Consider the following 121,896-nt stretch of genomic DNA (forward strand, 5'->3'; position numbering starts at 1 on the left):
TTATTCGATATAAAAAAACGCAATTCGATAGACAGTTGTACATTTTTACTTTTAGTATGGAAATTAGTCACATCATTATATCACGAAAATTGAATGTCACCTTTATCATATGTTAGAAAGTTATTGAAAACGCGAGCGAAGCGAGCGCGATAATTTTTCGATATAAAAAAACGCAATTTGATAGACAGTTGTACATTTTTACTTTTAGTACGGAAATCAGTCACATCATTTTATCACGAAAACTGACAGTGCCGCAGCAGTAACGTTGCAACAGAGTACCTAATGCTGCTGCAGTCCCCACGCGAAGGTCACCTTTATCATAACTAAGAAAGTTATTGAAAACGCGAGCGAAGCGAGCGCGAAAGTTTTTCGATATAAAAAAAACGCAATTTAATAGACAGTTGTACATTTTTACTTTTAGTACGGAAATCAGTCACATCATTTTATTACGAAAACTGACAGTGCAGCAGCAGTAACGTTGCAACAGAGTACCTAATGCTGCTGCAGTCGCCACCCGAATATCACCTTTATCATATCTTAGAAAGTTATTGAAAACGCGAGCGAAGCGAACGCAACAATTTTTAGATATAAAAAAACGCAATTCGATAGACAGTTGTACATTTTTACTTTTAGTATGGAAATCAGTCACATCATTATATCACCAAAACTGAATGTCACCTTTATCATATGTTAGAAAGTTATTGAAAACGCGAGCGAAGCGAGCGCGAAATTTTTTCGACAGTGCTGCAGCAATAACGTTGCAACAGAGTAATGCTGCTGCAGTCCCCACCCGAATGTCACCTTTATCATAACTTAGAAAGTTATTCGATATAAAAAAACGCAATTTGATAGACAGTTGTACATTTTTACTTTTAGTATGGAAATCAGTCACATCATTATATCACGAAAATTGAATGTCACCTTTATCATATGTTAGAAAGTTATTGAAAACGCGAGCGAAGCGAGCGCGAAAATTTTTCGATATAAAAAAACGCAATTTGATAGACAGTTGTACATTTTTACTTTTAGTACGGAAATAAGTCACATCATTTTATCACGAAAATTGACAGTGCCGCAGCAGGAACGTTGCAACAGAGTACCTAATGCTGCTGCAATCGCCACCCGAATGTCACCTTTATCATATCTTAGAAAGTTATTGAAAACGCGAGCGAAGCGAGCGCGACAATTTTTCGATAATTTTTGGTACCCCCTAGACATGGTGCCCTAAGCAAGTGCTTATTTTGCTTAAAAGGGTTAATCCGGCACTGCAAATAACAGAGGTCAATGTTTGTTTTTTCAAAGTACCCACCTTCGTGGCCATTATTAAGTGCTTAAGGAGGCGATACGTATGAATATGGATTTGATATGGATGCGATATAATTACGATTAGGTATAATTCATGACAGAGAAAATAAATAATTTTAAATAATTTTATGCAATTAAACGCGTGTTGATATGTGTGTCGTGACTATGTCAATGTATGTATGTTAGTTTTCTTGGTTAATTAATGTTTACTCAGCTCCCCAAAAGATGGCACTGTGCAATGAGGGACAATTAATTTACTGTCGTTTAATTTTATTGTATTATTAAATCAACACAATTATTCAATTAAATTTGTTGATATCCGTACGATTGATTGAAATTTTAGAAGAGGGGTATTCTAAACTTAGAGTTAATTTGGCAAAATCCTTCCTCGGTGGCTTATTTATGTCACATCGTATTAAATTCAGCGCCATCTGTTAGTTTACCAGGGTACTCTATAGTGTTAGCACATATTTAAAAAAAGTTTGCCCCTCCTTCCTAAGTAGCGCCATACGATTCAGGGGCAGACTTAAGTCAATCGACTGTTGTGGCTACCCCCCCTTTTAGGGGTTGAATTTTTATAGCCTATAACCTGGCCGGGGATTTTTTCGACAGATTAGTAAAGTTTTCATCAAAATCCGTTCAGCCGTTTTCACGTGATGCGCGTTCAAATAAACAGACAAACAGATAAACAGATAAACAGACAAACAGACAAAAATTCTAAAAACTGTTGGAATGTGTTCTGTTATCAATTCTAAGTATCCCCAGCCAACTTTTTTTCAAATATCTTCCATGTACAGACTTTCGACCCTCTTCAGCTTTATTATATGTATAGATTACCTATATAGTTAAGATAAAATTAATTATTCCTCTCGCCCTTCACGAACTTATTGTCTAGTAGAAAACCTGTATAATCCTGGTTATTATGAGATTTATAAGCAGGCATAGTACCTACATTTAAGGTTTTGAAAATTGGATTACAACATATTAGGTAGGTAATACCAATCATAATCTTAGCGCGAGATTAGGTACCTATCTATATCTACTAATTATTTCTGAGTAGGTAATACCTAATATATGTAGTTAGGTACATAATATACAGTGGCGGATTTGCAGTCTTTGCCGCCCTAGGCCCCAGGCCCTGTAGCCGCCCCTTTCTCAGCAGCCATCATATTGACTACAATTTGAGTTAAGTACTTCTTGTCATTACCAGCGAATTTTTGGTCACAATTTGCCGCCCCCAAAAAACTTGCCGCCCTAGGTCTGAGCCTACTTGGCCTTAGGGCAAATCCGCCACTGTACATATAATAATAATTTCCAAATCAACATAAAAATCATATTAATTTTTACTATTACAATCCTTTGCTTTCTTAGAGTGACCATTTTAGTTTTAAACGGCAAATTTGTTTACCCTCTAGGCACTTACATAGTACAAAATGACTACCTACTATTTGTACTACCTATACTACCTACCTATTCTGTGCTCCAAAGCGATACTTAACCCATTCAGGGCCAGCGACTCAGCGTATGGGTCATGCTCAAACAGTTCCGCAGGGCCAGTGACTCACATGTGAGTCTTGAATAAATTCTGATTTAAACTTAAACGAAACGTAATTTGATGTAATAACGTAAGTATCATATAAGCTAACAACCATTTCTATAAGGTATATTAGGTTAAAAAATTATAAACACGTATTTTTTAATGAAAACAGGGTCCAGAATATTCAAGTTTGGTTTACTATCAGTGCAATATAGTAAATATACTGAAATTCTAGATACATATGCGATGCAAGCAAACAGAAAAATCCATATTTAAAAAATACAAAAAATATATATATTTCAGAAGTTATTGACATGGCTCAAGGTATGGGTCACCGTGGCCTGGTGCTACTTGTAAAAACTACTAATGTTTCCGTAGCAGGCTAAAATAAACTTTATTGGCTGGTTTTAAAGCTTATTTCATGTTGAAGCTGTTTGATATTGTACCATTTTACAACCGATTACTGTTTGGATGATGGTAAGCCACATTTTGTAGGAACCAAACCGTAATATAATAATATTTTGTTTTGTATGAGGGGTAAGGTAACTAGGATTTTCTCCCACTGTACTTTTATGTCATAATATTTGGTGATCGTTGTATTGTATCTTAGGCAATTCCCTACTAACAATGATGTTAAGGTTCATTTTTTTTCGTTTCAATATAAAACAAGGCGGTTGAAACAGTCATCAGGCTGATGACTGTTTGTGATGACTCATCACTAACTAATATGTATTGTATTACAAATAGTTTGTGACAAATATTTACAAGTTCTTTAAAACATCGTGGTTTCTACGGCAGATTAGAAAGTAAGTACTATAATACATTTTAAGTTCTCTATTGTTACTAATATAATGGCGTTTACCAAAACAAAGATAAATGACCGACCAGGTGTAAGCTTATCGGACACACTTGGACAATAAACAAGGAATGCATCCGAGCGGCGGCGGCGGTATTATCTTTCATGTGGTAGTTGTCACAAGAGTTCAAGAAGTGATTCATCCCATCCCCCCTAAATATTAGAGATGTATTTTGGAGTAACATGGGAAATATTATTTAGTCACGATTTATTCGTGGGCGACTTTATACTCCTCCTGTGCTGTTTAGTGATTTCGTATTTTGTGACCATGGCTATGGATTACCGGAATTTGAACCCGCCTAACCGAACTGCAATAATTAGTTTTTTTTGATAGGCACAGAAAAACGGTGGTTAGTAAAAATGTTGCATAATGCTGTTCAACTGGCCGGCTTCATAAGCGGCGATTTATTTACCGTGCGCGCCAGGCTCGAGACCCATAAGCTGAGTCATACGTTTTAGCTAAAAACGGTTTGTATGGTGGCCCGGCGTATTGTGTACGCTCAGCGGTTCGTGGCCATGAATCACGGCATGAGAGTTTAAATGCCAATGAATTGAAAGATATTTCAAAACCCCTCGTTTTTAGATGTTCCATTGTACACTGTTTCTCTCCAATGTTCATTGTATTTTCCTAATCGCTATTCCATCGATCGGGAGATATTTGAAAACTCATCCTGGCGCCTTTTTGTGTGACGAGCGGTAACTGCCCTGAAGGCACATTCAGGGCTTGAAATTTTACTGTATTCTTTCGTTTTTCTTTCATTAAGAAACAAGTGAAAAATATCAAGTTGCTAATAGTTTATGTAACTGCTACATAATGAAAGGCATTAAAACATAAGCGAGTTTATGAAATTGTGCGAGTGGCGTCATACTTAAACGTCCGGTATACTTAGGTACATGTTCGCTCCGCGAAGTCGCGCCGCGATTCACGCACACGCACATAGTTTAGAGGGGGCTTGGTAAGCCCTTATTGATACTCTTTTGGGCTTATCCGTCATTTTGACATTTGTGTTTGCTAGAAAGGGACAACATTAGACAAAGGTTTGCTAAGTTTTATGAATAAGATCAACATGACGTCACCGTCGCATATAAAGCGGCCTTCAATGATAGCCTTAGTTTCTGAAAATGGAATAATAGTACCGCCCGCGTACACCAGAGACAAGATCTGTCTGCATTGTTTGAAATGTTTCGTTTGTGGGATGAAATGCGTTTGGCAAACTGCGTTTTTCTTTCTATTCGTTAGGTTGGTTTTGAATAGTGCGTTTGAAAAATAAGTTTTTGGCAAAAAAATCATTTTTGGTACAAGCTTTTATCGCTGACTGTACTTTTCTTACGACAGGCAACTAATACTCATCGATACAATTCTAAAAACCCCTAACACAATTAGGTTGCGTTGTTTCATCACAGAGTTCCTATGGCCACCTCCTGTCTCCATCATCAGATCAGCTCGATGGTACCATATTGCATTGTCATCCGATTTATACATGCATGCAAAATTTCAGCTCAATCGGAAACCGGGAAGTGGATCAAATTTAACTTGCAAGATTTGATTACAGACCGACAGACAGACAACGGTCAGGTGAAAGTAAATAAAAGCTTGTAATACTTAAGCCAGGACATTGTTATTTAGTTTATGTAGTAGTGTACAACACCTATGAACACATCCAGGTGTTCCAAATGTTCCAAATGTACTATTAAATCTATCTATATCTTCTATACATATAATAAAGCTGAAGAGGGTCGAAAGTCTGTACATGGAAGATATTTGAAAAAAAGTTGGCTGGGGATACTTAGAATTGATAACAGAACACATTCCAACAGTTTTTAGAATTTTTGTCTGTTTGTCTGTTTATCTGTTTATCTGTTTGTCTGTTTATTTGAACGCGCATCACGTGAAAACGGCTGAACGGATTTTGATGAAAACTTTACTAATCTGTCGAAAAAATCCCCGGCCAGGTTATAGGCTATAAAAATTCAACCCCTAAAAGGGGGGGTAGCCACAACAGTCGATTGACTTAAGTCTGCCCCTGAATCGTATGGCGCTACTTAGGAAGGAGGGGCAAACTTTTTTTAAATATGTGCTAACACTATAGAGTACCCTGGTAAACTAACAGATGGCGCTGAATTTAATACGATGTGACATAAATAAGCCACCGAGGAAGGATTTTGCCAAATTAACTCTAAGTTTAGAATACCCCTCTTCTAAAATTTCAATCAATCGTACGGATATCAACAAATTTAATTGAATAATTGTGTTGATTTAATAATACAATAAAATTAAACGACAGTAAATTAATTGTCCCTCATTGCACAGTGCCATCTTTTGGGGAGCTGAGTAAACATTAATTAACCAAGAAAACTAACATACATACATTGACATAGTCACGACACACATATCAACACGCGTTTAATTGCATAAAATTATTTAAAATTATTTATTTTCTCTGTCATGAATTATACCTAATCGTAATTATATCGCATCCATATCAAATCCATATTCATACGTATCGCCTCCTTAAGCACTTAATAATGGCCACGAAGGTGGGTACTTTGAAAAAACAAACATTGACCTCTGTTATTTGCAGTGCCGGATTAACCCTTTTAAGCAAAATAAGCACTTGCTTAGGGCACCATGTCTAGGGGGTACCAAAAATTATCGAAAAATTGTCGCGCTCGCTTCGCTCGCGTTTTCAATAACTTTCTAAGATATGATAAAGGTGACATTCGGGTGGCGATTGCAGCAGCATTAGGTACTCTGTTGCAACGTTCCTGCTGCGGCACTGTCAATTTTCGTGATAAAATGATGTGACTTATTTCCGTACTAAAAGTAAAAATGTACAACTGTCTATCAAATTGCGTTTTTTTATATCGAAAAATTTTCGCGCTCGCTTCGCTCGCGTTTTCAATAACTTTCTAACATATGATAAAGGTGACATTCAATTTTCGTGATATAATGATGTGACTGATTTCCATACTAAAAGTAAAAATGTACAACTGTCTATCAAATTGCGTTTTTTTATATCGAATAACTTTCTAAGTTATGATAAAGGTGACATTCGGGTGGGGACTGCAGCAGCATTACTCTGTTGCAACGTTATTGCTGCAGCACTGTCGAAAAAATTTCGCGCTCGCTTCGCTCGCGTTTTCAATAACTTTCTAACATATGATAAAGGTGACATTCAGTTTTGGTGATATAATGATGTGACTGATTTCCATACTAAAAGTAAAAATGTACAACTGTCTATCGAATTGCGTTTTTTTATATCTAAAAATTGTTGCGTTCGCTTCGCTCGCGTTTTCAATAACTTTCTAAGATATGATAAAGGTGATATTCGGGTGGCGACTGCAGCAGCATTAGGTACTCTGTTGCAACGTTACTGCTGCTGCACTGTCAGTTTTCGTAATAAAATGATGTGACTGATTTCCGTACTAAAAGTAAAAATGTACAACTGTCTATTAAATTGCGTTTTTTTTATATCGAAAAACTTTCGCGCTCGCTTCGCTCGCGTTTTCAATAACTTTCTTAGTTATGATAAAGGTGACCTTCGCGTGGGGACTGCAGCAGCATTAGGTACTCTGTTGCAACGTTACTGCTGCGGCACTGTCAGTTTTCGTGATAAAATGATGTGACTGATTTCCGTACTAAAAGTAAAAATGTACAACTGTCTATCAAATTGCGTTTTTTTATATCGAAAAATTATCGCGCTCGCTTCGCTCGCGTTTTCAATAACTTTCTAACATATGATAAAGGTGACATTCAATTTTCGTGATATAATGATGTGACTAATTTCCATACTAAAAGTAAAAATGTACAACTGTCTATCGAATTGCGTTTTTTTATATCGAATAACTTTCTAAGTTATGATAAAGGTGACATTCGGGTGGGGACTGCAGCAGCATTACTCTGTTGCAACGTTACTGCTGCAGCACTGTCAATTTTCGTGATAAAATGATGTGACTGATTTCCATACTAAAAGTAAAAATGTACAACTGTCTATCAAATTGCGTTTTTATATCGAAAAATTTTCGCGCTCGCTTCGCTCGCGTTTTCAATAACATTCTAAGATGTTTATGATAAAGGTGACATTCGAGTGGCGACTGCAGCAGCATTAGGTATTCTGTTGCAACGTTACAGCTGCGGCATTGTCAATTTTCGTGATAAAATTATGTGACTGATTTTCATTCTCAGCTGAAATGCAGCAATGAAAGTCACTCAATTTACCAAAAAAATTCAATGTAATCTTGATGACCCTAGGGAGAGGGGGCACCATGGTCTAGAAATACTTAGGGCATCAAAATATCTTAATCCGGCACTGGTCGTTTGCGGAGTCAAACGATTTGGGACTCGCAGTTTTAAAGGCATTTACCATGCCTTCCCGAAAAAAATCGAATCATTCGCGAAAGTTTCGCAACACATTGAGGTTACAAGGGGCACGTGGTCTTCCTCAGGAGTCTGAAGAAGACCACGGTAAGTGGCGCTCTAGCCAGGCAGGCCGCTTAGTTTTCGCTCGCGCGCGTATACCTTACTGTATCGTCCGATATACACCTACTACTCTGTCGTTTAAATCCTTAGATAATATAACCAACGGAGACGCTATGTCTATAATTTTCGGTACAAAATAGTCTGGCGTTTTTTGCGGGGGAGGGGCACATCAAATGTGAACCTACGTAACTTAAACATAGCCATGTCAGATAAACGTCGGTTGACCATTGGCCGCCTATTTTCGACAGAGGGGAACGCCTGTTAATGACCACTCCGTTTGGTTATATTCTCTAAGTTTAAATCACGTGTATAAAATTTGAATAAGGGCGAATAAAACTATTGATTTTGGAGTGTAGTTTTATTTAGTGGTACCTAATTGTAAAATATTTTATCTGGACTATAGTCCTCTAGCATATCCATCTGTCAACTTTACTTCAAGTTCCGCCTCCAGGGGAGAGGGAGAGAAATAAGGATTAGAAATTAGCCGCTTATTGACACAGACCGAATTACACGCGGGCGGAGCCGCGGGCACAGCTAGTACTAATATATATATAGGTATTAGTGGCTCTGTGTGCTGCAAACCTCAAGATAATAAGCTTACAAAATGTAAAAAAAAATGCTTACTTACTTCATTCTGTCATTATCACGGCGAACTCACAATAGTCTTAACTTCTTAAGCGCCATAGATCCTACTGACACTTAAATCCTTTAATACCTTTAATATGACAATTTTCTTCGTAAATTTCCAAAAAACAAAACGACGGAAAAATTACATTCTGCTCACATAATTTCACGAAAATCGGTCGACAAAATGCAACTTGCAGAGGAGAACATCCATACGAGAGTATTAAATTGTTGCCCAAGCTGAAACGGAGACCTTCGTTAATGCTCAGTCAATTATTCAAATGATTGCTGAGACCGCAATGTAAAAGAACACATCGCTAGGAAACGCATACATTTGTTTATAAAAGTCCCGAAATATTAATATAAGTCCCCAATCTGCATTTGGTCAGCTTGGTTGTTATAGCCCAAACTTACTTAAAGATGAGTCTGTGCCCAGCTGTAATACTTACTACATACGAGTATATAGTCTTGTGATGATGATGATGATGAACTAATTCAAAATTAAGCTTCACTCTACTCTAACTAAATTAGTGTTCACGTAAATCCTCTTTTCGCTGCATATTCCATTAATTATGAACAAACTTGAACATTAAAGAGGCGAGAACCTGTATGCTAGCAAGATTCTATTATGAAGTACTTAAGTAATAAGTAATGATTACACTACTCGTACAACTACGAGCAAAGTACGAGCAAGAAGTGTGTGTGTAGTTCCAATTTTGCTAGTGAGTCGCAAGATAAGGCGACTAAAGTAAGGACAATGGCGTAAAAAAATCGTATCCGCCTGTTCCTTTCTCCATTGCTGATATAAATATTTTGCTGTCTCGCTCGCACAGTGGCATTCACCGCCAGTATCATAGGTGTGAGATGCACGTAGAGGCGTAATCGAAGTTGGAACACCTTCAGCGTGTAACCGGTCTTGTATTATTTAAATTACAATAATATTGTGTGGCCTTACAGGGTGTCATGTAAGTACCTACCGTTTTTATACTTGTAACACCTTACTGTATTATGAACATGACTACAAGGAAATAAATAATAATCTTTATTGCACAATACATGAAGGTACAAAAGGCGGACTATATGCCTTAAGGCATTTTCTACCAGTCAACCAATGGGTCAAACCAGAAAGATTAAGTAGGTGCAGTGTCTCATACTCCACTTCAGCTCAGCAGCCGTAGCGGTGCAATGCAGGCATGACACATAGGTATAGCTTTACTCCGTGTATCCGCAAGCCAGAATTAGCCGGTTCGGTGGTACCACACAGTCTTATGAGGCAACGTGTGGGTCTTTTTCTTTCTTGATACCAGTATGAAATCCTCTTCGTCCACAATGGCACTATTGTTCAGAGGGCCTACCGCGAACCACGTTTGACGTGTTGCCACTCTGTCGCACTTTTAAATTCGTACGTAAGTGTGACAGGGAGGCAACAAGTCGAAAGTGGTTTGCGGTAAGCCCTCTGCGCTTAGCTTACCTTAGGTTTGGAGTTGTGTAAATACAAAAAAATATTCCTCCAGTTTTTTTTTCAGTCAGTTTTAGGTCAGGTACAAATATATTGGTTTGTAATGTTTGTATTATCGAGTTTGACTCGGGTAGGGTTCAGAATAACAGGCTAGCGGACCCGAAAATCCAGCATTTTAGGCAGCATAAGAGCATGTTAAGAGCTACTTCGTTTTAGGTACAGTCAGGAGCACAAACGCACAATAGCACGGGTATTCAAAGTAACTTATTAATATAAATAAATAATTCGTATCTTATCGATAACATGGAAATTTGTTTAAATTACTGTAAAATTTAACTATAAGTTTTCTAGGTTTCTTAGATCGAGCTAATTTAAAAGTATTAACTGAATTTTTGAAATGCATAATCTTCAATCTTAAATTTAAATTCTCAAAGAAAAATCTTATATAATCTCACAAAACGTCATACTATCAGTTCCAAGTCACATTACTCGCTCTGCTCAGCTGGCTCCGAAAGAACTTCATTTGCATTTCTTTTGAAATCCTCCGTTAAGTGCGGTTTCTGAACACATCATAGACTGTGGTGGATGAAGCGTGTATATAACTTATGGCATTAAAACGCTCGTGTAATGTTGTTATGAAACTTGCTTTTAAACCCGCGCTCGTATTTTAATGCCTATCAGTATGTGGTAGTCACATAAACTACGATTATAACTGATTTCTAAGGCATATCAAGTGTTTGTATTGTGAATTGCTGATGCTTACATAATTCAAACTTAGAGAAAATTCTTACAAAATCTTACAAAACGTCATATCAGTTCCAAGTCACTTTAACCGGGCTGTTGGCTCCGAAAGAAGTTCCGGAACCGGAACCCTTCAAGTATTCCGATTTGCATTTCTTTTGAAATCCCTTGCTAAGAGTGCGCGCTGACGTGATCTGCATGCGTTTGGTTTGTAACATGTGTTGGTTAAGTTTTTCGAAGCGTTAAAGTGTGAAGAATCAAAACACGTGTAGAGCTAGAGCCTCTGACTTTGATTTCACCCCCTTTGGGAATTGTTTCAAACGGCCTCGGCCTAGTTGGTAGTGATCCTGACTACGAAGCAGGTCCCGGGTTCAAATCCATATGTGTTCATCATTTAAGTATTTTTGTTCCTGAGTTACGGATGTTTTCTATGTATTTTTAGGTATCGTCGTTTAGTACCCATAAGCCTTGTTGAGCTTACTGTGGAGCCGTGGGGCTAGGCGATTTGTGTAAGATTGTCCCATCCAGATAAGAAGAACACCGGGGCAAACCGAACACTAGTGTGGAATTTTCATAAAATTTATCTTGCCCCAATAAAAATAATCTGTCCCTCATTTCCACTTTGTTCAGTTCGAAAACTGTTTTTATCACAAATATAGATAATAATGGCTTAAAATTACAATGCGAAACACCACACGTATTCATGAATCAAAACTTACATTTCGAGCGTTTCTTTTATTTTTTTCCATTTTTATAGAATATTGTGACCGTTATTGCCACTTATGTGTTATTTCTACTCAGAATCACGAGCTCTTTCGATCCTAATGGGATAAAAAAATGTCCCAGAGTTTGTTTCCTATTGTATTGCCATTTCCCCATATACTTTGTATGGCGATATCAAAAACGAAAGTTTGAAAAATGTATGGAAATTTTAGGACACTCTTTTTCTCCTATAAGGATGAAAAGGGCTCGCGATCCTGACTAGAAATAACACAAAAGTGGCAAAAAAGGTCGCAATATATAAAATGGCAAAAAATAAAAGAAACCCTCTTACATATAATTTCTTCGTTATGAAACTTATTTTATCCAGTTTATGGCCTTATTAAATGCGAATTCGCGCTAAGCGCCAAGAATCCAGGGCCGGGCCGGCAAACTTGAAACTAATTCCACTAATCGGATTACGCCATTATCGACGTGTAGCGGGTTAAATTGTTCTCGGCGCAGTTGGATGAGCTGCTTAATTGATGTAGACGTATTATTGTTTTGACGCTTGAGAACACGTCCTTTGTAATTTACTCAATGTACTGTCAACTGTAAAAATATGTAAAATTGTAGAGAATAAGTAGGGTCTCTATTGTTTCCCAAATAGTTTTAAATACTTAAGTCATAATTGTTTGTCCGAATTTTCGATAGTCATAATTGGTTTTTCTCAGAAACGCGTAAGTTTTCAGGTTTGCCATAAAACAAACTTAACCTAACCCAACCTATCTAATAACCTTACGAAAATCCTGAAAAGTTAACGGTTTCAGTTTTATGACTAACGATGATATGACAAACAATACATTATGACTTAAAACTTTATGGGAAACAAAGGGACCCCTAATAAGTATTATTAAGTAATTAGCTCATTGTTAATGTCTTAACTATTGGCTTTATGAGCTGTAAACCTCCCGAACACCCATGGCTTCGCCGTTTTGAAAAATGTCCGATAACTGGCACTTATCCAATGATAATTATCCAATCTGCTCGCCAAATTTCACGAGAATCGTATGAACTATGAACAATGCGATCTGTAGAGTACGTAGAACATCCGGACATATTATTTAGGTACGAGTTCTATTATTAAACGAGTCTCAAAAGTCTAGTTAGGAACGAGTTAGTTTTTAAAATAACTGTTGTTTAAATAAACCTAGTGACACACTTACAGCAAAGCACACGCCAACGGCACATCAAAGGCGTCTCGAGGCTCGTACTGCCTAAACATTTATTATCTCACGCTGTAAGTACCTACTCCGTCGTATGAAAATTCACACCCTCCCTAACTGCCTAACTGAACTTACGGAAAACTTTGCCGAAACACTTAAAGACCCTTTTTTTGTATATGACAATAGGCACAAATTTGGCTTTTGTGAAAAGTGTAAAGGCGGAGAAAGAAAAAGTAAAAGTGTGTATTGAGTATAGAAAATGTGTTTTGCGTTATTAACGATAATTTCTTTTCCTGGAAGATTCTTAACAGTTACTTGTACAAGGTTTTTTCTGATAATTTGAAACTTGAACTTCGTGGAACTTTCATTTTCAACTCTCTTAGCTTGATTCTAAGTGTGTGTTTTCAATTTCTTTCAAACATTCCAAACTGTTAAGCTGTTTGGGCTGAGGACAGAAATAGTTTATTGAATGAAATATTATCAGACTGAGAATAATGTTTAAGCAATAAATGTAACCATGACTAACCTTCAAGAAAAGAGTGCACTCCCATCATAAAGGTCGGCAGCGCACTTACAACTCCTCTGGTGTAGCAGGTATCCATGGGCGACGGTAATCGCTTACCATCAGGCGATTCGTCTGCTCGTTTGCCTCCTATATCATTAAAAAACACAATTTTAATACTTTATGTGACTCCTACCTAATGCCTAATTATATACCTACAGTTAGGTACATAAAATGTTTCATCTACACACACATATACACTCTCTATGATGTGTTCAGAAACCTTAAAAATAATTAAATAATTAATGTTTACAATCAAAAACTTTGAATTAATTATCACAACCTTCATACAGCACTGCAGTCATAATCTCAACGCATTGTAGTAATGTTGAAACTTCCCCACGACACGATGCCCTATCGGACCGTTCGCGTAATCCACAATAATAACACTGGGTGCTCGTAGGAGATTATGTCTGCTAGTTCCGTGTCGACACAGAGCAATTCCCGTTGAGCTTCCGTATAACGTGACTGTAATTATAAAGTGTTTACAGTCTATTTTGAAGCTTAGATTTTGTATATACGTCTTGTTCGATACGCTCTAGAAGAAGGGAGTTTATTGAACGATAGGCTCGTAAGAGTAAAGTTAGACCAAGATAAGTTTACAACGATTTTGATAGTACACGCAGTGCAAGTGTTATTTATAAGTTATAAGTCATAATTTCGTAGAAGTTCGACGTTTACAATAACACTTGCACTGCGTGTTAATGAAGATATTTTAATAAATGTTCTTACTTGGCACTCAACCCATACGACTTTTGTCTATGCTAAAAATATTAGTCTAATACTGTTCGAGAAATGCGTCCTAGGTCGGTCGTTTTGTGTGAAATTGTACAATAATATTTATTATTTATTTATTAAGTAATTCATTTTGCACTGGTTAGAAACAACTCCCATGGGAATTGTCATATACGTTAACGTGGCACGTGATAATTGAGCGCACAAATGCGACATACAATACTAATGTATGCTAATTGAATATACCACCGTCATTGTATACTTACACAAACACATGAATGCACTTTAACAGACAGCCCGATTCGAACTATAAGATACGTCAAATATTACGACTAGATAAGGTGTGGATTAGATATGTCAGTGTCAAAAGTGAGGTTTTTGTTTGAAGCAACGTATCTATAAGAATCCTAAAGTTCAAATCGGGCGAGAGTCAATTTATCTTATTTAGTCCATCTTTCTCAGAACGCATATATTCTTTCAACATTGCAGACTAAATTGAAAACAATCAGAATGTAATGTACTGATATTATTTGTTACATTTTCCAATACTCTCCTACACATTTACCTTAACTATTACTACTAAACATAAACTACACCAGGCAAGCCAAGAAAACCATTAATTAAGCTCTATTCCCGGACAGTACAATAATTTTTGCGACGATATTACATTCATTGTCCACCGCAGAAATGGAATTGTAGTCCTTTAATTCCAATTTAATTCTGATTGATGTTGGTGTGCTTAAAATTATTATCATTTTACTTCTCTCTCTTTCATTTCGAGGCTCTCTTACATTCAACTACCAACCAATGAGGCAGACGGCGAAAATGTTCTTGAATCCAACAAGAAATTGTAGAAAATAAATGAGGGCGCCACTTCCTACGTAACTGTCACATTTTTGACGTAAAATGCTTAAACATGGCAACAATTTAGCATGGATTTTTTTTAGTTCCGTTCATGAATCTAGGATATACCTGGATCTGGCATGAGTGGTGGGGGTAACTGACAGAACGGGATAGTCTTATGTATCTTTCAGTAGGAGTAGCAGCGAAAGAGCTATTATTGTTTGTCCTTGTCACAGTCTCACATTTTATTTGTTCCCCACCTTTTTTTTAGTATGGATAATGGTGGGCAACAAATGAATTCGACCAATCACAGTGTCGCATTTGCGTATGTTTTGTCCCTCACGGAGGCACGCGTATACCACTTCTATACGATCCTACCTTCTATGGTTCCGTTTTATTTTATTTCTACTATTTTATGTCGCACTATAGTGTCTATTATAATAGACATGATATGCCATTATATGCATATACCTCTTCCAAATCCGCCCAAGACTTTCTGTCCTGCACTGCACCTGACATCAATATATAAGGAAAGTGCCAAAAATATGTACCTACATTAGTAATATAATGGGCAATAAGGTCGTGTAACATACTTACATATTTTGGCACTTTATTCGTATCGATATTTTCAGACGTAACTGTACATCGTGTACCAGGTACACTGTAGGTACAATCAAGGTAATAAAATATTGACACGGACACAGTGCCAAAAATTTAGACACACTACCTTATCACTTTGACTGTACACTGTACCTTACCTATACTGATGTATGTGAAAAGTTTTGATGTCGGCGCAATTATGCAAATCGAGTCCTTTATAATGAAAAATCCAGCTTCACTCACGTACAAAAAGAACTTAATTAACATATTAATAGCAGTAAGAGTACTGCAAGGATCCCTGTTAAAGTCCCTTAACCCTTTTTGAGATAAAAGCGATGTAATTGTGACCTTAGGGAGTCTCATACATAATATTAGCTTTGGATTTTATCAACTTTACTGATACATTTCCTACACTGGGTTTAAGCAATTTAAGTTTATTTTAAACTAATTTTATGGTTTAAACTCACGTGTTTTTAGTCACTCGCGCGACATGTTTCGGAGAGCCTTTACTTTAGGTAGGGATTGCAATCCGGTCCGGCCGGATTACCGGATCCGGCACTTTTTAGGAGCTACCGGATCCGGTTAAAATCACCGGATCCGGACCGGATCCAGGAAAATAGAAAAAATGACCGCACACAGCATCCACTGTGCATTTTAGGTGAGATAAAGGCGTCGGATGGAAGAAAGAAGTTAAACAGAATAAAGAACGAATGAAAAAGTCAAGATTTAGTAAAATAAGAAGATATTTAATATGTCGATGATTGAGAACAGAAGAGGATTTCCTCTTCTTTCATGTTGGTGGCACGAATCGGCACGATACGACGTATAGAAGTAAAAATGAAAAGATGGAGATGTCATGGAAGACATTTGTAACGACCGGTCTGCCCTAGTGGGTAGTGACCATTCAGTGACCAGCCAGGACCATCGGCTTCATAGGTAAAGACCTATGAAGCCGATGGTCCTGGGTTTGAATCCCGGTAAGGGCATTTATTTGTGTGATGAACACAGATATTTGTTCCTGAGTCATGGGTGTATTCTATGTATACAGGGTGATTCAGGAGACGTGAGCAGGACTAATACTGCACATTTCGTAGATTATAAGCAACACTTTCGTATCAGTATTAGTGAGGTTAACGTTAATTTTCTAGTCGTGTTGAAAAAAAAAAGGTTATTGATTTATTTACGATATGCGTGGTCACCCTAAAATTAGAAAGCCAAAACGGCTACAAATATAATGACCACCAAAAAATACTTTGGTACCCTAAATAAAAAAATCATGCTTACCAAAAAAAATTACTGAACACCAAAAAAATAAGGCCTAAAAATACAAAAGTACCACCACTTTAATTACGACTGCACTTCAAATTGTATTCAAATACCAAATATATTGAATGATCACCAAAAATCATTAATGATCACCAAATCTTGAAGACCAAATTAATGCGATATTTTCACCTAAATAAACCACTATGATTACCAAACAATTTATACATATTACCAAATAAAGTAAACTGATGCCAAAATTACTAGCCCCTCCCGCTCAACCCCCCGTAGCCCGCACCGCATACCTACCTAACCTAATCTACTTTTCTAGTAGCATTTCGTTATGCTACTAGAAAACTAAGTTAAACTGCTATCAGTTAAGTGGGTTAGGTTAGGTTAGCACTGCGACCCTTACAGAAACGAAATGGTACTAGAAAAGTAGGTTAGGTTAAGTTTCAACTGCTACCCATATAGATACGAAACGCTACTAGAAAAGTGGGTTAGGTTAGGTTTGAACTGCGACCCTTACAGAAAAGAAATGCTACTAGAAAAGTGGGTTAGGTTAGGTTTGAACTGCGACCCATACAGAAACGAAATGCTACCAGAAAAGTGGGTTAGGTTAGGTTTGAACTGCGACCCTTGCAGAAAAGAAATGCTACTAGAAAAGTGGGTTAGGTTAGGTTTGAACTGCGACCCTTACAGAAACAAAATGCTACTAGAAAAGTGGGTTAGGTTAGGTTAGAACTGCGACTGTTACAGAAATAAAATGCTACTAGAAAAAGGTGACGAAGTGGATTAATTAATTTAATAGGATAACGATATATTAAATGATTGCACATTTTTAATTAAAATGTGGTTACAATTTTGTGATCATTTACTATTTTTGCGTTTACAATGATTATTTTGGAGCCATTTGCTTTAATAGGATAGCAAGATTTAAACATTTGGTTATCATTTTACATTAAAATGGAGTTCTAATTTTGGTGGTCATTTACTATTTTTGGGTTTACAATGATTATTTTGGTGTCATTTTCTTTAATAGGATAGCAAGATGTAAAAATTTGGTTATCATTTCACATTAAAATGGGGATTGAAATTTGGTAATCATTGACTATTTTTGGGTTAATAATGATTATTTTGGTGTCATTTCCTTTCAAAGGATAGTAAAATGTAATAAAATTGGTAATCATTTCACATTAAAATGGTGTTATAATTTTGGTGATCATTCATGATTTTAGGGTGGTAAAATAGATTTTTTTGGTATTAAATTTTACTAAATCTGGTGATCAGTTAAATAGCAGCCATACTAAACTACCGATATTCTGTGTCAAATTGAATGTCACCACTGTCATCGCGGTCTGGTTACTTTTGAAAACTCGTATCTCACTCAAGTTTGACAGTTTATTTTCTTCGTAATCAAAAATTAAAGAGGTTTTATGCTTATTAATTAGGTCTTGTAGGGTGACCATGATTGTAGAGGATTAAATTTGCCCTCAACAAAAAGTTAAAAAATAGAAAAAAATCTGGCTGTTTCACCTAAATACGACGGTGATCGATCAATTATCAGTTACTGAGTGTGCAGGATTAGTCCTGCTCACGTCTCATGAATCAACCTGTATAAGCATATATTTATCAATATACTATAGGTACGTATATATATCGTCGCCTAGTAGTAGGTACTATAGTACCCATAGCACAAGCTTTGCTTGGTTTGGGGCTACGAGTAGGTCGATCTGTATAAGATTGTCCCCAAATATTTATTCATGAATTATTTATTTATTTGTGATTCAGGCTATAAAACTATTTTCACGGATAAAAATTAAAGCAAGATATTATCGGAGCGCATTTCATATAATTTTGGTTAAAAGTAAAATATCTTGTTACTATGTAGAATGGATGTCAGCCTAACAAATCGCGCCTTTAGAATTATACTGACCTTATCCAAAATTTACGGATTTTGAGTTTCACTTATAAAAAGTCCTAAAATGATGAACCTCGTTGAACCTTAATACAAAAGTGGCCCAATACAGAGTAGAAAGGGATAAACTAAGACTTCGGTCTTTTTTCCCCTCCCTCTAACTTCGGTTCATGTTCGGTTTGAGCGAGACGCAAGCAGTGATATGTCGCGAGTGTTCTGAGCAGGTCGTTACGTGTTCGGTTTTGTGGCGACGCAAATAGATTTGAGTCAGTTTAGTAACAAAAATAAGGTAAGTAGACATTTTTATTTTTAATACAATAAAGACTGAATTCATATTAAGTTCATTTCATACCAAAATTGCTTCATTACCATATGACTTGTGTAGCTTTAAGTCAGTCTTTGATTAATAACTAGTTCGATTTAAACGTCGCAATCATAAATGGGTTTATATTATAATAAAGAATAATATTTATTTAGAGTGTTATCTAGGATACCGTCTTTTTTATAATAAAAATGTGCGTATACTTAGTGACCATTTAAGTCATGTGTCTGTGTAAATGCCAATATTTGTTATTTAATTTATAAATGGGACTTTTTATAAAACCAGTTAAAATGACAAATTAAATGCTATAAATATTTTAATTAACATTCTAGGTATCTAAAATCAAAAGAATTGAGCTTCCCAGTTCCCATATAAACCATAAGTAAGTATAGAAAATGAAAAAAGGGCGGATTATATTTTAGATAAACTGAAAAAAAAGTAGAAGCCAGGTGAGACTGTATATTATTATTTACATAACTTACATATACGAATTATCTACGTACACTTAGTCTGATGATAGTTTTTTTTTCAGGATAACGATGTCAGCAGTAAACAGCAATTTACTACACGGCGAGGACAGCAAAAGTTTGAAAAAATCAAAGTGTCTGCTATTAAAATTGTAAGTATTTGGTTTACAAAAATAATATATATTTAATGCTTATTACAACAACAGTTTTGTTTCAGGTATTATAGTTACATGTATTATAGTTATTAAGTCAACAGGTATTATAGTTACTATAACACCTATTACTTATTTTTCAGAACACTGCTAATGATGTAAGACTATCGTTGGCGGATAATACGGACAAGGAAGTAAATACTTATTTTTAACTATTCATAAAATTGTTAAAAAAAAGGAATATTAGAGAGCTTTAATTAAGCACTATAATTTTAGAAGTTCTTTTACTGTTGAATAATATTTTTAAGAAATATAATGAGTATTTGTGTTTCAAAATAATCCTGACAAGGAAAACAACTCGTCAAGTTACTGTTCAATAATAGAACGCTCTCCGGAAAAATCCAGTCCATACATTGATCCAAAGACGTTTCTTGCTAGCAATAATATTGAGGTGAGTTTATAACTTTACGATATATTATATTATTCGGTTATTAAAAGATAGATTTTATATGTCATTCCCTGGCGAGAATTTAGCAGAAATTAATCTTGTTACATGTGTGTCCAGATAAACGTTCAAAACAAAATCGAGGATATTGCTCAGAAACCAAATGAATCAGAGTTATCATCATCTCAGCAGGATGTTTTACGAAATAATACGCCACAATCCACAAGGGGTTCTATCCGTATCTAGCAGTTCATCATCTGATAGTTCCTCCTCTTCTTCACGTAGATCATCATCTACATCTTCCACATCGAGCAGCTCTGCTTGCATGAGTAATTCAAACGCATATTCCACCATAGATGGGCCTTCAACATCTAAATGCACAGGACAAATTATAAACAGTAGACCTACAAAGAATTATCATCAATCACCTCTAAATTCCGATGAAAGCGATGTTGACTTAAGTGACTCAGACCCGACTTACTAGATAAATCTATTCGTAGCGAACATGTATCGTGTACATCTGATTCTAGCCCCAGTTCTAGTTCTTCGGCTCCTTTCAGTTCCAGAAGTAGCCAGAAGATCCAGAAAACGTACCAGAAACCCATCAAAATGGAAACAAAATGTCGCAAAAAGATTGACAAATTCAGGAAAATCTTACGTCTCGTCTATAACTAAAAAAGAAGTTCCTGCTCGTTCCATCAAAGGCGTTTGTGAGTGTAAACTCATATGTTCTGAGAATATAAATGACACCAATAGACAGACCTTATTTGACATTGATTTTCAAATTTGAAAGAAAACTGGGGTTATAATTACATTCATAACTTGATTCCTAGTAATTTTGCAGATTTTTATAGTTCTATTCTCTAATGCAAAAGATTTCCCAAAGTTTATGATTATATTGACAATTATTAATAAGAAACAATTACAATGAGCATAAACATAACTACGGTGCCTATTATGTGATCTCTTTAGTAGAGTATATTTGTTTTTGTGTTTAAATATTTTTTGAAGTAAGATTTATTTGTTAACGGTTGTTGTTTAAGATGAAAATCTTTTGTTTAAAGTGTGAACATAAGTAGTTATGTGATCTCAATAGGTACTAGAAAAGTGATTAAGTAGGTATTTTTCTAAATTTATAATACATAATATATTTTAGTAGTCCTACAGAACATCTATCAGAATGGACAGGAGCATATTGTTAAAATTAGTTTAAAGTATTTAGACTCCCTATTTTTCATACAAAATAAATATTATATTCAATGGACGCCATCGCCACGCCGTATCATTGTGATTCACGTTGCTTGTCACGCCTTAAACATAACAAAATTCGCAATACATTGCGTCTTAGAATACACTTTAAAGTGTATTAAAAATCAAACCACAAGTTATTTTAAAAAGTCGCTGAACAAATGTTGGTCAGTATGAGGAGTACAGCCTACAGTTTAATTTTTTGCTCATATTTCAGGCCAAACCCGGTATATTTCTAGAAGGATATTTGATTTGTTTGTTATGATTGTTGTTTAAGATGAAACCATCTTTTTGATTAAAAGTAAATCATGTTCGACTATTGTTATGTTTCATTAAAAATAGAAAGTGTCCCTTAAAACATTTGTAAGTTTACTATTGTATTGACTTAACTTGATATGATACGTTTTGAATGTGTTATTGTTCAGCAATATTAAGACCTATGCAAAAATAGGTCTTTAAAAAAAATATGATTTCAGTCGTAAAGAGACCTAAAATTGACACTTTATAAAAAAATTCAAATAAAATAATTAATACATTTATTTTACGTGTTTATGTGTAAAAGCATGTTAAGAAATAAGTAAAGTTTAATTAAAGATAAGTTGTAATAACTATTTCTCAATCAAAGCTTGGTAATCTTTATTTTTCTATGGAATTTATGAACCCATCAATCTTTATTTAACGTTTCCCAAAAATTTGCATTTTTCAATTAGGTCAGTATAATTCTAAAGGTGCGAATAATTTCATCAAAGAACAGTTACGAAAACTTGTCCTTTCAAGGAGTTCCAATTCCCATCCCATAATTAATTAATTATCCCATTAACAGGCTTTTCAATCTAATCAAAATTATAATTATATTGTAAACGTAAATTTGAGCAGAATGTGAATAATTAAATATAATAAAATTAACAAATGACTTAGATTTCAAATTTTATTTTTAAATTGAGACTGACATTCTGACACTTTTTAGGGTTCCGTACCCAAAGGGTAAAACGGGACCCTATTACTAAGACTTCGCTGTCCGTCCGTCCGTCCGACCGTCCGTCCGTCCGTCCGTCCGTCCGTCCGTCCGTCTGTCACCAGGCTGTATCTCACGAACCGTGATAGCTAGACAGTTGAAATTTTCACAGATGATGTATTTCTGTTGCCGCTATAACAACAAATACTAAAAACAGAATAAAATAAAGATTTAAATGGGGCTCCCATACAACAAACGTGATTTTTGACCAAAGTTAAGCAACGTCGGGAGTGGTCAGTACTTGGATGGGTGACCGTTTTTTTTTTTGTTTTTTTTTTTTTTTTGCATTATGGTACGGAACCCTTCGTGCGCGAGTCCGACTCGCACTTGCCCGGTTTTTTAATACTTAGTTTTATTTTATTGTTAAATAGTTATTTCTTATTAACTTCAAATATTTGTTTTATGAATACATTTGTAACCTTTGTTTCACATATAACGCATAAAACTTGAAAAATATGACATTTAATTAACTTTAATATCCTTATACCTAACCGGATCCGGTCCGGCCGGATCCGGCCGGATTGAGGCCAAAATCCGGGCGGATCCGGCCGGATTGAAAATCAATCCGGTTTGCAATCCCTAACTTTAGGGCTGATTTAGACGGCGCGCGAACTCACGTGCGATTTTAGTTACATTGCGGACTGTTGGTTACGTCCAATTCAACCGACCGATCAAAAACCGCACAGTGTAATGAAACTCGCATGCGAGTTCTCGCATCGTCTAAAATAGTCTAAATGAGCGCTAAGTCTCTTTTCTCAAGCACTAACAGTACGCGAAGCACGGCCGTCGTGTACGCTGCTCGCACTGTTAGTGCTTGAGAAGGAGACCTAGGCTCTCCGAAACATGTCGCTAGGGAGTTATAGCTTTATTTTTCACTATCCATAACTCCCGCGGGAACAATAATTACTAAGGTGTAAAAAGAACAAAGATTCTTAGTACACCTTAGTAGTCTTTGTTGTTTAGTAGGTACATGAAATAAAATCTTTTATTTCGAGCAAGTGTGAAGAAACACCATATTTTTAACTAAGCATAAAGAATTGTACTTAACTAAAAATACAAGCTGGTAAGTATTATATGTTAATTCTTCCAAGCATGCAACGTAGGTAGGTAGACTAAAAATAAGATGACAAAGTGAACTCTGGAAGCGAGTCGGTTCTTTGAAACTTTTCAATTTTACTTCGCAAGTTTCATCCGAAGGTACTTGCGCATATCACAGGGGTGATTTTTCCATTTCTGGCCATATTTTTCCGAGTTGATATGTACGTAGGTTGAAATATATTTCCTGTCAGCTTAATTATATACAAATTGTTATTAATTTTCGGGTTATTATATTTCGATTTCCTATATAGACGCTTAGACAATCGTAGGTAGGTCGACACCTACCTAATTTGTTTTTAGCAATGTCTTGACTAATTCTATTATAGTATAATGTTTCGTGTAACCTTAAAAAATGCTCAAAAATAAAAAAATCAATATTACCTACTGCATCTAATAACATGCTACTATACTAAAATTAATTCAGAACGTTTGAAACTTTCGCGTTTTGAACATATATTAATTAAATCACATTTACAACCGGGTCTATCGCGAATTTATTTTATGTTTCGACCAATGAAACCTGCGGGCTCAGCACGGTTCCATTTTTATCGACTATCACTATGCGCGTCCCTTTCGCACTTACATACTTGTTAGAACGTGACAGGCATGGTGACAAGGGATAAAAACGCGACCGTGCTAAGCCGCCTGTGTCGCAACGTCGGTAAATAAAGGTAATAAAATGAATTCGCGATAGAACCGGTTTTAAATGTGTATTAATATGTATGTAATTCAGGACGCTTAACCAACAAAAAACAACTAACTTACGTAGTACAGAAGACTCTATTGCATTATGTTGACGTTTACGAACCCTATTTGCTCGTCAGGTACCTACATCATTACTGCTAGAGACGAATAAAGTCTAAGGAAAAAACGTGCCTCGGAATTCAAGTAAAAGTCATTCTCGAATAGATGCCGCACACACCTTTAGCCTATCCTCGGCTAGATGGCGTGACGACACCATTTCATATTTAACAATTTTAACACATAGATATCAGTGAATGAACATGGATCAAAATGATATAAAAATAATAAAATCATTTATCCATATATATTCATTTTTTGATAACTTTATACGTTTTTATTTTGAGTTTTAGTCGTGTGTCGATAGATGGCAGTAAATTTACAGTGACTACAAAATTTACAATGACAGGACCCCTCTATACCATCTATTCTTTTTGCTGCTAGTTATGCTCTGGTGTCCTAGGATAGCGGTGCCGTCATATAGCGGCCGTCTCCATACAAATACTACGACATCCATATTTAGCCGTATTATTTAGTATGGAGACGGCCGCTATATGACGGCACCGCTATCCTAGGAAAACAAAGCTTTAGTGCGCATACTAATATGTAGCAGTAAGTACCTAAAACGTAAACCGCCAGGCACACACGCCTGGGTGCTGTCAGGGGTGCAAAACCCCTCCCTTCGGACAAACTCTTCTCCGTTCGGCTCAGCATTGCTCCGGGCAATTATTATAGACCGCGGGCCAGGAGCAAATATCGTCAGTCATCGCCTCCCGCTTGATGCTTTGTCAGATAATAGTTTAGATGCTATCATGAATTTTAAAAAATATCAGCCGGTTGTATCGCGGTGGAAAGACCGTCAATTGATCACATGAACATGTAAACAATTTTTTTTTTAGTCATGGCCTCCCAATTGATACTTTGCCAGATGATAGTTTAGATGCTATTATAAATAAAAAAATCGTCAGTCGGTTGTATAGCGGTGGAAAGACCGTCAGTTACTTGCATAAACATGTAAAAATAACACGCCTACCATTTATGTCCGCAAATCCGTGGTCGTGCACGCATAAGGACGTCAAGTGGTTCCAACCTTAATAATTGCTCGGAGTAATGCTGAGCCGAATAAAGCCGAGTTTGCCCGAAAGGACGAGTGTCTCCCCGCTGCCCGAAGTGGATCTTGGCCTCCGACTCCAAAGACCACCATCGCTATCAATCAATCAATCAATCAAAGCATTTATTTCCCGCAACTAAGGCCCATAGAAAAGGCCCATAAAAATCTTAAATACTAAAAAATAATTTTCGTGATGCAGTTTTCTGTTGCGGCGTCACCTGCTCTGTTGTAGGATTCGGCAGATTCCCATGGAACCGCCGAAATATCACACCCTTCGGCCAGAAGTGCTCGCGATGGCTTCCAGCAGCGGCCGCGACACGCTATGCTACTCTGTGTGTCTCTCTGTGTGTGCTGTCTGTCTGTATTGTGTCTGTCTGTGTAGACAGCACACACAGACAGCATAGATGCTGGTATAGAATCCGACAGTACCTTTAGGCCAAAAACTGAAATTGTCCCAAGTCGTACAACAAAAAGTTATTAACTTTTACGAGATCTCTCGCTCACATAACTTGTAGGTACGGTACCTCGCCCTCTATAAAAGTAAATCGCAACATTAAGTGACGCCACTGCTTTTTCCACTTTATTTGCTGTGTTTCATTAGCTTTTTGTCTCGTCTAAAAGCTTTTGTGTTACTTTATGGTTAAAATATATCTACGACTAAGTTTTTTATTAAATAGTAAGGTCAAAAGGTGTAGCTGTGGGATAAGCGTGGTTTTAAGGGAAGAAAATATACCTTTGCGATCACATCGAAATAACGGTACTTTTTCTATGACATTTCCATTTCGGGAGAAAACGATTTCCACTAACTAAATCTTAACAAATCACTTTGATTTTGATGTCGATCGCTTCAGCATAATATATTCTAGGTTTATAGGTTTCGCTTTTTATTTGTATTGCTAATTTAAAAAAAAAGGTAACATCAAACTAATATCAACATTTATTCAGCAAATAAACCACAAGGGCACTTTATACACATCAACATGGAATTTACAAAAGTACAAGCAAAAAAAAAACACATCAGAAATTATAAAATAGGTACATCTAACCGCAAATATAACCTAGTTATAAACCTAGTTTTTCATTGTGCCAATAACTAAAAAATGGAGAATGGAATATGTTTAGGAGTGGAAAAACATTTTCTCTTTTTGTATGGACGAGTACGTAGTATACTTAGTATACGTTGTTAGGGAAGAAGAGGCCGGCCCAAGAAGCGATGGCTTGATGTCGTTAAGGAGGACATGCGTGCCAACGGACTCACCACCAGGGACGCCGAAGATCGGGCAAAGTGGACACGAAGGAGTCGGAAGGCGGACCCCGGGTCCTCGCGCCCCGCGCGGGGGCACAACCGGGATTGACGCCAGGATGATGATGATGATGAGTACGTAGTATACTAATAGTATACTCTTAAGGTCTGTTTACATATTGATTAGTGTTTATTGTGAGTTCATACAATTATCACTTGCGTTTAGTGGCAAATGTATGAACACGCAAAAAACACTCATCAAAATGTAAACAGGCCCCAATTAATAGGCCAGCCACACTTATCCGCATTGACCTTATACATATGTGACGTTCCATGGCAAAAGGTACCTTATGGCAGCTGGAACTTACGTCACATAGCGCCGCAATAATATTGGAGCGGCGTTAATAATAGCGTAAGCACCAACCGCCATAAGGTACCTTTACCCGTGGGAAGTCACATATTATGTTTAGAGTAAAGTTTCATAGGTATCTCAAAAGGAAATAAAACGGAACCCTTACGAGATCTCTCGTGTCTGTCTGTTACGAGTAATATTGTCTATCTGTCACAGTCAATTTACTCCAAAACTTTTGGGTCGATTGAGTTAAAATTTAATACAGACGAGCGTTTAGTATAAATAATTGAATTTAAATACGAGAAATTTAAATATCATTTTTGAAAATATTTGATAACGAAAAAAAGGTGATTAACTATCTTTTTATTGTGATAAAACATCTGTCAATCATAAACTAGCTTCGTTAAACCTGTAAATAAATTCAATCAACCTAAAAACTCTACAAGAACTATTGAAATAATAAAAAAACGGGTTGCACTCCGGGAGTGCCGGCTGAAGTGAAAACTCAATGACATTGTAACAGTTTTTCGATCAGGTCACGAATTTTCAATCTGTCGAATCTGTCGGTCACGTGACCTGTCGCGAGTTTAACATTTTTTCCCCATCACAAAAAGTGCACAGCGCCGCTAAAGAAGTTTTCACTTCAAAAATCGTGTTGAAAAGGCTAAAGTTATAACTGATTTGGCAGAAGCCATAAAACAAGAGTTCCAGCTACAAATGGGTAATAAAACCTGAAGCTTTCAGCGGCAATATGGGACCCTTTTAATATTCATATGAAGAAACTTTGGACGTAAAAAGTTTATGTTTTGTAACGGATTCATTAACGTGAAGTAGGTAAAACATTTTTACGACATTCCAAAATTTTATTGCCAGTGATTACGAGTTACAAGTGTAAAGTATAGATTTTGAGAAATACCGAAGAACTAAAATAAAAACTGTCAACCTTCTGTCTGTCACTTTGCACAGCGATATTTTTGGCTTATTTTTCAAATTATACATGGCTCTAGATGCCTAAAACTGCTTTTATTTTATCAAAAAACACCAGATTACTGTGCAATAGTGTGGGCAGGCCCAGTACTGAACAAATAATAACATATCTTTTTGTTTCAGACGTTGCGGTCTTGCACGGCTACGTCGTGTCGCCCTGACGGCCGATGTCAACGTCTACAACGAACTATATATTGTATTTCTAGTGAATCTTGTTATTTTATCTTTAAGTTTTTTGTGCTTTAATTACTGCTGTGTAGTTCCGGTAAGTGGATGCATAACGCAACTCAATCAGGCGATGGCACGCCATATCCAAATTTTAATTGTGTACAATGCGATAACTCTTTTAAAACGCAGAGAGGCCTCAATATTCATATTTCCAAAAAACACCGTCTTTGTATCAGCCAAAATGACGCCGGTCTAAATTTAGGCCCATCCCTTTTGACCACCCCCCTTTCTGACCATCCAAATTCTATCCCTTTCCATTTACACCTTAGCGAACTTAAAAATAATGTGCCCGTTATTAAAAGAGTTCCGCGCGGCGCCAGGATCACAGTCGCTAAACACCTTTCAGGCCTACTTACAAAATGTGTGGAAAATAATCAAATTGATGATTGGCATAATCTTTTCCTTTTCTCATTCAAAACCCTTCATGCCAAGAAGGATAAGACAATTTCTTTAACACAAAAAATCAAAATCAATTGCGTTTCGAATACAACTCCACACATTTCTCGACCTTCTGGATGTAGCTCATCCACTTTCAATAGAACTAAATTAATTGAAAGCAAAATTAGCGACGGCGATCTTAAAGGTGCCGCTCGTCTTCTTTTCACAAACGACGTGCTATCGCCAGATACTCCCGATACCCTCTCGGCCTTACGATCTAAACATCCCCCGGCTCCTTCAGTACCACACTCGTTTGCCCCACCTACAGCTGACCAGGCCTGCCTCCAAATCGAAGGCAAAGACGTTATTGACGCCATATTTTCTTTCAAAGCCGGCCTGGATGGGATCTCGCCCCAACATTTGAAAGATCTTATTTCTCATTCCGTGGGCGACGCAGGTGAGCAGCTTGTCTGTTCCCTTACTAAATTAATAAATTTTATGTTTTCAGGCAAAATTAACACTAATAACGTCCCGATTCTATACGGGGCAAACCTGATCGCCCTAACCAAAAAGGACGGAGGGGTGAGACCCATTGCGGTGGGGTCAACTTTACGACGTCTGGCTTCCAAAATTGCGGTTAGACACATTAGATCAAAATTACAATCCCTTTTTGAACCAATACAGCTAGGTTTCGGCACAAAAGGTGGGTGCGAGGCAGCCGTCCATGCCCTAAGGACCTACCTTTCACTCGATGATTGCGAAATTGTTGTCAAAATTGACGTTAAAAATGCTTTTAATTCGGTTAGTAGAGACACCTTGCTGACAGAAGTTAAGGACAAAATTCCGGAACTATACAATTACCTTTTCTTTTGCTATTCAGACTCATCTAAATTAATGTACAAGTCACATGAATTATCTTCCGAGGTTGGCTGTCAGCAGGGTGACCCTCTCGGGCCAGCAATTTTTAGTTTGGCTATAAATCCAATTATCAAAAATTTAAAATCAAAATTCAATGTGTGGTACTTAGATGACGGAACCCTAGGAGGTGACGTGAATACTGTACTCTCTGATTTGTCTTTTATTAAGAGTAGTTTCGAAAATATTGGTTTAGAACTGAATTTCAGTAAATGCGAACTCTTTATTCAAAAATCTTCTTGTACTTTGACCAACTTACAACCCAAATTTGACGATCTGACTCCCAATATCAAATCAGTAGACAAGTATTCTCTTTGCCTCCTGGGTTCTCCTATATTCGAAGAATCTTTTCCCGATTATATTTCTAACTCCTAAATTCAAAAGTCACACGGATCGCTTACTCGAAATTAGCCCTCATTATGCTCTTGTGATTCTTAAATTCTGCCTTTTTGTCCCTAAATTTACGTATGTGCTCCGCTGTTGTCCTTTCTGGAAACATCAAAATTTATTGTCGCCCATAGATGATTTGATCAAAATTAGTTTAGAGACGATTCTAAACATTCAGCTAAGTGAGCCTTCCTGGTCTCAAGCGTCCCTCCCCATTCGGTTTGGAGGTTTAGGAATTCGCAAAATTTCCAGTGTGGCTTCCCCAGCCTTTTTGGCGTCCACTCATAGCACGTCTGGTCTCATAGGAAATATCTTAAGGGCTTTGCCCACAAACTGTGAGATTGCGGGCTTTGAGGACGCCAAAAATGCTTTTAAAATTGCTTGCCCAGGCAAACAATTTCCAGACAACCCAAATTCACAAAGGAGTTGGGATAATGTTTACTGTGATTTAACTTACAATACTCTCCTAAACAACTGTACAGGTCCAGACCGCGCGAGACTTTTGGCGGTCGGAGCCCGGGAAGCCGGTTACTGGCTACATGCCCATCCTTCGCCCAATACTGGTACTTTCTTGGATCCGGCCTCCCTTAGACTGGCGACTGGTTTGCGACTCGGGGTTTCGGTGTGTACGCCACACATATGCTCTTGTGGCACGGACGTGGACCGACTGGGACACCACGGATTATCTTGTCAAAAAAGTGCAGGCCGTTTTTCGAGACATGCGTCGCTTAATGACATAGTCCGTCGGTCTCTTGCCACCATCAATGTGCCTGCTCTTCTTGAGCCGACTGGCATTATCAGAGATGATGGCAAGAGGCCCGATGGAGTGTCCTTAGTTCCTTGGAGCTTGGGACGGATGTTGGTGTGGGATGCTACATGCGTAGACACACTGGCACCGTCCCACCTCCAACGGACTACTGTAAAAGCGGGCGGAGCGGCGGAAAGCGCCGAAATTCTAAAACGTAACAAATATAAGAGCCTCGGCAGAGAGTACCATTTTGTACCATTTGGTGTTGAAACTCTAGGTCCATGGGGTCCCAGCGCGCATAAGTTGTTCGCAGAAATCGCGAAGCGTCTGGTTGACGTAACTGGTGACCGAAGAGCTGGCGGCTACCTCGCACAACGTATCAGCATTGCGATACAGCGAGGAAATGCCGCCAGCATCGTTGGTACAATGCCTCAAGGGCCTATTTTAGATTTAAGCTAGTTATTAATTTCGTTTAGTAGTACCACTGTATATATATTGTATGTAAATAAATGTTTTACTATTTAAATAAACAAATCCAGGTTAAATTCATAAGATAGATAAAGCGTTTATTTGATTGCTGCAAATACACACAGTTTAGAAAATATATAGGCAGACAAAAGATTACACAATGAACAAAATACACAATCGTTCTTATAAGCCTCCTAAAGGATGACTCACGCTACACTGGGATTTTCTATGACGGCTGATCGGTGATCACGTGGTGCTATAGAAAAAAGCGCCGGAAGATCCGGCCCGGCCCCGGCCCGATCTAGCGTGAGTCATCCTTAAAGTGTCCTTGCTTATATTTAAGTGCAAGATATATTTTTAATTTTTATAAATTTTGTATCATGCTACGAGTACATATCTGTCCGTAGCAAGCGCTGCGCTTGGCGTAGCAGCACGATTGATCTACGACCGCTACAATGTTCGTAGCATCCGCAATTCTTCGGTTAAACCACGAAAATATTTCAAGCTAAGCGATAACAAATGTTCCTTCAGTACGATTCTGCTCGGAATTCTGAAAGACTAGCGGCCCGATTCTAATTTTAATATACGTCAAAAATTAGATATAAATACGATATGGATCGGATCTGTCAGTGTCAAAAATGATATTTTTGTTTGAAGAAACGTCACGAGTTTACTTACACAGCATATAAAAAACATTCTTACTTTCAATCTACTAAATCATATTTTATTTTACTACTTTTACTGATGCTTGATTGATTTACATACGTATATGTGAAATTGCAGCTTTCTAACACTAACGATCACGGAGCAAAGCCGCAGGTTATATGGATAGACTAACAGGCAATTCATCTGTCTGTACAGATGAACATGGCGAAACTATAAGGAATATTGATTTCCTCTAACCTAGTATTTTAACAAAATCTAACCACTCTATCTCAGAACCGTCTCATTAAAACAAAACTAAGTCGCATAAATAAAATTGCATTCGCACAGTTTTCACTCGGACCGCGGGCCGCGAGGAAAGTTCAGCAATAATAACAGGACGTAAATCTCCTTTGGAAACGCAGTAAAATCTTGGCTTCGCTAGTAATAAAGCGGGTATTGCGCAAATTGTTCCACTTTGGTGTTTGGAAAATTGGTTTAACGATTATTGTTAAAACAAATAATTGGCCAAGCACGAAGTCAAGACTACGGTGTTCAGAGCACCGTACGACACATCCCTAGGTGGTTTTAAGTTTGGATACTTATACTAATTTATCCCATAAGTACATTTTATTCACTATTAGGAAATAAGAAGGTAATGTCTGGGAGCTCTGGGACCTTGGAGTTTGGACTTTTATTAAAGGCCTCTGGGCTAGTATAGGTAATGTAGAAGTTATAAAGCTTCTACCTTAGATATATTTTTTAGAGATTAAAGATTTTATTTACCACCTTGTCGCGTCGATTGTATATCAATAGCAAATTACAGCTTTCAAACACTAACAATCAACCTCATCTTGGAGGTGAAAAGAGGAAAAATCGTAAGTCCAATTTCGGCCAACCGAAATCAAGAACGTTTATATAATATAGGCCTGCCGTTTATCTAAAACGTTTGGTGAAGGCACATTTCTAGTAGAAACAAATTATTATGAATTTCTCTGTAATTTGTACAAACCATTTCGTAAACTGACATTCCGCTAAACTGTTGTTTTTACATCTTACTAGCATCCATAACATATTGAAGTATATTCTTCCACTTTTCTGAACATTTTCGTTATTATTGATTCTTTTTTTGTGAGAATGGCTTTTTCTGCCAGGGCACTTTGCCAATTATTGATTCTTTCAAACACCAAAATAGTTGTGACAATTTAATATACGTCAGAGTTGACAGGCAACTTCGAGCATGAAAAACTAAATCCGTCAAAAATACTGGGTATACATACGACCTCATGATAATCTTTGATATAGTCGCAATTGTTGTATTTTAAACTTGTAGACTGGGCAGGCACGACTCAAAAAGGAATAATATTACAATTAAGTCTGTGATTCGGCATTTCTCGGTTTTTGACGTTTAGGCTTGTTTCTGAAGCCCCCTCCAGACTATGCGCGTGAATCGCGGGCGCGGATTTCGCTGTCTACGAAAATCGACGCCACACTCGCGTTCGCGGCTTCGCGGCGCAATTCGCGCACGAGTGTAGAGGGGGCTTTACACAAAATGTAATTAACGTAAAGTATTAATCAATTTGCTCATGTTTCATATAAGTCACAGAAATAAGTATTAATAAATGTCTAAGTTTTAGTACAAGTAGGGTAACTGCGTCAGTTTGCCGTCCAGTACCTGTTTCCGTCCACTTGGCGGAGTTGCTACAAAGAATTGCGTATAATTTGAATATAAACCTAACTTACCGCACAATTTTGGACTTATTGTAAGTCAGCTTTTAAAAGATAATATTTTAGTAGAACTGGAATTCATGAGTACCAAATCTTAACTGACATCTTCGTCGCTCAAACAAGTTTGATCAAGATCGGCTTACTTTATATTTCGTCAACTTTACCTTTGTTTCCAAAACCTGTGAATTTTAACTGTCATATACAATACAGGCGGCGTAGCACGGTCGCGTTTTTATCGCTTGTCACCATGCCTGTCACGTTCTAACAAGTATGTTAGTGCAAAAGGGACGCGCATAGTGATAGTCGATAAAAATGGAACCGTGCTGCGCCCGGTCTTCCAAAATTATTTTTTCGTAACAGAACAGTATCTAGATGCTGCTCTCACCGATCTGTTCAAAAATATACATACTGTATACAACTAGTGGCTCTGTGAGCTGTAGACCTCGCGAGCAGAGTTTAAAACTGAATAAATGTATGGTTCCGTTGTTTTGAAGAATTTAGAGAATCTAATTTGACCATAAAAACTTAACTATCAATTGCTTACAAAATTCGGGAATTGGTTTAGATATGCGACCTGTAGAGTAGAACATATGGACATACGAAACAATTTTTGGCTAACAGGCCAATTCAAACTTACACTGATATCAGAAAGACATCTAACTGATGTAATTTAGTTATCGTACATTTCACTCGTTCTTGTCCGTACATGTATTGGCGCAAGCGAGACGCACGATGACTACTAAATAACATGATAAAAATATCATCCCGATGTCAGTGTACGGTCGATGCCCCTTAAGTATACACGTCGCCATACTAATTGTATAGAAAAGTGGATAGAGTTAGACCAAGAAAAGTCTGCAGAGATTTTGACAGCACACGCAGTGCCAATGTTATTTGTGCCAGTGTCAAAATCTCTGCAGACTTTTCTTGGTCTAACTCTACCTATGTTAGGAACCCAACATTACATTTGAATTAACCTGTAAACTGCAACTAAGAAGCTTCGTGCGCGAGTGTGGCCCATAATTTCCGAAAATCATTTTTTTCGAGGCAATTACTCCGTTCTCATATTTTGCGTTGCCCATAATTTCCCGAAATCATTCATTCTCGGTAGCAATTACTCCGTTCCCATATTTTCCCAATGGTTTTCTTCCGCAACCGCCTATTTTTAATATTTTTAAATTAGTCTTTTCCTTATAGTTTTCGTTCTTTTAAATATCTAGGATAATATTTTCTTGTTACTGTATGTTAATAGTGTAGTAATTATATTTGTTACTTGTAGGTATTTCACATACAACAAATATCAAAAACACTAAAATTAAAACATAATCTAAAAAACTACAAGTAAAAAACCAAACGCTGCCAGCCAATAACTCTAACCATACCTATCTCTGGGAGCAGATTCGTTTTTAGGGTCATCAAAAAAAAAATAACCCTAACCTACCTATCTCTGGGAGCAGTTTCGTTTTTAGGGTCATCAAAAAAACATAACCCTAACCTACCTATCTCTGGGAGCAGTTTCGTTTATAGGGTCATCAAAAAAAATAACCCTAACCTACCTATTTGAAAAAAACCTGGTTATTTTTACCACTAGCATTAAAAAAAAGAGAAAATGTGGAGATAGAGAATATTTAGTTAATGAAAAAAAAACCTACTGGTTATTTTAACTACTGGGATTAAAAAGAAAAGGGAATAAATTGAGAAAAGGAAAATTTAGTTTATGAAAAAATGTACACGAAAAATTAAATAAAGCGAAGAAATTCTACTGGGAAAAAATGAGAACGGAGTAATTGCCTCGAAGAAAAAATGATTTGCGGAAATTATGGGTCATTTTAGCGAGGCGATCCAAATTAAAAGGCTCAAAGTCTAACTAACATTATTGTTAGTTAGACTTTGAGCCCGGGAAAGCGCAACGTACGAGCAACCTACAGCTAGTTCCCTGAGCCCAAGGTCGACCACTACCCTAGGCAATGTTAACCCCTGCGATTTATGGATGGTGACCGCCCATGCTATAAACGTAAGTGGAAATTGACTCCTGGAACAGCCATGCCCTTGAACTAAAACCGCTAAAAAAATGTTCAAACAAAAACTCAAACGAATACGCTTACCTCGCGCTTCGCGCTCGCTTGATCAATCAGCAATACGATGTTTAAGTGCAAAAAAATAAATAAAAAAAATTGCATTTATTGGGGATCGAACCGGGAACCTATTCCCATATCCTTGCTTGTAAGCGTCTTTCCAACTGCGCTATGATAGCATTTAGATGAGCTGACGAAATTTGGTTACTTATTCTCGAGTAAGAATTTAAATATCTAATCTAAAGAGAATAAAGTGTATAGGGGACGTGCATGAACTATAGGGGGCAGCACAGGAGCCGTCAGATCTTTGGCGCGAAGCGTAGATGTGTAGTTTATGATTCCGATGTAGCCCACGAAATGGCAGAACCTACTATGCACAAGGAAACGTACTTACGAGAACGGTAGATGGTAGCACTTGCTTTGGCAATGTACATGTGCACATGTGTTTCCGATTCAGGCCACAAGATGGCAGGCCCTCCAACGCGCACGGTCCCTATAGTGGGCGTGCGTGAACTATAGGGGGTAAAATAGGAGCCGTCAGATTTTTGGCGTGAGGCGTAAATGTGACGTTTATGCTTCCGATGTAGCCCACAAGATGACAGAACCTACTATGCATAAGGAAACGTACCTACACGAGCGGTAGATGGTAGAACTTGTTTTGGCAATGTACATGTTTCCGATTCAGGCCACAAGATGGCAGACCCTCCAACGCGCACGGTCCCTATATGTAGTAGAGGGTTATTGTCATACTAAATTTTGTAGTCACAGTAAATTTACTGCCATCTTTCGATACAGGATTAAAATGAAAATGAAAAAAAATATCAATAAATGTATATATGTATGGATAAATGATTTTTTTTATTTTTAGAACGCCATATGATTTTGACCCATGTTCTTTTACTGATATGAGTAAAAATTGTTAAATATAAAATGGTGTCGCCATCTAGACGAGCATAGGCCAAAGGTATGGCGCCGTATATTCAAGAATCAAATTTTCTTTAAAGCGCAAAAAGCCATCATCTGTTGCAAAAAATAAACGAATGCGCTTAGCCCGCGCTTGATAAATAAAAAATACGATTTTTTTCATTTTTTCAAAATAAAAAACAACAATTGATACGAAATTTAAGTATAAAAAAATACAAAAAGTTATGTAGCAACATACAATTACTGGGGATGGAACCAGGGACCTCCCTATGCAAACAAAAAAGCGAACGTTTGCAAAATGCGCCATGATAGTTCTTACTAAAGCTGACGAAATTTAGCTACTCATTCTCAAGTAAAAACTAAATATCTAAATACCGCCGAAACCAGTGATACAAATTTTCTGAATTTTTGGCCATTTAATCTTTAAACATATATCAAAAAGAAAAAACTCTTATGATATCGATACGACTATTTGTTTAGGCGACAGGTATCACGACTCCGCCATTTTTAAAAATTTCCAAAAACCGGATTGACAAAAAATTTTTATTTAGTCATAGAATCTGGTCACAAAATTTCATGAGAATCGGTTATGAATTGCGACCTGTAGAGGAGAACATCCGGAAATACAAAACTAAATATCTAAATACCGCCTAAACCAGCGATATTTTTTTTCTGCATTTTTTGCTATTAACTCTGTAAACATGTCTCAAAAAGAAAAAACTCTTATGATATCGATACGACTATTTGTTTAGGCGCCAGGTATCACGACTCCGCCATTTTTAAAAATTTCCAAAAACCGGATTGACAAAAAAAAATATTTAGTCATAGAATCTGGTAACAAAATTTCATGAGAATCGGTTAAGAATTGCGACCTGTAGAGGAGAACATCCGGAAATACAAAACTAAATATCTAAATACCGCCTAAACCAGCGATAAATTTTTTCTGCATTTTTTGCTATTAACTCTGTAAACATGTCTCAAAAAGAAAAAACTCTTATGATATCGATACGACTATTTGTTTAGGCGCCAGGTATCACGACTCCGAAATTTTTAAAAATTTCCAAAAACCGGATTGACAAAAAAATTTTATTTAGTCATAAAATTCGGTCACAAAATTTCACGAGAATCGGTTAAGAATTGCGACCTGTAGAGGAGAACATCCGGACATACGAAAGCAAAATGCCCGAGTCAAAACGTAGACCTTCGCTTCGCTTCGGTCAATTAATACATAAATGTAATGGTACTTAATGAGAAGGAATACTGTTTCGACGAATCAGATACTCTCAGTAAAATCTATAGGTAGATGACACCATAGCTGTTAATAAATATTAAATGACTTTATTATCTCTATACGCTTTACTAACTCTATGTGCGCTAATGTGAAAAACACAACGACAGTGACGAACGGAATTCTTAATTTAAATTTGTACTGATAAACTCCAATAATAAATATGATTCTTACTGAGCACACTGCGATAGTCCATTGGTTGGAAAGCCCGTTCGAAATTTAAACTTATTTGCTTTATTACAAGGTTGCATTTTGCAGATCTTTTACTCTCTCATACTTATAATAGGCTATTAAGAAAAAAAAATTAAATATCTCACAAAAGTAAGTAAGTAGAATTAAACTTTGTATCAAAGACATAAGTCTTAAATTTCAATGCCAAAGTTTTAAGTAAGGATCTTTCTCACTAAAACTACTTCCTAATATAAAATGACCAGTGTAAGCATCAGTTAGCTAGCCCTAAGCAACCAAAGATCAGGCTGCAGTTTAAAAACTAATAAAGATAGAGTTAACCTCATAATTTTCCCGCCGTCTCCATACTTGTTTTAGTTGGATATTGACTGGTCAGCTGCCTGTTAGCTATAGTTTTCGCGAAAATCGACAGGAAAGAGGTGAAAAATTTTGTATGAAAACTTGCAACTTTAAATGCATTTTTTATCAAAACTATTGCATTCTAAAATGAAGTCAAAATCAGTCAATCGACTCAATTTTTTGCAAGCTTTCTAATGGTACCTCACACGATTCTTACAATTGAAAATAAAATTCAGCCTAACCCTCTAACCCCCTAAATTTCCCCCTAAAATCAGAAATAAGCAGTTTCGACTTATTCACAGTGTTAGTGATGGTACTTGCCATAACTATTCCAAATTTCAGGTACCTACATCAAACGGTCTTTGAGAAAAACGCATTTAACCGATTTGCAAGACCGAAGTGATCCCATAAGAGCACCGTGAACAAAGTTTTGTACGGTGCTCTAAAAATATACGAAAAATAATGACCGAGGCCTCCAGAACCCAGGGCTGGAATCGAACCCCTATTTCATCACGGTGACAGGTGCGACAATTATCGACATCACTGTTACTGACGTCACAGGCCTCCATAGACTATGGTAACCGCTTACCATCGGACGGGCGGTGTGCTTGTTTGCCACTAACATTTTAATTCAAAACAAACTCCATTATATCGACAATAAATAAGTAAGTACTTATTTTGCGAAGTTAATGACAATTGTCACAAGAAACACGATAATTATTACCTATGTATTTATTTCCTCTAGTCTAAGCGAATATTTTAACAAAATCTAACCACTCTATCTCAGAATCGTCTCATTAAAACAAAAGTAACTCGCATAAATAAAATTGCATTCGTACAGTTTTCACTCGGACCGCGGGCCGCGAGGAAAGTTCAGCAATAATAACAGGACGTAAATCTCCTTTGGAAACGCAGTAAAGTCTTGGCTTCGCTAGTAATAAAGCGGGTATTGCGCACATTGTTTCACTCTGGTGTGTGAAAAACTGGGTTTAACGATTATTGTTTAACCAAAAAAAATCAGCTTACCCCTCTCAACCCCCTAAATTTCCCCCTAAAATAAGAAATAAGTAGTTTAGACTTATTTACAATATGAGTGGTGGTACTCGTAATTGCTGTACTGTTCCAAGTTTTAGGTATCTACGTCAAACGGTCTCTGAGAAAAACGCATTTAACTTATTTGCAAGACCGAAAGTGATCCCATTAGCGGATGGTGCTGGGCCTAAAATACGGCGTTGCGTGAACAAGAGATTTCCTTTGGCAGGATTGGTCCTTAGGACCCAAGGATGGATTTAAGAAGTGGAGCCACCGAGATTTTTGATGTAAGTTTTTAGGGGAGGGGGGGCTCTCAACTTGATCTTGATATCTATATCATTTAAGCTACTAGGCCAAGTTTGGTATCGTTTTCGTATAAATTGGGGATGCCGAATTCATTTCTGATATCATAATGACACCATTCCGAAGTAAAAACACATAAAATATGAAAAAAATACTTTTTTTTAATTCCTCTTCACGCTTAAACCGCTAAACCAATTTAGTTAAAATTTGGTACAGAGATAGTTTGAGTTTCAGGGAATAACATAGCCTACTTTAAATCTCAAAAATCATCCTTTAAGGGTGTGAAAAGGGAGGTGGAAATTTGTATGGGGATTCAATAACCGCTGAACCGATTTAGATAAAATTTGGTATAGAGATATTTTGAGTCCCGGGGAAGAATATAGGATAGTTTTTACTAAAAAAAAATCTCCTAAAAGTGAAAAGGAAGGTGTAAGATTGTATGGGGAATCAATAACGGCTGAACTGATTTAGATGAAATCTATGTCTACATCTTTGATTTACTTGAAAATGATACTAAACTTGGCATAGAACCTAAACTTAAACAATTATTAACATCAGACGTTGCCGACGCTTAAAACCCCCCCACCCCCCACCTGCGTCAAAAATCTGGGTGGCTCCACTTCTTAAATCCATCCTTGGGTGCTAAGGACCAATCCTGCCAAAGGAAATCTCTTGTTCATGCAACGCCGTGGTTGACCTTTTTATGCTCTGAGCACAGCTCAACTACATAAGTGTACCGCGAACAAAGTTTTGTGCGGTACACTAATAATAGTAATAAAAAACCGGACAAGTGCGAGTCGGACTCGCCCACCGAGGGTTCCGTACTTTTTAGTATTTGTTGTTATAGCGGCAACAGAAATACATCATCTGTGAAAATTTCAACTGTCTAGCTATCACGGTTCGCGAGATACAGCCTGGTGACAGACGGACGGACGGACGGACGGACAGCGGAGTCCTAGTAATAGGGTCCCGTTTTACCCTTTGGGTACGGAACCCTAATAATGACCGAGGCCTCCAGAACCCAGCGCTAGAATCGAACCAGTAAGGATAGGATGGTCGTTTTTGTCTACGTGACGACATGATAAAACGGTGTCCGTCACTTTCTATCCCGCGGAGTTAAAAAGTGACGGTTATTTTATCACGTGGATAAAGCGATCCATAATAAGCCTGCATTCGTGACAGATGCCTAGACCACTCGGCCACCAATCGGCCACCTAAGTAATCTGTCATTGATAAAATTAACTAGAAAATTTAGAGAAAATTAAATTGCTCTGTTCTCACGTTTCTTCGACCCTTTTAAAGTAAGTTACTACTAATTCTATCAGCTTGACTAAACTATTTATTTCGTTACTTATTGAGTCCGACAGGGTTAGGTGTCCAGGGCCAACCTAATTTGGACCTTATTTCGTACGAGTTAAAAGTTAATTCGAATCAAGCGTTGATAGATACTGAAACCTTGTAAATTTCATTCGATAACGTGACGTGACGTACGAGTTTGCGTTGTGTCTATTTTTGTATGGGATTTTGAACAGCGCGCCAAGCGGGACGTTTTGAAAACTCAAAATCCCATACAAAATGAAACTTAAAGCAAACGCGTACGTCACATCACGGTATCGAATTAAATTTACATTTACTATAGTTCACCTCATGTTTAAATAAATTTTGCGCCAGCTATCATTCTAACTTAGCATTATATTGCACCAAGGAGATTGTGTAAGATTTGAATATAGCAAAGTTCAGGAATAGTCTGCTCAAAAGGAATAAATCCTTTCCACAAACTTTCCCCGACGCTCAACTTGCGCCAACTTACCATAGGTACTGTTTTAATTGAAATAAATTGAATAAAAGAAGTTGGGTTCAGATTAAAACTAAATTATCTTTATTCATTCGGTCGGAAAATGTAGTTCCATTTTTAGGGTTCCGTACCCAAAGGGTAAAACGGGACCCTATTACTAAGACTCCGCTGTCCGTCCGTCCGTCCGTCCGTCTGTCACCAGGCTGTATCTCACGAATCGTGATAGCTAGACAGTTGAAATTTTCACAGATGATGTATTTCTGTTGCCGCTATAACAACAAATACTAAAAACAGAATAAAATAAAGATTTAAGTGGGGCTCCCATACAACAAACGTGATCTTTGACCGAAGTTAAGCAACGTCGGGCGGGGTCAGTACTTGGATGGGTGACCGTTTTTTTTTGCCGTTTTTTGCATTATGGTACGGAACCCTTCGTGCGCGAGGCAGACTCGCACTTGCCCGGTTTTATTGAAATATCGTAGTGTAGGATTATTTTGAATCATAATTATCATATCATTTATTCAGTAATAGTCAAACATTGTCATTTACATATGCATATACAATTCATTTAATGAGCTAAGGATAACATAGAATTAATTAAAAATTAACATACAACAATCTATATGTACTTATAATAATAATTAATATTACTTATCTTTAACTATTAGACGTACTTGTACTTTAATTAAAATTTCTCCTGTATCTTAATAATGTTACCTTGGTTTTAATTAACCTATTGGCTGTATCAGGGCCGTCTTTAACTATGCTGGGGCCCTTGGGCACATAAGAACTTGGGCCCTTTTGGAAAGAAAAGAAAGCGAATTAAAGTAACATTTTTCTAATATGATCTTCTATTTATTATGGGTTATCAAATATACTGTTACTGTCTGTCCTTCGGGGCCCCCCGAGTAGGGTGCTTCAAAAAACATTTTTTTTTATTTTCCTACGGGGCACCCCCTTATTTTGTTACACTTATTATGCTGATAAAATACACCAAGTTTCGTAATTTTATCTCAACTACAAGGGGGTGCTACAACACTTTGAAATTTTTCAAAGTTGTATGAAATCCAAAAAAAAAAGTATTTATTATTCAGAATTTTATTTAAGTATCTGGTTTCACACTATTTGCACATGTGATTTATAAGTTTTTAAGTAGAAAAACATTTTTATTTCTATTTTTTATAATTTTTCAAAAGTAAGATTTTTTGAATTTCACCTAAAAAAATCATAAAAACTAGAAATAAAAATATTTTTTTACTTAATAACTTTTAAATCACACTTTCAAATAATGTGAAAACCACTACTTACATAAAAATCTAAAAAAAAATAAAAATCTTACTTTTGAAAAATTATAAAAAATAGAAATAAAAATGTTTTTCTACTTAAAAACTTATAAATCACATGTGCAAATAGTGTGAAACCAGATACTTAAATAAAATTCTGAATAATAAATACTTTTTTTTTTGGATTTCATACAACTTTGAAAAATTTCAAAGTGTTGTAGCACCCCCTTGTACTTGAGATAAGATTACAAAACTTGGCGTATTTTGTCAACATAACAAGTGTAACAAAATGAGGGGGTGCCGCTTCTTCTAACTAGAGTTTGAATTTTTCCCATACAAACGTGAACCACCCTACCCCCGAGGATGGCGGCCCTTGGGCACGGGCCCCGAGTGCCCTTATGGTAAAGACGGTACTGGGCTGTATGACACCTGTATGCATCTGTCGTACAATTGTTCATCGCAAGTTTTCAATTCGAAGTTCAATGACGTACTCCTTTAACCTAATTCTCCGTAGACCACTACGTTCATGCAATATGGCTTATTTTATATGTTAGCCTGTTGTGTCTCACTGCTGGGCAAAGGCCTCCCTCTCTTCCTTCCACGCGTCACGTTCTATGGCAATATTAGGCCAATCTTTCCGAAAGACGTCAAGATCGTGCCTCCATCTCCTTCGAGGTCTGACGTGACGTGATCGTTTTCTATGCAAAGCATCACGTGATCGCCTGTCATGTCATAGAAAAGTAAGCGCCGGGAGCTCCGGCCCGAACACGACCCGGTCTGACGTGAGTCATCCTTTATACATTACGAAATTACGATGGAGCATTTAATATGTTGAAAAAGAAAAGAATACACAGAGAAAAGTTTAATAAAATCCCACGTTTTCGTTTATAAATTCGAGGATAAGGACAGAAAGTAAATAAATTCAACGGTATCAAACGCAGTGACAGTAACTGCAGTAAATCGCGACTTCTTCCAGTGTAATGTATACTGTAGATATTTTCTTTTATGTACTGGAGATTTAGTTTCAGAACACAATGAGAGCTCAACAAAGCGTAATAGATAGAAAGTGCATTCGGTTTAAAGTTAAAGAAATAGTGGGAAACCTTTAAATTGTTACTAATGGTTAGACTTCAATAAAGGCAATTGTTACTAAATAACTACTCTGTGCTCTAATCCGACCCGATGTTTAATCTAAGAAGGCTATGATGTTATATCTAAAGATAGGTTTTACACGCTCCAAAATTGAAGCACTCACCTTGTGACAATTGTACAAGTTGCCTTTAGTCGCGCCCAGGCAAGCGAGACATGGGCACGTGCTAGCGAGCTCCCGCACACCGAAAGAGAAGACAAGCTTATGTTTAACAACGAGTATGACAAAGATGAATGGCATGCGAAAATTAATAAATAATAACAAATTTCTTCGTAGGTATAGAAATAAATATGGAAGCGTTTTTTGTGCTCTTTATTGCTAGGTTTTGAGAAATGCCCGCTCACGTGCCATACGTCAAATGGAAGTTACTTATTGCTGGCTTGAAACGTGAGGTTTTAGCGCAGTACTTTTCTTCTTAGAACCAAACGGACTGGAAAATCATCACTAATAAATCACTAAACGAAGTTGCCGCTTTCCGGCCCCGTTAACAGAGAAATAGTAGTAGTAGTGAGTAGTAGTGAGTAGTAGTAGAGTAGTAGTAGTGGAGTAGTAGCTTAGTAGTATATAAAAAAGCCTCATCAAATCAAGATCAAAATGTTAACCTCGGCTTCGCCTCAGCCGACAATTATAGGTGATCTGACACGATCATTTCATTCTTTACTGCCTACTATAGTTCGTTTTTAGGGTTCCGTACCCAAAGGGTAAAACGGGACCCTATTACTAAGACTTCGCTGTCCGTCCGTCCGTCCGTCCGTCCGTCTGTCACCAGGCTGTATCTCACGAACCGTGATAGCTAGACAGTTGAAATTTTCACAGATGATGTATTTCTGTTGCCGCTATAACAACAAATACTAAAAACAGAATAAAATAAAGATTTAAATGGGGCTCCCATACAACAAACGTGATTTTTGACCAAAGTTAAGCAACGTCGGGAGTGGTCAGTACTTGGATGGGTGACCGTTTTTTTTTGCTTTTTTTAGTTTTTTTTTTGCATTATGGTACGGAACCCTTCGTGCGCGAGTCCGACTCGCACTTGCCCGGTTTTTTATCATTAGAAATAAGGTAAACAATCTTGATGCGTCTTTTACTTGAGAAACACATTTTAAAAATAAGTTACGGCAAATATGTAACATTTATGAATCTAATACGATCATTTATATTCTTCTGCTTTCATAAGTAATAGTTATTGATTTTTAAAAAGCGTTTTTCAATTAAAAGTCATGTCAAGATCGCTTACCTTCTTTCAAGTTCTTTCTAATGCTAAAAAAACGAACTATAGGTATGTAATATACTACACTCATGGACAAATTTAGAGGAACGCAAGAAAATAATAATTACTAACTAGCGACCGACCCCGGCTTCGCACGGGTTAACAAATTATACACTTAAACCTTCCTCAAGAACCACTCTATTGATAGGTGAAAACCGCATGAAAATCTGTTTATTAGTTTTTGAGTTTATCGCGAACAAACCCACAAACAGACAGACTTTGTTCAATAAGGTGTAGTGATTTTGAAATTACTAGATGCTGTAATCCAGTAATCAAACCTTATTTTATAATCATATTATAATATAAATGTGTCCATGAGTATATAAGCATATACTAACAACAACACTTAATTCACCATCAGTGAACCTTATATCAATACAATAAGGTTTTAATTTGCTAGTTAACAGTCCATACATATGTTTGCCAAAACAGTTTCTGTCTCATTGTAATCCCAATATACGGCAATGGCTTTTGTATGGTTTACTTAAAATTAACGAACTTAACAACACAATGCAAATGAGTAAGTTCATTAACCGTAATGCTGAAACACAAAGTAAAAATCCCTTAAAATACTTATACAACTGGGGGCGCATTCGGATTTAAACATGCAAAACTTTTAGGGCCACTTGCACCATTCCACTAACCCGGAGTTAACCGATTAAACCTGGATTTACCATGGTCAGCAGTACAATTTGACACTGGGTTAACGGTCCAACCGGTTAACCCCGGGTTAGTGGGATGGTGCAAGTGGCGCTAAAAGGATTAAAAAAAACTAAGGTTTTTTTGGTGAATTATCTCCCTCTTTAATCTTTCAATGTATGTGGTGTGACTGGTGAGCGTTAGCGATTGCACGTTGGCTACGCACCCTGGCCACCCTGGGCTACCAAGCTTCAAGAAACCTGATGTTGCCAGTCTGAAAAGTGGTGCCTGGCTCTACGAATGTTTACTATACATACCGTTCTCATACATTTTTAAATTCATTTAATTCTAGCTCTTAATGTACATACGAGTACATATAACATATAATCACGCCTATTTCCCGGAGGGGTAGGCAGAGACCACGGATTTCCACTTGCTACGATCCTGACATACCTCTTTCGCTTCCTTCACTTTCATAACATTCCTCATACACGCTCGCCGGTTTAGGGTGGTCTTGACCTGGCCTTTCTTCAGGATTTCCCCGATCTGATCAGAGAAAGTCCGCCGAGGTCTACCCCTTCCAACTCCCACTTCCACTTCTCCCTTATAGTCTCTCTTTGTTAGCCTTCTTTCACTCATTCATTCTTTTGTTATTAATTTAAAGTAAGTTTAATTACTATTTAGAAAGTCTGAATACGCCTCGTAGTTAGTTAGGCCGTGCGAGCTCATTACGGGCACATTTCAAAGCTTATCTTTATCCGTTAGTTTACTATTTTAATGGGTTGATGCAGAAGCTTAATGAATTCACCGGGGAATTGCGTCCATAGGATAAATTCGGTTCATATTGTAATTACAAAGTAAGTTTTATTATTTTTAGACTCGTGATTTTTTTCGAATATATAATATAGATATTTAATAGGAAGAGCTCGAAGTTTATTAATATTCGGATTCGTTAACGATTCCAACGACAGTGAAATTGACAAACCGACCTTGAGCATGTGAAAAGGAATAAAATTAGACACAACCGTGGATTTAATAACTGGAGTCGCCTTTAAGAGCTTACCCCTCTGTCGAAAACCTTGCACAATTGTGCAAACTTTTGTATTGGACTAACATGGCTATTTGTAGAAATAGTAATAGGTACATTTGACGACCCCTCCCCCGCAAAAATCGGCAGACTGTTTTGTACAGAAACTGACAGCCATGACGTCTCCAGTTACTAAATGCTCTAAGCCGTGGACGCATTTAATGCTTAATAGAGGCTTCTCAGCTAGGTTCAATTCGAAATACTTTTATCGTTATTCTTATACGTCTCTGTCATTTTGACGTTTAAATTTGTCAGAACAGATTGAATTAACCGATACTGTCTTAACCTATCTATTTTTCCGAAAAAATATTTTACACTTATTTTTATTTCCAAATCAAATTTCACTTTTATTCTCCGACGAGCTATGTCAGTATCTCTTAATAATTATAGATACAAATGCTTGAATATTTCATAATCCTGTCTGCTTTAACTTTAGAAGTTTGTTATCATTAATTGCACTCAGAAATCTCAGCGAAATTAAATGTCGGTAAGCCAGAGCGAAGTAGTGTGATTCCGTTATAGACTTATTTAATAGACTGCGCATTATAAAGAGTTTACGTAGGAGTTTCTGCCGTTTTTTGTATTGTTACCCAACAGATTACATAATCTTAAAGAAGAAAATGTTTGACACGTAGAGGCCCATTTGACATTTTGACAATGAGATAATTAGGGGTACACCGAGAGCTAAAACGCTGGGAAGATATAATGCGTAAAATAGGTGGTCCTACTTGGAGAAGACTGGCTAGGGACAGAGAAGAGCGGAGGAGACTGGGGGAGGCCTACGCCGCAGAGGCGACTTCCATAAATATTAACTAAAAATAATTATTAAGATAACTCATTGACATTAATAAAATGCATGAAATTATGTGACAATATTGATAGTTTATTATAAATAACATGTAGAAACGAAATCACTTAGTTATTATTGTAATGTTATTGAAAACTCATATTTATGGTAGAATAAAGGCTTTTTTATTTTTATTTTATTGTATTTATACACCGAGAGCGGAATCTGTCCTTGCTCGTATCATGGAACGTACACAGAGGCAGTACCCGCTAGGGTGTGAAATTAATGTAATCTAAAATGAACTAGGCTATTGAGTGAAAGCGGACGCATGCCTAATAAAATGGTATGCAATTTTATATGCGGCAGATAGACAGTCGTCCCCACAAAATGGCTCTCCACAAAAAAGCAATAGATATCTAGGATGACTTAAGACGAAACAGGAGCTGAGTTTTAAATATTTTAGGTAAATATACCCGACTCGCTAACGGAAGCGGCACCTAAAAGTAGTGCGATAAGGACAAGGCGAAAAATCCTGCGTAAAAATCTCAAAAATCGAGGTTTCGTACTCCTCTGTTTCCTCCTCCAAAACTTAACCAATCGTAACCAAATTTGGAAATCTAAATGATTATGAATTTATCTGTGTCGGACCGTTTTGCTTTTTTGGCTAATTGATGGGTCAAACAGATCACTGTGTTATGTCTTTCCTGTAGACATACACAAGAGTTAAGGGCTATAAAGGTTAATTTTCTTATTTAACCCTTATCCACGTGAAAAGGTCCTCCTTTTATTTAGAAAACTATGATAAAATCATTGCTTACATGCCCACAAGCTGTTAACTATTGCCCACAGGAGAGAAAAATGTGCTGTTCGCGATAACACGCTAGTTTTCTCTCCTGTGGGCAATAGTTAACAGCTTGTGGGCATGTAAGTAATCATTTTATCATAGTTCTTTAAATAAAAGGAGGACCTTTTCACGTGGATAAGGGTTAAATAAGAAAATTAAGCTTTATAGCCCTTAACTCTTGTGTATGTCTACAGGAAAGACATAACACTGTGATCTGTTTGACCCTGATATCAGTTTTGAATGCCACGCCTCTCATTGCGGCATAGTCAATTAGGCCATTTTGGCCATTTTTGAAGGGCTCTAGCGCCTTAAAAAACAACAATATAAAAAAAAGCAAAACGGTCCAACACAGATATTGACAATATTAATCTGTGTTGAAAAAATCATTGCTCTAGCTTCAAAAACCACGGAGGAAAACGAGGAGTACGTTTGTATGTAGAAATGACCACTCCCGTTGGCTCTTAACGGCAACACTAAGGCTAAGCGTATGGCGAGACGCAGGCAACGCAGTTCACGCAGCGCACCGCAGAGTAGATTTTGTAAAGTATAGAACGTCCTTTAGCTACGCTCGCTGCATCGCAAGAACGTTCCATTTATTAACGTGGCTAGTTACCAGATCCAAATTTCGAATTCCCTGACAAAATTCCTGATCTAGCTAGGTAGATATCTATGTATGCTTAAGTTTGATAGTTTTTTATGTAAGTAAATTTTAATAATGTGTACCTTTTTGTGTACTTACTTAATTAAAAAAATCTGTTATTGACTAAAATTCCTGACATTTTCGTATTCCGGCCGAATTCCTGACAAACGGCCAAAATTCCTGACATGTGGTAATTAACGTGGCCTAGTAGAAGTGATCTGAGGCCCAATGAGCAAACTTGCTGGCTCTGCCGGTTACTAATTAGCACCGACTTTGTTCCAAAATCCATTGCTTTTCCAAATGCAGCTTTGTTTTTGCAATCGGTACCTCGGGGTTATTCCGAATATTCCGATAGGTTTTTGAGCAAGTTGAGTTGATTTGAATGAGTTCATGGTTAGTATTGAATGACACAAATACCTAATGTTTTTTTATTGGTATAGTTCGCGATGTTTTAGGAGAGTAGGTACTGTTGAAAAATAGCATAAAATTCTCGTTTCTAAACATAATTAGGTATATGGCTGTGATTTTCTATAAATGGATTAATTCAGAAAAACGGTAAATAAATTACCATTTTTTTTTTAATAATACAAAGGACAACACTGATTAAAACTTTTACGATTTTTACACTTTTTTAATTAAATGCGCAAAACGTGAAAGTTTATAAATAAGACCAGTTCCAATAATTCCCGCAGCTAGAAGATGATGATCAACTTTAGCCATTCGTTCTCAGAGACCAAGGGGAAAATGCCATCCTCGAAACGTCAGAGGTAATTCAAAACATAATACTTATACGCGATTAAGTAAAATGGTCGTAATTAAAGATAAATAGGACAAATAACACCAAAAAAAGTTTTAATTACTGGATTGCAGCACCTACAGTAATTCACCTTTTTTAGCGTTTCTCTAAATTTGTCCATGATAATAACCCCAACACACCTGCTACGTTATGGCAGTAAAATTGAGCCACAAAAACGCTTCAAAGAAATCTCAACTCTTCCCTGTAATTTTTACAAGCATTTTTCCCGGCGTCGAAAAAGTTGCTTTTTGGCACAAGATACGTCCGAACAAATTTTGACACAAAAAACGACGAGCCTTTCCACTCCATGAAATACAAGATACGGGGAGAGTTTTAGGAATATTTTTGTATACGTAGGATTTGTTTTATAGAGCTTTTGTTTTGTTATGGCTCCTCTTCACGTTGGGCCAACGCCAACACCAACGAGGGACACAGCCATGCGGTAGAATGAGATAGCAATATCACTTGCTCCCTCTAACGCATAAATGCGTCCCTCGTTGGCGTTGGCGTTGGCCCAACGTGAAGAGGAGCCATTAGAGGGAGCAAGTGATATTGCTATCTCATTCTACCGCATGGCTGCGTCCCTCGTTGGCGTTGGCGTTGGCCCAACGTGAAGAGGAGCCATTACATTGGTGTTTTTGGTCGGCCTAGCCTAGTTTATCTAGTGCTCAGAAAACTCATAACGATCGATGTTTATTTGAAAGACAAAATACTTAAACATTATTTTCACCACACCAGCTCGGAAAGGCTTACTTTGCACTTCAAAAACTGATAGCAAAGTTGCATTTTATTCACATGTGAGGCAAAGTAATCAAATGCAAATTTTGAGTTGTTTTCTTATCTTTGCTGGTAGAATTGACTTTAAATGATGATTTTGGATGATAAATATTTAATAACATTGATTTGGATTTGATTTGGTTTGATTTTGTTTGATTTTACATTTAATATTTACTTCGGGTTGGTGTGGTGAAAAATTTTGTGTTTCACTCAGGGGCAAATTTTTTTTAACCCTCGTGCTTTGAAACCCACACACCGCTCGAGATTCCATTTTTGGAACCACTCGTTACGCTCGTGGTTCAATTTTGGAATCTTTCGCTTGCTCGGGTATCAATATTAGCACGAGCCATGGGCGTAGGTACGCAGCGTTTTTTAAGGGGTGGGGCTAGAGATGGGTAGTGAGTAAATACTCAAGGGTAAATACCGAGTAAATACTCAGTATTTACTCAATATACCCGTATTTACTCGTTTATACCCAAATTGGTGGGTATAAACTATTTAGAGTGCTGAAAGGGGCATATAAATTTGAAATATAGGTGTATTATGGAAGCCGCTACTGGATTAAGTACTCAAAATTGTAAGAAATGTATTTTTAAGAGGGGCACTCCATACATGTAACTAATTGTCACGAAAAAAAAATCAGAAAGCACCAACGTGTTGCACATCATTAAATTGGTCTTTAAAAATAACTGGAATGTTTCTAAGAACATTTTTGGATAAAATGAATATTTTTGGAAAAAAACCGTTTCGAAAGGCCAAAATAATGTTTATCTCTCTATAACTTTAGAACCAAAGTTCAGAAAAAATATGAAAACATATCGGGAGATTAGCCGTATAATAAAGTACAAAAAACAATATTTTGAACATCATCGGTTGAGCCATTTTTGAGTTTTCTTTAAAAAACCCTTAATAAAAGGTCGTAAGTGCCGCGTAAACACGCACTTTTGCGCGACATGCAGTTATCTAGAACATCGATAGAATTGAAGTACAATATTTTTAAAGTAAATACCTTCTTATTTAAAACAAAATTGTTAACTATGCATTATCACAATTTGCCTCTAACTAATAATTACCTTTTTTTCCTAAATTAAGCGTCCTATATGCTTTTTATTTTATAGATATTGTTATTACACGTTAGCACTCTTCAATAAAAGACAATTTTGTTCTTAAATCTCACTTTTTGAATATTTTATCAGCAATCGTTTTTACCCACCTAAATGAGTAAATACGGGTATTTATCGGGTGCTTTGAGTAAATACCGAGTAAATACTCAGTATTTACTCACCCCTACCCATCTCTAGGTGGGGCAGAAGAAGAAGGGGAAGCTGGGTACGTTGTAACAGGGTACGGTTGAAACAGAAATTCTTAGCTTATGGTCAGAGACCAGGGTGGGGCAACTGCCCCACCTTGCCCCACCGTGGGTACGCCTATGGCACGAGCGGTTAAACAACAACCTTGCCCCCTTGTAAAACAAATAACTATTTCTAAATTTGAATAATCCCAATATTCCAACATTCAAAATCCAAGCCGCACTTTACTAATCTCGGCCAGCTATGAAATAGTCTAACCGTAAAATATTTGCATTGCATACCACGGTGAATCCACCGCTTCAACAAATACGTTGAATTCACGAAACGTTTTGTAATAGCTGTATTTAATACAATGTACAGTCACTAAATAGTATCCACGTTTGCTAGGACTTATATTTGATATGTTTGATAGGACATCTTCCACGTAACTTAGCTTGAAAACTGCAAATCGGTAAGGAATATACATTTTATATAATAAGGATGACACATTTGTGATTTTTAATGTACCACACGGGATTGTAATGTCATTTAGAGTTCTTGCTAAATGGATAATTCTATAGCGTATGTATTGAAGAACCGATTTAGCTAGGAACCTAATTGGCGCAACAATCGCGGAGCGTGATGGTACCTAATTCATTTGGATTATTTTACAACATTTTTTTGACGTCTTCTCTTAAGATCAATGAAATAGTCATCCAATTTAGAGAATGGTAAAATATTTGCGCTCCTTAAGTTCTCTGCTCTTGAACTAACACGTTGAAATCACAGAATTCTGTTTTAATATCAAAATTTAATACAAGGTGCGACACGAACAGTTACTATTCTGGCTTCAATTATTTCAAGCCTAATATTGCGTGGCACGTACGGCCCAATTCTAAAAACGCTTATAAGATGTCACAGCGATACGACACTGGCCGCGTAGCCAACATGCCAATCGCTTACGCTCCGTAGCGATCGACACGCAACTGTCACTGTCGCACTAATATGGAAGAGTGATAGAGAGACACAAAGCGTTTCGTTGTCGAAGCGATAGCGATTGTAACCTTGGCTAGTACTTCTGTCCGTGTACAGGTGTCATTTTTTCAACCAAAACCGTCACTTTTGACTCTGACAGATCGGTATTGTATCGCAGTGACATCATATACATAGGCGGTTTAAATATTCGTGCGAGCCACGAGCCGAGCCGCGAGCGGAGCCTCGAGACGCGAGTGTAAGCGGGGTCTCGTGGCTCGTCTCGGCTCGAGTGGAGGAGCGGTTTATTAGGCACGAGTCAGGGGCGCGTGACGGGCGCTTGTGTTTACACTCGCGTTCGGCTGGTCATTCGGTTACAAACCTTATACCGTGCCGTTAGTGTTTAAAATCGATTAGCTTGACGAGCTTACGAGACACGAGACAAGCCACGAGCCGAGCCACGAGGGGAGAGTGTAATCATTAGCTCGACGTGCTTGGGTCTTTTTCATTTTTTAGGGTTACGTACCCAAAGGGTAAAAACGGGACCCTATTACTAAGACTCCGCTGTCCGTCCGTCCGTCCGTCTGTCACCAGGCTGTATCTCATGAACCGTGATAGCTAGGCAGTTGAAATTTTCACAGATGATGTATTTCTGTTGCCGCTATAACAACAAATACTAAAAAGTACGGAACCCTCGTTGGGCGAGTCCGACTCGCACTTGTCCGGTTTTTTTTTGTATGGTTAATTTTAGTTACGAAACTGAAAATGTTAAGAAAAAATTAGACAAAGGTACAATAAATTTGCAAATGACCCGCTTCCGCGCTCGACGCGAGCCACGAGACGAGCCGCGAGCCGAGCCACGAGCCGCGAATGTAAACCGCCTGTTATAACCATTGCTCGAATTGGGCCGGTAGCGTGTAGAGCAAATACTCTAGGGCGCAGAGCTGGGTTATTTTATGAGAAAACATCGTAGCATTCGAGAGGTTAACTGCGTGCACGGGCAACATTAGGAAAGTTTGTACAGAGACAAGTTGTTAACAGAGACTGGTGTTCGTACAAATACACATTGTGGAGATTATATTATGATATTTATGATGATATTACTTAACTGTTAATATTTTTCCTGCAGTTATCATCCAGTTTCATTAAAACCATCTTTTTGTGTCAACATAATGTATACACGGTGGCTAAAAAATAAGTGCATTCCCGTTGCCAGTAAGGTTTTGGGATTATACTGAGCAACTTTTACTATGGGACCAACCCCGAAATCGCGAAAAAAAAAATTTACCCTCCCATAGAAAATGGCCCAGATAAAATGTATGAAACAGCCAAGTTATTTTGCTATTTCGGGGTTGGTCCCATTGTAAGAGTTGCTCAGTATAATCCCAAAACTTCCTTGGCAACAAAAATAGAGTTATTTTTGAGCCACCCTGTACAATATAGGTACTAGGTTAATTCTCCCTGCCGCCACTCGGAACAATTTGCTCTGTTTACGAGTCTTTCCACCGCTGCCAGTATTTTGAAGTGGAATACAACTTTGAGCGTATTTTACACTTTCATATCATGACGGCGATAAAGATACAAGATACAAAATATTTAATGGCCACTTGCACCATCCCACTAACCCGGGGTTAAGCGGTTAAACCGTTAACCCATTGTCAAATTGTACCTACTGGTAACCACTGGTAACCATGGTAACTCTAGGTTTAACCGGTTAACCCCGGGTTAGTGGAGTGGGGCAAGTGACGCTAATTATTTATACTTAAACAATGTCAATTGTTTATGAAAAATCAAGCACACGGCTCAATAAATACACTGTACCCTACAGGCGTTTGCAGCTATAGTTTGTTTTTTTTAGCATTAGAAATAAGGTAAACAATTTTGATGTGTCTTTTAATTGAAAAACACATTTTTAAAATAAGTTACGGCAAATATGTAACAATTATGAATCTAATACGATCATTTATATTCTTCTGCTTTCATAAGTGGATTTTTAAAAAGCGTTTTTCAATTAAAAGACTTGTCAAGATCGCTTACCTTCTTTCAAGTTCTTTCTAATGCTAAAAAAACGAACTATAGCAAAAGTGTCATAAGCGTAGGAAGAGATTGACAGTCTATTATTATTTAGTCTTTGGTTTATACTTTGTGTTATATGAAGCAAGTTTACTCACTTTGCTCCCTTTGTATCTCGCCTTTTATTTCTTTTATGTCGTTGAGTTGACTTATTCATAGTTTAATCGAGTCTGTATTAAATACTTATGTAAGAATGTGCTTAAAGTCATCATCATGTGTTACTTTTTTATCTTTTTGCCTTTTGCCAAAGCTGTTCGCCTGATGGGTAGCGGTTACCAAAGCCTATGGGGGATTTTTTTATTTAGGTACAGATACATTTTGCTAATGTCTAAATCAAGTCAAAAAGGCGTTTTTCTCTGACTAATTACAGAAACAAATTTTCAAAAAATATCGACATTTTAGTCTGTAAATGCGGTCAAGAATACGCCTTTAAAATCTGTCGGGCTATCCGAGCCCACGGTGTATATAAATTATGTATAAATTGAAATATGTAGATGTAAGGTAAACGTACTAGTGCTCGGCATAAAAAAAATTAAACTGTTTATTTTTTTATATAGAATTTTACATTACAATTAACTTAGTACTAATCTTACATTTTAAGATTATATTATCTAAGGGACATGGGGAGCAACCCCTATCAAGTTATTGAATTACAATTAATATTAATAATGCCCATTAGATGACACCTTGCTCTGTCACCTCTATTGGTTCCAAGATGACATGTACTGGGACCGCGTCGAGCACCAGTACGTTTACCTTAAATATCGGCTTTCGCCACTGGAGCGCTTGATCACTTTTTCTTTAGTAGATATATGAGATATGACATATACTTATTTCAGTTTATATTTAAGCTGATAATATATGCATTAAATTAACATAGCAAAAGAGCTTCCAGCTAAAACGAGACCAACAGGCCCATTCGAGTTTTAGTTATTCGATCTATTTCCGATATGGCACTGATCTGTCAGTGTCAAAAGTGACATTTCTTCAACCAAAAACGTCACTTTTGACACTTACAGATCAGTATCATATCGGAACTAGCGGGGCAATGAGGCCAGCCTTCTGGGCACCCTACCGAGCGACTACAACTTAGTCCAAATATAAGTGTTTATTTGATCGAATAACTAAAGGGGCCCACTGATTAACAGTCCGCCGGACGGTATCGGCCTGTCAGTTGTTCGGAACTGTCAAAATTTTATTCTAACTGACAGGCCGATACCGTCCGGCGGACTGTTAATCAGTGGGCCCCTTAGAGTCTGTGCGGAAAGAGAACAGTCGTAGAATGTATGGGATCCCATACATTTCACGACTCTTCTCTTTCCGCACAGACTCTAGTATAAATATTTTATTTATAAGTTTATACCCTAACTAGCTGTGCCCGCGGCTCCGCCCGCGTGGAATTCGGTCTGTGTCAGTAAGCGGCTAATTTCTAATCCTAATTTCTCTCCCTCTCCCCTGGAGGCGGAACTTGAAAGTAGGTAAAGTTGACAGATGGATATGCTAGAGGACTGTAGTCCAGATAAAATATTTTACAATTAGGTACCACTAAATAAAACTACACTCCAAAGTCAATAGTTTTTTCGCCCTTATTCAAATTTTACACGTGATTTAAACGACAGAGTAGGTAGTAGGTGTATATCGGACGATACAGTAAGCCGTAAGGTATAAGCGCGCGAGCGAAAGCGAAGCGGCCTGCCTGTGGCTAGACCGCCACTCACCGTGGTCTTCTTCAGACTCCTGAGGAAGACACGTGCCCCTTGTAACCTTTGCGTTGCGAGACTTTCGGGAATGATTTTGAAAATTCGAGCGAAGCGAGCGCGAAAATATTTCGATATAAAACGCAATTTGACAGACAGTTGTACATTTTTACTTTTAGTATGGAAATCAGTCACATCATTTTATCACGAAAATTGATAGTGCTACAGCAATAACGTTGCAACAGAGTAATGCTGTTGCAGTCGTCATATCTTAGAAAGTAATAGAAAACGCGAGCGAAGCGAGCGCGAAAATTTTTCGATATAAAAACGCAATTTGATAGACAGTTGTACATTTTTACTTTTAGTATGGAAATCAGTCACATAATTTTATCACGAAAATTGACAGTGCTGCAGCAGTAACGTTGCAACAGAGTAATGCTGCTGCAGTCGTCATATATTAGAAAGTGATTAAAAACGCGAGCGAAGCGAGCGCGAAAATTTTTCGATATAAAAACGCAATTTGATAGACAGTTGTACATTTTTACTTTTAGTATGGAAATCAGTCACATCATTTTATCACGAAAATTGACAGTGCTACAGCAATAACGTTGCAACAGAGTAATGCTGCTGCAGTCGCCATATCTTAGAAAGTTATCGAAAACGCGAGCGAAGCGAGCGCGAAAATTGTTCGATATAAAAACGCAATTTGATAGACAGTTGTACATTTTTACTTTTAGTATGGAAATCAGTCACATCATTTTATCACGAAAATTTACAGTACTACAGCAATAACGTTGCAACAGAGTAATGCTGCTGCAGTCGCCATATCTTAGAAAGTTATTGAAAATTCCAGCGAAGCGAGCGCGAAAATATTTCGATATAAAACGCAATTTGACAGACAGTTGTACATTTTTACTTTTAGTATGGAAATCAGTCACATCATTTTATCACGAAAATTGATAGTGCTACAGCAATAACGTTGCAACAGAGTAATGCTGTTGCAGTCGCCATATCTTAGAAAGTAATAGAAAACGCGAGCGAAGCGAGCGCGAAAATTTTTTGATATAAAAACCCAATTTGATAGACAGTTAGACAGTTGTACATTTTTACTTTTAGTATGGAAGTCAGTCACATCATTTTATCACGAAAATTGACAGTGCTACAGCAATAACGTTGCAACAGAGTAATGCAGCTGCAGTCGCCATATCTTAGAAAGTTATTGAAAACGCGAGCGAAGCGAGCGCGAACATTTTTCGATATATATATTAATTTATTAAATCAACATAATTATTCAATTATTTTTGTTGATATCCGTGTCTTCTAAACTTAGAGTTAATTTGGCAAAATCTATCCTCGGTGGCTTATTCATGTCACAACGTATTAAATTCAGCTCCATCTGTTAGTTTACCAGGGTACTCAATAGTGGTAGCACATATTTGAAAAAAGTTTGCCCCTCCTTCCTAAGTAGCGCCATAAGATTCAGGGGCAAACTTTAGTCAATCAAGGTTTGTGGCTACCCCCCCTTTTAGGGGTTGAATTTTTATAGCCTATAACCTGGCCGGGGATTTTCTCGACAGATTAGTAAAGTTTTCATCAAAATCCGTTGAGCCGTTTTCACGTGATGCGCGTTCAAATAAACAGACAAACAGATAAACAGATAAACAGACAAACAGACAAAAATTCTAAAAACTTTTGGAACGTGTTCTGTTATCGATTCTAAGTATCCCCAGCCAACTTTTTTTCAAATATCTTCCATGTACAGACTTTCGACCGTCTTCAGCTTTATTATATGTATAGATAGCATTTTCTTGTAGGGATTTTGTTGGGCCTTTGTTTACGTATTAGTTGGGCAACCGTTATATTTGGCCGTACGATTTGCTGGAGGGCCCTCGACAAAGGCCCTCCCGAAGATTCCCAACAGAGGGCCATAAGAGTAATTTTTTCGTTGGGCCTATTTAAATAAATCATACAATTATTCAACGGTGGTGGTTTTGGTTGGGCCGTGGTTGGGCCTATACACATTTGTTTGATGGTTGGTTAATTGTTACATTTGGCCGTACTATTTGCTGGAGGGCCCTCGACAAAGGCCCTCCCGAAGATTCCCAACAGAGGGCCATTAGAGTAATTTTTTCGTTGGGCCTATTTAAATAAATCATACAATTATTCAACGGTGGTGGTTTTGGTTGGGCCGTGGTTGGGCCTATACACATTTGTTTGATGGTTGGTTAATTGTTACATTTGGCCGTATGGCTTGCTGTAGGGCCAACTGCAAAAAAATAAAAAAGGGCAATTTTTTCGTTGTGCTTCTGTTTGCAAATTCAACAATTACCCAACGGCAAGTCAGGTAGGTCGGTAGGTAGTCGTGCACCAGGTTGAAGGCCCAACACAGCTTGTCCCACAAAGGGCCAACATTGTAACTTTAACGTTGGGCCTTGTGTAGGATTCTTACAATACTACCGTAGGTAAATAGTTGTGTAATTTATAGTGTGCCTACAGTCTAATTATGTAATGGGCTTTTGTTTACGAGTCCTACAGTTACCCTACGTTAAGTAAGTGGTTGTGTAATACGACGTTGGGCCTTTGCTGATAAATATTACAATTACACTACGGTAGGCATTGGTTGTATCCACAATACATGAAGGCCCTAGGCTAGGCAGCAGTTGTTGTTAATCTTCTCTGTATCGTTCCAATTTTAGTATATGTACTGCCGAAGCAAGTACACTTACTATACACTCTAATTTGTATATATACTAACCGCACTTCGAAACTTCGTAAGCGAGATTTATGTTTATTGAGATTTAAATTGAGAAAATGTTGGTAAAATACAATTTTTTAAATTTATGTATAAATTTTATAGTTATAGCTATTAGATTTATAAGTTACTTTTAAAAAATATTATGATTATATCCGGAATAATCGAGAAAATAACTATAACTTCGATGTTTGGAGACAGTAACGCCATCTAGTGACGCCACAAGCAAACTCAACTGGTATTGTTGGGCATCAGTACCACAGCCAATGTTGGTAAATGCGATATTTGTGCTCACTGGGCCAACGAATGTTATTGTTGTTTAGCCACCGGTACCAAAATACACAAAGGCCCATTGTTAGGCGTCAGTACCACAGCCAATGTTGGTAAATACGATATTTGTCATCATTGGGCCATCGGATGATATCTTTGACTAGCCAACGTTACCAAAATACACAAAGGCCCATGGTTGGGCATCCGTGCCACAGCCAATGTTGGTAAATGCGGTATTCGTCACCATTGGGCCAACGAATGTTATCGTTGTTTAGCGAACGGTAGCAAAATACACAAAGGCCCATTGTTGGGCCTCAATGCTACAGCCAATGTTGGTAAATGCGATATTTGTCGTCATTGGGCCATCGTATGATTGCGTTGATTAGCCAACGTTACTAAAATAAACAAAGGCCCATTGTTGGGCATCAGTGCCACAGTCAATGTTGGTAAATGCGATATTTGTCATCATTGGGCCATCGGATGATATCGTTGATTAGCCAACGTTACCAAAATACACAAAGGCCCATTGTTGGGCATCAATGCTACAGCCAATGTTGGTAAATGTGATATTTGTCGTCATTGGGCCATCGGATGATATCGTTGATTAGCCAACATTACCAAAATAAACAAAGGCCCATTGTTGGGCATCAGTGCCACAGCCAATGTTGGTAAATGCGATTTTTGTCATCATTGGGCCATCGGATGATATCGTTGATTAGCCAACGTTACCAAAATACACAAAGACCCATTGTTGGGCATCAATGCTACAGCCAATGTTGGTAAATGCGATATTGGTCGTCATTGGGCCATCGGATGATATCGTCGATTAGCCAACGTTACCAAAATAAACAAAGGCCCATTGTTGGGTATCAGTGCCACAGCCAATGTTGGTAAATGCAATATTTGTCATCATTGGGCCATCGGATGATATCCTTGACTAGCCAACGTTACCAAAATACACAAAGGCCCATTGTTGGGCATCCGTGCCACAGCCAATGTTGGTAAATGCGGTATTCGTCACCATTGGGCCAACGAATGTTATCGTTGTTTAGCGAACGGTAGCAAAATCCACAAAGGCCCATTGTTGGGCATCACTGCCACTGCCAATGTTGGTAAATGCGATATATGTCATCATTGGGCCAACGAATATTATCGTTGTTTAGCCAACGGTACCAAAATACACAAAGGCCCATTGTTGGGCATCTGTGCCACAGCGAATGTTGGTAAATGCGATGGTGGGCCAATACAAAATTAATGTTGGCTACGGAACGAACCTCATCCCAACGTTTTCCCTACCGTTGGCACCGTAGGCCCCAACGAAAATGCTACTAGGGTAATTTAAGTGTTTTTTGTCGGGTAACTAAAACTCGAATTGGCCTGTTAAAGCAAGTTATGTATAATTTACGATAAACATGGCTACTGGCCGGAAACTGTTCAGTCGAACTCTTTCAATTATTCCTAACTCTGCGAATTTTTCCTAACTTCGCCGGTTAATGTAGTCCGAAGAGCTTTGGGAAACTGTCCCCTGAGAATAAGTATGTTAATGTTGTACACTGTATACCTATAATTTAACTAGCGACCCGCCCCGGCTTCGCACAGGTTAAAGCCGACCACTGACTAACAGTCCGCCGGACGATATCGGCCGGTCAGTTGTTCGGAAATGTCAAATTTTTTTTCTAACTGACAGGCCGATATCGTCCGGCGGTCTGTTAATCAGTGGTCGGCTTTACAAACTATACGCCTAAACCTTCCTCAAGAATCACAGTACGATAGGGGAAAACGGCATGAAAATCCGTTCAGTAGTTTTAGAGTTTATCGCGAACATACAAACGGATAGACGCGGCGGGGGACTTTGTTTTAGAAGGGTAGTGATGCAGTTAAATATGCATTTACTGAGTCTATAGCGCCACTTGCACCATCCCACTAACCCGGGATTAACCGGTTAACTGGAGTTACCATGGTTGCCAGTACAATTTGACACTGGGTTAACGGTTTAACCGGTTAACCGGGTTAGTGGGATCGCGCAAGTGGCGCTTAAAGAATCAACGTAGTCATTGGCAATTTATCATCTGACACATACCTACTGCTTTTCTCATAACTTGAGAGGAAATTAATATGCTTCAAAATATTATTTAAGCTAAAACAATAGAATGCAAAAAGTGTCCTAGAAAAAAGAAAAAGCCCTTTTTCCCAATAGGTGATGTGAAAAATATTTTCCATCAAATCCAACTTTGCATGAATTTTGGGACCCATGGATTAGGCTTAGTACTACGTTAACGAATTAATTATAATAACAAAATCCCATCATCCCCTCAAAACATCGAGGTAAACACACGTGTTTTTACATTATTAACTTATATATTATGAGACTCGGGTAAACATTAAAATAATTGATTGGATGAATTTTCCGAGATAGAAAAAAACGACAATTATGGCATCACAATAGATAATTCAGATACAGCGTTATAATCATTGATAATATTGTAAGACGTGTAGGTATATTTTAACCATGATGAGAATATGGGTAATAGTACATTTCGATGCTAGTGCGGAAGGTATGTCATTACTTCACGAGTACCGAGATATCTTGGCACGAGCCGCAGGCGAGTGGCAAGACTCGGGACGAGTGAAGAATGACATTTCCGCACGTGTATCGAACGACATTTTTTAATACAGTTGCGAAAAAATAAGTAAAATATTGTTAATCGTACACTAAACCAAAGTGGTAACAGTGACAGCTCGCTTAGACGTCGTCTTTAAGTATATTATATCTATGGGCGTTTGTCAGCTATTCCGTTCCATTCAGACAACTTATTAAGAACGGAATTTTCAATATTCAATATTAAAAAATAAACGTGTTATAATGATGAAGAGGTAAGTATTAAAATATGAAATATGTATATTTTTCACATTCTTACATTAACAGGTTTTTCTGCTGATTACGACGTTTAAAGGAAACTAATATTAACACTCATCAATAAGTAGTCGTGAATTGGAACAAGTATAAATTTAAAAAAATTGGAAAAGTAAAAAGCACTAGTTCGAGATAACCAACTTTCCGCACGCTAAACAGCTACGTAAAGTAGCACTTTTTGAGCAACTGTATTAAAAAATATTTTTTTTTTACATTCTGTTACCATTTGTAATGAGAAAAAATATGGATATTTTAACACCTTTTTTATTTATAAGAAATCATATTAAAAAATCCAAATTAATAAAACATGGTGTACTCATTTTTCCCTACTTATAAATAAAATGACCCCAAACTCGCCGCAATTGCACACATTCACTATCTGGCATATTCAAATAAGGTAAACGTACTAGTGCTCGACATGCTAATGCCCAGTAGATGACACCTTGCTGTCACCTCTATTGACAATGACTTAAGTTTCAACATGACATATAACGGGACCGCGTCGAGCACTAGTACGTTTACCTACCTTATAGCACTCTCTTTTGATACACGAAAACAATCGCCTCAAACTAAAGTTTGGAAAACGTTTTTCAACATTTCACGTGGCGATACTGGCGGTCTCCATTGGACCGTTTTCTTCTCCCAAATATTCCCAGTGGACGGTAAACGGAAAACTAAAATGTCTGTTAAAATGCCCACTCGTAAAATGCCGAAGCGTAAATACAGTCTTATCAAGACAGATAATATATTAAATATATTAGAACGGGTCACTCACGTAGGTAATTGTGTCGCTTAGCAACAACCCTCTCAGCCAACAATAACTACCCTATTACCTACCTTTTCTCAATACCGAAATCGCATAATCTGACAGATGGATTTACCCGAGTTTGAAGTTAAGCGACTCAATTTTTCGAAATGTAAAAGAATATTGTTTGCAAAAGAACACATATTTCCACACACAAGGTTGATTCAAGAAAACTGGCACGAATGGTATGAACGATACTATCATTCTACTTACCTATGAGTAGGGAATGCAAATCGGTTATTTTTTGTATGGAAATAACCGCGGTTTCGGTTAATAACCGATAATTTCCATACAAAAAATAACCGAAAATAACCGATTTGCATTCCCTACCTATGAGTGACACCTGTATCGGTATACAGTCAGCCACCATTTTATTGGTTAATGTGATACTTAATAGGTTCGCTAAGGTCTCTCTGCACTCCTTATCCCCTCCTCCTCCTCCTTAGACCTTAGCCATGGTCTAATAAAACATGGTCTCCTATTCCCAGAGTGACACAGGCCTACGTCACAATAACATGGCCGCTATATATAGCGCTATCGCATATTATCGTATAACGCTGTCGCATGATGACGTAGGCTTGTGTCAGTTAGGTGACCTAGAAAAGACGGGAATAGAGTACCAGGCGGAGTATATTATTATACCATGACCTTAGCGAACTCGGCGTCGTCGACTGGACAGAAACGGGTTTGGACAGAGTAGCATGACGTTCTTTGGTGTCGGAGGCCAAGATCCAATTCGGGTCGTTGCGCCACAGCATTAGGTAAGTAAGTTAGATACTAAGGTACACAACGCACATAGATATTTTGATTCACTCATTCATTGCATTCATGCCCGCTCTTGTGAATCGACCAGGCCCCTGTTCCACCAACGTGACAGGTGCGACGAATTGTAAAATCACTGTTGCTGACGTCACAGGCATCCATGGGCTACGGTTACCGCTTACCATCGGGCGGGCCGTATTCCTGTTTGCCACCAGGTAATGAGTTATATGTCGGAATTTCGTGACAATTGTAGTGTTTCTTGTGACAATTGTCAGAAACTTCGCAGGAGAAATATCTGTTTTTATCCGATATAATAAAGTTTTTTTAAATAATACAATGATGGTGCCAAACAGGAGTACGGCCCGCCCGATGGTAAGTGGTAATCGTAGCCCATGGATGCCTGTGACGTCAGCAACAGTGATTTTACAATTCGTCGCACCTGTCACCGATGTGAAATTATGTATTCGCCTTTAGTATTGACATAAGTGCAAACGTGCTACCAAGAGAGAGGGAGAGAGAGAGAGAGTTAGACCGATTAGGTACTTCGTTTGCAAAGCATCGAACTTAAACTATTCCCATTGGGGCTATTTATTTAGAAATCTTGTTCTAGGCGAGTGAGACATAGACATATGATTCTTAATAGATGCCGCAACCGCTGTCGCCAGTTGTGTGAAAACCATCAAGCGTCTGGGCTATAACCGTGAAAATCGGAGTTCGTCTATAGGCTACGTTGAATTTTGCTTGAATGAAAAGTTTGAGAAGGATGACAGTTGCTGCCGTTTTTCGCTAAATAGCGGGAAAAATATGTAATCGGCTGCACGCGTAGTCTAGTTATTTGTCATATATTTGTTGTCACTTATTTAACAAAAATGTTTTCCCATAAAATACGTCAAGATCACTTACCTTTTTTCTTATGCTAAATTAATGAATTTCCTCCCGCGGACGCTCCGGCTGTGGAATGAGCTCCCTTCCGAGGTTTTCCCGAAGGTCTACAGTATGGGGTTCTTCAAAAAAGGAGCGTACAGGTTTTTAAAAGGTCGGCAACGCGCATGTAACACCTCTGGAGTTGCAGGCGTCCATAGGCTACAGTGACTGCTTACCATCAGGCGGGCCGTATGCTTGGTATTAAAAAAAAATACCGGCCAAGTGCGAGTCGGACTCGCGCACGAAGGGTTCCGTATCATTACGTAAAAAACGAAAAAAAAAAACACGTTGGTTACATGGGAGGCACTTAAATATTTATTTTATCCTGTTTTTAGTATTTGTTGTTATAGCGGCAACAGAAATACATCACATATAATTTATAACCTAAAAACGCCAAATTTCGCAAATTTGTATTGAATGAGGTGTCATTCTACCCTTCGAGTTTGAAAAATAATATATTGTAAACCAGTAAAGATCCTTGATTTTAAGTGTTCGCGTGGTCTTGTAAATCATATGCAGAGTTTGGACAATTTATCGCAAAAATAAATATTGTATGGAACATGATACAATTTTTTTTACAATTTTGAACTGCAGTTTTTGAGTATAATCTGAAAATTTTATAAAGATACTTTGTACATAATATGAGTTTAATAAATCTTGTCCTATTTTGAGATATAAATGATTTTTGATGGTTTTGCGATGATTTGTCCGATCACTGATCATATGTCTGTGCTATAGTAAGACAGAAGGCACCATATACGTCAGCGGTAAGCCCTCCGCGGCGGGCCGAGGGCGGCAACGTTCGGATATTTATGGCAGTTAAACGCTATAAAAATGTTGGCAACACACATTAGCGAGACTAACTGGGCGCACGCGACACGCATACCGTGATGATGACTTTCTTTGTTTATGGCTTGTTTAGACAGTTTACGATACGATTTGGAAGGTAATGGCCGCTTTAGCGGCAATCCTTCGTTTCCGTACCCAAAGGGTAAAAAAGGAACCCTATTACTAAGATGGAGTCTGTCCGTCTTTCTGCCACCATGCTGTACCTCATGAACCATGACAGCTAGACAGTTGAAATTTCACACATGATGTATTTCTGTTGCCGCTATAACAAATACTAAAAACAGAATAAAATAAATATTTAAGTGCCTCCCATGTAATCAACGTGATTTTTTTGCCGTTTTTACGTAATGGTACGGAACCCTTCGTGCGCGAGTCCGACTCGCACTTGGCCGGTTTTATTTAGCATTAGAAAAAAGGTAAGCGATCTTGACGTATTTTTATGGAACAACATTTTTGAAAAATAAGTGACAGGAAATAATATATGTACGTTACAAATAGACTACTTACACGTGCAGCGGATTATATAATTTTCCTGCTCTTTTGCGAAAAACGGAGGCGACTGTCATCCTTCTCAAACTTTTCATTCAAGCTAAATTTAACGTAGCTTACTACGTCTATATACTCATGGACAAATTTAGAGGAACACAAAAAAGGTTTAATTACTGGATTACAGCGCCTAAAGTAATTTTAAAATTAGTAATTAATTTTTTTTTGCCTTCCTCTTTTTCCATGAGTGTAGTTGGTACAACCGGTCCTGAGATTATTCTGAGTACCAAATATAGAATACATTTTAAATGTCGAATGAGACCTGCGCCCAACCCGGAGAAGATCCCTCGAAGCCTGGATCGTCACAGATTTAATATACAAGTTTTCCTACCTCAGGGTGGGATCCGATGTCACAAGAATAAGGATCTTCAGAGGCGAAACTAAATAGACTTTTTAAAAACGTCTATGAAATTATGACGTATAAATAACACTTGCACTGCGGCTATCAAAATCGTTGCAGGCTTATCTTGGTCTAACTCTAGTAACCTTAAATAGTAGCGCACCTATGTTAAATTTATGTTTATTTCTTTCTAACAGGGACAGTTGTCAAAATGACGGAAAGGGACAAATGATTACGTATCAACAGTATTTTGACACTGCGAGTCATGCTTTAAAAATGCCATTTTGAGAGATTTTTATAAAAAAATGCCATATATAACGTCAAGCGTTGGTGGCACAGTCAGCAGCAGAAGTTGCTAAGCGAGCCAGGTGTTCAAATAGATCTTGACGCGACTTTATTGTTAAGAGAATAAGTGCGTGTCAAGGTAATTTTGAACACCTCGCCCGCTTAGCAACTCCTGCTGTTGACACAGGTCGCAATCATTCCGGGAGTTGGCAGTCAACGTGAAAAAATGTTCAAACGCTGGAAAGTGTAGGGGTCAAAATGTCCATACGGAACCGGCTGTCTACGTAACTAGACGGAGCCCCGCTTCGCGGGGCTCCTATTTCTGGGCAGTTTGCCCTTCGGGCATCTGAAGCTACCTAACGAACCTAACCTACCTACTTTTTGCCACATAGACAGCCGGTTCCGTATGGACATTTTGACCCCTGCACTTTCCAGCGTTTGAACATTTTTTCACGTTGACTGCCCACTCCCGGAACGTCATCATCATCACACAAATAAATGCCCATATACACATATATACATACAAGCCCTGGTAAGGGCATTTATTTGTGTGATGATGATGATGAACACACAAATAGATTCGAACCTGGGACCTCCTGCTTCATAGGTAGGGTCACTATCAACTAGGCTAGGAGGCCGTTTCATTGATAAATTGATAGATCACAATTTGTAATAATAAAAAAATTAAATAAAAATACTAAAACTAAATATTTTCGAAATTAATTTCTTGGAGTTAGGATATTGGGTATTACTTGAGGTATATTTTACAAAAAATAATTCAACGGTTTCGTATCTGGAGGAGCCCAAACTTGGTATAAGTATTTTGAAAATTATTTTTATTTTAATTAAATGCAAGTGACGGAAATATAATAATGTGATATATTTTTAGAACCGTCTCAAAATGCCCTTTCATTTAATACCACACACGATAGGTTTCTGAACAAAAATTTGTTTTTCTTCCATACAATAAAAAGATGACGTCATAACTCCTTTCCGTTTTTTTTTTTTTGGTGCTACGGGTCAAATTGATTCAAATGGCCTAAAGATTAATCGTGCCGATTTTCATACCTTTAACACTATTTGCAGCTGATTCCCGAATTTCAGGCTGTACCGCTATCACTATAAGACTTTTGCGGTTGATTAGTTTAGTTGGATAAATGAGTGAATGAATGAATGGTAATATTAGATATATAAAAAATGTCGCGTCTACAGTTACCTATGTATTCATTCCCGCTGAGTGAGCACGGGCCCGGCGGTCTCCGTATGAATAAATCAGACGGACCGCGCTGTAATATTACACACGGCGCTCAAAAAATGGGACTGATGTACGTCACAGCTAATAAAATTGTCCTAGCTAATGTGTCATCAATGATAATGCTAAGCGAGGCTGAAAGAATATGTCATAACTCATAATCAAGTAATTGTATTACAAATTCGTATTGTATATCGAAAGCGTAAAAAAATATACTATTGAGTTGTTTATTTGAATAAATGAGTGAATGAATAAATGATGAGTGAATGATAAATGAAAGATGAATGAATTATAAATGATGAAAACATGAAGAACGAATGATGAATTAATGAATTAATGATTATTAATTTGCCAACATTGTATAGTTTGTCAAATGACGGTCTCATTTCGATCATAGACAGAGAGAATCATACTATCTTTGTCTTACACTAGTACTAGCACCCTAAAAGGATCTAGTAAAGGATGAGTATAGTTTTCCTGGTTCTTACTGACTGACAAATTGGTTTGACCAACTATAGTTATCAATATTGAAAAGGTTTCGCGTTTACAGCAGTGATCATGCTAAACGAAATCAGTAATTTTATTTTGTTAAAACATGGTCAGTACAAAGGTTATAACATAAAGTAAATAAAATAATGTTTTTTTTTCCATAAGTTTAAATAAATAAATATGTAAAACAAATGACTGAGTTTTCTAATTACCATTCACATATTGTTACGCCATCATGGAGCTGTTCATTATATAAAATGCAAATTAATTACACAACTTTAAAATAAAGCGAGATAAAACTGAGAAAATGCTTTGCTAGTAACATTCTTGTTAACATATTAATTGAAAGTGTTAATTAGTAATTGTTAGGTAACCCGCCCACTAATAATTAAATTCTTTAGAAAGTACATATACTTACTGAATAAATAATAGTGAGTGTATCTTTCAATATGCATGTATTTTGAGTTCCGTAGTAAACATGTCCGTCTGCGTTTGTCCGTCTGTCAGTCCCTACAAGGCTTAGCTCACTAACTATTACAGCTAGAAAGCTTGGCAAAAATTTGGCATAACATATAAATCAATCACGCCTACAAAAACTAGAAAAATGAAACATTTTTTAACCTTGTTGTTGACGTGACTCAACCCATACCATGAGAATATATTTTTGGCCCCCTTTCATGAAAAATAATGATGACCCTACATTTCGTCATTTTACTGTTGAAAACACTGTTTAGTAAATAAATAAAATATTTTCAGATTATAATATGTACCTATATTTCGTTATAAATGCCTTGTTACGACACACCTTGAAATGCCTACACAAAACTACTAAAACTTTTGCAGTAAATTAAGAAATACCAAAACTGCTAGATTTGTGGAGCCGTCATGGTCTATTCCTGGCTTTGTATATAATTTCTCGTGCACAAAGCCCGTGCCTCTTGAATAAGTTAGCTGCGGCCCTTAACGAGCCTTGCTATAGGGTATTTGAGTGTATTTAAAATAAATTATTTCACACCGTGCATGAAATAAGCACCAGAAGATTAATAGAGAAACGTAGACAACAGTTATTTTTAGACATTATTTCTATTTTAAAACACGTATAAAAGTATAAAGAGTAGGTAATTTGATTGTGACGTGAAAATGCTAGTGTTTCATAATTATAAATTCCATAGTAGCATAAGCGTTTTGACAGTTCGAAAAAAGAAACTGATTTGACTAAAGTGTCATTCTATGGAACTTGCTAACTATGTAAACAAACCGCCATATTGAAATTGTCTCTGAATGATGAATTTACTAGTGACTTTTGTTTACATATGTAGTTAGCAAGTTTCATAGAATGACACTTTAGTAGTCAAATACTCTATCTAATGTACCCGTTAAAGTGGGGTATGGTCATAAAGCAAGCTCCTGACTTTAAATTAAAACCCGGCATAGGCAGGCAGACTTGTATCCTATTGACGTTGTAAATACTCCCTAGCGAGCAAAACTTCGATATGAGTAAAGTAGGTACTAAAGGATTAACAAGGTCACGCGAGTAAAGTTTGTAACTGACTGAAGTGAAATTTAGTTCGTCTCCAAAACGAATTAAACAAGAAGAAAGTCAAATAAGGATGTGCGCGCGTCATCGTTTATGGGTAAGGTACATCTTTTTGTTGAAAGTAACACGCAATGTAGTTTAGTAAAGACCATAGGGTATTTGACTACTAGTCAAATCAGTTTCTTTTTTCGAACTCTCAAAACGATTTTCTTACTATGGAAATTATATGAAATACTAGCATGTGACGTCACAATCAAATTACCTAGAATAGTTTTATACGGGCTTTAAAATAGAAATTGTGTCTAACAATAACTGCCGTCTACGTTTCTCTATTAATCTTCTGGTGCTTTATTTCATGCATGGTGTAAAATAATTTATTTTAAATACATTCAAATATCCTATTAGAGTTAGATAGATAAAGCTTAAGTTGGAAGCAAGTTTGATAGCCCACACTGTGCAAGTGTTATTTAAACGTCATAATTTCATAGAAGTTTGATGTTTGAAATAACGCTTGCACAGTCTGGGCTATCAAAATCGCTGCCAAATTAGTTTGGTCCAACTCTAGGTAAATAGCACTGTTTTAGTGAATAATTTAACTTCATACATATTATTCATATTATTCAGTTTGAAATAGTCTTCTATTCAGTACCGTACCGTAAGGTAAACGTACTGATGCTCGACGCGGTACCAGAACGTCCTCTTGAAACTTAAGTAATTGTTAATAGAGGTGACAGCAAGGTGTCATCTATTGGGCATTAGCATGTCGAGCACTAGTACGTTTACCAAGATCTAATCAGAAAAAAAAAACTGTTTTTTTTTACTCAATATCAATATCGTAATGTAATATGTACTTAGAAATTACATAAAATAAATTACTTAGATAAGTTAACTCTAAGGGATAACCCTTGTCTGGTATAAAATTAATGCAAACAAAAGTCACAAAAACACCGAATAATTCACCCAGTGGGCTTTTTTAGTTTCTGTTTCTGTCACATTCCATCATCAGTATCAGGGCTTGAAAAGGGTAAAAAACAAGACATTTGCTAATAAAAAATATATTCCTTAGACTATCTACAGGGTGGAACATTTCTAGAGACTGAGCTGAAAGGATCGTGTTATCTAAGTGATCTGCAATCGAGTTATTATAATCGTAAAGCTGGATTAAAAAGTAAAACAAATTCATTACAATGAAAAAATTTGATATCAGTGACAACCCTACAAAGTTATTTACATTTTAAATTGACACATGTCATGTCAAGTCGTTCATCGGATCTACTTGCAGGGTTGAAACATACAGATTTTTGCACTAATGTTTAACAAACTGTATCTCAAAAACGGTTACAAATATGAACATGATTAATAAGTGAAAAATAAAGTACGTAGTCTAAACAATTCCCCGTTTGCGTAAAAGTCCCTCATTCTGGTCCACCCAATATAAGTAAATTACTCTAGTAACGAGTACAAAGAGCGTTAATCGACTGTATACATAATAACGAAGGTTCGTAAGAAATTTATTTATTTTTTAAAGTTTATATTGCGCTAAATACAAAAAAATACAATTGGCGGGCTTAATGCCTAATTGCAATCTCTACCACCTTAGGCTTAAACAGAGACGTAAACACGGTGCGAAGTGAACAGTATGAAAATATCTCAAAATGTATATATTTCTTATTTTGTCCCGCATGCCAGGAAAAATACTAGTGTAGTAGTTTATTTCTGCGGTGGGAGGGTGGGAACATTAATAGCATGTAAAAAATACGCAAGTAAGTATAACATACAGACGATTTCCATGCGGTTATGCGAACGAGAATCGTCTCGATGATGGGTCGGCTTAGGAGCAGTACCAACAGCATTCTGGATGTCATTGCAGAAAGGCCTGAGAATCCTATACTGGCGCATCGGATTCGCCAAGTTATAGGCTTTCTTAAATTTAGAAAATAGATTAGGTTATAGTTTAATGTATGTACATATACTAGGTGTAAAAATTAACATTAGTTCCTAAATTATACTAACAAATATGGATGCAAATCTGAAATAAATATTTTCAATTTCAATTTCAATTTCAATAACGGGTTAGCACTGATTGACTAGCACGTTATCTTTTCGCGGATTAGCAAAGTAATATTTTGGTTTTAATTAAAATAGTAGTGTGTCAAAAGTGAACTCCACTTTACAAAGAGCACACACTAAAAATTAAAAATATCACTAAAATGTTTACATTGTACAGTCAGCAGCAGAAGTTGCTAAGCGGGCGACGTGTTCAAAATTACCTTGACGCGCTCTTATTCTCTTAACAATAAAGTCGCGTCAAGATCATTTCGAACACCTCGCCCGCTTAGCAACTATTGCTACTGACTGTACCTAGGTACATAATTATATACTTACCTACTCCTCCTACTCTATATATTTCCGCCTCAACTCTCGGGGAACATTTTAAACAAATTAACAAAGAAAATTCCCTTAGTCGGCTTACGTTAATTTGCCTAATGATGTGCGTAATGCTTAAAGCATTTAGTAACTGGAGACGCCTTGGCTGTCATTTTCTGTACAAAACAGTCTGCCGATTTTTGCGGGGGAGGGGGACGTCAAATGTATGGCTATTTTTACATGATTTTTACGTAACGTACAAACAGCCATGTCAGATAAACTTCAGTCCATACAAAAGTACATAGTCTAATAAAACATGGTCTTCTCTTCCCAGAGTGACACAAGTCTACGTCACAATAACATTGCCACTTTATACAGTGCTATCTCATATTATTATATAGCGCTGTCGTATGATGACGTAAGCTTGTGTCAGTCACGTGGTCGGAAGAGAGTACCAGGCGGAGTATATTATTATACCATGCAAAAGTATACAAAAGTTTGCAAACTGTGTAATGTTTTCGGCAGAGGGGTAAGCTCTTAAAGGCGACTCCGGTTTATTAAATGCTCTAAGGCGTAGGGCGTAGGTAATGCAATCGACGGGGAAGCGTGGTACTGATTAATTGCCATGTTGAGAAGTAAGTTGTTAATTACGTTAAATACTTCCGGTTAATCTTCTTAACATACGGCCTGATTCAAATAATGACTATAAGAAGTCACAGCGGCACGATACCGATCTGTTAGTTTCGCAATTTCGGGGTTGGTCCCATAGTAAAAGTTGCTCAGTATAATCCTAAAACCTCCCTGGCAACGGGTATGCAGTTATTTTTTAGCCACCGTTAGAGATGGATAACTACCCGGGTAAATACCCGAGAGCGGGTATTTACCCGGTAAATACCCGATATTTACCTACCCGCGGGTAAATACCCGGGTATTTTCATATTTCTTCTAAATTTGATGTGTTTAATGGTATGTGAGTATAAATAAGATTAAATTAAGTATTTTTTTATAATGTTACATTAAATGTATGTTCAAACTAATTACGAAAAGGTTGCTTTGAGGTGAAGTTCGATTTTAACATAACAGTCCAATTATGAAAATCGTGTAAAATCATTCCCTGGCTTCCGGAAATGTTTTAAAATGCTTTTAATATACATTAGAAAGATGAAAATAAAGACTACTTATAAATGATAATAAAAAAAAATTGTGCAGTATCACAACTTGGGAAGCTCATAAGTCAAATACAGTTATTTTTAGGACAAAAATGTACCTATATAACCTTTTTTGTAGAAAATTATGTCTACTTTAATTTGTACAATACAACACTTTTCGATATTAATGACAGATTCCAAGAAATATGAAAAAGTTCACTTTAACACAAATCGACATGTGCAACAAGAAATGAATCTACCCATCCATTTGGGTAGATACGGGTAAATACCGGGTAGATGGGTATTTACCAGGTATTTACCTGGGTGGGTAAATTAGGTAAATACCCGCGACCCATCTCTAGCCACCGTGTATACAGAGGTATTACAATAACTATACAAAAACTAAACTAAATTATATTATTACCAGCTTTAACTTTTTAGAATGAATGGCCCTTTTCAGTATAATAACTGCGGAGAAAAACCCGATAAATGATAGGATTGTGGCGTCGCGATTCGATTTCAAAGCTTTGCATTTAAATAAGGCTCATGCAGATGCACTTTCCATATTTTTCGTGGATTTCAGACGCCGGTATGCATTTATCATCGCGGCTGACTTTACTGGATTGGAGAGTTCAGGGGAACCATGACGTTTAATCTGGGCGAATCAACTTTTAGAACACTTGCGTGTCCCTAGACTCCCTAGCAAAAAAGAAGATTTTTCAAAAACCATGTTGATTTTTTTACTTTTTTGTTTACACGGGCATTATTAGATCCACAAGTATTTAATTAAAGCATTAAAATTAACAACTTGATCAGATAAAAGTTACATTTTGTGCGGTAACGCAGCAGAAAAAAGTTTTCTCCCATACAAAAATCAGGGACATACCATTTTTGCCTATTTTCTGCTGCACGGGGCCCCAGGGTCCAAGCGGTTCCCATGCAGTGCCCCCAGCCCCCAGCGTGGCAAAATGCCGGGATAACGCGAGGAAGATGATGAGTTTTAAATATAATAAAATGGGTTCTACTCCTTTTTTATTACGTCGGACATATCTCGACATGTTTTACTTCAAAACAAGGAATTCTAGTAGGAGCACGCGTTGGCTGACCGACGCAGGCAGCAAACTGCAAGTTCGCCTCGTATACCGTTGGAATACTTGGGATTCAGACTACCTACTGCAGCATACTTGGGATTCAGACTACCTACTGCTAACTGCAGCAATAGGGTATTTGACTACTAGTCAAATCAGTTTCTTTTTTCGAACTGTCAAAACGATTTTGATGCTATGGAATTTATATGAAACACTAGCATGTGACGTCACAGTCAAATAACCTACTCTTTACAGTTTTATACGGGTTTAAAAATAGAAATTGTGTCTAAAAATAACTGCTGTCTACGTTTCTCTATTCATCTTCTGGTGCTTTATTTCATGCATGGTGTAAAATAATTTATTTTAAATACAGTCCCAGTTTTAAATACCCTATATTGCAGCGCGACATTACTGCTGACTGCAATGCTGTCAAAATAGTTTTCATCACACTCGCTCAGTAAATGTGGAATTGCACGCAGGTTTAGCGGGAGTTATAGAAAAAGCGTTCTCCCTAGGGAGTTATGAAGTTTCTAGTGCCATAATTAACAGTTTTTTGTCTTTATACTTAATTGTGTGTAACTCGGGGCGTAATAATATTGCAAACTCGAGTCAAATCGCTCCGGCAAGCCGTCGCGATTTAACTTACTCTCGTTTGCAATATTCAACTTGCAAAATGTTGCACGATGTACTATTTCACCACACCAACTGGTAAAGGCTCTCTTGTTCAAAAACCGATAGGGCAAAGTAATCAAATGCAAATTTTGAGTTGTTTTCTTATGTTTTCTGGTTGAATTGACTTTTAAATGATGATTTTGAATGATAAATATTGAATAACATTAATTTGGATTTGATTTGGTTGGTTTTTGTTTGTTAATATCTAATATCCTACTGTTAATATTTTCTTGGGGTTGGTGTGGTGAAAATTTTTGTTTCGCTCGGGGGCAAATTTTGTTTAACCCTAGTGCTTTGAAAACCTCGCAACGCTCAAGATTATATTTTTCGAATTTTGGAATCTTTCGCTTGCTCGGGTATCAATATTAGCACGAGCGGATAAACAACAACTTTGCCCCCTTGTAAAACAAATAACTATTGTATACTTACCAGAGTATCATTTACCATAGTTTAAAAGCTTCTCTGGAGGAGAATATCCGGCTTAGTATAGTGTCATAGTACTCGAGTTCACATTATGTTGGTACGCCCAACTCGACTCTTGCGTATCCGATGGTAATACCGGCCTATTAACTTGTGTAGTCGGCCATTACTTCCAAAAGTACAGGCCAGTACACCTGCGACGCGTTTTGAACTTTGCTGTAATGAATAATCCCACCAAAAACATAAATGTGGAAATAGAGCCTAGTTCAGTGGTTCCTAACCTGGGGGTAATTACCCCCGTGGGGGTAAAACTGGTATTTTACGGGGGTAATAAGCTAACCTAATATAACAATACAACAAACGTACACATTTTATTTTTTATTACCATTGGGAGGAGGGGTAAATCAGATTCCCTAGTTAGTCATAGGGGTGACCGGACTGTAAAGGGAACCACTGGCCTAGTTCAATATTAAGAATATTCGTCGTTGTTGACGAACGCCGGAACAAGAATGAATCGCTGGATGCCAAATTACATGACATCTGAAAGTCGGTTAGGTTTTTGATGATAGGTCAGTACGTACATACAAACCCCACATCGATCTGGGTTCATGTCAAACTCGTTCTGCGTACAGGTGGCGCGCCTTTGGAACGTACTTCCCCTGAATATCAAAAATGCCCCAAATAAATTTGCGTTCAAGAAATCTGTACGGTCTTTCTTTGCTGTTCGAATTAAGGATTCCTAGTAGTGTTAAATTAGTTTATATACATTATTTATTGTATGTATTATGTGTATTAAGTATATTCTATTAATTGTATGTAGGTATATATATATATATATATGTAGGTATGTTAAATTTCAGATTAGCTTTAGTGATTAGTAGCACCGCCCACAATCTCTCTGCTTTGCCTTAAGGTTGACTGGTAGAGAATGCTTTTGGAATTAAGTCCGCCTTTTGTACGATAAGTTTTCTTTTGTGCAATAAAGTTTAAATAAATAAATGATACGTACGTACATATGTACGTACATACATACGTACGTACATACGTACATGAGTCAGTCAGAAAAATCCCGATTTTTAGATGTATGTATCTTAACAACAGGTTGAGTTATATTCATGAAATTTGAGGTTCTAGTTAGCCTTAAGGGTCTTAATAGATGAACCAAATTTCATGTTTCTGTCTAATAGATTATGAGTTACGCAGGGGTCAAAAGTGGCTCCAAATGGTTCGTGTAATATAACACGGCCGTTGCGTCGCCAGTTCTTTTTCTTTTGAACTTGGCTTGACACGCTGCCGCGTGTCTAGATGCGTTTTACTTTACCTAAATATAGTCGGACCGCGCTAAGTTTACTTGCCAAGTGAAACGTGAAGTATGGAGCTTCTTTCTACCTAAGTATGTATGCATTCATTCTGTCAAGTTTCTTATAAGTTTGATGTAAGTAAGAGAGTAAAGATGACAACGACGCCAAAAAGCTGTTGTATGATAATTGATAATATTATCGTCATATCATCGCTTATTACTAATTTTCGGTTAATGCTTATCGAAATATATCCTTTTAAATTACGCTGCAGCATTTTAATCGTAATTTATCCGGCCGGTCTCATGAATAATGCTATTAACGCTACTGTTACGAGAATTAAGGGGAAAATGGGCGATCGCTTCGCCATACAAACGTGGTCCCCATTTTCCTCTCGACATTAAAGAAAATATTTTTACACGATTTGATGTTTATTATTAACCATAGCTACAAACACATTTTAACTCCTTTTATAATATGTAATTACAAATGATTATTACCATTAATTATATTACAAATTGAAAAAGTCGAACGAAGAGACATACGGCTCGATTCGGGAAATGAATTAGAGATTCACTAGATATGAAATAGTAAAGATATTATTATCTTTCCTATATCGTATCTAGTTAATTTCTAATTCATTTCCCGAATCGCGACGATAGCTGTGGTTAATATAGGTACTGGGCTACTGGGATGAAATTTTGTAAAAAAAATCAATATCCAAAGAGAAAAACGGATACTACGTTTGTATGGAGAAGGGTATCCACCTTTCCTCTTTAAATTAAAATTCCGAGCAATCACCGAACGCATTGAAATATTTCAGAAACGAAAACGAGGAAAACAAGGATAAATGATTACTTTTCCTGTATCGATTTTTAAAGGTAATATTACAAGCGGATTTTCTCAGCTTAGGTCAGCGCGAGACTTGATGGATTGTTTGAGCCGATTTGATTCGTTTGCATTTTTTATATTTAAGTGTTTTGCAAGCATTTTTTTTTATTTAATTTTTATTAGGATAGCGAGTAAAAATGGTAGTTTATGTGACTGCTACATAATGAAATGATTAAAGAAGACGAGTTTGCCCTTTCATTTAATACCACACACGATTGGTTTCTGATCAAAAAATATTTCTTTTCGATACAAAAAAAAAGGTGATATCATAACTCCTTTCCGTTTTTTTTATTTTTTGGTGCTACGGGTCAAATTGATTCAAATGGCCTAAAGATTAATCGTGCCGATTTTCATACCTTTAACACCATTTGCAGCTAATTCCCGAATTTCAGGCTGTACCGCTATCACTATATACTGTTTTATCTACACCCATAATAGGTACAAACTTTCTATGATGTGCTCAGTAATCGCATGTTACGACCGGCGTTGCAGCTTTATTTCTCTGTCACGGAACTCGGGGTCCTCGAAATATCTTGATCACTCATTTTACACGAAGTTTTGTTATTGTAGTTTATAAACAACAAAACTGTGTACCTTTTAATATATTATTGACTTGTCAAAGAGCCCTTGAGACCTAGTTGCAGAATACAATTTTGAATTATAAACATACCGGCTTTTGCCCCTAGTCACACGATGGAAAGTGCATACATACCCTAAGATGGACCTCACCGTTCACCGGCTCACCCAGAAATACCTAGTCTATATTTCATAGTCGCATTTAAACTATCTTGCGACATAAGTACCTACATAACATTAAGATAATTTTACGGTCTCACTCATGTATTTTTTAGTCACGCGCGCAACATGTTTCGAAGTAATTCGGAGAGCCTAGGTCTCCATTTTCAAGCACTACGGCTCGATTCGGGAAATGAATTAGGGATTAACTAGATACGATATAGTCACATTCCACGGCAAAAGGTACCTAATGGCGGCTGCCGCCGCATTGCTGCGGTCGCATAGCGCCGCAATAATATTGGAGTGGCGTTAATATTAGCGTAAGCTTGCGCCAACCGCCATAAGGTACCTTTACCCGTGGGACGTCACATACCTTTACTACATCGTATCTAGTTAATCTCTAATTCATTTCCCGAATTGGCCCGCTAGTGTAGTGTAGTATGCATGAGTGAGTAGACGGTTGGGCGTCATGTACTAAAATCATGCGAGTGAAACAGTAATATTATCATTAAAAGTCTCTCACACGATCGAATAAATCTAAAACTTTGGAAGATGAAATACCGCTTTGAAATCAAAGTATCTAGAAGGCAAAACTCCTCTCTAAAATCTTGAAACGTAAATTGGAGTGGACATACGTAACGCCTCGACAGGGCATAGCTCACCGCGGGCTAACAAACGGCCTGCAATCTAATTGAATTATGTCACCTGCCCGAAAATTCCCGTACGGTGCGAGAGCGCCGGAGTTCTCGGAACCAGAAACTTGATGTTAGATTTAAGGATGACTTTACGCTAGACCGTGCCCGCGCCGGGCCGGCTTCGTTTTCTATGGAAAGCACCACGTGATCACCGATCAGCCGTCATAGAAAATGACAGCCGGTTGCACCCAGCAATAGTATTTTCGATCGGAATATTGCTATAGCTTTACGATAAACGCCTTCGTCTCATTTCTCGGTAACCTTTTTCGTCCAAAATAACACTTGACTTGTCATCATCTATCACTAATTGGGATCGAGACTAGTTTCTAATAATCTAAAATTTGGATAATCGAATTGCGGGTTTTTTGGGATGAGATTCAGCAAAAACAACACCTTTTTACATAAAAATATACAGAAAGTAGGTATATTCAAATTTGACGTGCATATAAAATTACACCATATTAGACATATATATTTTTTTATAAATCCGTCAATTTTGAATTGAGTAACAGCTACAGCGTTCGAATTATTGAGGGTTCAGAAAAAATAATTCAGCGTTCGGATTCCTGAGGGTTCGAAAAAACGAGGTTCTACTGTAATTATTGCCAGATTATAAATCAATCTGTACAGTATACGGGTTGAAACTCGCCCGTATTTGGCAGGCGATAGCAATCGCCTGGACAGTGAGAGCCGTCTATTTGAGATAATTTATAACACGACCGCATCACAGCGCTGCTAACCGGGCGTTCCTGATCATGCTTACTTGTTAGACAAATGTATCCGGAAATATATCCGGTCTTTAATCCGATCCGTCCTACGGGTTTTTAAGGAAGTTTCACTCACATTTCACCTCATAATCATCATCATATGGCGATGAGAACTATCTGGACAGTGAGGGCCATCTTAATTTAACTAATTATTGCCAAGTGTAATATGGTATTATCACTACACCCTATAAACCATAAAGATTTTATCGCGTATAAATAGGTAGGTACATATGTTACTGTAAAAGCTTTTACAGTAACATACCTATATATATCTTTTAAATATTGTATTTGTTATATTTATCACTTCCCTGCTATAGGTATAAGTACGTGAAAGTTTTTTTTTACTTCAGCTAGATATTAGATACATACGTACCTACAAGCATAGTTTTCCTTTTTATTATCAGAACAGGATCAACCTTTCCATTATTCTATTTCAATTCAGTATTCTGTATTAAGGTAGCTTGCTCAATAGATGTCGCTATTGTCCGTAGCTGCAGTTTATGCATTTTTCATTGCCTACATTTACACAGACGCCCTGCATGAGTATACAGACATGTATATTTTTGTTAAGCTGTTAGGACCTCTGTGTGTCTGTCTGTTTTGCGTCGAAAAAAGCTGGCGTGATTCTACCCCAATGGATCGAGTAAAGTGGTATGCTCTTGTTTTGGAGGCCAAGACTCATTTTGGATCATGGCACCAGCCAGCAAATAAGTAAGTAAGTGTTAGGACCTAACAGTTAGGTTACAGAATTTGTCCCTCTTATTCGATACTTTTGAAGCTGACTGTACATTTGGAAACGTACGCCGGAGCGCGTCAATTATTGCTGTCCAAATATAAAGCCTTTGTTTTTTTCATAAATCTTTTTATTTATATCCTTTTCTTTCGGGTAACGTGAATAGAAGGTAATGGGAAATGGAATTAAATATTGGGAAAAATCTGCCGATTCTTTGCAGTGTGTGTTTTTCCTTAAATTTGACTCACGCTTGATGTATTTTATTATTTGTTGTGAAACAGAATACTTTGCTTTATTTTGCCTCGATTTTGTAAGTTTATATTTTTACAGTAAGTATGTATGTATGTATGTATGTATAAACTCTTTATTGTACAAAACACAAAACACAAATTTATGGCACAGGATAGGCAGTACAAAGGCGAACTTATCCCTTTAAGGGATTTCTTCCAGTTAACCTTTACCTATAAGTATGTATACTGTAACTAGTTACAGCGGGCGCAGCATGGTTCCATTTTTATATTTATGCCCATCACTTTCGCACTTACATACTTGTTAGAACGTGATAGGCATGGTGACAAGCGATAAAAATGGAACCATGCTGCGCCCGCCGGTTCCTATGTATGTACATAAAAAAAAGAAAAACGTTTCTAGTATTTGTTATTTATTGTAATAGCGGCAATAGAAAAACTCTTACAAAATTTCAACTGTCTACAAGTTAAGTTTCTACACATACAGCCAGCTACATAAAACCACGAAAGGTAGGTAAGGTTCCTGTAAAAATAAAAAAACCGGCCAAGTGCGAGTAGGATTCGCGCACGAAGGATTCCGTACCATTACACAAAAAACGGCAAAAAATCACGTTTGTTGTATGGGAGCCCCACTTAAATCTTTATTTTATTCTGTTTTTAGTATTTGTTGTTATAGCGGAAACAGAAATACATCATCTGTGAAAATTTCAACTGTCTAGCTAACACGGTTCATGAGTTACAGCCTGGTGACAGACAGACGGACGGGCAGACGGACAGCGGAGGCCTAGTAATAGGGTCCCGTTTTTACCCTTTGGGTACGGAATCCTAAAAAAGCATTCACGCGTAAGTAATTTTGCGGCTAGAGTCTGCTAAATTCTAATAATAAGTTCTACAGTAAACCTAATACTTTCAAAAGCTATCGAAGAAGGTTCTTCAAAGTCATCTTTTTCGACAAACTTTACCAATTTGTGCCTAATTTTAATTCAGGTTTTCGTGGTAATATATTTTACGTACGTCATATTTAGGATTAGACATTATAATGTTTCTATTCTTCTAAACCTTAAGAGGACATATGATGGTTAAAATATGTTATTGCAAAGAATAATAACTCTAGGTCCATGGGGTCCCAGCGCGCATAAGTTGTTCGCAGAAATCGCGAAGCGTCTGGTTGACGTAACTGGCCGCGTAGCCAAGATGCCAATCGCTTACGCTCCGTAGCGATCGAAATGCAACTGTCACTGTCGCACTAATATGGAAGAGTGATAGAGAGACATAAAGCTTTTCGTTGTCGAAGCGATAGCGATTGTAACCTTGGCTAGGCCGGCTGGTGACTCAAATAAACGTATTTATGCCGATATTTTCTTCCATACACTTTTTATTAAATTAAAGTTGATATTTACGCTTTTTCAATTACTGATTGAGCAAAACGGCACACAAATGCATATTCAACATCAATACAGAATGAATTTAATAAAGATCAATCAATAAAACGTGAAAGGAATATTTGATATTCAAATAACCTCAGAAGACCTGCCGCGAACGTTCGACGTGTTGCCCCTCTGTCGCACTTGTAAATTCGTACGTAAGTGTGATAGGGAGGCAACACGTCGAACGTGGTTGGCGGTAGGCCCTCAGTAGGTACCTACATAAAACTTGAAACGACGTCGAGTGAAACTTCAAACTTATATGATACCCCTGAGCCGAACTTAGACTAGATATACTTATACATACAGGGTGTAATCGTTAAGTGTAGCCAGGCGATAATTCCGTAAATATAACAGATATCAGAAAACTTCAAATTGATATCGAAAGTGCGTTACCCAATGAATAAAATTACATTAATAACTTTTTTTCAAATAAAAGCAGAAATATCCCAAACATTAACTTCAAACCCTCCCATACATTTAGTACGATGACTCACCTCTCAAAGAACGTTCGGTGACATAAGAGATAAAACTGCTTGAGATTCATTATTTGCGATAATAAACTATAATAAAATAATAAAACTACCGTTTGTGAAATAATAAATCTAACAATTTTTTTTATTACATCGCAAATTTTAAGAAAAGTTCATTTAGAAACATTTAAGAGGGCCCGTCAATGTATCGCACAAGAAGGGCGTCACTTCGAGCAACTAGTGTAAACAAAAAATGTTTTTCCTTATAAAGTAAATGTTAGATTTATTTTTCATAAACGGTAGTTTCATTATTTTATTACAGTTTATTATTGCAAATAATGAATCTCAAGCAGTTTTATCTCTTACGACACCGACGTTCTTTGAGGGGTGAGTCGTCGTACTAAATGTTTGGGAGGGTTTGAAGTTAATGTTTGGGATATTTCTGCTTTTATTTTAAAAAAGTTATTAAGGTAATATTACTCATTGGGTAATGCACTTTCGATATTAATTTAAAGTTTTCTGATATCTGTTATATTTACGGAATTATCGCCTGGCTACACTTAACGAGTACACCCTGTATAGACAAGGTATTCTAGGGAAGGAAAATAGAATGAATGAATCATCTTTATCGGCAAACCTCAGTAAAATATACTTATAGATTATTGATTAAAGGGCGGAGGCAGACAACAGGTCTAAATAATTATGTTTTTATTTATCACTTGGCCTATTTTTAGAGATATGGAAAACTATTATGTTACTTACTAACATTTTCGAAGACCCTTTTATTCCAGTGGAAACCAAGCCGGATAAAATTATTTAATAAAAACCGGACAAGTGCGAGTCGGACTCGCCCACCGAGGGATCCGTACTTTTTAGTATTTGTTGTTATAGCGGCAACAGAAATACATCATCTGTGAAAATTTCAACTGTCTAGCTATCACGGTTCGTGAGATACAGCCTGGTGACAGACGGACGGACGGACGGACAGCGGAGTCTTAGTAATAGGGTCCCGTTTTAACCTTTGGGTACGGAACCCTAAAAAACAGAAAAGTTTGTACATTCTAGTAAAGTACAACACTGCAATCCCCACCTACATTAAGCCATTTTATGCCACAATTAAATAATATTTACATTATACATTAAAGGAACTTACCTGTAAGTGAAGTTCCATTTGTATTATACTATTACGATAGGTATGCCTAATAACACGAGGCGCCCTCCCGCCCTGTACGGTTACCATCAGTTTGTCACTAACATAAACGCCGTCGAGAACGTAATTTACTTTCTATACATCTCGCTCGCACTCGCATATTAGTGCAAACGGGATGTATAGACAGTAAATTACGTTCTCGACGGCGTTTATGTCAGTGACAAACTGATGGTAACCGTACTGTACATTCCTGACAGTAATGTTTTTCCCTCTATTGGAAGTTGGAGTACAGTCGCCATCAGATATATCGGAGCGGCCAAGGTGCTCACAAATATCGGAACACGCCTCTATTGTCAGGGCGTTAGAGCGCGTGTTCAGATATTGTGAACACCTTGGCCGCTCCGATATATCTGATGGCGACTGTACACAGGCAGTAGGTACATTTACATATATGTCATGACATGACGTTCACCAGTTCATCACAAGTTAGGTGTCTTAAATGCTCCATCTAGAAGAGTATTGCGATCACTAGTAAATTCTCACTATAATTTTATCTACATATATTATATTTTGTCCTCGCACTTTTAGACGTCAAAGCAAATCGAAACCTTCAAACGGGGGTTTGCTTATACATATACCTTTTAACCTTTAACCTACCTCTCCTTTCCTTCAGTATATCACGATGTTATCTATTTGCACTACATCTCTACATCAACTCATATACAATGTACGCTATACACGCCTTAGCGGAACTAAAATTTTATAATCCAACATTTCCATGCAAAACTTCAACCCTTCACGCGTTCAAAGGCATTAAACGTCATTCGATAGGTATACACTTAGTTCCTTATTATTCCAAGTAAAGAAAGGGTTAAGTCCTTGTACCGCCTTTATTAGTTTAATACGACCTTGCAGTATTCTCATTTCTTAGCGAGTGTGGGCGTTTCGAACAATAGGGCAAACCACAGTGTAAACCTAATATATACATTTGAAAGACCGGGTTACTTTATACTGAAATTTCAATAGAAAAGGTCACTTTCTATTGCCTTTGTTCTTGCTTAATATTTGTTATTCTGAAATTAATAAATAAGGTTAACAACTTTATTTAATAAAATCATAAATTTTAGCGTCCATTCGTCCATTATTCCTCACATGCCTCATTGTATTTAGGACAGTAAGTATTAAAATATACCTGTTCAGACTACGCGTCATAAAGTATTTACCATTCTCTAATAAAAACCGGCCAAGTGCGAGTCGGACTCGCGCACGAAGGGTTCCGTACCATTAAGCAAAAAAATCACGTTGGTTGTATGGGAGCTGGGAGCCCCATTTAAATATTTATTTTATTTTGTTTTTAGTATTTGGGCCCCGGCCCGGCTTAGCGTGAGTCATCCTTAACCTGTACGCGCTAGTGAATGCAATAGCACTCCGCTATTCCAAAGGTTCGCAACTTACCCGATTAACCCCCCCGCTGCCGGTGCTTGCAACTTGCATTAGCTAAGATAATGGCGTGTCTCACACATTTGGGAAACGTTTGCGTAAACAACGGGGTGGTTAAATTTTATAGCGACGTATTAATGCTGCAGATATGGATACCACTCGGCAAATAGAGGCAATTTCGGTTAATAAATACATAATCTGAATTTTTACGACTCACCTATTTATGTGACACCTCTTTGTTTTTAATGACGTAGGAGGCAAACAAGCCGACGAACCGCTTGAAGGTAAGCAATTACTGTCTTCCATGGACATCTTCAACACTAGAGGTTGTTGCCGTTCTTCAAGATGAGAGTAGAGGTATGCTCTTTCTCTCTGTCCCATTTTGGACTATAGTTGGGTGGTCTTAGGGCACAGAATATCATCATACTGCCCCTTTCTAATATATGGCACTATCCCTTTCTGCTATTTAGGGTTGTCAAAATTCAAGCTATTATCATATCTGTGGTCATGCACGCAAAGGGATGTCAAGTTGTATCAACCCCAATAATTGGTCGGAGCAATGCTGAGCCGAACGAAGCCGAGTTTGCCCGAAGGGAGAAGTTTCGCACCCCAGCAGCTTATGGTACCGAAGTATACTCGAGCTACGGTTGTTAGTATGCGGTTGGTTATTCCGACCGTACAAATTGTACAATGCGGAAAATCAAGCCAAGATTAATAAACTAATCTACCTCCTGGCGAGCGTATCACGTTCTAACTGAAACTGTTTAATACACTCAAGAGCATGGAAACTTGATAACTTTTAAAGGCAATTGACCAAGCAAGGTGTATTGTGTGTCCAAAATTAACTTGAATTATCTTTGTTTAGGCGTGACTTATTTATACTTATTTATAGTTTAAGCAAAGACATATGTAACTTCGTATAAGACGAATAAAGTCTAAGGAAAAAACGTGCCTCGGAATTCAAGTAAAAGTCATTCTCGAATAGATGCCGCACACACCTTTAGCCTATCCTCGGCTAGATGGCGTGACGACACCGTTTCATAAGTATTTAACAATTTTAACACATAGATATCAGTGAATGAACATGGATCAAAATGATATAAAAATAATAAAATCATTTATCCATATATATACATTTTTTGATAACTTTATACGTTTTCAATTTGAGTTTTAGTCGTGTGTCGATAGATGGCAGTAAATTTACAGTGACTACAAAATTTACAATGACAGGACCCCTCTATACTATCTATTCTTTTTGGTTTAAGTAAACTATAAATTTTAAGTAAAGATTTGAAATAAAAAATGCTCCTGGACACTATTAGAGACCCTAGGCATTCCTTGGCCACAGAATCAGCATTGCCATTTATAGCGGGGGAATGTGGCCAGCATTATGGGCACCCTTCAGCAGGGAACAGATCTGGGGAACGTTTTTAGTTACTTTTTATTTATTTGTGCTTGATTTTATAAGTACATTTTTAGATATTAAGAAATCGGAAATGTGTGAGGAATGTATATTTTTTTTGTATTTTGTGAATAAAGTCTCAAATTGTTAGAATCGGGCAGAAACTAGCGCATGATATTGATAATTGCCTACGTAATATTCTAGGCCTTGCAACTCTCTGCTTAGTATTTAACTAACATTTCAAAGTTCTACACGTATTAGAGTTCTGTATTTAGCCCAAAAGTGGAGCCAACGATTAAGTTTCCGGCATCCAAACAGCAAGGCACACGGAATAGGTAAATGTGCCTTTAGTTAGTTAACTGTGTTAGTTTCTAAGCTGGAGCTGAATTCACTATTTAGGGAAATCGAAGATATTTTAGGAGAAACAGGGTTAACGACATTGCATTGTAGTAAAAAAATTGTACCTTCTTTTTAGGGTTCCGTACCCAAAGGGTAAAAACGGGACTCTATTACTAAGACTCCAATGCCCGTCTGTCTGTCTGCCACCAGGCAGTGGCGTGCACTTCATAAAGGCAAAAAGGCACTGCCTACCCTACTATAATTCCGATGTCTATCCTCTTAAACTACTTAATTTAATGTATACTTGATCGTACTATCAGTAATCGATATAACTTAAAACATTCTAAAAATTAATAAGCGCTCCATCTACCGGTTAAGCTTTGTCATCAAGTCATCATTATATAATTCTACGCGACGAAGTTTACACCACGCGGCACTAGCGCCGCTACGTGCCTTGCACGGCAAAGACAGAAAACATTTCCGTCTAAATCTTTCTATGTGTGCCTCTCCGTGAGTCGTCGTTACGCGGTTACAGTGTAGTGGGCCTTCCTATAAGTACGAGCACACAATTATACAAGTAACGCACACATTTAGACGCAATAGGCAGTGTCTTTCGTACCAAACCTAAACGAATGACGCCCGAAAGTTTCCGAATAGTTCCGATGTTTACGTGACTATTTTAAAAAGTAGCATTTGCTATGGTAATTTAGTGCAAATACGAGACTATTTTTTTATTCGTTTACAGTATTTGGTTAAGTTTATTTACATTTTTTATTCGGTCGCCATTGTTTGTTTGTTTTGGTGAGTTTATGAGATAACAGTTAACAGTTGCCGGAAATTATAAAGTGCGATTAGTGAAAAAATGGATAATTTTAACTGTGAAAGTTGTACGGTGGGTGTTTGTGTGCAAACTATTAAAAATGATGCGTTTTCAAAGCGTTCGTTTAGCCAAAAAAAAAGAAATAATTGAAAAGACTTGACAACAAAATGAAAACCATCACGCAATTTTTTTGGTGAGTTAGTAGCTCTCATTTTTTAGGGTTCCGTACCCAAAGGGTAAAACGGGACTCTATTACTAAGACTCTGCTGTCCGTCCGTGCGTCCGTCCGTCCGTCTGTCATCAGGCTGTATCTCACGAACCGTGATAGCAGTTGAAATTTTCACAGATGTATTTCTGTTGCCGCTATAACAACAAACACTAAAAACAGAATAAAATAAAGATTTAAGTGGGGCTCCCATACAACAAACGTGATTTTTGACCGAAGTTAAGCAACGTCGGGCGGGGTCAGTACTTGGATGGGTGACCGTTTTTTTTTTGCCTTTTTTTGCATTATGGTACGGAACCCTTCGTGCGCGAGTCCGACTCGCACTTGCCGGGTTTTCTGATATAATTTTGCCTACCTAGTCTCAAATCTCTGTGCACGCCACTGCCACCAGGCTGTATCTTATGAACCGTGATATACATAGACATTTGAAATTTTCACAGATGATGTATTTCTCTTACCGCTATTAACAACAAATACTAAAAAGTACATAACCCTCGGTGGGCGAAACCGACTCGCACTTGTCCGGTTTTTTCATATAGGTACAGGCTTAGCCATATCGTGAGAGTTGAAGTTATTATGAATAACTTTTTCTAGGCCTGTTTTAATACATTTCGCCTGGTTAGAATGATGTTGATCTGAGTTTGTCTCAAATATTGCTCAAATATAATAAAATGTACCTATAATTTTGTTTTATTTTCTAACAATTGACAGATAAGGCGGTGACATCAAGGCCGCAGCAGTAATGTAGCAACAGTATTGCAGCAGCTCCGAATGTCACCTTAAGTCAAGCTTGTCACGTCGATAAAAAAATATTTCAATGCGAATACAAGCAAATGTATTTAACAAGCGCAATGTATAATACCTACTCACATTACCACTCAAATAATACCAATATATTTGTCTCTTTATCAGCGATATAAATTATCATGAACCATGATAAATACTTGTAGTGGTGTTCACGGGCAACTAGTTTCCAAACTCAATAATTCACTCGATTATAATAAACATAATTGTAAGCCCTGAGGTATAATCCATTACAGAGGAGTTACACAGAAATTAGACAGATGTTGTAGTCAAACCCCGAAACTTGGGCATTCTGAGGTTGGCTAGGTGAACTTGAGGTTTGCCTAATAAGAACCTATACTAGCACAAGGGTGGCATCGCGTACAGTAAATAATGAACTGATTAAAGTAAAAGGCCTGTCCACACCGGATGCATGCGCGTTGTAATATATATAGTTTCTTATGAGAGACACCGCTACCATTAGTGTGTGCACGGCTCTAACATTTTAGCTCACGTGCACATGCACGTCTACGCACGATGAACCACTGATTATTAATTAGTTACTTCGTAACTGTGAACTGTCAAACTTGTTATACATCAGTATGGTAATGATGGTCGTTCTTGTCTACGTGACAGCGTGATAAAACGGTATCCGTCACTTTAAATCGCGCTCTGTTAAAAAGTGACGGATGTTTTGTCACGTGGATAAAGCCATCCATAATAGGCCTGCAGATTTTAACGTATGGTGACAACATTTACAGACGGTTTGGTGACCGACCATTAGTCAGACTCAGTTTGCTTAAATCAACCGACTTTAACACTCAACCCCCGAAATATAAAACTACTTATCAGCTGGGATTTTTGGGGGCCCCACGACGGGGTCCCTTTGTTTCCCATAAAGTTTTAAGTCATAATGTATTGTTTGTCATATTATCGTTAGTCATAAAACTGAAACCGTTAACTTTTCAGGATTTTCGTAAGATTATTCTGTAGATAGGTTAGGTTAGGTTTGTTTTATGGCAATCCTGAAAAGTTACGCATTTCTGAGAAAAACCAATTATGACTAACGAAAATTCGGACAAACAATACATTATGACTTAAAACTATTTGGGAAACAATAGAGACCCCCACACGACACCATGGGCACATACCTAAAGTAAGAACTTTAGCTATAATTCAAATTCAAATACATGTAATTTATTTCAGAATAAAATTTACATTCCATATATTATACAATAAAATAACTACAATAAAATTAAAATTAACTAAAGTCTAATTAAATATGTTAATAGTAACATTAGGAAATACTTAAAAAACTATGTTAGGTGTGTGTGTGTATGGTCCTTACAAGAACACCATAGTTTCTGAGACTGAAGAAGGAGCACGTTGCGCTGCTACACCAGGGGGCCTAGCCAATATTTGATAGAAACGTCAATCGACACTTTAATAATGTAGGGAAATACCGTGATTTTTCGTAGTCCGTCATACCCATACATATTTTTCTTTTCGTTTGGCGTTTATCGATGCACGATTTTCATCTTGGCGTCACTATGCTTGTCCCTTTCGCACTTGCAAACTTGTTAGAACGTGACAGGCACGGTGACATGCGATAAAAATTGTGTGCTACCGCCGCTGGGCTAGGTAAACCTAGGTTTACCGGATTCCGGGGTTCGACTACAACACAACAAGCACGTTGTCAGCGGAAACCGCAAACTAAATTGCGGCTTCGAGTGCGCTAGATGTGTGGCGTGATGCGAGCCGCGGATTTATAAGCCTGTTTATTGAAGCGACATTACTATATGTGACGTCTAAGTTCCGTTGTATTACAAGGTCGTAAATAAAACTCAGCTTGTCAGTCGTGTGCTTTGCGACCTGTCCACTTGCTGTGTGTTAAATATATATATATATATACTAGTAGTTCGCCCCGAACTGAGAACTCGCGGTTTGCCAAAAATTATATAGAGTGATTGACTTTGTTGCACCTACTTACTCGTATAGTACGACATAAAATAGTAGAAAATAATTTACAAGAAAAAAAAACCGACTTCTATGGGGGCCGGTGAAAGATTATTGTACATAGATGGTGCACTATGTAGAAAAGGAGGTAAAACCACCCACTTTTCTTAGTAGGTAGCATTTCGTTTCTGTAAGGGTCGCAGTTTTAGCCTCACGAACCCACTTCTCTGATAGCAGTTCGGTTCTGTGAGGATTGCAGTTTGAACCTAACCAAAACCACTTTTCTAGTAGCATTTCATTTCTGTAAGGCTCGCAGTTCTAACCTAACCTAACCCACTTTTTTTCGGTTCTGTTCGAAACCGCCAAACGTGTAGTCATTGAAGAGTTCTGTTCTGATCATCATCAGCAGTTCCACTTCATCACATGCGAAAGTTTTTAATGTAAATTCTTGATTTTCTGATGAAAATACACAAATCTCTATGCGCATGCCTTTAAGATTTGAGGAGTTCCCTCAATTCCTCATGGATACCATCATCAGGCCTCGAGCTTGACGAAAATGTGGCTTAAAAACTTAACTTGCTTAACAAACATAACGAAGAGGACAAATCGCCAAACGTGAACTATGCGTCGTTGAAGAGTTCCGTTCTGATCATCATCAGCAGTTCCACTTTATCAACTGCGACAGTTTTTAATGAAAATGCTTGATTTTCTGATGAAAATACAAAAATCTCTATACGCATGCCTTTAAGATTTGAGGAGTTCCCTCGATTCCTCATGGATCCCATCATCAGAACTGGGTTTTGACAAAAACGGGACCAATCTGTATGCATATTTATACATACAATCAAAAAAATAATTTTCAAAATCGGTCCAGTAATGACGGCGATATGGAGTAACAAATATAAAAAAAATCACAATCGAATCTCCTCCTTTTGAGATTTGGAAGTCGGTTAATAAATGAGGGCGCCACTTTCTACGTAGCTGTCACATTTTTGACGTAAAATGCTTACACATGGCACCAATTTATAGTCTGTCAAGCCATTTCCGTCAGTAGAAAAAAGCGGCTAAAAATTGTAGGCACGAAGGGTTATCGTCCCATAGAAAATTTGAATATCGCGCCTTTTTCTACTGACAAACTTGTTTGACCGACTATAGTATGGAAATTTTACAGTTCCATTTTATTTTATTTCTACTATTTTATGTCCCACTATAGGCGGCAATGGATCAAAAATCGCGTGGATATAGATGGTCAAGCAAATCTTGTCAGTAGAAAAAGGCGCGAAATTCATATTTTCTATGAGACGATATCCCTTCGCGCCTACATTTTTCAAATTTGCCGCCTTTTTCTACTGACAAGATCTGCTTGACCAAGTATATATTACAAGGTCTGTGGAGCCCTTAACTGATACTGTATCTGTGGTAAGCCGAAATATTTCCTGTCAAATGTCAAATACCTATATTATGTTTTTTTTTATCTTGCTAATTATTTCAAAATGGTAAATTTAAAAACGATATTATAAAAGTGCAAGCCGAGCACTTTCATTTGATACCAAACTCGACCATACTTTCTTGCAAAAAGATGACCAGAATAGCAAGACCCCTCACAAATAGCTTTTTAGCGTTCTAAGCTCTTCTAGCTCAATAACCCCTTGATCGAGCCTTCTCATAATTTAATGACTAAAATATAATGCCCTCAACTACACGTTTACCCAATTTAATTTAAATTAGAACAAATTTACTTAAGTTCTTGAGTATCAAACTATCATCTGATAGTTCAGCTTAATAACATCGAAATGCCGGGGCGTGCCCCTAGCCAGCCGCGTGTCCCAAGTCGAATGTAAGAACTTCGTTCGCTTCGCTCGCTCGTTCGATAAGGCTACGGCGCTACGGTAAGAGAGTGTGAGTGTGGCGTTGCACACACACCACACATGATGGTTGACAACAGAGTATCGACTTGCAGGTAGTTCGCATTGCTCTTTTATTGTGTAAACGTCACACCATACGTAGATGTTTTGGGTGTCGTTCGAGTGTCAACAGTGTTGGGTCATTCTCTGAGAATATGTCTGCGGTCGCGTCTAATAGGCCTGATGACAAATTTTGAAATCCCTTTTATTATTGTCGGTACACTTGTATTGGTTCCGAAAAACACAATATTTCAGCTATACTCATAAGATTTAACATAGATAATTGCATTTTATTATAGCTAGTTTAAACTTCGCGCGAAAACGCCTCGCATGCCATTTGTGACGTCATTATTTAGTTGGTGGTAGGGTGGTAGACATTGTTTACATACTTACAGTTACGAATTTCCCTTGAATCCGAATGATATTGTTAATTCAGCACCATATATTACGATTAGGGATGATAAATACATTACAACAATTTATCACAATAACTCATTTTACACAAAAACTCTCACACGGTTGCAGTTTAAGATGAATTATTTAGATACATGTAAATTTTGAGTGAAAATCACCGAGCGCCGGTTTTACTTTTTAATTTTTCATTTTTTCTAATTACGACAGCCAACATGGCAATGATAGTTCCATTCAGCCAAATAATTAAAAAAGTTTGTTGTTGAAATATCGTATTATTTAGCATTTTATTTAAATAATAACAAATAGATATCTATTTTATATCGTGTAATAATATTTATTGGACGTAATAAATGTTTAGGGGCGAAATATTTTTTTTTTGCACCTTTCGAACTCTTTGGTGAGGACGTATAGATTTCGGTCAATGAGGTTGTCTATGTTGCTCTAAGAAATATGTTATGGATTGATGACGTCACTGTTTGGAACGCTTCTGATTGGCGTTTCAGTAATAATGGCCGATTGGAGAATTTTGCACTTTTATTTTATTGAATATCTTAATAATCCTTCAGTTTATACTGAGATTGGGCCATTTTTTAGAATCATATTAACATATATGTTTCTTTGAAACCATTATTTCCATGATTCTTTGTTACTTGCAACAGGCCTATTGCCACGACTCTTTTCATACATTTTGTATGGGCCGCGGCTTTTTCTACTGACAAGATTTGCTTGACCATCTATATCCACGCGATTTTTGATCCATTGCCGCCTATAGTGGGACATAAAATAGTAGAAATAAAATAAAATGGAACTGTAAAATGTCCATACTATAGTCGGTCAAACAAGTTTGTCATCAGTAGAAAAAGGCGCGATATTCAAATTTTCTATGGGACGATAACCCTTCGTGCCTACATTTTTTAGCCGCTTTTTTCTACTGACGGATATGGCTTGACAGACTATAAATTGTTGCCATGTGTAAGCATTTTACGTCAAAAATGTGACAGCTACGTAGAAAGTGGCGCCCTCATCTCAAAAGGAGGAGATTCGATTGTGATTTTTTTTTATATTTGTTACTCCATATCTCCGTCATTACTGGACCGATTTTGAAAATTATTTTTTTGATCGTATGTATAAATATGCATACAGATTGGTCCCGTTTTTGTCAAAACCCAGTTCTGATGATGGGACCCATGAGGAATCGAGGGAACTCCTCAAATCTTAAAAGCATATATATAGTGATTTATGTGTTTTATCAACAAATCAAGCACATGCCGCGGCAGTTAGACCGCAGATATATTTTGTGAGAATGACCCCTAAATGCCTGATACCATCTCGACCGTTATTTAAACCCTTTGTAATTTATACCTATCAATATTATAAGCAAAAATCTTTTTCTTTTTCAGTACTTACATACTGTGAAGTGGCAAATAAATGCAGTTCGAATTAGATGAAAATAATATTGAATTGAAGAGATATGTCTAGGATAAAGTAAAGCTTTCATTTCCATACATATAGACCGGGAGATAGTGACACATTTTACTGGGTCATTTGTACCAGTATGGCATTTCGTCAGGGGTCTAAGCATGTAATGAAGGAAAGAAAATGCTATGACCATAGCGCTGGTACCGGCGGCCCAATCGCGTGGGCGTTAGTCGAACGTGTCGGATAAAATACGAGTGTCGAACGATTTGTTCCACAAATATCCTCGTATTTTCCGATAGTCCATAAAAAAGAAGTAGGCGGTAGCGTAATGCCATACTTCTCCGGTGTGACTTACAGCCCGCCATACTGAGGCGAACACGTTAATAAAAATAAAAATTCAACCATTTGTGCCAAGCTAATTTTTGCACAGGTGATCATCGTCGAGCAGCCATTCATGGACATCACCATGCCATACTCTTCGGACGGTTCCAAATGCCCGCCATACCGCCGCACGGAAGTTAATTTTTTTTTTTTGCTAAACGATTTGTACCAGTATTGCATTAAAATTTTTGGAGAGTATTTGATAAAATGTGACCGTTATTATAATTGGCATACTTATAGTAGGGGGAAAAAGTGCTGCCATACTTGAAAAACTTATTTAATCGACACGTTTCAAAAATACGACTATACAATACGTAAAATAATTTTTTACAACATGGCATCATCATATTCTGTTTGATTGGATACAATAGGCCTGTTGCAAGTAACAAAGAATCATGGAAATAATGGTTTCAAAGAAACATATATGTTAATATGATTCTAAAAAATGGCCCAATCTCAGTATAAACTGAAGGATTATTAAGATATTCAATAAAATAAAAGTGCAAAATTCTCCAATCGGCCATTATTACTGAAACGCCAATCAGAAGCGTTCCAAACAGTGACGTCATCAATCCATAACATATTTCTTAGAGCAACATAGACAACCTCATTGACCGAAATCTATACGTCCTCACCAAAGAGTTCGAAAGGTGCAAAAAAAAAATATTTCGCCCCTAAACATTTATTACGTCCAATAAATATTATTACACGATATAAAATAGATATCTATTTGTTATTATTTAAATAAAATGCTAAATAATACGATATTTCAACAACAAACTTTTTTAATTATTTGGCTGAATGGAACTATCATTGCCATGTTGGCTGTCGTAATTAGAAAAAATGAAAAATTAAAAAGTAAAACCGGCGCTCGGTGATTTTCACTCAAAATTTACATGTATCTAAATAATTCATCTTAAACTGCAACCGTGTGAGAGTTTTTGTGTAAAATGAGTTATTGTGATAAATTGTTGTAATGTATTTATCATCCCTAATCGTAATATATGGTGCTGAATTAACAATATCATTCGGATTCAAGGGAAATTCGTAACTGTAAGTATGTAAACAATGTCTACCACCCTACCACCAACTAAATAATGACGTCACAAATGGCATGCGAGGCGTTTTCGCGCGAAGTTTAAACTAGCTATAATAAAATGCAATTATCTATGTTAAATCTTATGAGTATAGCTGAAATATTGTGTTTTTCGGAACCAATACAAGTGTACCGACAATAATAAAAGGGATTTCAAAATTTGTCATCAGGCCTATTATACCTAAAAAAAATTATTCCGGATTATAACTACGGGGCGGACGACTGTGAGACTTAAGCCAAGACTTAAAAAATAAAAAAAAATTGACGATTTGTACCAGTATGGCATTTGGATTTTTGGAAATTAGATGATGCAATGTGACCATTATTGTATTTGCCATACTTCTAATAGGGGGAAAAAGGGGCACCATACTTGAAAAAGTTGATATTTCGACGGGTTTTCAAAGTACAAGACATAAAATCATTTGTTACAGTATGGCATCTTTGTATCCGGATCGTTTGGGTAAAATTCTACCTAAAAAAAAATATCCCATACTGTTACCATGGGGCGGAAGATTGTCACACTCAAGCAAGATATGAATTTAAAAAAAATGGAACGAATTGTTACAGTATGGCATTTTAAATTTACGAACGTTGGAAAAAAAACGTTTGGGAAAATTACACCGTACTTATGGTGAAGTGCCAAGGTGGTGCCACCCTCGAAAAATTTATTTTCTACAGGGTTTTTTTAGTGTTGAAAAATTAGCCTATACCGTAACCAGGGGGCTGGAGGTTCCACTCTCGCTCTATGTCGACAACCAATACAATATTGAAACCATTTTTCGAAGTAGCCCATGATGCTGAAGTTCGCAACGTTGGAATGCAAGAAAAATATTGATTTTTATTCACGATTTAGCTCTTTTTTTAATTATCCACATTTTTCGAGTCGATATTTTTTTCTGAGTGCAAAAATCGATCGTTGGTTATATTCTCTAAGGACCTGAAGTATTACCAATTCAATACGAACTTTTCTACCTCAAAATAGTTATAATTCAATATTAATTAATGGGACAGCTTTTTAGAAGACTGATTATTTAAAATAAGCATTTAAATATTGTATTTTTAATTAGTAGTAAGTTATTTACTTATGTGCATTCTTCCGCCGATAATATAGCTGGTCAAGCAGATCTTGTCAGTAAAAAAAGGCGCGAAATTCAAATTTTCTATGGGATGATATCCCTTCGCGCCTACATTTTTCAAATTTGCCGCGGATTTCTACTGACAAGATCTGCTTGACCAGCTATATATTTACTATTAATAAAACGTTTCATTTTACTGGCAACACAGTGGTAGATTTGATGTAATTTAATGGTGAATGGAGGTTTACAGCAAGATGAGCCGAGATCTCTATGATTCGAGAAATCGTTCGAGCGGTGGTAGCCGTACAATATTATTCAACATAATTATATAGTTATAAGACAAGATTGCCGCCACCTACGTCTTTGAAATTTTGGATTTATATTCGGTAAAACTTAAACTTTCAGGAAAAATTAGTGCCATACTGGTACAAATCGTCAAAAATACGAATAAAATCTTACAATAAAAAAAAAAATATTGTGCACATTTGCCACCTCCTACAGGTATGGCATTATGAGATTTCTATTTATGATCACACAGAAAGTGTTGAAAAAAAAATTCAAGATGGTACAAATCGTTTAGCAATAAAAAAAAATTAACTCCCTTGCGGCGGTATGGCGGGCATTTGGAACCATCCGAAAAGTATGGCATGGTGATGTCCAAGAATGGCTGCTCGACGATGATCACCTGTGCAAAAATTAGCTTGGCACAAATGGTTGAATTGTTTTTTTTTAATTAACGTGTTCGCCTCAGTATGGCGGGCTGTAAGTCACACCGGAGAAGTATGGCATTACGCTACCGCCTACTTCTTTTTTATGGACTATCGGAAAATACGAGGATATTTGTGGAACAAATCGTTCGACACTCGTATTTTATCCGACACGTTCGACTAACGCCCACCCGATTGGGCCGCCGGTACCAGCGCTATGGTCATAGCATTTTCTTTCCTTCATTACATGCTTAAACCCCTGACGAACCGCCATACTGGTACAAATGACCCAGTAAAATGTGTCACTATCTCCCGGTCTAATAGCTTTTGCAAACATACAGTATTAATTTACTTCTAAGCACCTAAGCCCTATTTTATTAAGCATAACGATTTTATTTAATACCTACCCATAAACAATCTTATTAGCTAAGAAATTATGTTTCTTTTCAAACATTTTCTAGTAATTTCCTTCAATGTACATTTTCAAACGGTACTATTCATTTTGATAAGTACCTACACACGTGTAAAACATTGTTGAAATATTTCGTAAAAGCAATCTTTATTGCGACAGTAAAAGCGTTTTACCGCTTTTGACACGTTCTCAGTCATAAAAGTCCTTCAAAACGTTTTAACATTTTATTTTCTAATGGCTTAAAGGACTCGCATCCAGGCCATAATTGTTTAAAAAAAAAATATTTTCTAAATTAGGTAGGTATTAGAAAGAAGCGTCACCGTAAACATTAAACTCGTAAGTGAAAATTTCAGTTTTCGTCCAGCACGGATATCGTGGCCGAATTTTTATCACCTGTCATGTCATGCCTCACTTTCGCACTTTCATACTTTTTAGAACGTGGCAGCGAGAGGAAATGGGAAGCGGTGGCCTCCTTCTGCGAAGAAACCATGTCACAGAAGGAGGAGGCGGAGAGGGTGCGAGAAGCGGTTGCTGACGCGCTGCCTCTCCGACGTAGACGGCAGGGTCGAAGGCAAAGAGCGTATGCTCGCCTCGAGCCCCAGTAGGGTCAGCGGGTACCGTACCCGCATTGCACGGTCCCATACACTACGTCGTCGGAGGAGGGGGGGATCAAGCGTTTCTGATCCTCCCCCATTGTGAGCCGCCGAAGCGCGCCGTGGTGGAATGTCATCCCAGTCGATCCCAGTGCGCCCTCACGAACGGCATAAAGGGTGAAACGCCGGAGTGGGTTTAGTGGGTAGGGCCAAATTCTCCCCCTCTCTTGCCAGGAGAGGGGAAAGGAGCGGCGAGTCCCACACATCGTGCATAAATGCATTCCCACTCCGTCAAAAAAAAGGCAGATGATAAAAAGCGACCATCGTAGCCCTACAGCTGTAGTTTTTGTCAACTTGACTTAATTTGAATATAAACATACATTGCTGCACATATTTGGACTTATTGCAATCCTTAATGTCTAAACAATATATCTAAATTAAAAATAAAAATATATTATGTGCTAATCCGTCAAGTGGACAAAAACTAGAGCATGGACGGAAACTAGCGCAATGACCCTATATAGTGGCGCTGCGATTCATAGTCGCAGCCAAATCGATGCAAAGTGATCCTAAACGGAGTATTTTCGAAATCTGATTCCAATCAGATCGAGTTAGGATCAATACCAGAATGACCACAATTCTGTGTCGCTGTGCCCAGCAACGTCCAATCTACGAGCTAATACAGCTGCGGGCGGCCGCCTATCTGTCTGGGTTTAATACGAAAGTGGAGGACCCGTGCGAAATCGCCTTTTCATACAAACGTAGTCCTCATTTTCCTCTGGAGATTAACATTATTGAAAATATTTACAGACAATTTATTGTACGTCATCCACAGCTATGTCCCTACGTTTTATTTTTTTCGAATTTATTTATACCTTTAAAGGAGCAATTCTTTTTGTATAATAAATATAATATATATTTCGGGGATCTCGGAAACGGTTTTAACGATTTCTATTTTGCTACCTATAGAAATCGATCTAGCTAGATCTTATCTCAGGGAAAACGCGCATTTTTGAGTTTTCATATGTTTTCCGAGCAAAGCTTGGTGTCCCAGATATTAATTATTATAAGAGTTATGAGCATTTAAAAATTTTTATGAAATCAGCGGTGGCAGCATGGTTCGATTTTTATCGCCTGTCACTATGCCCGTCACTTCCGCACTTACATACTTGTTAGAACGTCTACTTCAAAGGTGACGTTTCTGGCTGAAGAAATGCCAGTTTTGACACTGACAGATCATATCCATAACAAATCTAGATCAAATTCATAACCTGAAATTACAATTAGAATTTGCCTGCCGTATATTGTTGCTACTTAAACACGATCAGTAACGTGCAATCTCCGAGCTAATACGGCTGCGGCTATCCGGGGCCAGATTAATCCGGCGCGGCGGTTAGCGGCCCACCTGCATCTGCAAAGATAAAGGTTTTTTACGTTCATATAAAAACATATGGCCTTACAAAGTAACAACAATTTCACTACAATAATATTACAACTATATATATAACATACGCACCAACATAACAAGCGAGAAACATGCTTACAACGTCACGGCAGCACACACCCTCGATGTTTAATTATTTACAATATCTGGGAGACCGAGTTTTGCTCGGAAAACATATAAAACTCAAAAATGCGCGTTTTCCCAGAGATAAGACCTCTATATATATCGCCCCCGAAAATCAATCGAAATCGTTAGAGCCGTTTCCGAGATCCCCGAAATATACCTATATAAATAAACAAGAATTGCTCGTTTAAAGGTATTAGATAGATACACCCACATATGCAAAAAGTGGAAAGGAAAGTCATAATAAAAGAATAAGGTAGCTAAGCAAAAAGAGACGTGCGCATAGCATACCGTAGAGTTCCGTACATTGTCTCTATCGCTATATTCTCTAGTGATGAGCAACTTGCAATCTACGAGCTAATACGGCTGTGGCTAACTGGGGCTAGATTAATCCGGCGCGGCGGTTAGTGGCCCACCTGCATCCAACAGGTTGCCTTTAAAAATAAGTTGTCAAATATAGGTTTTTGCTACGGAGCTAAAGGTGGCTTGTAAATAACTACTAATTATGTACCACACATACTGTAAAAAATTAAGATTGTCGCATATTTGTACTAGTCTCAGAATAGTCTCTTTTCAAAATGTCAACTAGCTAACGAAGTTTTTTACTCGCTGGCTCGTGATTCAAATTCGCTTACTTAGATTTAGTACGACTTAACAACAACTTTGCCCCCTCGTAACAAATAACTATTAGGTAGGTACAGACTGTAGCAGTCAGCAGCAAAAGTTGCTAAACGGGCGAGATGTTCAAAATAACCTTGACACGCTCTTATTCTCTTAACAATTAAGTCGTGTCAAGATCATTTTGAACACCTGGCCCGCTTAGTAACTTCTGCTGCTGACTGTACACCACGACATAACAAATTACTATTTTACGCCAGTTATATTTCAACCCTTTAACAGGCCATAAGGTGTTAGAAATTATGCAAAATTGAACCCCATTACTTTGAAATAAAGTTCAAAATCATTATGCGGAATATATTCCCTCTGCCTTATAAAGGCTTACAGTATTTTTATGAGCACAAAAAATAACGGAGAGCGTCCAGCCAGGTTATCCGCGGGGGTTACTTTTCAGGGTTCCGTATCCAAAGGGTAAAAACGGGATCCTATTACTAAGACTCCGCTGTCCGTCTGTCCATCTGTCCTTCTGTCCGTCTGTCCGTCTGTCCGTCTGTCCGTCTGTCCGTCTGCGTCTGTCCGTCTGTCTGTCTGTCTGTCTGTCTGTCACCAGGCTCTACCTCATGAACCGTGATTTGGTGATAGCTAGGCAGTTTACATTTTCACAGATGATGTATTTCTGTTGCCGCTATAACAACAAATACTAAAAACACAATATAATGTTTAAGTACTTAGGGCTCCCATACAACAAACGTGTTTTTTTTTGCCGTTTTTGCGTAATGGTACGGAACCCTTCGTGCGCGAGTCCGACTCGCACTTGGCCGGTTTTTATTGCCAAGTTGCCCTAATAAAAAAATGCAAACATGACTATTATTGTGCGGGCAAACATTTGTTACGGAGGTAGTTGGGTCGCTGGGAACCGGTGGATACGGTTAAAGGATGACTCACGTTAGACCGATCGGGTCCGGGCCGGGCAGATTTAGCTCGGATCGACTATACATACAGCCCAACATACGGCAACAGTGACTAAGGTAACCGTAATAGTGCTCGACATGCTAATGCCCAATAGATGACACCTGACACCTCTATTGACAATGACTTAAGTTTCTGACATGTACTGGGACCGCGTCGAGCACCAGTACGATTACCTTACTTACCTATTTTATTGTGAGCGGAACACTAGGTGAGTCTAGTTTAGTATGCCGGTGACCGGAGTGAACAGTGATGTATGCCAAGCAATCTAGTATGCCAAGTCTAGCCAAGCTAGTTTCCAGTGCAATAATAATAGCAGAGTCCGTCTAAGCTATCTTTGCACTGAATTGAACAGAGCAACGTGAGAGAGTGTATAAACGTTATATTTTCATACAAAGGACCTCGGACCTAAAGTATGGAAAATGTGGTTTCAGTTAAATATCTTGAGATTTTGATATGTTATAGATTTCAGAGTCTTGAACAAAAGTCTCTAGGGGTGCTACCACTGTTTCCGAGTCCCTTTCAGAGTTTCCACTGATTTTGTACTAGATAACAAAGTATTAGTACAAGAGTAGAAAATAACAACTGTGCCAACTATTTACGTATTCCGCTTCACGAGATACAGTCCGCTGACAGATAGATAGTTGGACATGAAAGTACTTTTTATTTCTGGCAGAAGTTAGCTTAATTTTAGCTTTTTGCTAATCGATAGCTAAGTTGGTAGAGCAGAGTAGGTACACTTGTATACGCCCGAGATACTGAATTGGTCCCCTTTTCCTCTTATTCCTAAATAGTCTGTTTCTAGTCAGGAGATATTTTACTTACTTCGCTGTATCGTCGTAACCCTGCCACAGCTTCTCTCGTCCAGAATTAAGCCTGGCAGAAACGGAACGTGTTAAATCTGTATGTCGAACTGGGCCATAATTCAGAGCTCCGATATTTATGGCTTAGTTGGTGAGGCTTAACACGTTCTATGTGTTTACCATACAAGATATAACATTCGAAAACTCATTCAATTATGAACCGTATTCTCGTGAAATAAATATCAAGTTTTAACTCATTTTCCAGTGTCACTTACGGTGGTTATAGTCCGTGAGTTAAATTTGTCAACGATAATCGAAACAAACCGTTCGTATTTTCAATTACATTGAAATGCTTTCACGCTGTCGACTTTTATTGGGTTAATTAGCACGGCCAATTATAAATGCGGTTTAAACCGTTAAGTATTTAAAATTTTATTTAACTTCATGTACATTTTGATATGTATGTATGTAATTTTTATGAAAGTAATTTATAAATAAATAAATATTATAGGACATTTTTACACAAATTGACTAAGCCCCACGGTAAGCTCAAGAAGGCTTGTGTTGTGGGTACTCAGACAACGATATATATAATATATAAATACTTAAATACATAGAAAACAACCATGACTCAGGAACAAGTATCTGTATCATCATACAAATAAATGCCCTTACCAGGATTCGAACCCGGGACCATCGGCTTCATCGGCAGGGTACTACCCACTAGGCCAGACCGGTCGTCATTTATGAATCAGTTCTCAGTTGATTTGATAATGGAGGCGAAAACAAGCCACACAAAACAGCGTTACTATATTTAGTTTTGTGTTCATCAAGTTATTCACGTAATTGTTGATAAACGTATAGAGTTAGTGTAACGCCTGAGTGGACGTCCGGCTCACAAGTGATTTGAGCAGCGTGCACTAAGGCCGCTCATATACGTTTGCATTTGTTTAACATGCACGCCGCACGCCCCGCCCCGCTGCACGCTCAACTCGAGTCCACTCAGGCCTTACACTTAGACCAAGAAAAGTCTGCAGCGATTTTGCGGTGCAAGTATTATTTTAAACGTCAAGCTTTTATGAAATTATGACGTAATAAATAACACTTGCAATGCGTGTGCTATCAAAATCGCTGCATACTTTTCTTGGTTTAACTCTATACGTTTATCAACAATAGCGTGATGAATCTCTAATAATACATTCTTCATTAAATAATAAATAAAAACAACATTTATGACATTTAAGTACTGTCGAGCGTAGTTACTGTGGGGCTCGCAGATTCCGAAGTCAGGAACTCGTACACGATGGCTGGAACACGCTGGCTGGCTGCTGCAGATTACCTTCTTGATACCGCTACCACCATTACCGGGAGTGTAGTTGGAGTTTAATAAAAACACATATGTATGTTTATAAGAAAACTTGGAGAGTGTTAGGAGGCTGGTGCCTCTGTAGCTGTTGATGAGTGAGAAATTGTTTTATTCAACCAATAAGCTTAGTCTATTACATATTGTTCGTAATTAAGGGAAAAGGGTATGCAATTTATTGGGGAACAATTTACACTTAAAATTACACACATCTATCTATACATATAATAAAGCTGAAGAGGGTCGAAAGTCTGTACATGGAAGATATTTGAAAAAAAGTTGGCTGGGGAGACTTAGAATTGATAACAGAGCACGTTCCAACACTTTTTAGAATTTTTGTCTGTTTGTCTGTTTATCTGTTTATCTGTTTGTCTGTTTATTTGAACGCGCATCACGTGAAAACGGCTGAACGGATTTTGATGAAAACTTTACTAATCTGTCGAGAAAATCCCCGGCCAGGTTATAGGCTATAAAAATTCAACCCCTAAAAGGGGGGGGTAGCCACAACACTCGATTGACTTAAGTTTGCCCCTAAATCGTATGGCGCTACTTAGGAAGGAGGGGCAAACTTTTTTAAATATGTGCTAACACTATTGAGTACCCTGGTAAACTAACAGATGGCGCTGAATTTAATACGATGTGACATAAATAAGCCACCGAGGAAGGATTTTGCCAAATTAACTCTAAGTTTAGAAGACCCCTTTTCTAAAATTTCAATCAATCGTACGGATATCAACAAATTTAATTGAATAATTGTGTTGATTTAATAATACAACAAAATTAAACGACAGTAAATTAATTGCCCCTCATTGCACAGTGCCATCTTTTGGGGAGCTGAGTAAACATTAAGTAACCAAGAAAACTAAAAATGAGTTTACATAGTTACGTAGTGGTAAAATAAACACACATATAAACACGCGTATAATTGCATAAAATTATTTATTTTCTCCGTCATGAATTATACCTAATCGTAATTATATCGCATCCATATCAAATCCATATTCATACGTATCGCCTCCTTAAGCACTTAATAATGGCCACGAAGTTGGGTACTTTAAAAAAAAAACATTGACCTCTGTCGTGATAAAATGATGTGACTGATTTCCATACTCAAAGTAAAAATGTACAACTGTCTATCAAAATGCGTTTTTTATATCAAAACATTTTCGCGCTCGCTTCGCTCGCGTTTTCAATGACTTCCTAACATATGATAAAGGTGACATTCGGGTGGCGACTGCAGCACCTTTAGGTAATCTGTTGCAACGTTAGTGGTGCGGCACTGTCAATTTTCGTGATAAAATGATGTTGACTGATTTCCATACTAAAAGTAAAAATGTACAACTGTCTATCAAAATGCGTTTTATATATCGAAAAATTTTCGCGCTCGCTTCGCTCGCGTTTTCAATAACTTTCTAACATATCATAAAGGTGACATTCAATTTTCGTGATATAATGATGTGACTGATTTCCATACTAAAAGTAAAGATGTACAACTGTCTATCGAATTGCGTTTTTTTTATATCGAAAAATTGTCGCGCTCGCTTCGCTCGCGTTTTCAATAACTTTCTAAGATATGATAAAGGTGACATTCGGGTAGTGACTGCAGCAGCATTAGGTACTCTGTTGCAACGTTATTGCTGCGGCACTGTCAATTTTCGTGATAAAATGATGTGACTGATTTCCATACTAAAAGTAAAAATGTACAACTGTCTATCAAAATAAGTTTTTTACATCAAAAAATTTTCGCGCTCGCTTCGCTCATGTTTTCAATGACTTCCTAACATATGATAAAGGTGACATTCGGGTAGCGACTGCAGCAGCATTAGGTACTCTGTTGCAACGTTACTGTTGCGGCACTGTCAATTTTCGTGATAAAATGATGTGACTGATTTCCGTACTAAAAGTAAAAATGTACAACTGTCTATCAAATTGCGTTTTTTTATATCGAAAAATTTTCGCGCTCGCTTCGCTCGCGTTTTCAATAACTTTCTAAGATATGATAAAGGTGACATCCGGGTGGCGACTGCAACAGCATTAGGTACTCTGTTGCAACGTTACTGCTGCGGCACTGTCAATTTTCGTGATAAAATGATGTGACTGATTTCCATACTAAAAGTAAAAATGTACAACTGTCTATCAAAATGCGTTTTTTATATCGAAAAATTTTCGCGCTCGCTTCGCTCGCGTTTTCAATAACTTTCTGACATATGATAACGGTGACATTCAATTTTCGTGATATAATGATGTGACTAATTTCCATACTAAAAGTAAACATGTACAACTGTCTATCCAATTGCGTTTTCTTAAATCGAAAATGTGTCGCGCTCTTGGGGCTTAATAAGGTAATTGTAAAATATTTTATCTGGACACAGTGGATACAGTCCTCTAGCATATCCATCTGTCAACTTTACTTCAAGTTCCGCCTCCAGGGGAGAGGGAGAGAAATTAGGATTAGAAATTAGCCGCTTACTGACACAGACCGAATTCCACGCGGGCGGAGCCGCGGGCACAGCTAGTAACATAATAAAATGGTAAAAAATAAGACACAAGTTACATGGTAAAAATAGACACACAAATTATTACAATAAAATAGATACACACAAAAGTAAATTAACATAGAAGAATCGATTAAAACTAAACATGTATGATTAAAAACTAGCTATACACGACAAGTACCTACAACAAATCTAAGGCAGAAAAAATAACTACATATGTATAACTAAGTGTATACACGGTGGCCAAATAATAAGTGCATTCCCGTTGCCAGGGAGGTTTTGGGATTATACTGAGCCATTTTCTTTTTGTACCTGTATAAAGAAAGAATTATTGTAGCGCTGGTATTCTGTAGTTTTTGCCACGATGATGCCACGACAAATAAAATTAATTAAGTAGGAATTAAATTCATATTAAAATAAAGTATTTATAATTTACAATCCTGCTAAAGTATTTAAATGGAAGATAAAATGAATGTAGAAAGCATTCAAAGCGTTTAAAATAAGAATAAAGTATTGAATACGATGCGAAAGTTGAGCAAAATATTCTGAGCATCCCGACCGCTTCATTCTAATGATGATAAACGTTTAAGGCACACGGCCCGATTCGAACTTTAAGATACGTCAATTAATAGATCTAGAAACGATATGGATTAGATAGGTCAGTGTCAAATGTGATGTTTATTCAAACAAAAACGTCATTTTTGATACTGACACATCTAATCCATATCGTTTCTAGATCTATTTATTGACGTATCTTAAAGTTCGAATCGGGCAAACAGGCCTTACACACGGTGCACAGGCACATCGGATGCGTGTGCGTAGACGTGCACGTGCGCGTTGTAATATACAGATCCTGATGAGAGACGACACACCGCTTGCGTGACGTGTGCGTGCTCGTCCCAAACATTTTAGCGCATGCCCACCTGCTCATCTTCTTCTTCTTCCTTGCTCCATCCCACTTTAAGTGGGGTCGGCTCTCCTAATTGACCGAAGCGTTAGCGAAGGTCTACGTTTTGACTCGAGCAATTTGCTTTTGTATGTCCGGATGTTCTCCTCTACAGATCTCAATTCTTAACCGATTGTCATGAAATTTTGTGACCAGACTCTATGATTAAATATTTTTTTTTTGTCGATCCAGTTTTTGAATTTTCTTTAAAACGCGGAAGTTGGTATAAAGGACTTAAGCGCCAATACGGGCTATGGCGCTTAAGACTATTGTGAGTTTACTGTGATAACGCCTCAATGAACGAAGTATTTTTTACTTTTACATTTTATAAACTTAACGCGAAGTGTACAGCTCACAAAGCCACTAGTTATTTTGCGCCACGAGAATCTATCGAGGGTTGTCGGGTCGGGTAAATCGTTTTTCTTAAGTAATTAGGTCGTGCTGGTCCACCATGTAGTCGGCGGGCGTCCCTGGCCTCTCTCTTTCTCCGGCAGGTTCAGAGGGCCTACCCTACCCCGAATCACGTTCGACGTGTTGCCTCCCTGTCGCACTTGTAAATTCGTACGTAAGTGTGACAGGGAGGCAACACGTCGAACGTGGTTCGCGGTAGGCTCTCTGAGCTTTCTTGGCAATGTACCTAGGTACCTACTCGTCGCCCAGCTTCGCATTACGCGCACCTGCACATCTAAGCTAGTTATAAATTTAGTTTAGTAAAACCACTGTATTAACTGTATATATATTTTATGTAAATAAATGTTCTTGTCTTACGCTAAACATGTAAATCAACTTTCCAATGTCTGTTACGTTTGTATGCATATTTGAGGCAAAATACGAGTCGCTGCATCCGCTAGCTCAATAAATACGAAGTTTAAACAGCCTACAATAGCATCCTTCAATTAAGTTGTCTTCGATAGTAAACAGAGGGCTCTTTGCATTCGCAATTGGAAGCTCAGGCAGACTACCTACATTTTATTTGCCTCGGTTAAGCATTGGTTTAAGGGTGGGTAGGTTGCATTATCAATTTATCATCATTATCAAACTATCAAATCATTTATTTTCAGGCAACTAGATACCTACATACCTTGCAGACTAACATCTATCTATACATATATCTATCTATACATATAATAAAGCTGAAGACGGTCGAAAGTCTGTTCATGGAAGATATTTGAAAAAAAGTTGGCTGGGGATACTTAGAATCGATAACAGAACACGTTCCAAAAGTTTTTAGAATTTTTGTCTGTTTGTCTGTTTATCTGTTTATCTGTTTGTCTGTTTATTTGAACGCGCATCACGTGAAAACGGCTCAACGGATTTTGATGAAAACTTTACTAATCTGTCGAGAAAATCCCCGGCCAGGTTATAGGCTATAAAAATTCAACCCCTAAAAGGGGGGTAGCCACAAAACTCGATCGACTTAAGTTTGCCCCTGAATCTTATGGCGCTACTTAGGAAGGAGGGGCAAACTTTTTTCAAATATGTGCTACCACTATTGAGTACCCTGGTAAACTAACAGATGGAGCTGAATTTAATACGTTGTGACATGAATAAGCCACCGAGGAAAGATTTTGCCAAATTAACTCTAAGTTTAGAAGACACGGATATCAACAAAAATAATTGAATAATTATGTTGATTTAATAAATTAATATATATATCGAAAAATATTCGCGCTCGCTTCGCTCGCGTTTTCAATAACTTTCTAAGATATGGCGACTGCAGCAGCATTACTCTGTTGCAACGTTATTGCTGTAGCACTGTCAATTTTCGTGATAAAATGATGTGACTGATTTCCATACTAAAAGTAAAAATGTACAACTGTCTATCAAATTGCGTTTTTATATCGAAAAATTTTCGCGCTCGCTTCGCTCGCGTTTTTAATCACTTTCTAATATATGACGACTGCAGCAGCATTACTCTGTTGCAACGTTACTGCTGCAGCACTGTCAATTTTCGTGATAAAATTATGTGACTGATTTCCATACTAAAAGTAAAAATGTACAACTGTCTATCAAATTGCGTTTTTATATCGAAAAATTTTCGCGCTCGCTTCGCTCGCGTTTTTAAGAGCGCTCTTACAAGAAAAGTCGAAATAATGCAAAATTGATGATACTAGTCGACGAAATTCAGGACTTTGCGCTCATTATTAGAAACAATGAGTACTTGTTCCAGTAAAAGCGTCTTCTTATCTTTATAAATATCGTTGTAAATATTAGAAAAAGGACTTATTAAATTAGTAATGATTTTTTTTCTGATGGTCGTTTCCGAAAAACCCCGTGAAGCACTGAATGGCGAGCTCTTATTTGGAAATGTTGAGAATTTTACTCTGCTAAACCTGGCTATTTTGTATTACTAATACCCTGTACTTTAGGCATATCAAACTATATTTTTCCTACATACCTTTGAGAAAGAGAAAATCAAAGTAAAACGAACTCGATTTTCTCTCCGAAACAAGTGTCAATTCCTACGAAAATCTACTTAATATCGAAGTCATTTTCATACTCAAGCAATCTGCAACGTTTGCTTATACTGTTGGTATACATTAGTGTTTATGAAATTCTACTATAATTTTTTGGCAATTTTTTGAAAACTACTCTATATTACCGATGACGCGCGCTGCGCCAGCTCAGTGCCGCGGCAGAGCTTGTAGAGGCAGGACGTGTGTCGGTCGGCTCCGCACATTTTCAACGGCGACGACGAGGTTTTTTATCATTGTGTGCGGCGGGCGCCGTGTAAAACGCTATACTGTGTGCGTGTAAACCGCAACGAGAGACTTTGATCCTAGCACCGTTTTTATAGTATTATAATTTATAATGGTACAGTTTAATAAACTACCGGACAGGATTAAAAATATTTGAAACGACCTGACATTCTATATGTATTTATTTGACTCAAGATAGTACTCAGGGTCTGATGATGGAGCCGGAAGGTGGTCACCGGTACCAATCAACCATGCAACTAAACCACTTCGTGTTTAGGCTCGTTTTATTCATCTCAACAAGATCTTTGACACAAGATAGTACTCAGGGTCTGATGATGGAGCCGGAAGGTGGTCACCGGTACCAATCAACCATGCAACTAAACTACTTCGTGTTTGGGCTCGTTTGATTCGGCTCAACAAGATCTTTGACTTAAGATAGTACTCAGGGTCTGATGATGGAGCCGGAAGGTGGTCACCAGTACCAATCAACAATGCAACTAAACCACTTCGTGTTTAGGCTCGTTTTATTCGTCTCAACAAGATCTTTGACTTAAGATAGTACTCAGGGTCTGATGATGGAGCCGGAAGGTGGTCACCGGTACCAATCAACCATGCAACTAAACCACTTCGTGTTTGGGCTCGTTTGATTCGTCTCAACAAGATCTTTGGCACAAGATAATACTCAGGGTCTGATGATGGAGCCGGAAGGTGGTCACCGGTACCAATCAACCATGCAACTAAACCACTTCGTGTTTAGGCTCGTTTGATTCGTCTCAACAAGATCTTTGACACAAGATAGTACTCAGGGTCTGATGATGGAGCCGGCAGGTGGTCACCGGACTCACCGGTACCAATCAACCATGCCACTAAACCACTTCGTGTTTAGGCTCGTTTTATTCGTTTCTATAAGATCTTTGACACAAGATAGTACTCAGGGTCTGATGTTGGAGCCGGAAGGTGGTCACCGGTACCAATCAACCATGCAACTAAACTACTTCGTGTTTAGGCTCGTTTGATTCGTCTCAACAAGACCTTGGACACAAGATAGTACTCAGGATCTGATGATGGAGCTGGAAGGTGGCCACGGGTACCAGTCTACCGTGTAACTGAACCACTTCGTGTTTGGGCTCGTTTGATTTGTCGCAACAAGATCTTTGACACAAGGTAGTACTGAGGGTCTGATGATGGATCCGGAAGGTGGTGACCGGTACCAATCAACCATGCAACTAAACTACTTCGTGTTTGGCTTCGTTCGATTCGTCGCAACAAGATCTTTGACACAAGTTAGTACTCAGGGTCTGATGATGGAGCTGGACTGTGGCCACGGGTACCAGTCTACCATGTAACTGAACCACTTCGTGTTTGGGCTCGTTTGATTTGTCGCAACAAGATCTTTGACACAAGGTAGTACTGAGGGTCTGATGATGGATCCGGAAGGTGGTCACCGGTACCAATCAACCATGCAACTAAACCACTTCGTGTTTGGCTTCGTTCGATTCGTCGCAACAAGATCTTTGACACAAGTTAGTACTCAGGGTCTGATGATGGAGCTGGACTGTGGCCACGGGTACCAGTGTACCATGTAACTGAACCACTTCGTGTTTGGGCTCGTTTGATTCGTCGCAATAAGATGTTTGACACAAGATACTACTCAGGGTCTGATGATGGAGCAGATGATGACAGACAGGTACCCGTCGCCACCTTCGCGCTCCATCATCAGACCCTGAGTACTACCTTGTGTCAAAGATCTTGTTGAGATGAATAAAACGTGCCTAAACACGAAATGGTTTAGTTGCATGGTTGATTGGTACCAGTGACCACCTTCCGGCTCCAACATCAGACCCTGAGTACTATCTTGTGTCAAAGATCTTGTTGAAACGAATAAAACGAGCCTAAACACGAAATGGTTTAGTTGCATGGTTGATTGGTACCGGTGACCACCTTCCAGCTCCATCATCAGACTCTGAGTATCACCTAGTGTCAAAGATCTTGTTGAGACGAATCAAACGATCCTAAACACGATGTGGTTTAGTTGCAGGGTTGATTGGTAATGGTACCTTCCAGCTCCATCATCAGACCCTGAGTACTGTCTTGTGTCAAAGATCTTGTTGAGACGAATCAAACGAGCCCAAACACGAAGTTGTTTAGTTACATGATAGACTGGTACCCGTGGCCACCTTCAAGCTCCATCATCAGACCCTGTGTATCTTCAGTGTCAAAGATCTTGTTGAGACGAATCAAACGAGCCTAATCATGTTACTACATGGTTGATTGGTATCCGTGACCACCTTAATCATCATCAGATCCTCAGTACCAGTTCGTTTTTAAACCCTCGTTGATACAAACTTTACAACCTATAGGTTCCAAATGCAATGACGAAACATGTAAATAAGCGAGTAGGTACCTATAATTTCTTTCGAGTAATATACCTTCATAAGTACAAGTATGGGGCTATTCATAAATTACGTCGTTTCAAATGGGAGGAGTGGGGGGGTCTGGACATCGGATGATGGTAACATGACGTAGGAGGAAACAGATTCATCCGAAGCTTGATTTTTGGATGATTTGAGGGGTGGGGGGGGGTCAAAAATCGTCAAAAATAGATGACGTAATTTATGAACAGCCCCTATGTACATTTGCACTGCATTTAGTATTTTCGTACCAAATAACAGTTTTAGAACTTTAAAAGTTAAGTACAGTTAGTGTTGTTATGGTTGATTTCAATATGCTTCGCGAAGGATCAAGAATGTTTAATCCATCATTGTAGTGCGAGTGTGGTAGAAGGGATCGGCGTACTGAGCTCGCACGGCCTGCCGCAGCGCGTAAAATACCTAAACTCGCTCAACGCCGAAATGTAATAGCGCTCTTAATCACTTTCTAATATATGACGACTGCAGCAGCATTACTCTGTTGCAACGTTACTGCTGCAGAACTGTCAATTTTCGTGATAAAATGATGAGACTGATTTCCATACTAAAAGTAAAAATGTACAACTGTCTATAAAATTGCGTTTTTATATCGAAAAATTTTCGCGCTCGGTTCGCTCGCGTTTTCAATGACATTCTAAGATGTGATAAAGGTGACATTCGGGTGGCGACTGCAGCAGCATTAGGTACTCTGTTGCAACGTTACTGCTGCGGCACTGTCAATTGTCGTGATAAAATGATGTGATTAATTTCCATTCTCAGCTGTAATGCGGCAATGAACGTCACTCAATTTACCAAAAAAATTCAATGTAATCTTGATGACCCTAGGGAGAGGGGGCACCATGGTCTAGAAGTGATTTGGGACTCGCATTTTATACGCATTACCATGCATTCCCGAAAACAATCGAATCATTCCCGAAAGTCTCGCAACGCATTGAGGTTACAAGGGGCACGTGTCTTCCTCAGGAGTCTGAAGAAGACCACGGTGAGTGGCGGTCTAGCCACAGGCAGGCCGCTTCGCTTTCGCTCGCGCGCGTATACCTTACGGCTTACTGTATCGTCCGATATACACCTACTACCTACTCTGTCGTTTAAATCACGTGTAAAATTTGAATAAGGGCGAAAAAACTATTGACTTTGGAGTGTAGTTTCATTTAGTGGTACCTAATTGTAAAATATTTTATCTGGACTACAGTCCTCTAGCATATCCATCTGTCAACTTTACCTACTTCAAGTTCCGCCTCCAGGGGAGAGGGAGAGAAATTAGGATTAGAAATTAGCCGCTTACTGACACAGACCGAATTCCACGCGGGCGGAGCCGCGGGCACAGCTAGTATTATATACAATAATAAAAAATCTCAAATACTAAAAAATTCCACCTTCCTATGTCTAATAAAAAAAAAACAAGGTAAGTACTGGTTTATAGGTTTAATATCCGTTTTACAAGAACGACTGAATTTAGACTTACCTTAAATGTAAGTAGGTACTTAAAAACCTTGATTGAAAAGGACAATATCCTTAATATAAAGCAGCCTAAAATATCCACGTTCAATTTAAACCTTCGCCGGGAAAATCTCGCAAAATCTTTCAATAAAAAGGCTGATTACCTGGGAGTCCTGAAATATATCTTCATTGTATAAAATGAAATTTGCACTGTCCCTTAAGGGTCGGCTGCAGGCCGATTCCGTTTTGACAATTTGATATGGTTTTTCAAATTATTTTGATACGACGTTGAGTCGTGTCATCAAAGTGTTATGGGACGACTCCACGCCCCTTTCATCACGGTGGCAATTGTCACCAGTGGCCTATTTTATAAAGCTACAAGCGGAAGTCTCTTTCTAACCGTATATGTTAGAACGAGACTTCCGCGTGTAAATTGTAACTTGTAGCTTTATAAAATAGGCCACTGACAGTGACAATTCGCCGTACATTGCTGATCCTACAAGTAAATATTGACGATAGGTACCGTTGTTACTTATTATCGATCCATAAATGGACAAAAAACCGGACAAGTGCGAGTCGGACTCGCCCACCGAGGGTTCCGTATTTTTTAGTATTTGTTGTTATAGCGGCAACAGAAATACATCATCTGTGAAAATTTCAACTGTTTAGCTATCACGGTTCGTGAGATACAGCCTGGTGACAGACGGACGGACGAACAGCAGAGTCTTAGTAATAGGGTCCCGTCTTACCCTTTGGGTACGGAACCCTAACTAGTGGCTCTGTGAGCTGTAGACCTCGCGAGCAGAGCTTGAAATAACATGGTGCTAAGAGCTTTAAATACACCGTGTTTTTTTTGATTTCCGTTAATTTCAAGGGTGCATTCCTGAGCTTAAATCAAGTAACTTTCTCAAAGACACCGATGTTCTAATTAAGTCCATTTCGGAGATAATCCATAATTTAGTTTTTTACTATAAGGCCTCTACAAGCGTGTACACTTGCCTTAGGGCCGGCTTACATATTGATTAGTGTTTAGAATGAGTTCATACATTTGCTACTAAACTTAAGTACAATCTCGGTCGATTGATGTACGAAATGACATTGATATGTCACAGATTTCAATTGTTTGGTTGAGTTAAATGTAATGCCCGTGTTACAACAACGCTATATGCTACATTTAATTACTTTTTAAACAAAAAAAAAACCAAAAAAGAAAACAAAAAAAAAATTTTTTTTTGAAAATTAACTATGCCATTTAGTTCTTATAAACGTACTTAACTATACCCCGAAGTTAACGGAATTCAATAAAAACACGGTGTATAGTAAATTAAAGAAAAACAATACGAAATTTATGTGTAAATAAAAAAATACAAAAAGTTATAATATCCCAGCATACAATTACTGGGGATCGAACCCAGACCCTCTGTGCAAACAGAAAAAGCGAACGTTTACAAACTGAGCCAAATAGTTCTTAGATGGGTTGACGAAATTTAGCTACTCCTTCTCAAATTAAAATTAGTTAAAATTAAATATCTAAATACCGCCTAAACCAGCGATAATTTTTTTCTGCATTTTTTGCTATTAACTCTGTAAACATGTTTCAAAAAGAAAAAAGTCTTATGATATCGATACGACTATTTGTTTAGGCGCCAGGTATCACGACTCCGCCATTTTTTAAAATTTCCAAAAACCGGATTGACAAAAAATTTTTATTTAGTCATAAAATTCGGTCACAAAATTTCACGAGAATCGGTTAAGAATTGCGACCTGTAGAGGAGAACATCCGGACATACGAAAGCAAAATGCCCGAGTCAAAACGTAGACCTTCGCTTCGCTTCGGTCAAAAATTGTCAGTGTCAGGTGTCAATTGTCACCGTGGTGAAATAAGCCCCTGGGGGCCTAGCAAAGGGCAATCGTGGATACAAAACGTCACTTGAAAGTAAAATAATACATACAAATGATCACGTATCACGTGACTTCACTTTGCAAGCGTCGTCCCTATAATTTTTTTATTTTCATTTGTAGCGTTTGTCGATGTAAGGATTAAGGCAATTTTTTATAAACTGGAACACCGCGAGCGCAGGCGATTGTACCTGCCTACATTTTGTCATCTTGTCCCTAGCCATGCTTGCTAGCATGCAATATGCATGCATGCTAGCTTGGGCCTACCCCATGATTGCGTTTCGTGAGCATCAATGATCGCTTCTCGATCCCCCTTCCCCCAACGTGATCTATCGTGATATTTTTCGTGACCCCCCCTCTAAGGAAGCCCTAAGCGGTGCTCAAAGTCAAGGTCGTATCAAAACAAGACGAAACCCATATCAAATCGTTGAAGGCAAATCGGCCTCCCTAATGAAGTATTTGGTGCCCTCGCGCGCCGTGATTGGTGGATTTGATGATGGAATACTAAACATCAAACGGTGAATAGTTTATCAAATTGTCATTGTTGACTCCGGAAATATATTTGGGGCAATCAACTTTTTATATTTTTTATGTGCTTCGGGTTTTCTTTTGGCAAGATTTAGGATTTTTTTAGATTTGGAGCAAAGAAAATATATGACAGAGATGGTTGGTAGTTGGTTAGTTGAAGACTTGGCTCCTTGGCTGCACGAAGCTGATTTGTATTGATTTGTTTTAAGGTATTTATCTATGGGCCAATAGTTGCCTGAAAATAAATGTTTTCATTCATTCATTAAGAAAGTAAACAATCCAACCAGCCAGCAGTGCGTGTGAAGCCATCGCGAACACTCGAGCCTGAAGAAGAACCCCCGGTGGGCCCGAAACATGTCGCCAATAGCGACTCACAATTCACGTGAGTGTAATCGTTGTGATCTAAATATTTTATAGAGTAAGTTGATAGTGTGAAATGCCCGCGAGGCGCCAGCAATCCCACAATTAATAGCCTCGATGCAGTCGCGCGTCATTCATTCCATCTCTGATTCCAAAAGCTTACACACGAACGAGTCAACGGATTGCCACATGTTCAATTTTGTGGCATAGGTACCTTTTAACCGAACGAGCGCGAAGTAAGAGCGAAGCGTCTCCGTTGCAGCTTCTCCATACATTTAATGATTTCGTATATCCGATTGTTCTCTGTAGATGTCACATATCTCAGCCAAAAATCTGAGAAATCGTGTGAGTGGGTTCGATATTAGGTACCTAAGCATTATTGTGTCGATTCCGTTTTTGGAAAACTATTCAGAACCTCTGCCGTTCTGCTAGGAAATTCATGAGATTTACAGGTTCCAGGCCGTTGGAAGAATATTTTTTACACCAGCTTTTATTTAATTTGCAATGTTTTGTATGTAAATATGTATGGATAAGGGATACATGTCAGTGATATCTACGACATCAACGCTTCAGATAAGTGTCAGTCATGTAGACCGTTTTTTTGAAGTCAAAAATGTATTTAGAGCTTCGTCTAGATACCTACTCATATATTTATAATCCGTCGCTGATAGAGTCTGTGCGGAAAGAGAAGAGTCGTAGAATGTAAGGGGGCCCATGCATTCTACAACTTCTTTCCGCAAAGACTCTATAAGTGCACAACTACGCACTCTCGTACTCTCGTAATAGCAATCGGAATACTCGACCGGGATTCTCTCCCGGCGCATTTTACGAAGCCCTTTCAATTTATATGGGATACTGACCGTCAGCAAAGGAAATATCCTTAACGATTACACTACACCCATGGATTCAGAATTGATCGATAATATCTTTGAAGTTTTCTCTATTCAAACTGATTCTGTTGTTGTTATAACGGAAACTATCTGAATTAGGTACCTGCGTATTTAACTTGAGAGGGAAGAATAGCTTTGCAATCTTGAAAAAATAAAAGCACTTTTTCTATGAATCTTTTTTGGCAGAAAACGGTTTACACTAACTAAATCTGGCCAAATCACTTTGATTTTGATGTCGATTGCTTCTGCATAATATATTCTAGGTTTGTAGGTTTCACTTTTTTTTGTAAATTTTGAAAAAAAAGGATAACCTATAAACCTAGTTTTTCATTGTGTCAATAACATACTAAACAATCACGGAGATAGGAAAATATTTAGAAGTAGAAAAACGTTTTCTGTTTTTGTATGGACCAGTACGTGCTATACGTGGGCCATACTGAAAATTTCTGGATTCTGATATATGAGTAGACTTATTTTTTCTAAGTGGCCAGTTCCAGGAATTTTCAGTATGCCCTAAGTACTTCCCTCTCAAGAGCTTCGTGTACGTAAGATACGGTATAGACAATCCTCAAATATCCATATTCCCGGAACGGAGGGCTCCCACCCCTAGTCTTGTTTAATCAAAAGCACCGTGGTTCAGGAAACCTCAAGATCTCGTCTTAAATATTGATCTCACATGTTCTAATTCAGTATCCTCCTTAAGCTCTAAATTGGATCTAGACCTTAACTATTTCAGCTCGAACCTAGGAAGTAATTCACAAGAGCGTTTAGCATCTTAGGGTGGTATTCCACTATCCAATTTCTTTGTCCAATCGACGTCAAAGATATGTTTACATTTTTCGCCTTATTACAAAGGAGTAAGGTGCAAAAGTGTAAACATATATTTGACGTCGACTGTCCAATGTGCATTGCGTCTCATATTTTGCTTTAATGAGAGAGTGAGACGCACTGACATTGGACATAAAAATTGGACAGGTAGAATACCACCCTTAACAATACCAGATTTTGCACCACATTTATTATAATTTCTTATCTCCACGACTCAAGATTGTGAGATCGAGAATATTTTTTTATAGCGATAAGACCGTCTACTTATAAATAATAAGGTCAGTGTGGCTAATTCCGTCATAGGGTCTATTCCGTCCACGAGCGTATATTTCTTTGATTTTCAATCGTAGTAAAAAAAACCATTTGCTTTTGATTGCTGAAACTAAAAGCAATCGCTGCTTTGTCGACGAAATTAATCAATGTTGTTAGTTGTCGAAAAAAACGGTATGACGGAATTAGCCAAGTAAATTAAAATCGCGTTCTATATGAGATTTGTGTAAAGATTTAAGGATGACTCACGTTAAGGGGCCCACTGAACACAACAACAGTCCGCCGTCCTTAACAACACTTAACACTTAACAGTCCGCCAGACGGTATCGACCTGTCAGTTGACAAACAAACAAACAAACAATTTATTTATTTGCAAAAAAGGGTAATTGTTCGGAACTGTCAAAATTTTGTTTTACCTGACAGGCCGATACCGTCCGGCGTACTGTTAATCAGTGGGCCCCTTTAGACCGGGCCATGTCCAGGCCGGAGCTTCCGGAGCATCGTTTACTATGGAAATCATCACGTGATCGCCTGTCGTGTCATAGAAAAGTAAGCCCCGGAAGCTCCGGCCCGGTCTAATGTGAGTCATCTTTAAATTAAAATCGCGTTTTTATGACATTTGTGTAAAAATGTAAGTAGCGCTGAACGGGACTATACTGGACCATCACAGTGAGCAAAATTACAGGCAAAGTGTTTAGTGAATCTAGCGGCTGAGACTTGGCGCGCGCTCGTATTAGCTGTGAGTTTCACTATCGTGTTTTGTGGATTGTTAATGGTCGTATATTCCGGTTACTACGCGAGTCCCGTACGGTTACCATCATTGTCACTGACATAAACGCCGTCGAGAACGTAATTTACTTTCTATACATCTCGCTCGCACTCGCATATTAGTGCAAACGGGACGTATAGAAAGTAAATTACGTTCTCGACGGCGTTTATGTCAGTGACAAACTGATGGTAACCGTACAGGTCGGTCTAGTACCCGGTCGCTAGCGTTACGAGATCTTAAGAGTCTTAACTTTAGGTATGCAGAAGTTAGGTTGGTCCGACTCTATGTGATACCTATTTTTCCTCTCTCTCTCTGACATTTGAGGCGTCGTGGGTTTAGGTGTCAATTTTTTTTAAATTAAAGGAAAGAAAATGTAGTACAAGTATCGCTCGCAGACGTGTCAAAAATGGCCATTATTATTATGAAATTCTATAAAGGGGCCCACTGATTAACAGTCCGCCGGATGGTATCTGCCTATCAGTTGTTCGGAACTGTCAACTTTTTTTCTAACTGACAGGCCGATTCCGTCCGGCGGACTGTTCATTAGTGGACCCCTTAAGATTCCTATTACAATGTAAAAAAATTGTTCTGCCACGTCCATAAAGATTAAGAAACAAGTCTTCAAAAAGTTAAAGTTATTTTTCTTCCAAATTCCCTTGATTATACACAGTTAATTACTGTTGACTGCCAGCATTAGAAGGCTCAGTGGTATCACCGAATAATAATTAAATTATCATGGCGGGGCTTAAAACTTGATGCCGAGGGCTCAACAATGGTACAGAGAAACAAAAGTGATGGACATCGATTTCAGTATTCATATATCAATTTTAATAAATAAATTATAAATATTTGGAGACAATCTTACACAGATCCCAATGAGGTGAATGCACCCATAGTTTGGGCCTAGGTTGAGTTGGTCGTAATTGTGGGCGCGACTGAAATAAGCGGTCGTCCTATATTAAATTTGTACAGGAGCGCTTATTACGTGGTGACCTCAATCAATCAATCAATCAGTCTTTATTTTGCATAAAAAGTGGTAGGTACATAATAGAAGTAATTAAAAGATCATTTACAGGTTCACACAATTTACCAACATCTGGCATGCAAAATATGGTGGAAAAAAATATTATTCCGAAATTTAAAAACTACCATGCAAATCATTATACCTATTTCCTACATAGCTATATACACACACTACACAGTCGCATTTTTGCAAATTGAAATGTCAGTTAATATAAAAGTAGTTAATAAGAATAATAAGTTTTAAAAAATAATTAAGTATGTCACCTATTCAAATAATCAAAATATTCATTTACTTAGTAAAAACTATTCTCCACTAGCCAGTTTCGGAGTTTGTCTAAGGCGGTTGTTACACTGCCGCCGCGTCTCGTTGCGAGACGCGGAGCAACGGACTCGCATGCGGACACAACGCACCAACGTCCGAGTTTT

General features: G+C 37.7%; 1 long non-coding RNA gene across 1 annotated transcript; it reads right to left on the bottom strand.

Moving 5' to 3' along the window:
• Positions 1-26,252: 26,252 nt before the first annotated feature.
• On the bottom strand, positions 26,253-118,994 carry LOC134791346 (uncharacterized). Its single transcript, XR_010144290.1, has 2 exons — positions 118,859-118,994; positions 26,253-26,343 (listed from the first exon to the last, which is right to left on the bottom strand). It is a non-coding gene; the product is annotated as an uncharacterized LOC134791346 (long non-coding RNA).
• Between the last annotated feature and the right edge of the window lie 2,902 nt (positions 118,995-121,896).

Source organism: Cydia splendana, chromosome 6 (genome assembly GCF_910591565.1).
Source record: "Cydia splendana chromosome 6, ilCydSple1.2, whole genome shotgun sequence".
NCBI classification, from domain to species: domain Eukaryota; kingdom Metazoa; phylum Arthropoda; class Insecta; order Lepidoptera; family Tortricidae; genus Cydia; species Cydia splendana.